The sequence below is a fragment of the Phacochoerus africanus genome, chromosome 2, assembly GCF_016906955.1.
Source record: "Phacochoerus africanus isolate WHEZ1 chromosome 2, ROS_Pafr_v1, whole genome shotgun sequence".
Lineage (NCBI taxonomy): Eukaryota > Metazoa > Chordata > Mammalia > Artiodactyla > Suidae > Phacochoerus > Phacochoerus africanus.
The window spans coordinates 115941323-116085501 of NC_062545.1; the positions used below are offsets into that span (position 1 = coordinate 115941323).

At 39.7% G+C, this 144179-nt stretch overlaps 1 protein-coding gene across 1 annotated transcript; it reads left to right on the top strand.

Annotated features, from left to right (window-relative positions):
• Window positions 1-11147: 11147 nt before the first annotated feature.
• On the top strand, window positions 11148-114750 carry ALDH1A2 (aldehyde dehydrogenase 1 family member A2). Its single transcript, XM_047766260.1, has 14 exons — window positions 11148-11166; window positions 11801-11990; window positions 51509-51613; window positions 51780-51920; window positions 55621-55750; window positions 65545-65606; window positions 67698-67826; window positions 67937-68050; window positions 102766-102868; window positions 104494-104678; window positions 106091-106255; window positions 106913-107070; window positions 107637-107711; window positions 113897-114750. The coding sequence occupies exons 2-14, from the start codon at window positions 11874-11876 to the stop codon at window positions 113967-113969; spliced, it is 1557 nt and encodes a 518-aa protein (XP_047622216.1). The 5' UTR covers window positions 11148-11166; window positions 11801-11873; the 3' UTR covers window positions 113970-114750.
• The last annotated feature ends 29429 nt before the right edge of the window (window positions 114751-144179 follow it).

A 144179-nucleotide genomic window follows, 5' to 3' on the forward strand; every position in this document is an offset into this window, starting at 1 on the left:
TTGCTACCACCTAACTGACCTAATATCCCAGAGTAAAACCATGAGATAGAGTGCTTATTTACTCTAGCTCCCCATTCTGCTAAACTGGTGTGTTAGTTTATCATCTAGGTTATACCCTAAGGATTCCTTTACAGGTATATTATACTTTTACAAAATTTGCTCTCTTCTTCCTGCTACCACGCTAGCCTTGCCTGTGTGTCCTCCTGTCATGTAGGTACAGCTCAAATGCCATCCTTTTGATTCCCAAAGAGATCTAACCACTTTCTTTTGTCGTCTCCATAGCATTGCACACATGCTAGAGCATGATGCTGCAACTATGCTCCCTGCTGGCCTGAACACAGAGCTCCTTGTTGTGAGAACAATGGTTTATGCAGTTTTATAGTCCTCAGCTCCTCAGAGTGTTCTGCTTGTTTTTGTTGGGTTGTAAAGATGTAATGATTGTATTTCACTTAAACCACAACTTGTTTAGCTCAACCATGCCCTAATTCTTTATTCCACAGTTTTGTGAATAGCTTTGTAACATAGGTAAAAAATTGGAATTGTTGTCCTTTTGAAATTAAAAAAATAGTGCAGATCTCCTAATACAAACTTTGGCACTTCCTCATTAGGATGTAGTCACATGGACATTTTCTGTTGGTGGGGGCAGGGGACATTTCAGTGGCTCAACTCTGTGAATCAGGAAATAGTCAGGACTAGAATTTGGGTTTCCTGAATCTGGATCCATTGCCGTTTCCGTATTGAAATAAAGCAACCAGACAAAAAATTATTACATGTTAGTGAAAACCCCAACAACATTGACTCAACCTGTTAACAATACACGAAAACCACTTGAAAATGAAAAACCAGGAGTTTCGGTCATGGGTCAGCAGAAACGAACCTGACTAGGATCCATGAGGACGCAGGTTCGATACCTGGCCTAGTTCAGTGGGTTAATGATTCGGCATTGCTGTGAGCTGCGGTGTAGGTCGCAGACTTGGCTTGGATCTGGTGTTGCTGTGGCTGTGGTGTAGGCCAGCGGCTACAGCTCTGATTCAACCCCTAGCCTGGGAACCTCCATATGCCGCGCAAGCAGCCCTAAAAAGAAAAAAGAAAAAAAAAATGAACCAATTAACATATTGAGTTCAAATTAAAATAATGTTTATGAAAGTACTTTACATCCCTTTTCACAGAAAACTTTAAAAATATGCAGGAGGATTATCACAGTTTACATTGCACTGCTTTTTGTTGTTGTTGTTGTTGTTTAGGGCCACACCCATGGCATATGGAGATTCCCAGGCTAGGGATCCAATCAGAGTTACAGCTGCTGGCCTATGGCACAGCCACAGCAACGCATAATCCAAGCCACACCTGCAGCCTACACCACAGCTCCCTCATGGCAACGCTGGATCCTTAACCCACTGAGCAAGGCCAGGGATTGAACCTGAAATCTCATGGTTCCTAGTCAGATTTGTTTCCGCTGCACCTCGACAGGAACTCCTGCGCTGTTTCTTTTCGTTGTAGTCAATAACAAAAAGAAGCAGTGCAAACTAACCATGTACCTCTGGAATGTCCTATAGTATCACTAAACAAAGAAACAGTGATGATCTTTTAAGCCCATGGAGAAAGAAAGGCAGCTCCTTTTGTCTGGGACCACTCCTAACATTTGTGGGGTCCAGATAAAGAAGACAAATGAAGACCCAACCACCAAACATTTAAATATTTTGCAATTTTTAACTAGACTTAAAAATTCTTAAATACAAAGTTTTCTTCTGCTTCAACAAATAGACCTTCATGATGGCAAAATATTTCAGTACGTTAAGCTATACTTTTTATTTGAAAGTCAGCAAAATGCTAAGACTATTGAATTTCATTATTATTGTGTGTGTCTTAGTGTTCTTTTGATGTGCCATCAGTGTCTTGGTAAGTAATAAAATAAAGATATATATGATTCATAAATTACATATTTATTCCACAAAATGCAGCTTTTGCCTTTATTTCATTAAAATCGCTATATTGCTGTAGCCAAGATTTTCACATGATTTGGTAATATTGACAGTATAATTTAAAAGTTTCTTTTAAAAAAAATTATATTTGAAGTGTATATATTTGAATATATACACAGAAATGTTAGATACAAATAGAAACAGTAATTTCTTATATTTTCAAAAAAGTTATCTTTCTAAAGTATTTAAAATTTTTAAGTAAAATTAAAAATTAATGAGCATCAAACTTAAATTATTCCATTTTAAAAATATTATTGTATTTCATAAAATACTTTTTTAAAAAATAAGACAATTAGAAATTCTAGAGTTTAATGTCTGTCTAGTTACCAAGATAAAGCATTAATTTCACACTTAAGGCATGTTATATCTAGACCTACATACATATAAATTTTGGATAAGCATTATGTTTATCTTTTGCATTTTATGTTTCAAATGTTTTATGCTTAGATCAACATTGTTTAGTGTTGCAAAATATTCCTTAGTTAATACACAGAATTCTTAAGATTACTACCGTGTTAATTTATGACAACCTTAAAAACCATCAATTTCAACATAAAGAGAAGCAAGAAAATGGAAACTTGACACTCTTGGGAAACAATATTTCTACTTTTGAAGAATTGATTGCATTCCTGCTATCTGAGAGGAAGGATTTGATAAGTCCATTCATCTGTTCTCTCATCTCTGCTTGCACTGGTCAAATTGTGCCTGTGCTCTGTTAACAGCCACTTCACACAAATAATCTTCCAGCATTCAAATGCTGTCTTTAGTAAGAGATGAGGAAGGCCATTTCCTTGAGACCTGAACAGTGTTAGTCATGACTGTGGATGTTTAGATTTACTAGCACTGAGCATCTGATCCTGAATGACAGATGTGCTCTTGTATTCCTCATTGAATTTGTGTTTTGTGTATTCTTAACTGCAGGGCCCTCTACAGCAGGAGTTCCAGGGTAGACATTCCTTACTCAGGTATTGCCTAGATGGTCTCCTCCCAGTTCCTCTGAGTATATGAGGAGAACTTTCCCCCCGTTTCTCTTGTGCTCCTTATGTCTACTGAGGAACAGCATGAGGAAGAGTTACATTGGCACTAGTTTTCAGATAATGAAGAGAGTTATTAACCTTGAACCTTGAAATACAACTTCTGGGCCTAAGGACATTTGTTGTCAGTTGTGAAGCGTTTCCTTATGAGAATCAAGTCATGAATTTCTTGAGGTGTGACCAGACCTTAAAGTTTTCTTTTTCATACTCCCAGGAAGTCTTGCAAGTACACAAGAGGCCATTAATGTTAGACATAACGAATATTGCAGTAAATCAATTTTAGAATATTTCATTAAGGTACACTTGATACTTTAGCAAGGATATTGAGACTTTGCACTTGTATAACCAAAAGTAAGAAATACAGTCTTTTAATAACCCAAGTGTCAACTTGAATGTAAGGAGTCAAATGGAAGGAAAAAAGACTTTTAAGCTCCTGACAGAGTAGCATGCACATGTCCTGAAATAGTCTTACCTGCAGACATTAGTCTAAAGTCACGTGTTTAATTCTTGCTTTGATGTGGAAGATAACACATGCTTCAGAAATGATTTCTGATTATTTTCCTCCCAGTCTAATTCATGTGAATTATACGCTCTAGCTCTTACCCACCTTTCCTGTAAATCATTTTCATAATATTCATAAAAATACCTATTCATAGCCAGAGAAAGAAAAACCCAGAATTTTAGTAACTGAAAATACTATAGAAATTTACCTTGGATTTCTGTATTATCTAGATGCCAAGTATAGCTGACTATTGGAACATCTAATTCCCTAAATGACATCTAGCTGTATCTTAAAACATACAAAATCCATGAATTAGGGGTGATCCTAAAGTATATTACAGTAAATTAAAGGCTTTGTTTAATTTGCAATACTAGTTTTCTCAATGAGTTTATTACCTTAGGCATTTTTAATGAAAAATTCAGGTTAGAAAACTCAGCAGTCAGAGATGACAATCTAGACCTCTGCATTTTCACACTGAAAAGTGTCTTTGGATGTGTATTTCTTTTGCAATTCTGAATTCCATTTTCCTCTGGAAAGGCAGCTATCTCTGGACAACATATTCTTTTTCCAAGGTTAGCAGGCCTATAAAACCTCTTAAAAGCATTATAGTATGCAGAAATGTTAAAAAAATGAAAGCTCAAGCTGTTTTAGTTATATAACAGACCCTTTTCTCGTTTCATAGCAGAAAAGTTTGAGTCTTTTCAACTGCCAAGCAGATGTTGCCCTAGTGTTGCCTCCATATTCATTAGCCTATAATGAATCTATTAATTGAATATGTAAGTTTGGCTAATTAGATGTAAGACATTTCTTCAGATTTAAAGGGTAATAATAAAAAATTTAAACTGCAACACTAGATCAAGCATTTAAGGGTTGATAAATGTGAATTGGAAAGTGCACAATTCCAATAAAAATTAGTTAATTGCCTCTGTTAATTTAGGTGAAATACATTAGCAGAAAGGTCAGTCCATTTGAGGCTTGATGTGTTTTTCAAATAGTAAATTAAAAATAGCAAATCAAAGAGCACTATAAAGTGGGAAGCATGGAATCCACTTTTCCAACCCAGAGGCTGCAGAGTGGACTCAAGTAACCCCACAGAGTTAAACTTCTGTGGGTTAACCATGGTTCTCAAACTGGGCTGTGTCTTATAGACATCAGGAAGCTTTGTTAAAAATATGAACTCCTTGGGCTCCGCCTTAGACTAATTGAAATCTCTGGAGATGGGACCAGGCATCCATATTTTTTAAAGCTCCCTAAATGATTATAATTGGAACCCTGGCTGAAAACCATTGAACTGTTCCATGAACATAATAGCAGGAATAAAGTGGTGACATCAGTTGATGGCAGGTATGTAAGCATCAGAAACATGACCTAGTGTCAAACATAATGCTCTCCTTCTGTCCTAAGTGGGGAAAAAATAAACCTCCCTTAGTTCCTATTGTATTTTCTCTTCTGGCAAGATCTCTGCAAAGGGTCTTTCACTTGAGAACATTTAACTAGGATTTGGGAAGTGGGAGGCAATCCCAAGTCGAGGTATGTGCTTTGGGGAACTCCAATTTTACAAACATTAGTTACCTTTACACTGAAAAATGTCAAAGGAGTTCTCTGTTGGGCAAGGTTTTGGCAAATGTTACCTTCATCATTTGTGTCTTATGTCTCCCATAGCCCCTAGAAGAAATAAAGCCTATGGAAAGCCCCAATACAAGTATTTGTGAAAATGTTGTCTCCTTTCTGATATTATCTTTGACTCTCATTCTGCACTGCATATTCTCACTTCTTTCCTGCCTCATATGGCCCTTGAATTTTTTTGTGTATGTAGTTACTGTTATTCCACACACTTCTTTTTTCATTGTTCATAGACTATGTCAGTGCTTGGCTCATAATGTTTCATCAAAGAATATCTGTTCAATTGAATCAAACAATTTGCTTCTATTTGATTGATAGCGGGAGGGGAAAAAAATCCAGGTTTAGCAATGGAATCAAGGAGTCACAGATGCTCTGAAAGGGGGAATATGTATGCCTGAAGCAAGAGACCCCTCTTTTGTAGTCTGGGGCTGGATGTCCAAACTGGATGTCTCTGTCTTGGCTGTGAATGTCTCCCATTCTTGCCCTTTGCCTTTCACAGATTGAACTGTGTGATTGAGAAGAGGCTGTCATTCCCCCTCTGTTGTCAAAATGTCTCAAGTGTTCCTCATTACCTTTTCAGTGTCTCATTTTAGCATGTGAAGGAGTACAATGACTGTTCATTTAGCCTCATTTTCTAGTGAACAGGAACTTGGATCCCTGTCCCAAATAGCACCAAAGTTCATGTGATGATTACTTTTCCCCAAAGACACTTTCAGGTGTATGATTGTATAACGGCAGAAGGACTTGGGAAAGAAGATTATGTTTAAGAATGGGAACGTCCTAAAGTAAGTAGTAAAATAGTTAAGAGTCATGTGTAGACATAAAGATTTTTTTTGTCTTTTTAGGGCCGCACCCATGACATATGGAGGTTCCCAGGCCAGGAGTTGAATTAGAACTGTAACCGCTGGCCTACACCAGAGCCACAGCAACACCGGATCCTTAACCCACTGAGCGAGGCCAGGGATTGAACCCACAACCTCATGGTTCCTAGTCAGATTCGTTTCCGCTGCACCACAACAGGAACTCCAGGAGTATAGTGTTCTAAGTAATCAACCTTTTATAGTAAATTTGGCTAATGAACCCTATCATTCTTTTCTTAAAAGTCACAAGGTCTTTTAAAGAAAGTCCCTCTCCTGAACTAACTGGAGTGTAAAATTTGCTTGGATCTTGAAGATTTTTTCCTCTAAAGTAATACAAATTAAAACTGCAATATATAAAAAAACTGTAATATCTAACAAAGATTTCTCAGTATCAGATAAAAAATGTACAGTGAATCAAGCTATTGCTTTTTAAATGACAATATTCACTTGCACATACATGCCATCAACTGCAGAGGGAGCTAATGCCTTTTTCCTCAGGCTGGTCAGAAAAGGGTGCATAGCTGGGATTTTAATTTCTCCCTATGCCTGTTATGTGTGGTTATTGATAAAGTACTGAGCTCATCTCACCTAAACTGAAGGTTCCAACTCACATACGAGGTGAAACAGGGCTTAGCAACAAAGAGGAATCTAGTTTCCACTTTTAAAATAGTCTCTTGAGGTTCTCAAAAGGTGAAGGATACATATTTTAAAAGGAAAGAATTGTGTTTTGTATCAAAATGTGATTTTTGGAGTCATGACCAATTAGAAATCTATTCCCTGCAACCATAAATACTGTTTTTCATAGAACATAGTGACCAGAGGCTACATCAGGCATGGAGACTTAATATGTAGAGAATTTTTATGGTTAATAAATGCCACAATCTCAGCCTCTTTTCTTCTAGATATTGGAAGGGAAATAATAATTAAGTGAGCATTTATATCCCAAATAAAAAGTTAACAGTCACATTAAATAAAAAGTATAAATGAATTTATTTTATAAGCATTTTCATAATGGGTCTAAAATACTTCATTAAGCCTTTCTGGATAAAAATATGTAAAGCTTTTTATAAGCTGTTGTTAATATATTAAATACCATTTCTTTATAAATATACCTTCCATTAAGTTTTCCTGTTAGAGTTTTCAGGAAACATTTCAAATAAAGTAGTCAGGCATATCCCACTGGAGGTGAAAGAGATCGTTAGGAAACACTTATATCTGAAATAAGCACTGAGATAATTCTACATACAACCCAAGGGCCCTCATTTTTAAAATATTTCAAACACTGTTCTCCTTTCAAAGCATTAGACTTAGAAACATCTGAGGAACTGATTCTAATTAATCCAGAAGAAGGAAATGCTATAATGTGTGATTTATTTTTCACAGATAAATTAAAATGCAAGTGTATCTGTTCAAAAAGATAGGCTATCATCATGGTTAGTGATGGGGCAGGAAGGCAGCTAAGCAGGGCCACCCGAGGCTGAAGAGCCCCTGAACATGGAAGCTTGAAGTTCAAGATGGACATTCGGTTATGGTCAAAACCCAAAGCGTTCCTTCATTGGAAGGAATCTTTGTGTACCACTTAGTTTCCCTCATTGATTTCTAAAACACATTTCTTGAGTGAATAAATATTTTCCCCCTCTTAACTGCAGTCTGAAAAGAAGCCTTAATTGGTATGGTTTTATGTCTTAAAGTCAAGCTTCACATAAAGCTGATACCTGCAAATTACAACTTTGCATCCTCCTGTTTAGGTGAGGAAATATGAGGCAAGAATTTATTTTTCTCCTCTTCAACTCCAGGATATTGGCTCCACTAGGCCTACTAAATTGTTTTCACAAGGAAATAAATAAAGCATGCTGTAGCTTACATTTCCTTGTGCAGGAGGTTTTAAACGAGATGTATCCTAAACAATAAATAATTACAGGTGTGGGAGATGAGGGACGGAAACATTATAAGGGTGGTAAAAGAAATATTTCTTAACCAAATCAGGGAAAAGATTGAAATTCAAAATGTTAGCAACCTGAAGACAATTAAAAACTTCCAATATAAGTATTATGAAATCTATGGAGAAAATGACAGGGCAATAAAACAAGATATTAAAAGAAACAGAAGAGGAGGAAAGAATAAGAATGCGAGAAGAGATGTTAAGTCAGCCTTAAAAGTAAGCAACAGCAGAAAAAATTCTTCTAATGGAAACCAAGAAGACTGCAGTAGTTATAATTTTCTTTTCTACTAAATCTTGCCCCCCATCTTGAATTAAAGAGTTGGACAAAAAAATGGCCACAATCTTGAGCTGAAGATAGAGGGAAAAGATGATGATTACACACACAAAAAAAATCTTAAAAATATATGAACAGAAAAATGTATAGTAAAAAATGAGGAGTTCCCATTGTGGTACAGTGGAAACGAATCTGACTAGTAACCATGAAGTTGCAGCCCACCCTAGCTCAGTGGGTGAAGGATCCAGCATTGCCGTGAGCTGTGGTGTAGGTTGCAGACTCAGCTCAGATCCCGCATTGCTGTGACTGTGGTGTAGGCCAGCGGCTGCAGCTCCAATTCGACCCCTAGCCTGGGAACCTCAACATGCCTTGGATGCGGCCGTAAAAAGAAAAAAAAAAAAAAGGAAAAGCAAAACCAAAACATCAGAATGATAGGATGCTCTATCAGAGAACATAGGAAAGTTACCTTCATTACAGTTGAAGTGGTCAACCGCACTCTAGGGAATGGATGTTGTCTTTTGCTCAAATCACTCAACAAAAATTCTTATTAAATAGGTACTATGTGCTCCACACTGTTTTAGGAACTGAGAAAGGCGCATGCACACTCAAGACACAGACAAAATAGATGACACATCCCTGTGTTGATCACTTTACTGCGTACTTAGAGAGTAAATCTTACACAAAAGAAGCCTTCAGGGAACAATTCAAACTAGTCTGCCATATGTCACTGTACTAGATCTTTTGGAGATGTTTAGGAGAAGCCAAGAGATCCTTCCTTTCTTTCCTGAATAAGAAGAAAATCTCTTTATTGCTCTTCCTCACTATGAAACAAATGCTAGCAATTCCATCATCTTGTTCCTTCCAGCCATGGTAAGGGAACTGAAGTCAGCACACCAGAAGTGGGTCAAGGGTGAACACCTCTGTCTTATGCTTTGTGAAGAATGTAAACCAATTGTTTCTGGTTTATGGTAGTCTTTCTTGACAATATTAGCAGTTTATACAGATTTCTCTTTACTCTTTCTCAAAATCTTTTGATGACGTGTCCTTCTCAGTGTTTCAAGAATTAAGGCCCTTACAACCTTGAGTTGCAGATGAGCCTTTTCACCCTCATCTGCTTCTCCTCCAGCACCACTGATGCCCCCTAAAAGCATTTTCACATCTCTACGCCTTTGCTCTTGTGGACTCTTATGGCTATATTGTCCTTCTCTCCTTCGTTGAAACCTGATCTTTTAAGGCTCAGGTCCAAGGTCAGCTTCCCTAGAGAGCTGGCCTCTTCCTTGGTGGGGCACCCAGATGGTGTTGTTGATGCTCTTGTGTAACTTTTCCCCATAGTGTATCATAGTCATTGATCTAACTCTGTGGGGAAGGGTTTTTAAGCTCACTAGCAGCAAGAGCTGTCCATCTGGTTTGTACCCCAGTCTCTAGCATTACAGCTTGCATTGGAAGGTGCTCAAAACATGTTTGTAGAATTGTTCCACAAGCATCACTGATTTCCTTTGCTACTGCCTTCTCCCTTGCTCCTCAACTAAACTAACCTTAAATTTCTCAGTTATATCACTAACTCCCTAACGTTTTCATCTATTTCATGAACATGTACTGTTATTAAGGCATAATTTTTGGCCATAGAGATCCCCTGTGAATTGACATCTTGCAACGGCCTAAGATAAGGTCCATAGTTCCTCAAAAACAAAAATCCAATTCACTCTGGTAACCTTGTGTAGATACTCTGGGTTCTGAGATACCAGAAGTTATTTCTTTAGCTCTAATACTAAAACAAGGGTTTTTTTTGTCTGTTTCTACTGTTGTTTAGTATTCAAGCACTGGGCATAAAAGCAGTTTTTTACTGAAAGTATCTTTTCTGGTTTACACTTAACACCAAAGAAAAGGGGTTCTGGGAGTTTCCTGGTGGCTCAGTGGGTTAAGGATCTGGCATTGTCACTGCTGTAACTCTGGTTACAGTTGTGGGCTTGCTCCATTCCTGCCTGGGAACTTCCCCAAGCCAGAAGCAAGGCCAAAAAAAGGGGGGATGGGGGTTCTAAGAGTTCTAAAAACAGCATTTAAGATAAGAATCAGGAGTTCCCGTCGTGGCGCAGTGGTTAACGAATCCGACTAGGAACCATGAGGTTGCGGGTTCGGTCCCTGCCCTTGCTCAGTGGGTTAAGGATCCGGCGTTGCCGTGAGCTGCGGTGTAGGTTGCAGACGCGGCTCGGATCCCACGTTGCTGTGGCTCTGGCATAGGCTGGCGGCTACAGCTCCGATTGGACCCCTAGCCTGGGAACCTCCATATGCCACACGGGAGTGGCCCTAGAAATAGCAAAAAGACAAAAAAAAAAAAAAAAGATAAGAATCAATAGGCCTCTGTCAAGCTTACACTGAGAGAAGGGGAAGTGACCTATAAAGGTCTTTTCATCTAGACCCCAGATTTAGCCACTGAGCCAGAAGTCCAGTATGATGTGAGGTCCTCTGTGTTCTTGATCTGGACCTATATGCTGACCTCTAGCATTCCACAAACTATAAGACCTGTTGGAGCACTGTAATGCTTAAATTAGGGGTAGCATTATAGATATGGAGCTCATCTCGAAGGGGCAATTAAATGAGGAGCCCATTATAGGTGTTGGAGTGAAGAACAACAGAAAAGCAAAACTGGGGTACCCTTGCGTGTCCTGGAGTGATGAGAGTAAGTGCTGAACCAGGGATCCAAGTGAAACCATGAGGGACCAATGCAATCTCCAACTCTCTCAGAGCAGCGGTGGAGGACCAAAGCTCCATCCTCCTAACGCAGCCCAGACCGCCGGGGGCGGTCCCAGCCAGCAGAGGGCAGCAGCTGGGCAGGAGAGTCCTGACAAGGGCAGTGCGGCGTCGACCGGCTCCAGGGGATATACTCATTTTCAGTGTGGGACGAGGGATTTTTGCGTATCACAACCCGTCGGGCCCCGTTTCGGGGACCGGGTATGTGCGGGGACAGGGGTCGATGCGGAGCACCCGACGCCCCTGGCCAGGGAAGGAGAACGGAGGGGGTCCCGCGGGTACCCAGGAGAGAGGGGAGCTGGGATTCCGCGGCCCTGGGCGGGAAAGGACCTCCGCGCCCGCTGCAGCGTCGCTCGCCCCATCCTCGGCCGGCCCCTCTCAGCTCCCCGGGCTTCTCTCACTGGCGCGGCGCCCAATCGGGGCCGCGTCAGTGCCGGGCCGCTCGGGTCCCCCTCCAGTCCCCGCTCCGCTTCCGGGGTCATGACTGGTACCCGATATCTGCCAAGGTGTGCCTCTCGCCAACGCTGTCCCGGCCAGGGCGAGCTCTGGCTGGCTGGCTGAGTTCCTCAGGGCAGCGGCGCGCGTTTTCGATCCCGCCGTCGAGGACAGCGGCGGCATCGTGGGCGTGAGCCAGTCCCCGCGGCCGGGGGGAGGACGGGGGCGCCAGACGCACTTGACCGTGGGCCACCAGCTTCCCGGCCGCGCAGCGCGGGCGGCGAGCTTTATGTAAATCGGGGCTGAGCCCAGGCGTCCTAGGTAGGATGGACCAGCCCCCCGCGCCTCGGCCCTCACGTCCAATAAGAAGAGCCCCAGCTTGACACCTGCCTATATACAGGCGAGCGCGCCCCCGGCCCGCGGACCGCGCGCACAGCCCACGCCGCGGGCAAGCAAGACCTCGGCCCGCTTCCATGACTTCCAGTAAGATCGAGATGCCCGGCGAGGTGAAGGCCGACCCCGCCGCCCTCATGGCGTCCCTGCACCTTCTGCCGTCGCCCACGCCCAACCTCGAGATCAAGTACACCAAGGTAAGGCTCCGCGAGGGCCGGCCGTCCACGGAGACTTTCTGGAATCTTCTTTCTTCTCCGTGGTCTGTTGGAGAGGGCGGCGCGACGGGGTCGGGGGCCGGGGTCTCCCCGGCCAGGCTGTCGTCCTCGCGCAGCATTAGGGACACTCTGACCTCGGGGTTGGGGTTTCTGGAGTCCTTCGGGGTCTTGGGCGCCTCGGGGACCCGCCCCAGCCTTTCTCGAGGTTCTGAGGGTCAACGGCTCTTTCCCAAACCGCATCTGCCCCCGCCTTCTGGTCCGATTCTTCGATTCTTCGGGTGGGTTCCTATTGCTGCGGGAAAGGCGTCGGCTTCGACTCCTCTAACTGGGAAGAAGCGTTCCTCGCGAGGTTGGCCATGCAGCCTGGCAGTCGGTCTCTTCTCAGCGGTTTGCCTTCAGGGGCCGGTCGGGTTCTCTGCAGCCCGCACGGTGCGCTGCGAGCGGCTTTCCCGTAGGATAGTCCAAGGCACGCAGCGCTCTGGCCGCTTTTGCAGATTTCATGGAAACCTGGCTGCTGAATACCGTAGATCCAATGTCAGCATTTCATTCAAATTTTGTAGGCTGTGGCAGTTTTCCTGGAAAACTTGAGACGTCTTTAAATTTGTGCAAATTAACGGGTTCGCTTTTGAACTGATTTTTTTTTTTTTTTTTTTTTTAAATAAAGAACTCTGGCATCTTCGTTTGGCCAAGCAGGAATTTTTTGTTGTTGCACAGCATAAAAAAGAAATGCGTTCGCCACCTTCATGTAATTAGAATTGGCTTTCCACAAATTCGACATGGAAAAAATGTATTAATTACACACTCTGTAGGATTATGTTATGGCATTAGGGTGGGAGAGGAAGAAATAGATTCGATTTAGAGTAATGTTTCTTGGAATTCCTTTTATAATTGTTTTGTTTGATTTTCTATTCCTTTCAGTTGATTTCTACTCCAGACCTAGTCCTATCAACTTAAACACATACTGCTCACACACAATACAGTTAAAATTGTTTTCCGTCATACATATTACGAGATAAACTAAATATTGTCAATAAGTAAATTGTTTGGTTCTGGCTTAATGCTTGAAAGGGATATTTTTAAAAAATCTATCAGAATATTGAAATTTTACCTGCTGAGTTTTAGGATAAAAATCAAGGTGGTTCGTGTTTTGAATGCCAATTTAGATGGATTTAATGTACCTGTTAGCTTTTTTAGATGGTGTGACAAATTTTTGAAAGCCATTTTAATGAGAGGTCGTTAATGGTTACAACCATTTAAGCATTGTTTGCATAACAATGGTGCCAATGTGTGGCACTTCTCCGCTTTTAGGAACAAGCAGGGAAAAAGCATGCAGCATAAGAGTTTTGTTTTATGAGGGTCCCTAACCTCTTCAGGCTCTTGAAATAAGACCTTTAAATAAGGTCTTAAGATGCAAGATCCGTGCGGAAGAGAGGACCTCAGATTTGATTTTAGTCGTACTTCGGTTTGGATTTTCTTTAAAGCCCCTGAAAGGAGTTTTAGGTATGCAGTAGGTATCTCGGAATTTAATTTGGAAGCTCTTCCAGTTCTTTTTTTCTCTGACAACCTCCACTTTCTTTTTTCTCTTGTTCTCCCCCAGTAGGAAAGACAACTGATTTATAGCTGATTGAAGCCTTTAATGTGGAGTCTTCCAGCTCAGGGAGACTTATCCAGTATCCACTTTCCCACTTATTACAAAGAAAAAACAATCAGAAATGAAATAATGGATTGTAACTTGATTCTTTAATTTGTGGGGAGGAGGCACCTTATTTTAGGTTTGACAAACAACCCTCATAAACACTGAGTAATACTACTCTAAAGGCTAGCTTTTTTCACAAAACCTTGTAAAGTCAGGTATCTGTGAGCATTCCCAGCAGCTCTCCTCCTCAGCTCTTTGGTGAGACTTCTAAATTTTCTGAGACAAGCGGCATGGGCAAGCAGCTTCTTTAACACAAAGAGCAGAGCTGCTCTTTTGGTAGCCAAAGATAGCGGGTAATGATTTTTCTACTTAAAAGGAAAATAAAATTAATGTAGAATTTTTTAACAATTCACTTATGATCAGAAATTCTGTTAGCAATTTTAAGCAGAAGAATGAACAAGATAGAACAGACAGTCCTTTAGGACAGTGATAACACACTCACTAGAATTTTTAGAAAAGTAATAGAGAAAATAATATGCTAGAGGGTTTGTTGAATAACACATAGGAAGGAAGTACAATATTTGTGTCAAAAATGGTACAGGATAAACCTAGATGGACCCTGAATGATTTTTGTCTTGTTAAACATATATATCTTTAGTGAAGGTTATATAATGATAGGATTTTAAAATATGATTTGGGGACCAATATAAAGTGACAACTTACATGTAAATGGTTATATTTTTTGAGAATTTCATGTAGTATACATTTAGAAAACTTTGCACTTTTTTCCCTACCTTTTCTTTCTTCTAAAAGTATTTAACATTTTTTTTTTTTTAATAAAAGGAGAATGGGGGAGATCAATAGAAGTTACTGCTTTTGTCTGTCTGGTGAAAATGCCCCAGAATTAAAGTTCAGTCCCAAAAGATGCTGAAAGGGCCAGCGATTTTGAATTGACTCTCACGCATTTACATTTAGTTTTTAAAATAAGCCTGTTTCTCTGAAGTACCAACACCTATTCAGGACTAATGATCAATGGCTGTACCTTCTTTGGAATAGGTCTATTTTTATTTCCCTCCTACTGCAGACTAGACACCAAGTTTTTTAAATGTTTCTTTTAAAAACAATATGGTATATTATAAATACATATACATATATATTCTTTTAAAATCGGCAGACTATGGGTAGTCAGGAAAGACTGATATCTCCACCAATATGAATAGTGAGGGGACCACTTTGGGGCCAGGAGAATGTGCACTCTCTTTCTTAGACTGCTTAATAGCTGGCTTAGGAATGTGATTGTTTTTAGCCATGCTTTTATGGTTTTAGCTGTGAATTAAAGATTTTCTGAGTTGTTTTATCGGTCTGATTTTTAAATTTTTTAATACCTGAATATATTATAGGAATACACACATTGTAAAATTGAGGTTCAAACTTTGCTGACTGCCCCAGACTGCAGAGGTGGTGATCTTTTCCAGATTCCCAGGTCATAGGAAACTTTTTGTCTTAATCCCACCCCTACCTTCTCTATTGTCGCTCCCAGTTCTTCTGGCTCTCCCTTCCCCACTTCCCCACTGCACCCTCACCACACACCCACACACCCAAACACACATAAAAGCATTGTGCTATATCTCTGTTGACCACTTTTCCAGTGAGAGTTATGCCCATAACTAACAATAATTAAGGGGTTTTGTTTTCTTCCAGCATTTGATACTGTAGAGAGCTAGAACATAGGGAAGAAGAGGGTTATGGAGGACTGATCCAGTAAACTAGAAGAGAAAAAAATAAAAGGCAATCAGCTGAAAATTAGAGCTATGGTACATTGGGTAACTACTATTTATTCTTTTATTTATTCATTTAACAACCTTTTATTGAATATCTTGTTTTCTGGGATCAATTTCAGTTCAGTTCAAAGGATTTTTAAGTGACCATGTTCCTAACAACGGTGTTTTTCATTATGCTTATTGAGCTGTGGAAGCGTCCTCCTAGGAGCTTAGATAGGGTGCCAAAAGTTGGTTATCAACATGGTAGTAGTTCATTTGATCAATGCAATAATAACAATAAAGATAATACTTATAATACCACTTACATTGTTTATAGGGCCTAATTACTTATCTAGCCTTTCAGTGTATCTTATTTGATCCTTGCAAAACCTTTTGAAGGAGATGGAGTAGGAAGAAGTAAGAATAATTGATAAGGATGAACTTGGCCTTGACTTTTAAAAAACTGATAAAGCTTTCTTCACCATACACTATGCTTTTCCTACGAGTCACATCCTTTTTTTTTTTTTTCTTTAGAGAGTGAGAGTTTAAATCTTTATTTTTGTGTTACTTCTGTTGCAGACATCGAGAGAACATGAACTGTTTTATTCCTCTTAAGAAAAAGATACACTTTGTGGCTTCTGACTCCTTGACTTTAAATTACTGTATTTGACATTACTATCAGTTGGGGGTTTTTTGGCTTCTTTCTTTCCTTCTTTCTTTCTCTTTCTTTCTTTCTTTCTTTCTTCCTTCCTTCCTTCCTTCCTTCCTTCCTTCCTTCCTTCCTCTTCCTTCCTTCCTTCCATTGTGGGGCAAGATTCTTGCCTATCCCAGGGATTTTTTCTCAAAAGATGGTATAAATTTGGTTGCTTCCAAATCTCTGATCAAGATTGTCTGCTTGATCATATGTTGTTAATCAAACTTTGTGTTTGTAGGGGACCTAAGGTTTTCAAAAATATACTTTTCCATGATTGTATCACTTTATGATGTTTGTATTACCTCTATTTAACCCAGGGAAACTAAACAGCTTCCTGGTAGGACTTGAATTAGGTAATTTTTCTGAGGTCCTGTCTGATGCCTCTTACTCTACAGGCAGGAATCATATGGAAGGGCAATTTTGTCCTTTATTTCTATAAAATGAGGAATTATATACATAGTTTCTCTATTTAAGGAAGAAGATTCTCTAAGGGGGCTTTTCTATGAGGTCTGATTTCCTTGTAGCATGGCTTAGGAGAAACCAGACATGCATAATGAGTTGCACTGGACAGTGATTAGCATCATGATCAAACCATGATGAAACCAAAAACATTTCAAATATCAATATATGCCATTCTCCCTCAAGTCTTTCTCAGTTGGATAATGAAATGCACATACTGGTGTCTGTTTTTATCTTTTCATTTATCTTAGTAACAGCTTGTAGGGGTCAACAAATTACAGACTGCCTGATTTTATAAATAAAGTTTTATTGGAACACAACCACAGCCATTTACTTACATACTTTCTGTGGCTGTTTTTGGACTGCAATGGCAGAGTCAAGTAGTTACTGTAGGACTATATGATCCACATTTTGGAAAAAGTTTATAACCCTTTGACTTACAAAAGGCTCTGAGTTAAAATAGGCCTTTGTTCACATCTTAGATTTGTGCTTATTAGCTATGTAGGCAGTTAACATTTATTCACCACACAGTGCCAGATATGGTGCCAGATTCTGGAGATGCAGTAGTAAAACAAGTTATGGATGGTATCTCCTCTCCTCTCCTCTGTCAGAATTGAGATAATAGCACCTACTTTACATGGTTGTTCTTGTCAGGACTAAGTGAGCAAGTGTGTGAAAGTAAGCAGCATATAAAGACACTCAGCCAAGGATTAGTTCCATTTTATTTTTGTGTAGAGATGATTATATTTATTCTTTCAAATGAATGGATGTCCATTTTAAAAAGATCAGAATTGTATAAGCAATAAGATTTTCTGAAACAGGTCATTTTTTACTATTTTAATTAGTCATAAAAGTTTAATATTCTGGGTAGCTGTGGAATCCTTACATGTTTACACTGTATTTTCATCAAATGGGATACCTTAAAGGTTTCTCTTTCAAGGACTTGTCTTTACTAAAAAAATTACTAAATTAAACAATTTCCCAGCCAGTATTTTAATAGTCAAATTAGATACCTAACACTTGTGCCAAAATTCTGCATTAATATGCCTCAGTATACCCAGTTGGCTGGGCTTAAATGTCGACTGGCAAAGAGCTGTTTCTGATATTTTAGGTAGTTTGGAAAAAAGATGTTGCCAATTCCTTGGTTCATAGATCTGGGGAGTATGGCAGCATAAGAAGACATTCTCAGAAAGTAAATACCTTTTGGAAATGGGAAGGTACCTGAGTTTATATAATTTAAAATTGAAGAGTCTTTCAGTGGTCCTGATTGCTCAGTTTGGGGGCACCTCACCCTCTAAAAAGTAAAAGCACCGCATAGTGACTGTTTTTAAAGTTCTCCTCACATTTCTTTAATTTCTTTATTTGCTGTGACAGGTAATTTCAAAACCAGTCATTTTCCCCTCAAACACCAAATCATTGCACATAGAAGTGATTGCCATAATGTCACCTTGGTTAATTTTTAATTGCCTTTTCAGGCATGTCTTTTGAGCTTTATTACGTTTTGCCTTTCAGACATGAGGTTATCCAAATTAGAAATTTCTTATCCTTGGCATTTCTCTGTTGCTAGTTTGTCTGCTAGTAAGATGAAGGAGTTATGTTTTAAATTGTTTCCCTTGAGAATCTTAACAATTTCATTTATAGCAAGCTCTGTTGTGTCACAAAATTTGAAAACATTTCCAGCCTTTGAAAATTCTATTTGGAATAATAATTGGGTGCTTTCACCATCTAGACTTTTTCTGGGCTCTTAACAAAACTTCCCTGAGGCTAAACATGGGGATTTATTGACGTCTGTACAATATGGTTAAAAATTAGTATGTCTGTGAGAGAACGTTCTTTTTTTGTAAAAGAAGGAAGCTTTCGGGTCTTTTACCTCCAGAAGTAGTTATCTTCTCTGTTTTCTTATCACAGTCTGACCTTTGGAGAGCCAAAGTAGCAGTTTCTTTATTCCTAGATCTCTGAAGAGATAAAACTGTTGTCCAGTTGAAACTGAAAACACTTATTTAGATAGAATTTAGGACATCCTGGGTATTAAAACACTTTTCAATTTTGGTTATAAACTATGGGGGGAATTCAAAATAATTAAAGATCATGTTTTTATGCATTTTCTCATACATAATCTCATTTTATCTCACCTAAGTCTTCATATTTCAAGTCCAATGACTCTCAGGATATTTTTGCCCCTGGTCATTTTGAGGATTTCTTATAGATTAAACCAAGTCCAATGACTCTCAGGATATTTTTGCCACTGGTCATTTTAAAGATTTCTTATAGATTAAACCAAGTCAAAAAAATGCTGTAAGATGTGTGACCCTTTCCACAGTTAGGGTGGAACCTACCCCAGTAAGGGATCTGGCAAAATATCGTGAATTTAGTAAACCCACTAAGAGGCAAAAAGTAGCTGTTTCCCTCCTTGTGCAGTCCCCACCACTGACATATACCAAGTCTGTGGGCCAAGGTGTGTAATGATGGAGGGTTTAGGGTGGGAAGGAAGAGGGGAAATAAGCAGACCTTGTTGGGAAGGCAAAATTATGAAAAGCCTTGACAAATCTACAGAGGATAAGTTAAAGTCTTATTTCCCTAGGTGTGAAAATTAGGCTCTCTCACTGAATCCTTTTTTGTGAGATTAGGAAATAGTATGAGACTGATTGGTGGAACCTGAAACCAGTGAATTCTTGCCTTGTCTATATTTTAGACTCTGGTACCCTGTATACTAATATAACTTGATTTTTCACAGGAGAGATTATTTAATTGTATTACCTTGGGGTATTTTTTATTTTTAACTGCAGTCACAGCTACCCTTTCACTTCCTTGCATTTATTTGCTTATTTATTCATCTGACTTTTATTACAGCCTCTTATGTACAGACTATTGCTAGTCACTGCCTGACACAAAAAGATACATAGATATGTGCCCTGCCCTGAAGAGGCTGGAGAGGATTCTCACTTGGGTGTGGATGAGGATGTGCACACAGATAACTATGGTGTGTAATAGAAGATGCTGAATGCTTGGCATGAATGCACTTAAGGCACCATGAGGATTCAGAAGGTAAAAAAATGTTTCAGGCTCAGCATATCAAGAGCACACTGTATTGTTGGACATACAGGGAGAAGAAATCAAATATTTCAATCATATAGGAGAATGTAGACAGTGTAACAAATCTGTGTACATATACCAAGATTTGTTTGTTCTCAACTATTTGCAATATTTGCTTCCAATTTTTCTTCAAGAAATACATTGAAGCTCCTCCTATGAACTTCTCCCATTCTGCTCCCTCCTCCCCTTCCTTTCTCAGAGGAATTTGACATTTACCTTTCCCATCAGTGTATGTATTCATACATGTTTGCATATTCATAAATAATATATACTATTGTCTTGCTGCTAGATCTTTTTATATAAGTGGTACCATGCCGTAGGTATTCTTCTGCAATTTGCTTTATTTGCTTAGCATAGTTTTTTCAAGATTTATCCATGTTGGTGGATGTACTTGTAATTTAGTTGTTGTCAGCATAGTATCACATTCTTTGAATATATCACAATTTTTAATTTATGCTAATATTGATAAATGTCAATACTTCTAGCATTTTGCTATTTCAGTAAACATTCTTTGACATATCTCCTTATCTCCCTGAGTGAGAGACTTTCTAGGATATTGTTGGGTCATGGATGTATCTACAACTTATTTAGGGATTTCCAGATTCTGTCCAAAACATTATACTAGTTTCCACAGCCTCTAGCAGTATGTCAGATTCCCCATTTACTCTATATCCTCACTTATACTTGGAGTTCTTATACTTATTGAATTTTGCCAAACTGATGAATGTGAAATGTTATCTCATTACTGTTTTAATTTGCTGTTCATTGATTTCTTGTGAGTTTGAACATCTTTTCATATGTTTATTGGGCATTTGGCTTTCCTCCTTTGTGAGTTGGCTAGTATTTCATTTGCTCATTTGTTTGTATATGTGTGTGTTTACTGGTTTGTAGCACTTTTTATATATTAAGGATTATAATCTTTTGACAGTCATATACTCTGTGAACATTTTTTCTCCACCCCCCCCCCCACCATTGTGCTTTTTCTTTCTCCTCTTTCTTCTTTTGGGAAAACTGTCAAATAGTTTTAAATGGAAACAGAGAGGAACTTTTCTGGTTTTTTTTTTCTTTATGTTTTTTAGTGCTTTTACTGTCTTCTTTAAGAAATCTACTCTTATTCTGAGTTTTTAAAGACATTCTTCTGCATAGTCTTCTGAAAGTTTATTTTTATTATTTAAAATTTTACCTTTTACATTTGCATTTTAGTTTGTTTGTAATTGGTATTTGTTCTCAATAATGACAGATAAATTTTAAAGACAAATGTAACGTATAGGAAAGCCAAATGATATTAATATGTAAAGAATTTTTCAAAGTTGTGTTTTATGCATTTATGCAATTTTGGAATACAATTAGGAGAACCAGAGTTTTTCACTGTTTGCTCTTGGTTTATAGGACTGGAGAAAACTGGAGAGGTGACAATATAATGTGAAAAATAAGTTTTAATTGACAGACCTTTTTCTTGACTAATTAATTCAGTACTCTGCTTCATCCTGGTAGTTTAAAGAATTTAAATGATTCCTTAGCACCAGGCTTGAAAATAACATTACTCTGCATTTTGTTAATGTTTGAACTCGTTGTGTTTTAAACTTAAAGCTGGTGTTATACATTCACCTTTGTATTTGGATTTTATAGGTTATTTGATCCATGCATGTATGTCTCTAATTCTAAAGAAGCTACTGAGGAATAAAATTCTTCAACCTTAAGACTGAATCTAGTCCTTCTGTGCATATTACTTATGTAATACCTAACAAATTTAGCCCCACACTTATTTTTTTAGTATGAAGACAGTCTCTGAATGCCCTTGTTAATTCTTGTACTACTCCTAAAATGTGCAGCTTTTGCCTTGAATTATATTTTCTGTTTAATTCTCTACTTCTAAACTGTACTAGATTGTAAACTCTTATTCTTCTTGTTATTTCCAGAGCATCTAGCTCAGTGTCTCACAGTGTAAATGCTTGGGAAATGTTTACTAAATGAATACTTTTTATTTTATTATCGTTAATAGATAGTAGAGGCAATTACCCTTTTCATAGCTTAATATTAATTAGTATATTATATTTAATTAATGCTACAGTTTCCAAAGTACTTTTCATGTGTGATTTCTTTTAATAATTGTGGCAGTCCTATGATGTGAGTATTACATTAATACTCCTGTTTTATAAGTGAGAAAATCAACCATAATAAAGTTAAATGATTTTTCCAGGATCAATAGCTAGCAGGTGGCAATTCCAGGACTCAATCATTTTCCTTCCCTGCCCATAATAACAGAAACAAGCACAAAAACCACAACAAAGACAATAAAATTTGAACTGTTAGCCTAAAACACTGCTGAGTATTTTATAGGATAGTATCCCAAACTTACTTCTCTGACACAAATCCCAACCTTAGGTCGAGTTGGTATTGTTGTAACTGTCATTAGAAAGAGTTTCAACTTGTAAAGATGAGAGTGTTTTCAAACAAACAAAAAAGTTGATATAATCAACACTTTTAGGTATTAATCAGCAGGGTAGGTGTGATTCTTCAGGCTATACAAGGAAAGAGCTCTATTTTTGGTTTTTCATTGGTTAGGAAGTCACACACGATCCTTAATCACACCTGCTTTTTTGTGTTTTCATTCGAAAAGTGCTTTTCTTTGATATGGTTATTCAGATTCACTTGGGATGAGGGTGTATAAGACTGTTGAAAGTGAATATATTTCACATTCTTTCTAATGCTTCCTCTCCCCTTCATAGGCCATCATTTTGTGTTACCTGACTATAACCTATGCAGGAGAGGCATTTGCCAGAAACAGTTGAGTGGATATATTCCATCTTGCTTTTTATGAGCAACCATTTCTCCCAAGGCTTAAGTACTATTAGATTCATCTATTACATGTAACCTCTTCGAGGATACAGAATAAATAGAATGGTCCCCCAGAAATTCATGCAACATCCAAACTTTAACAGTGCCTCTTTTACAGAGGTTAGTGGTGATTGGGATGCACAATTAATGTTTCATTGTAAATAGCTCAAAAGAAACTACAGACAAGTGGTCTCCTTTAAACCATGTCTAAGAGTCTCCAGATTTCAGTCTTCACTTTTAGAGAGAATACATTTCTCTTTCTTCTCTACTTCCCATTCAGACATCCCTTCTTCTCACCTTTTTCATCTCCTTTTTTAATTTTTATGCATTTGTGCTTCTCTCCTGCTTCCCTAAGTATTTCTCTCAGACAGGCCCTTGATGACCCTCATTCCTTGGTTAGACTGATTTACCTGTTTTCATTTTCATTCACAACCTGGTTAGTTGTTCCAGGGAACCTTTGTAGTCGGCTCTTCCAGATGTTGGTCTAAATGGTCCTTAGGGAGACCAGAAGCAATGAACCTGGAGTAACCACATTTGACTTCTGTGAGCCCTCTTGAGAATCTAGTAATTACTTAATGGATTGAATTGGTGACACATACTATTCCAGATAACAGCCTGGGTTGCATTAAATTAACCTTCACAAATGGGTATTTATTGGGGTACTCTTAAAAGACTACACATGTTGGCTGTAATTGCTCTTCCATGTTTCTCTATGCTAATAGGTATTTGTCCTGAGTGAAAATTTTCTCAGATTAGAGCCCGGGTGGTAGTTCTAGCCATTCAGTGATGTGTGTCATTGTGTTCAGCACATTGAGCATAAATCCTGTCTTGTAAACAGCAGGGAGACTAATGACGTTTGCCCACATTCTGGTATCATTACCAGGAATTCCAACAGAGAAAAAGAGAAGGCTTAGAAAAGAAGCACACAAAACAGGGTGATTTTTGGAACTCTTGATGATCCAAATTAAGGAGAGAGATTATTGCTCGACATTCAGTATAGACACATGTATACAGATATGGCTACGTAAACAACACTTAGCCAAAAAAACCCAAAAAGCAAAAAACCCAAACATTCTGCCCTTAACGAACATCGGCAAAGTCAGTAACTTAGTTCTACAGAGAGCAAGTGAGGGACTTATTTATGAGTGTCTGTAGTTGTGAGTGCTATAGCAGGGACGGCTATTGAAATAACGCAGCTGTTAAAATGATAGCACACTTTTTGCTTTCTTGGAACGCCTCGTCATTAACAGCCAACTAAAATTTCACATCATTTTTTTTGTCTTACAATTTTTAGAGTGATTCTGCCATTATTTTTGTAGTCACAAATGACTTCTGAACACAACTCTCTTGTGAGAAACCTTTCACATGTGTTTTTAAAGGTTTATTTCAGATTTTTATTATTGTTACTGCTCAGTAACTTATGTGTTTGATAATGTCAAATCAAGTGATACGGTTATTGTGTAATGCCTAGACTGCTTTATCTTCCTGCATTTGAATTTTCATGAAAGCTGATACCATGGCACAAAATGTGGTTGACACATCTCTGTCTTTGAGAAAAATGAGTAAATGGATGAATACTAGAAAATAATACAGTCTTATTCCACTTGCAGTTACTAATAGAATGCTAAGACTAGAAAATTAATTCCAGGTAAAGTGTCTTGAAAATGAATATCTTTCTTTCCTTAAAGAGTGTGTGTGCTTCTTCTCTCTCTTTCTCAGTATCTTTCTCCCTCTCAGTGTCTCTCTCTCTTTTCTGATAGGAATCTCCCCACTCCACTCCCACACACTTACCCATTCCTTTGAAATAGAATCCCCTCATGGTGCATTGTGGAGCAGTGAACAAGGCAGCAGTATGAGCATTACAACACCTCTGTTCTGATCCCAGCTCTGCTATGGATATATGCTCATTTAGCAGTTCTTTGTACATGTAGGCACACAACAAATACTCACTGAATTAACGAATGAACAAATTAGTTGATCACTTACTGAGTACTTATCTATACTAGACTCTGAGGATCTGAAAATGCTTTGTGATACTGGATAAGTTATGTAAATTCCTTGAACATCATTTTTATTACTTACAAAGTGATAGGGTGGAATGAGATGTTTGTTTATTAACCCACCTGGTAGTTATGAAAACAGTTGGGTTAGAAGAGCTGTAGGAGGAGTTCCCATCGTGGCTCAACGGTTAATGAAACTGACAAGTATCCATGAAGATACAGGTTCGATCCCTGGCCTTGCTCAGTGGGTTAAGGATCTGGCATTGCTGTGAGCTGTGGTGTAGGTCTCAGACTTGGCTTGGATCCTGTGTTGCTGTGGCTGTGGTATAGGCCGGCAGGTTAAAGCTCCACTTTAACCCCTAGCCTGGGAGCCTCCATATGCCACAGGTGCAGCCCTAAAAAGACCAAAAACAAAACAAAACAAAACAAAAAACAGCTGTAAGATATCTCTTCAGAACTCTTTGATTTTTTGGGTCTCCAAACCTGGGATTATGAGAGCATAAGAAAAATACCAAACTTGTTTGTATATCTAGTTACATTCTTTCTGGGACCCCAAATTTTCACCCAGAACAATGTTGTATACAGTATTTTCCCTCAATGTCCTTATAATTACCAAAAAGTGGTCCACAGAAATCTCTGTTAATGATTTTCCTTTTATAAATGAGTGATTAGCGGTGTCATAAAGATCCACTGGAAATTTCCTCTTTACCGAACATTCAGAGTACTTGAAATTAGAGCATTCTCCCAGAGAACTCCTCCTTTAAACCTTAGGGAATATCAATTTTAATACTTGGTAATAGTGGTAGAAAGAAAAAGTTTATTGGCACTTTTCCTTCAAACCATTTTGGCAGCTTCTATCTCGGCCTAAGCTCATGAAAACCATGGTGGGTCGGGTCAGCTCTTTGGAGAGGGAACTGTCAGAAGCTTATGGCTTTTCACTTGAGTCTAATAGAGACTTAGTACTTTGCAGGTCAGTGCCACTGCTATTTGTCTTTGACCCAAGAGATCTGGAGTTCTTCACATCAAAACCCCATCTTGCTGAGCAGAGATCAAACGTAGGAAGGTAAGGATTCTGCCAGTGATTTATCATGCCAGGGAGAGTGATCAAGCCATATGGGGCCACTGCAAATGAAATTGACATTCCGGTAGTTTCTCATATAGGTATCACATATAGTTATGGCTAGCTTTTCTTGTAGAGGAATTCCGGGTCAAGTGGCAACTTTCAAGTGGCATTTCCTAGCAGATCTTACCTCCCAACGTGCAGTTTATTTCAAAATCAAGTCCTAGCAAGATTTTCCTAACATTTTATGTAAATGGCAAAAAGGAGATTTCTTGACCAAATATTTGAAGGTTAATTTGAGCTTTTCATTTGACGTTTCCGTCTTTTTCTGAAAAGGTACCTATTAAAAGAGAGGAAGGAAGGGAGGAAGGAAAAGAAAAATTAAGGTGGTTTGAGGTCTATAAAAAAACGTGCTTCCTAAATACTATATGGGACTTTAAGATAATGAAATTGCTTATAAGCTATACACAGTTAGGCTCATTAGTTCATCATATTTTATTAACTCAGGGATTCAGGAATGAAATACTACAAATATTACAATCCAATTCCCTGGGATAGGGAAGGCATCAGGTAGACCTTTCTATATTTTTTATAATGCCAAGAGCAAAGAGGAAGAATTTAATCATTTAAGTACAAAATAGGTATTATTATGTTTGAAACTACTTACAATATTTAAGTCAAGGACATAAATTTTATTTTTAATTGAAAGAAAAAAATTCAGTGACCCCTCTGTTCACTCAACTATTTATTTATATCAACAGATACATGAAAATGCTTGTGCAACATAAAGTTCAGCTTGTTTGTTTACTGTCACAAGCACATATTTATTCTCCTGTGGAGAAGTCACTCATTTATTGGTTCAAAGGCCTCTTCAACCTTAGGCTATGCACTGGGTGTTTCAACTCCTCTTTGCACAGGTTGTTTGCTTTGTAACATAAATGAATGATGATATTGGCCTTTAAATGTGGTAGTTCGTGATACTAACTTCTAATTCAGCTGAAGATACTGGATGTCACTTTTGTGTTTTACTTTTTCTTAGTGAGAAAAATTACTGTGAATGGAATGGGCTTTGGTGACCAGAATTAGGTCTTAGCCTGTAGTCAAAATTCACTCAATTTCCTGAGTTATCAATGTGTCTGTTTATTCACTGGGAATTATTATTCTGATGGATGAACTACTTCAGATCTGCAGGGAGCAAGTTTAAGTATAGCAATAAAATAGACTTTCTTTTAGTTTTCATCCTTGGCATCCTTAGAACATGTACAACATCCATGAAAACCTTGTAGGGTTGCCAGATAAAATAGAGATCATCTAGTTAAATTTGAATTTTAAGTAAATAATATAAAACATAAGTGAATATAAGTATGCCCTGTGATTTACCAGTGATTTGGGACATCCTTACACTGAAATTTAATGCATTGTTTTTCTGAAATTCGTGTTCACTGGGCATCCTGTATTTTTTTTATTTGCTAAAACTGGCAACTCTAAACTCTTACACACATGGTTTGTGATTTTTATCTGTGACCAGCAAATAAACTTAATGTGAAATTAATCGGCAATAAAACCACAAATCAAAGTAATCCTTTAAAATTATTGCACTTGAATAATGAAAAAGAGTGTAGTAGAAAAGCTTTATTCCTAGCCATACTAGTGAATAAATGTGGCAACTAGGCCCATTGTAAGACAACTTAATCTCCTAAATGAATTGCTCCAACCTTTTAATTCAAAATCATACAAACAAAAACACTGAGATAAGCTGGGTGCTTTTTCAAATGGGGACTCCCATGGCTTTGAAAATAAACACTTCAGTCTCCTTCCCCCAACACCCACACCCACACTCACTAGCCTTTCTGATGTCTTCCATTTGCAAATGAACAGACTGAATTCTGAGAAAGACAGAAGACTAATTAAACCTAGGGAAGATAGGCAAAGGAACATTTGTTTCCAAGCAGAAGACAAAAAGAAATCAAGTCACATTCTGCTTTCTGAGGACTGACAGAAGGGTTTTAAAGCCCTCCCAAAGTTTCTACTCTACTGCTCAGACCCTTTCAGAGCCAGGCCACCATGGTGTGTTTGAACCAGCCTGCATTAGTCTGTCTTCATGGCCCAGTCAGAAAAAGGTCACAATCAGAAATTCTGAGAGACCAGTCAATGTATAGGATGGCCTTCGCCATCTTTACCTTCTTCTATCCTTTTGCCCTATGTGTCTCTCATGGTTTAATAAGAGTCTTACTAGCTATAGAAAGAAGGATAAATGAATGAATAAACAAACAGAGAACAAGGAGAGCCTAGTTTTTTAAGAGCACTAATAAATTGCCTTGAATTGATGGTTTACATGGAGAATCCGAATCAGTTAGAAGTTTGAGTGCTCACTCTACCAGGATATTCAGTAATCCAGTACCTTATTTAGTTCTTATAACCACTGGATGAGGTGATTTTTCTCATTGTATTTTATAGATAGAAAATTGAGTCACAGAAAGATTAAATGACACACCTAAGTCACATCATTTAGTAATTTTCATACATGTAGAAATTTGATCCTTAAAGAAATAGTTTGAAAACAATGGGGAGGCAGAATTTGATTTGTGGACCCCAAAGAAGACCAAAAAGACCTCCATGATATTCAGCATAGGCTCTATGTCAAACCTGGTGGTATGACTAAGGGAGGCTGGGGAAATGAGACAGTTTATGTCTGGTAGTAATATCCTGCTGTAGTCCTTGGAATCCTGAATTGACTACAACACTAGGTCTACCCTAATCTGTATCACAGGTTCTTGGAATTACCTCAGAGCCCTTTAATCTGAAAGATCCAAGCAGCCTCATTCTGGAAAAGAAACCCCTCTACCCCCCCATACCCATCCCACACCTCCCTCTGGTTCACTTGAATCTAGCCTTGTCCTCTGAAGGTCCGCCAAACTGAACTGTCCTCTGGGGAACATGACTAATGACCTTTTGTCTCTGTGTTCTCATCAGTTTCCTTTCACTTTCAGAAACAGACCTTGAGGTTAGATGGGTATGTGAGAAGCTGGGTGGATCATTGCTACCTAACTGCTAATGTCCTAATTGATTTCTCTTTACCACACTAACACAATTTGTGTAATCTTTGTGTGTTAGTGTAATGTGTTGTGCATACAGAATTTATTTTAAAATGCACTGGCACAATCACATTAGATTAATATTTTAGAGATGTTTAAAAATGTCTCTAGTTTCTCAATTCCTTTGACTTTGTGCTATCTTCATACTTTGAAAATCTAGTTTGCAGTTTTTTTTTTTTCCTATTGAAGTCTATTGTTTTTTTTTCCTGCCTTTCAGCCTAGGACTCAGGATAAGTGGGATTCAGGGCATACAGTATTGGGTCCATTATTTAAAACTTTTAAGTGATTTAAAATTAAGTTTGATAAACTAGTCCTTGTCAAAGCAGGCTTTGTAAAACCATGCTTTTTGCCAGTAAAAGATTACACCTATTGAACAAAGGCCGTGTCTCCATAATATCAAAACATTGACTTTAAAGCAAAAAATGCAATCAATCATCTAGGTGTTTTCCTATACAATGCCATTTGGGTGTTTTTTCACTTTTTGGCCAGATGTTTTGGCGTGAAGCAAAGCGAAGAATGGAAGGCAGCAGAACCACTTTTGCTCCAACTACCTTGATATTTCAGCAGGAAGCCTCTTCCCTTGCCTCATAAATGATCTGGACATTTGTATCATTGTTTTACTTTATGTAGGTGTTTTCCTTTTATAGGTCTTACTTAGAAGTAAAATAAGGGGATTATTTTTCATTAAAGTCCAAAATACCTTTATTATCCTTGATTATAATATTCAAAGGCTACCAACTTTGCAAGGTAGTATACTGAGGTGATCATCAATACAGTTTTTTATAACAATAGAAATTTAATTTTATATAGTTAAATGATAGTACTGTCTGTTCTTTGTTGTCTGTAAATCTTTTCAGAGTTCATCAGTAGAAACAATGGAGCAGTCCTATTAAAGGAGATAACTAACAGGACAAGTCCTCAATCTACTTCTTCCCACTTCTCTTAATGAAAAGTAACTGAACTTTTTCCTATTAATAGATCAGTCTCCTTTTTGACTTGCTATCTGGTACTCTCCTTTGATGAACCAAAAACAGCGCAGTGGCAAGCTGAGTAAAATTCAACTCTCCAAGGCAAAAACTACTGCAGGATTTAATGCAAATCACTTGAAGCGTTTACTATTAAAAAAACAAAACATTTTATTACTGAAATAAAACATGGCAGCTTTATGTCAACGATTCATTGAGGATAGGAAATTATTTACACCTAACTCCTATTAATGCCTGCTGCTTTGAGAACTCCTCAGGGGTTTAGATTCTTCAATTAGAAAATTCATGGCAGCCTTTTTGTATTGTCACGGCCACTTTGCTGTGGGTGGAAAGTGTAGTAAGCCTGATTTGTCCTCGATTGTCCTCCTGCTGCAGAAGTGGCCAAGTGATGGGCTTGGCTTGCATGGCTCAGTTTCACTGTGTTGAATCGTTATCCATGTAACTACTGAGATTTATGAAACAAATTAAAACAACTTTCAAATGAATCAGATTCCTGTTGATAGCCAGCCTGAATTCCTTATCCCACCTTTGTTTCTTTCCACAGTTAACATGATTTATTAAATATTTTGAATACTGACTGCATGTTAAGTGCTGTGTTAGAATGTTGGGCATCCAGATGAATCCAGGAGACCTTCCTTCAAGGAACTTAGAAAAGGGAGAAATTTCCATTTTAGCCAGCTAAGCCTTAGGCATATTCACATTTTATCTCACTGAACAGTGCAATAGCTGTGGCAGGAATAGGCCTTATTTCTGTTTTTATAGAAAAGGAAACAAAGCTCAAAGAGTTTGAAAGTCTGTTTAAGATGGAGATATTTAAATGGAGATCTTTCAACTGTGGTACTTCCATTCTGGTTTGTTCTTTAAGGAAAATAAAGCAGGTGCAAGATTAATCACTTTAGTCCTCAATGAATTTCCTGCTTTTTTTTTACATACATAGATAGATATAAGATTTATGACATTTGGAGTTCCCGTCGTGGCGCAGTGTTTAACGAATCCGACTAGGAACCATGAGGTTGTGGGTTCGTTCCGTCCCTGCGCTTGCTCAGTGGGTTAACGATCCGGCGTTGCCGTGAGCTGTGGTGTAGGTCGCAGACGCGGCTCGGATCCCGCGTTGCTGTGGCTCTGGCGTAGGCCGGTGGCTCCAGCTCCGATTCGACCCCTAGCCTGGGAACCTCCATATGCCTCGGGAGCGGCCCAAAGAAATAGCAAAAAGACAAAAAAAAAAAAAAAGATTTATGACATTTAACCATTATTATTGAATAATTAAGCAACTTTAGTCTCTGCACTTGTCTTGGGGAGAACAGATTTGAGTGTTACTTTGTTATCCTAATGGTGTCTTTTGAAAAAAAAAAAATTGTATAAACCAGTCCAGTCATCTAAAATTGGCTTTCAAAAAGTCTCCCTTTATGATCTTTACTGTTTTAAGCCAGGGACACAACCATATCCTTCACTCACATTTCAGGCTCCCTCTCTTGGAAGCTAAGAGGTGTCTGTTGCTTTCAGGTTTGGGAAGGACAGTTCGATTTGGCAGAAAGCCTTTGTTGCTGTGGAGCATTGTCCTTGTTGGAGTTCTTTAAAACATTCCATCAGGAAGGGAGTACAATTTCTGAGTTGGGGAAATAGATGATATTTCCTGACCAGGTGTCCAGAATTCTAGGATGCTATAAAATAATTACAGAAAGAAAATCGTACTTAACAGTTTTTTTTTTTTTTTTCCAAATGCCTGTATGGCCTGTCCCTAATAAAGTGCAGATTTTAATTCCCTTAGCTGGGTGAAGTAACTGTGAGCCAGACAGCTGTGACCATTTCATAAAGACTGGTATGTGGTGCCTATTTTGATACTTGGATTCTACAGAGGAAGAAATATATGAAATAGGAATCACTTTCATGCAGTGAATTTGTAACCAGCATCTAATTCAGGCAGGGTTGGCCATTCCTTTTTCCTTCTGCTCATCCAAAACCAGCTCTTCTGTGGGAAGTCATTAGGATAGGGATTGATTTTGAAACCCCCTTCCTGGACCCTCAAATATAGCCCTTTGGTTGTAAGAGCACAAAACTGTTCTTTATAAACCTAGGGAAATCATTTTTTATCTGAGGTTCACAGTAGTGTGGCTGCTGTCCTCTGGCAGAATTTCCTGCTTCTGCATATGAAGGGAGTGGAGAAAATGCCCCAGCACCTCATCTCTGAGTGGAATTCACTAGGAATGTAGATCACCACTGTTTTCCTAATGCATTTTACCTTTAAGAAAGGAAATGAAAAATTATTTTGTTGTCACCTGTTTTGATTGTACTGAAGAAAAAAAGGATCAAGCAAAATTCCTTGTGCTGAATCATTTTTAAAAGACATTGTCAATAAAAATGAGATATTCATATTTCCTGGTCAGCCATCAAATCTGCTTTCTAAAGAAACATCAACAAAATTTAAATTTAGAAAAAGCCCTGGAATGGGAATCAGGATATGGGGTTCCAGTCCCTATTCAGTCACTAACGGGCTATGTGACCTTGGGCAAGGCATTGGACTTCTTTTGACACGTTTATTTATATAACACTTTCCTTTTACCTAGATTATAGCTATGCCCTTTCCAGCTCTCTGAGTCTGTCTCTTAATTTGTTCATTAATGCATTTTAAAATGATACTTTAATAATACTTGGCTCTTAAAGTATGAACTTGGCATACTGCATAGTTTCACAATAAGAAATTAAAACCAGGGTTTTTTTGGGGGGAGGAGGTGGGCCATTACTCTTCTTGGTGTTCTTGGTGATAGCAGCATAGGTTTGAAAATGTTATAGGACACTTTTTCACCTAAATTTCACTTTTTCAAATGATATCTTTCTGTCACATTAGTTGCATGTTCAAGTACTAGCCATAATTGGAAAAGGAAGCAGTAACTTTTGAACCCAGAGGATGGACTCTGCTATGGGCATGAAGATATGTTATTCAAGTAGTTATGAAACATCAACATGCACTTAGAGAAGGAGCAAGACAAACCTGCAGTATTACAGAACTCTGGTAAACTCTTATTGAGCGCCCGCTAGTGGTCACATGTGTTCTGTATCTAGTACCTCAGATATGTGAAGTATTAGAAGTACAAGTCACTAGAGATGACACCTTCCATTCACTTGGTAATAGCTTTCTAAAGTGCCATATTGAAAAGTATTCAGAAGTTCAACTGGGAAGTGTTGTGATCAATTATCAATGTCTGTCAAGGGTCTGGATGGAAGATTTGTGTCACTGGTGCCATCTATGAGCCTGTCTTCAGTTACCAAGTCCCTTATTCTCACAGACAAAATTGAGGGGTGGGAAAGGTGGGAGACTAGCCGAACATTTAGTATGAAACCAACACCAGAACACAAGCACTTCATCTCATCCTTCTCTCCTTGTGCTGTGAAAGACGATAAGAAGGTTAAAGTGGTATCCTCCTATTAATAAGCCCTTTGGCACAATCACCTTAAGTAATGAACTATAAAGTGGCCACACTACAAAACTGGTAGTGGTCAGAGGAGGAGACTGCTGTTCTAGTTTGGCTTTACAGGTTTCACATCACTCAAGAATTCCAATGCCATGGTCCAGTGCCCTAGAGAAAAGTAGTTCCTTTTGAATTGCCTACATTGTAATAGTTTTTGGCAGTGTACTGTGGTACTGCAGCCTTCTTAGGTAGTAAGTAACTCCACTGTATTGGTGTTCACAGTGTATCCAAAACCATATTCTGGATGAAAATTGCTTGTCTTAACATCAGTTCAAACAAGAAAGAGTAGGAAGCACAGGTATTAGTGTGAAACTATTCATTGTAGATTAAGGGGCCAGCTTCCCTGGATAGATGAAAATGATTTTAATATTCCAAGAACCCTTGACTCCCGGAATTCAAAACATATATTCGTTTGCTTTTTGTTTGAAGAAAGTACTTGCTTCTCATGAAATACAAATACCTATCAAATATTGAGCAACTAGTGTTTCACTGTTCTTTTTCTAGGAATTGGAGATAAAGAAAAATTAAGATGACATAGTGACAAAGTATTTATCCTTAAGGAGCAAACAATCTAGTTGGGGCCAGAGATATGGTATTATAGGATGATATACTAGGCCGAAGTCAGACGACCAGCAGTTAGCACTATCTGAAGGTATTTGGGAAGGCTTTAATAAGAGGCAGTATGTGAACTGAGTTTTAAAGCGTGACTGACATTTTAATGTTTTATCAGGTAAAGAAGGAAGTGAAGGACAGCATATTCAAAGATCCTTATAAAAAAGTTCATAGTATATTTAGCATTTGATGTGGTTTTAGTCCAGGGAGTCACAGGGAAGAACTTAGATCCACAGATTTGATTTATTTATGTATTGCTTTTTAGGGCCACACCCATGGCATATGGAGGTTCCCAGGCTAGGGGTCTAATCAGAGCTATAGCTGCCAGCCTACACCATAGCCACGGCAACACCAGATCCAAGCCGTGTCTGCAGCCTATACCACAGCTCACTGGAATGCCAGATCCTTAACCCACTGAGAGAGGGCAGGGATTGAACCCGCAATCTTATGGTTCCTAGTCAGATTCATTTCCTCAGCACCACCATGGGAACTCTGGATCCACAGATTTTAAATCATTATACTCCTCACTTGATGGCACCCTGTAAGCCATTGGTCTCTGCAACACTCCACTTGTTTTCCCCATAGGCACTCGCTCCAGTCTTTGTTTAGATGTGAATATGACCCTGATGGGAAAAGGGTGTTGTGTTATATCTGTTTTTCATTTATATCTGTTTTTCATTTATAGATGTTTTTCGGTCTTAGATACTTGTTGAAGAATGGCCAGAGGTGAGACAAAAAGATTGGTTGAGACCAGGTTATGAAGGAAGCTGCCCCTTGGGAAGAAACATGTTTAATTAATTTATTTTGAAACAGTACATATGGCCACTTGAAGGTTATGCAGCAAAAAGAAATTGCACCAGGGCACCAGTATGTTACAAACACTAAGGTGCCAGCCTCCGTCAGTTTTGGATTCCAGTTCCCCTGTTTTCTTCCCTGTGGGCCAGTTCCTTTACATCTCTGAGCTTCCACTTCCTTGTCTGTGAAACGGGGATGATGACAGTTCCTACCTCATGTAGAAATTTTGAGGATTATGTGAGTTAATACATATACCATGTCTGGAACAGTGCTTGAAGCATAGTAAGCACTCACATGTTAGCTTTCCTCATTATCCTCTTGATTGCTTTGGTTTTCACTTCCGACTTTATAGTACATTTCCTAATTATGTTCTTCCTATTGCCTTTGGCCTAACTGAACCCAGATCTTTAACTTAAGGTTATAGTTTAGCAAAGAGGTGGTGAAGGGAACCAGTAACACTGAGAAAGTGAAAAAGCCCTATACTTAACATTGGGAGATCTGTTTTCAAATTTTTGTCCTGTAAGTTATTTGCAGTTTAAACTTGCACTTGTAACATAAACCTTTGTTTATTCATCTGGAAGGAGAATACCCACATCAGAGATTTGTTACATAGATTAATAGTGAAAATACTCAGTAAATTGTAGATACCTAATGATGTTAATAATATGAATTATTTTTTGAATGTGCGTTGTCTGTGAACTTTGGGTTAGAATGGATTCCTCTCCCTTGATGATCTCTCTGCAGGTTGTTTTGATCTTCATGAGATAGTTGGGCCTAAATAGATATGCTCTTATCACAGCTCTTAGAGAAAGACTTACTCATCAAACAGTCCTGTCTTTTCAACTATGGGTTTGGAGGGCTGGTGCTGTCTTTGATGAAGCCCACGTCCTGTCCTCAGAAGGATGTTCTTGTGGCTTCTGTCAGGCAGATTTGTTTCTTTGGTTGGATTTCTCTGAGGCACACGAATTACCTGACTAGTGTTTTATAAAATTAGAATTAAAATATATTATCTTTGAAGTATGTTCATAGTACATATTCAATAAATACACATTCATAGTATGTAGTCAATAAATAGATTCAGTAAATACCACATCATATCACTGGCACTGTTGCTATGTTGGACTTCCCCACTGCAGTGTTAATTTCAAGGGCAGGGGTTGATTCTTTCCCTTTTCAGCTCCTCCCTTCCTCCAAGCAATGTGTTATAAGTCACTTAACTAGCTTTAATTCACCTTTTTAGAAGATAATGTTTGTCTCCTTTCCACTCTCCACAAAAATGAAAGGTAACATATCTTCATATAAATAAATGGTCTCAGCCACTTCTGGAAAAACTCTAGTGGTTAATCAGTTACTTTTAATTTAAATATGTATGCTTAATGCGGAATTACATTGTAAACTCCCAGGCTGATTTATGGTCTCATTCTGCCTTAATTAACATCGATTCTAGGGGAATAGTAAATGGGAATAGCACTCACAATTGAGGCTGAACAATGAACTCTCTGGGTGTTGTCCAATTTGTAACATGATTTACATGGAAGCCAGCCCTTCCTTTCCCGGGGTTATCCCTTTTTCATCTGGTGTTTAGAACGGGTTATATATAATCCATAGATAGGAACATTTGCTGTCAAATACTTTTCCTGATTTACAGCTAGGCCACAAAATGGTCACTATTAATAAAGAAGGAGAAAAAAACCTAATCTGAGGCTTTGCAGGGATTCCAGGTTCTTGCTATGTGTCATCGCTTGTCCAGTCTGTGGCATTTTTATGAAGTGGCCATAATGAAAGTCAGATTAAATGCACAGGATATATACATTTAATCAACAGCCAATGGAGTCTGTGGTGCTGGAACAGTTATAAGAGCCTTGTGAATGCAAATTTATTGCAGAAGAATCCAAGGGGTGGGGAATGAATGTCTGTTGAATGGTACTACCTGACACGGGACACCAAAAAACTTTCCAGAGTGAGTGATTTAAGTGTAAGGTTTGGCTTGTAAAGCTGCCAGCTGCTTGGTTTCAAAACTTGAAACATTTCCAAAACATTGGATGAGGCACTTTATATGTGCACTAGAGTAAATACTCTGGTTTTACTGCCAATTTAAATGTGCTCAGTTTACAGTAATGAGCTTGTATAGGCATTACCTTGTTTATAGAAAGTGGAACAGGAAGAAATGAACATTAACCATTACCAGTAGCAATTCCCATTGCCTTCTACCACATCTCTGATGGCAAGCATAGTTTCTTCCAATTTGAGAATATGTCACAACTGACATTGGTGTGTACTTGGCTTTAATGCTGTGTTGCTTCAACATGTAATGGAGTAATAAATGCTGTAATTCAGTGTGGCTCCAATAAGCCTGCTTAGTCTAGTTGACTGCTTCTTACTATTTTTTCCTGAAACAAATGTGAAAAGCATTCTCAGATATGGGAGTCATGAGATAGAAGAGTAGGTACCCTGGTCACACATGATTGAGTTTATTTTAGTCAAGTCTGTTTTCTACAAGCAAATCAGTAATGGGAGTCATTTATTTTCTCCTAAAAATTATTTGGATGTGTTTTGGTACTCTACATGGAATCAGTGGCCTTTATCTTTTAGGATGACTGGCACAGGAACCCCTCTAGACCTTTTGTACTCTTGGGATCATATACTGGAGATAGGCAGATATATTTAGCCTGAAAGACATAATTTGCTCAGCCTGGACAAGAAAGAAAATACAGAAATCCAAAGGAGATGTAGGCAAGCACAATGCCTGGAAGGGAGTAGACACTCAATAAAAATCATTGAAGGAGGTAAGAAAGGAAAGGAGGAAGGGGTGAAGGGAAGGAGGGAAGTTTAATAGGAAGAGACCATGGAAACCCATATTTTAAGAGACATATCCTCATAAGTTCAGCTGTGTTTAGACTAAACTTTTTAAAACCAAAAACTCCCTACTGATTGCCAGGGACTCCTTGTCTTTATTTCTGTGTTTCTTGCATGGTTTCTGAGAACCTTTTGGCCTAAGTACATGAATTTATGACTGTCTGGATTATGTTACCAGATATTACCAGTATTACCCAAGGAATACTGCACTTCCCCCACAGCGTAATTCCTTCTTCATTGTGTGGGATACCAGCAAAAGGCAGAGGTTGACCAGAATCACGAGCATAGCATATGTCTACAAATAGCAGGATTCTGATGATGCAGGTATATGGCTATCAAATTGTTCTCATGCCATAGACAGTGCATGTTTTTTAGCTGGTCTTACTTTAATGCTTTTTTCTAATAGTATTTTCATGGTGAAAAAAAGAAAAGAAAAGAAAGCTAGTCATTCAGCATTGAATGGTTCCAGATATTGAATACATTAATTTTCATGACAGATGAGTTCCATCTCTATTTCCCAGTCACACCCTCTCCCTTTCCTTCTGCCCTCACCTCCCTTCATCCTTGGTTCCCTTCTCAGTTCATTGTTACTCAATATGAAATTGGTAAGGCTTATTTTTCTTAGTCTGTTCTATTAAACAGAACTATATTTTTAATAAAGTATTTGTTTTCTAACATTGTTTTTCAGTATTCTTTTTCCATGTCTTTTAAAAGGATCTTCTTGTTTCCTCCACGGTATTTTTCCCTCCATTTCATTGCCGCTTTTCTTAAATGTGATTAATATATAACTTATTTAAAAATGTCTTCTCTTTTATCATGTTTTCACTCTTTATAAGACTTTTTGACTAGCTTTATGAGTTTTAACCTATTTACTCTGACTGTGGATTTTCATGAATTTTTTTGGCCCCATTTGCCTGAAGGCATCCTACTTGCTGTAAAAAATGCTGCTGTGGTAGAGGCCAGTGCTGAGAATCCCAGGGTCACTCAGCTGGGAGTGTAGGGGAGACTTTGAGGCAGGAAGGAAAGAAGCTAAACTTGGATTTCTGAAAAAATAAATTAATTAAAAAAATAAAGTCCTGAATGGAGGAACCAAAAAAAAAAAAAAAAAACACAACCAAAAACAACCCAAACAAATCTTGGATTTCTGCATTCTCTGTCACACTCCTTCAACTCAGGTATCAATCAGATAATCTTTGAAAAGAGTTGAAGTCAAGGAGGAGGGACTGATCAGGCCAGCTGAATAATTTTATTACGGATAGAGTTTCTTTCTTCTACCTGATTCATTCCCTACCCCAGGTCACACTCCCTCATTATTTGTTTCCCTGAAGTGTTCTTCTCATATGTCAGCCAATGTCTCCCTCCTCTGAAGCGAACTCCTGCAATGCTTATCTCTACCACTCATCTTGGCACTAAATCATAGAGTGTCTCATATTATTTAACTTTCCTGAAAGTAATCTTGTCTTTGAAACATGATTATAAGCTCCAAGATGGCAGAGTACATGTCTTCTGTAGATTTTCAGTAGTACCTACAAGCAACTCCATGTTAAGAATAGGCCTTTAATAAACATTTTACAGGGTTTTTTTTTTTTTTCTTGTGAAATCAAATTTCTGTTCAGCTATCTCTTTCCCTCTTAGTTTCAACTCACACTGTTTTTTGTTTTGTCAAACCTGTTTCACAGAGCAAGATTGAGAGTTTTGCAGCTCCCTTAATTTTATGAAGTGATTGCCTTGCAACTAAAAGCTGTAACTCTTTTTTAGCTCTGTTTAAGATTATCATTTTCAAATTTACATCATTTGAAAGATTAATTGTTGCTGCTCAGGATTTCGACTTCTGGAATTAAACTACATACTCTAAAGGTTCTGACTATCACAATGCAACTAGATCTATGTGAATTCATGTGTACATATATGTACTTAAATTTCATTTTCCAATGATTTGTTGATAGTGTATTGACCTTGTATCCTGGGACTTTGCTAAATTTTACTTCTAGTAATTTTTTGGTAGATTGATTAGGAATCTCTACAAAATCATGTTGTCTGAAAGTGAAGATATTACTTATTTTATTTTCAAACTTTTTGCCTAGTAATATCAGATATTATTACAATACTAAATAAAAATAATGGGAGCAGCTACCTTTGCATACGTCTTTTTGGCTGCACCCATGACATATCAAAATTTCCAGGGTAAGGATCAAACGTGCACCATAGCAGCAACCCAAGCTACTCCGGTAATGACATTGGATACTTAACCCACTATGCCACAAGAGAACTCTGCATATATTATTTTTAATATATTGCATAATTAAAATAACAGTAAATGAATCAAGTAACTGAAGGAAGATGCAAAAGCTGAATCTTCTCTTGAAGCAAATGTCAATATCAGTTTTAGGAATAGTAAACTAAACTTTTATCTAACAACAGCAGAATACACATTTTTCTCAAGTTCACATGGAGCATTAACCAAGTTAGATGGATTCTGGGCCATAAGACACGCTTTGACAAAAGTGAAAGCATAGAAATCATACAAAAATATACTCTCAGATCATAATGAATTAAATCATAAATTAAGAACAGAAAGATAACCTGGAAAATCCCAAAATATTTGAAGATTAAACAGCATATTTCTAAGTAACATTTGGATAAAGGAATAAGTCCAAGAGAAATTAAAAATAGTTTGAACTAAATGAAAATACAACTTATCAAAATTTGTAGGATGCAGTAAAACCAATATTTAGAGGGAAATTAATAGCTTTGAGTACACATATTAGAAAATAAGAAATATTCTAAGCTTCTACCTTAGGAAACTAGAAGAAGAGCAATATAAACCTAAATCAAGCAGAAGAAAAATAATAAATTAGCAGAAATCAATGAAATTGTGAGCAGAAAAACAATAGAGAAAATGAAACTACAGCCCTGGTTCTTTGAAAAGTTAAATAAAATTGATAAACATCTAGCCTGTCTAACAAAGATTAAAAAAAGAGAAGACACAAATGACTAATATCAGAAATGAGGAAGAAGCCATCATGGAAATTAAAAAGATAACAAAGGAATTTTATGAGCAACTCTCTGCCCACAAATTTGATAATTAATGGACAACTTAACTTACTTAAAAGATACATTCTGCTAAAACTCACACAAGGAGAAATAGATAATTTGAATTGTCTTCTATTTGTAAAGAAATTGAGTTTGTTGCTAAAAAACTTTCTCACAAAGAAAACTCCAGACTCAGATGCCATTACTAGTGAATTCTACCACATATTTAGGAAAAAAATAATGCCACTTTTATTTTTTTTATTTTTTATTTTTATTACTCAAATGAATTTATCACATCTGTAGTTGTATAATGATCATAACAATCCAATTTCACAGGATTTCCATCGCACAATCCAAGCACATCCCCCCACCCCCCAACCTGTCTCCTCCAGAGACCATAAGTTTTTCAATGTCTGTAAGTCAGCATCTGTTCTGCAAAGAAGTTCAGTCTGTCCTTTTTTCAGATTCCACATGTCAGTGAAAGCATTTGATGTTGGTGTCTCATTATATGGCTGACTTCACTTAGCATGATAATTTCTAGGTCTATCCATGTTGCTAAAAATGCTGGTATTCTGTTCATTTTAATGGCTGAGTAATATTCCATTGTGTATATGTACCACATCTTCTGGATCCACTCCTCTGTCGATGGACATTTAGGTTGTTTCCATGTCTTGGCTATTGAAAAGAGTGCTGCAGTGAACATCGGAGTACAGTGTCTTTGCGAGTCATGGTTTTCTCAGATAGATGCCCAGGAGTGGGATTGCTGGATCAAGTGGTAGTTCTATGTTTAGTTTTCTGAGGAATCTCCATACTGTTTTCCACAGTGGTTGCACCAATTTACAATCCTACCAACAGTGTACTAGTGTTCCTTTTTCTCCACACCCTCTCTAGCACTTACTGTTTGTCGACTTTTTGATGATGGCCATTCTGGCTGGTGTGAGGTGATACCTCCTAGTGGTTTTGATTTGCATTTCTCTAATGATGAGTGACGTTGAACATCTTTTCATGTGTTTTTTGGCCATCCATATGTCTTCTTTGGAGAATTGTCTGTTTAGATCTTCTGCCCATTTTTGGATGGGGTTGTTTGTTTTCTTGGTATAGAGCTGCAGAAGGTGTTTCTGAATTTTGGAGATTAATCCCTTGTCAGTTGATTCACTTGCAAAGATTTTCTCCCATTCTGTGGGTTGTCTTTTTGTTTTGTTTAGGGTTTCCTTTACTGTGCAGAAACTTTTAAGTTTGATTCGGTCCCATTTGTTTATTTTTGTTTTTGTTGTCAATACCCTAAGAGGCAGATGTGAAAATAATGCCGCTTTTATACAGACTCTTCCAGAAAATTGAAGAGGATAGAATACTTCCCAACTCATTCTTTGAGATCAGAATTACTCTGATATCAAAACCGAAGACATTACAAATATACATTTAAAATTCCAACACCTACCAAATTGACACCCAGTCAGAATAGTCATCCCTTCTTGCCTGCCCTTCTCTGAGTCTTTTTTAGCATAGTTATCCTGAACCAGGACTTGGCCCTTAAATGGCTTCAAATTATACTGCATGACCTTCTTCCAGGCTCAAGATATTTGGACCCAAGGGCAGTCATTTAATTTATATCTGAAGAATGGCTTGAAAAGATGTGCTGGAACCCAATCAAATCCCTTTTTCATGTGGTAGACCTGAGAGATACAAAAAGAAGGAACAGTTGATGCTGGGGACTAAGGATGAAGATTCATATTGGCTAAGCCTGGATAGACCTATATCTATTTAAGAAATGGAATCAGTATTAATAACCTCCCCCATAAAATGTGCCCTGGTCTAGATGGTTTTAGCAGTGACTTCTACCAAACATACTAATTCTCTACAATCTTTTCCAGAAAAAAGAAGCAGAAGCAGTCCTTCCTAATTCATTTTATAAGACTGGCATTACTCTAATACTTAAACCAGAAAGACATTACAAGAAAGGAAAACTGCAAATGGATTATCTCTCATTAACATAAATGCAAAATCCTTAAAAATATTAGCAAGTAAAACAACAATGTATGAAAAGTGTTATATACCACAACCAAGTGAGATTTATTTCAGGTATACAAAACTGGTTCAACAGTTAAAAATAAATTATTGTAACCAGTCAAATCAACAGGCTAATGAAGAAAAATCATGTGACACTATCTATACATGTAGAAATAGCATTTGAGAGGAGTTTCCTCTATGGCACAGTGGGTTTAGAGTCTGACTGCAGCAGCTCAGGTTGCTGCAGGAGCATGGATTTGATCCTGAGCCCAGTGCTGTGGGTTAAAGAATCCAGCATTGCTGCAGCTGTGGCTCAGGTTGCAGCTTAGGCTCAGATTCAGTGCCTGGCCCGGGAACTTCCATATGCTGGGTGCATCCATTAAAAAAAAGGAAAGAGCATTTGACAAAATTCAACACCCATTCATGGTAAAAACTCTCAGAAAAGTAGGAATAGAAGGGAACTTCCTCAACTTGATGAAGGACATCAGTATAAAACCTACAGCTAATATCATACTTAAGGGTGAGAAACCATCCATCAGTGAACAATTTGAATTTAAAATAAGAAACACGGTGCCATTTACTTTACCACAACAGAAGAGAAATACATGGGTACAAGTTTAACAAAATGTGTGCAAGATCTTTATGAGGAAAAATATAGACCTCTGATGAAATTAATCCAAGGCGATCTAGGTAAATGGAGAGATATCCCATGAATAGGAAGACTCAATATTGTTGAGATGTCAGTTCTTTCCAACTCGTCTGTAGATGTAATACAATTCCAACCAATCTTTATAAGTTATTTTGTAGATATCAACAAATTCTATGGAAATTTACATGGAAAGGCAGAAGACTGAGAAGAGCCAACAATATTGAAGGAGAACAAAGAAGTTGTAGAACCAAGAGTACCCAACTTTAAGACTTACTATGAAGCTATTGTAATCCAGACACTGTACTATTGACAAAAGCATAGACAAATAGATCGATGGATTAGAATAAAGAGCCCAGAAGTAAACCCACACAAATACAATTAACAGATTTTTGACAAAGGAGTGAAGACTAAAATTGAGAAAGGATAGTCTTTTCAGCATGGTGCTAGAACAACTAGACCTCCATGTGCAAAAAATGAATCTAAACACTGACCTTGCACTTTTCACAAAAATTAACTCAAAATGGATCATAGACCTAATGTAAAATGCAAAACTATAAAGCTTGTAGAAGGTAGCATAAAAGAAAATATAAATGACCCTGAGTGTGACAATGAGTTTTTAGATACAACACCAAAAGCATGATCCATGAAAAGAAAAAATGATATACTGGACCTCCTTAACATGAAAAACTTCTGATCTGCAAAAGATACTGCAAGGAGAATGAAAAGACAAACCACAAACTGAGAGAAAATATTTGCAAAACACACGTCTAATGAGGATTTGTATCCAGGATATACCAAGAACTCTTAAAATGCAGCACTAAAAAAAATCTCAAACAGTGTGCAAAAGACCTAAGACACCTCATCAGAGAAGATACACAGCAAAATAAGCATATGAAAAAATTCTTAACATTATATGTCATTGAGGAATTTCAGAGTAAAACGAGATGCCACTCTGCACATATTAGAATGGCTAAAATCCAAACAAAACAAAACAAAACAAACCTGACAATGACAAATGCTGACAGGGATGTGAAGCAACAAGAGCTCTCATTCATTGCTGATGGGAATGTAAAATGGTACACTCACTTTGGAACACAGTTTGGTAATTTCTTACAGAGCTAAGAATAGCCTTGCTCCATGATCCAGCAATCACTACCCTAGGCACTTATCCAAATGAGTCAAAAATTCAAATTCAAAAATGTTCACACAAAAACTTGAACACTGCTGTTAATAGCAACTTTATTCATAATTCTTCCAAACTGGAAGTAACCAAGATGTTCCTTAAAAAATGAATGGATAAACTATGGTAATCCATAAATGGAATATTGTTCCTTAAAAAATGAATGGATGTTCCTTAAAAAATGAATGGATAAACTATGGTAATCCATAAATGGAATATTGTTCAGCATTAAGAAAAAGTGAACTACTAGAGCTGTGAAAAAAACATGGAAGAAACTTAAACGCAAATTTCTATCTAAAAGAAGCCAGTCTGAAAAGGCTATGTACTCTATGATTCCAGCTATATGACATTCTGGAAGAGGCACAATGAAGGAGACAGTAGAAAGATCAGAATTTGTCAGGAGTTTAGGGGAAAAAGGAAGCGATACATTGGTGGAGCACAGGCTATTTGATATAGTGAAGAAACTATTCTGTGTTAGGTAATAGTAGATACATAACATACATATTTTTAAAAACCCACAGAATTATAAACACAAAGATTGAAGCTTAATCTGTGGACTTTATCAATACTGGTCTATAGTTGTACAACACTAAAATGAGATATTAAAAATAGAAGAGACTGGAGGGGACCAGCAGGTATATGGGATTTCTCTGTACTGTCACCTCAGTGTTCTGTAAACCTAAAGCTGTTCTAGCTGTTCTAGAAGTTAAAGTATTGGGAGTTCTATGATGGCCTAGTGGGTTAAGGATCCTGTGTTCTCATGGCTGTGGCTCTGGTAGTTGCTATGTGGTGCAGATTCGAGCCCTGCCCTGGGACCTTCCACATGTTGCCTGTAGGATAAAAAAGAAAAAAAATGTTTAAAATTAAAACAAACAAACAAAAAGAGAGAACCTGAAATAAACATTGCAACTCTCATGGGGAAGAAAAAAAAAAAAAAGTTCCAGTTGTGGCTCAGTGGGTTAAGAACCTGACATATTCATTAGGATAAAGGTTTGATCTGTGGCCTCACTCAGTGGGTTAAGGACCTGGTGTTGCTGCACACTGTGGTATAGGTTGCAAAATGTGCCTCAGATCTGGTGTTGCTGTTGCTGTGGCATAGGCCCATGGGTGCGACTTCGGTTGGACTCCTACCCTGGGAACTTCCATATGCCACTGGTGCAGCAGCCCTAAAATGAAAAAAAAAAAAAGTTAAAAGTGTTAATTTTTGAAACCAAAAAAAAAAAAAAATGATGAGGCAAATTTGAAAAAGAACAAAGCAAAACTTTTAGAAATAAAAATATAAACACTGAAATTAGCAGATTAGACCCAGGTAAAGAGAACTGGGTGATAAATACGACAAAAACTATTCAACTGCAGCACAGAAAAAAAGAAAAAGAATAGAAATAACTTAAAATCTCTTTCAGCAGAAGGCTGGTTGACTAAATTAAGCTACACCTATGCATGCACATGTACACAGACACATACACCTATGTGATACACACACAAATACACATTAGAGTCTGAAAAAATTTTTTAAATGTTTATAGCATATTGTTAACTTTTACAAAAGCTAGTTCTAAAGCTCACGTGAAGTTGATCTTGTTTTGTAAAATTATACATGTACGGTATGTGGGCCTAGAGATATGTCTAGAAGGATGGTCATAAGTATGTGAACTTTAGTTATTTCTGGTTGATGAAATTTGAGAGATTTTTTAAAACCATCTCTTTGTTTCCTGTATTAGTTTGAATTGCTGAGGAGAGTGTATTGCACATTTACAAAAGCAACAAAGCTATATTTACATTATTTATTTATTTATTTATTTATTGTCTTTTTGCTATTTCTTGGGCCGTTCCTGCGGCATATGGAGGTTCCCAGGCAAGGGGTCTAATCGGAGCTGTAGCCACCGGCCTACACCAGAGCCACAGCAACACAGGATCCGAGCCACGTCTGCAACCTACACCACAGCTCACAGCAACACCGGATCGTTAACCCACTGAGTAAGGGCAGGGACCGAACCCGCGACCTCATGGTTCCTAGTGGGATTCGCTAACCACTGCGCCACGACGGGAACTCCACATAATTTATTTTTAAAAAGAGATGAAAACTATGAGTTGCTTTAGACATTAAGGATGGACTGAAAATGTATAATAATTGGAGTTCCAGAGCAGAGAACAGAAAGAATGATATTCAAGGAAATGATGATAGTGATTAAGAATATTCCAGAACTGTGTTTTATATTTTCACCATAGTGGTGGTTACATGACCATGGACTGTGTACATTTGCCAAAATTCATAGAAGTGTTTACTATAAAGGATCAGTTTTATTGTATGAAAATTAAACCTCAATAAACTTGACTGAACCAGAAAAAAAAGAATATTCCAGAACTTAAACAAAAACTCAAAGATGCTGAAAGCATGATACTTAACTAGCAAGATAAAAAAGAAATCCATACATAGACATATTGTGGTGAAAATTAAAAGGCCAAGACAAAGATAAGATCTGAAAAGGAAATAGAAAAGGTGAATCATCAACAAAGTGGTAGAGACTTACAACAGAGATTTCCCATAAAAACCGTTGCAAGGTAGAAAATATTCAAATAACATCCTCAAAATATTGTGAAAAAATAATTGCCTCCCCAGAATTGTGTCACCTTCTGGTGGAATCTTTTGAGTATGGGCAATAAATATATGTTCAGAATTAAGACTTTACTTCCAATAAGTAATTACTAAATGAATTTCTAAGAAATCATAAGAATAAAATTTTAAAAACTTCTTAAGGAGTTCCTGTTGTCCATATGCTGCAGGAGAGGCTCAAGAAAAGGCAAAAAGACAAACAAACAAAACTTCTTAAATATAGGAAATCATTTTTCTGTTTAAAATAAGTTCTATAAGAAAGAAACCCCTAGAGAAGAGTGGTTAGATTTTATGTTCTAAGGCTCTTGTAATCATTTTAGAGGAATGTTAAGATATAGATTAACTTTAGACTTGACCTTGTGAAATGTGCAGAATGAAAATACCATGGATAACCAATGAAAGAATCATTGTAAGGATCATGTGTAACTTCTGGACCAATAAAAGAGGGAAATTAAATTGTAAAATGAAAAATAACAAACATTAATCAAGTTTTAAAAAGAGGCAAGAAAGGAGAAAAAGTAAAATGAAGCAAGACAAATAGAAAGCATTAAGTACAAATATCACACAATATGTACACAAGAAATAATCACAATAAATACAAATGTATTAAACTTGCCAGTTAAAAGACAGAGATTTTCATACAGAATAAATATAGCCATATATCACTTTAAAAACATATCAAAATAATAAAGATATAATTGAGAGTAATAGGAGAAAAGATATAGCAAGAAAATACTAAAGAAAAGCTTAAACAAAATAGTCTTTAAGACATAAAGCTTTATTAGTAATAAAGAGGGTGACTTTGCATTGATACTTTTTTTTTATCAGAGAATCTAATAGTTCCACTTAATCAGTAATAAAATAACTTAAAATTTATAAATATAGGGAGTTCCTGTCTTGGCGCAGCGGAAATGAATCCGATTAGGAACCATGAGGTTGCGGGTTCGATCCCTGGCCTCACTCAGTAGGTTAAGGATCTGGCATTGCGGTGAGCTGTGGTGTAGGTCGAAGACGCGGCTTGGATCTGGTGTTGCTGTGGCTCTGGTGTAGGCTGGCAACAACAGCTCCGATTCGACCCCTAGCCTGGGAACCTCCATATGCCATGGGTGCCACCCTAAATAGACAAAAGACAAAAAAATAAAATCTATAAATATAAAAGTGATAGAGCTAAGGGATATAGTAACAAATCTACCACTAACTTCAGGGATTTCAATACAGCTTTCTAATTTTCAGTAGGGCAAGCAGATAAAATGTTAATAAAGGTCAGTTTTTCCCATTATTGCTCATGTTAACTTCGATCACTTAAGGTACTTTCTGCCAAGTTTCTCCAATGTAATTTACTGTTTTCCTCTTTATAACTAATAAGTGTCTTGATGGAAGATATCTTGAGACTGCATAAACTTTCAATTTTTCACTATACATTTACCCACTAATTTTACCATCCATTGATGATATTTGCCTGAAATAATTATTACTATGGTATTTGACAGATGGTGATAATATAATTCCATCATGCATTGACAGCTATCAGTTCTAATTCTTCTATTAAGAAGATTTTTTCCTTATTCCCCATTTATTTATTTATTCATTAAAAATTTGTCATCATGGACTCTTTGATACCTTTTTCATTCTTTGGGTAATAATCCATTACTATCATTATTTATTTTGTTGCTTAAATTGTATCAGCTCCATTGGGAGCTCCTTCATGTTGACTCCTGTGTCCTTTTAATATGTCACCATCAGTATTTCAATGTGTACTTGATTTCTGAGTGTACTTGATTTCTGAGACTACAATATTCTAGGATCATTTTGTGCTTTCCCTGCTAAAGCCTGAGGTAAACTCTTTGTTCAAGCCCCGGTCAGAGAGGAACACCTTAGAGAGCATCCAAAACTTTTGAAATTGCTCAGAGAAGCTGAAAACTTTCAAGTATTTTGGAGGTATTTGCTTTCCTGTGTGGCAACAAAGTTGTCAACACAAATTTTTTACGTGTCATAAGGCTAAGTCTGTAAAAATAATAGTGTAGTAAAAACATCAAATATTTTAATCATTGGCATGCCAGGAAAAATAGTCATCGCATTTACTATCTGGGTCCATTGGAGGCTATAATTTTAAAAATTGAAGTTATTTTATGAAAAATTTAGAGAAATGAAAGTAAAGAGATAGAAAAACAACAGAAGAAGAATTTAAACATAAGAAAACAAGTAGTTTATATTTTATTGTTACTTCTGGTTCCTGCAGTTAAACTACCGTAATGTAACTCTATTGAAAAGTTTGAAGGCTTATAATTTTGTAGAAAAGAGCATGGTCATCTTTTATTCCATAATCACAAAAACATTTTCATGTTTCATTTTATAAATGTTAATTAGATTGATCAATACGATGAACTTTTTTTTTTTTTTTTGCTTTTTAGGGCTACCATCCACAGCATATGCACACACCCAGGCTATGGGTCCAATCGGAGCTGTGTCTGCCAGCCACAGCCACAGCCACAGCAACACCAGATCCGAGCCGCGTCTGTGACCTACCCCACAGCTCACGGCAACTATGGATCCTTAACCTGCTGAGTGAGGCCAGGGATCGAACCTGTGTCCTCATGGATGAGAGTCAGATTTATTTCTGTTGAGACTCAATGGGAACCCCAAGTTAGGAAGTTTCAGTCAAATAAATGAATAAAGGGAATAAGGAATATTGACAAGACCCATTCTCCCCTAAATCTGATAATACTCTGGAAGTGAATCCGTAACGAAACTAACTTCTTAATTTTTTTCTTTTGTTATCTTGGAAATCATACTGTGTTTCAAAGGAGTATGCAGACTTGATGAGTTGTGAACTGTTAGGAAATTTGTTAAATGGGGTGAAAAGAGAACTAGATCTGGAGTCCAAGAACTATAGATCTAATTTAGGCTTAGACATAATTAGTTGTGTTTCTTTGGGTTGAGCAGTCCTGGAAACTATGGTTAATAGAAAGAGCTGCAGACTTTGAATCAAAGCCATGGTGAGAACGTGCTTCTTCAGACTTTTAACCTCCCTTAACTTTTTCATCTTTAGTAGAGAAAATAAAATCCTTCCATTAGGGTTGTGGTGAGTATTTAATGAAGTACTAGAGACTGTTGATCCTGAAGGGCTGGAACTCTTGGTCGTCTGCCTCTTCTGTGTCTAGAAATATCTATGCATTTATTGAATACATTATACAGGTGAAAACATTGTTAAGCATGTTTACAGATTTATAGTAAAAATTGTAAAATGTTATGCAATTACAAGGTCATTGTATTTGTGCTCAGTATGTTTGTCTTAAGTGCTTTTACAGGTTTAAGGTCTTTTTCCCCCTTTATCTCAAAAAGCCTTCAGGGAAAGAAGATTCCTTTAACATCGGCTCATTGTTGTATCAAATCAAGGAGAAAGCAAAGCTTTGGAATAATTTAGAACCTAATATTTAATAAAAGTGTAGGAACTATAATCAGTTTACCTTGTTGTCTGTGATTATTAAAATGTCATTCAGTAGCAAATCAGTTTATCTATTGTGTTTGTTCAAAACTGACTCATTATAAGTTCAGAAATTTTTACTGCTGTGCCATAAATCTTATAGAGTAAAATATCTTTGTGTATTCTTTGAACTTTCATAGTCCAAAAATATTAGTTTGGATTTCTCTCTTAATGTCAATAAATTTTTTTTTAATGTCTTAACCTAGGTTTTCCCTCCTCCTTTAACTCATATCTTTCAAATCTTTTGAGAAATTGACTTGAATAGTTTCTTAAACCATTAGTTTCTTTGCCATTTTAGTATGATCTTCATTTCCTATATAAAAAACCAAGGCTCTTAAGAAATCTTGGAGAGACAAATTTGAAAGTTATAAGCCTTTTCCCTTTGCTGAGTCATATAGCTTACCTAGCAAAAAGAAAGCAATCTAACTTGGATTTACGCATGTAACTTGTTTAACTCACCATTTTGGTTTGGTCACAGTCATTGCTCAGTTCAGGATATGACTGTAAAACAGACAAACACTTATTCCAGCACCCTTCAGGTTTCCTCTTGAAGTCATTTATACTTCTGACAGAGAAACTATTATCTAAGTCTGGGTAACCGTCAGTTGATCCACGATTTACCTTTTTGGGATATTGTCCAGAGCTTTGGCATAATAAATACCTTCTCAACCTCAGTGTATGGTTTGTATGTTTGTGAGTCTCTCTGTCCTTGCCTCCCTATTTGACTCTCACTGGAGAGGTAGGAATTTATATTTAATCTTTGGACGCCATTGAGATAAAAATATAAAGGAAATTGCTGAATTGGGGGTGAGGCTGAACTGCAGAAAGATAAAGGCTCAAGAGTTCCTGCTGTGATACAGTGGATTAATGATACAGCTTGTCTCTGTGATGTAGCAGGTTTGATCTCCAGCCCAGCATGGTGGATTAAAGATCTGGCATTGCAGCTGCTGTGGCGTAGGTTGCAACTGTGGCTCAGATTCAGAAACTTCCATATGCTGAGGGTGCATGTGGTTGAAAAAAAAATTATCAAGGGTCTCTTGTGACTCTTCAAATTCTCCACTGTAATTATATACCAACAAACATACAGAGCAAGTATTGCTACTGTGGCACTTCCATATAATACCATTGATTGGCTTCCTGTCACATGACTCACAGATCCCATTCTCTTGCCTACTTCCTTAGATTTTTATTAACAATGAGTGGCAGAACTCAGAGAGTGGAAGAGTGATCCCTGTCTATAATCCAGCCACAGGAGAGCAGGTGTGTGAAGTTCAAGAAGCAGACAAGGTATGTTCATCTTAGAAAAAATTCTTTATGAAATACCTTCAGCCAGCAAAGCACTAAATCTCTGCTTTCCAGGCATCACTACTGATGTTCATTCATCGCCTTTTTTTGGTTCTTCCTTTAACTGTAGCGTTACCTCTCTCCACTTGTGCCTCTTCCTCTCTAACAGGCAGATATAGACAAAGCAGTGCAGGCAGCCCGCCTGGCTTTCTCTCTTGGTTCAGTGTGGAGGAGGATGGACGCTTCTGAAAGAGGACGTCTGCTGGATAAGCTTGCAGACTTGGTGGAACGAGACAGGGCCATCCTTGCAGTAAGTAGTCTAAGAAAACATCAAGTCTTTACTCCAAATTTACCACTGCATTGAAATTTAGATTCCTAAGTCCTTCTGAATATATGTGAAGCAGACCTGAGGAACAAGCTAAGGAGTGCATAATACACATGAAACATGGGAGAGGTTTTGGATTCAGATGGGGAAGTGGAGGACCAGCTGAGTATCTCTTCTTGACTGAATTTTGAAGAGCAAAACCATAGCTTCCCATGACTGCTAAGGACCTTCCTGCTTTCCTTGCAGCCCTTCCTCCCACCCTCAACAAACAAACAAAATGAAAACAGTCAAGCAACAGGACAGTTACCACACTGCTTGTAGGATAGCAATACCAAATGATTCTTTTGGCAAACAAATAGGGCTAGTTTTACCTCTCCAGAGTTAGCCTGTCTTGGCTAAAGAAAATCCTTCAGAAGCAGAGGCTGTGATACAGACCTCTCACATACTTCTGCTCCCATTGTTCTGTCACTTCCTAGGACTAAGAAAGGAGAGATGAAAGGGGACAGCAACTTTGTTTCACTAAAACCATCATTTTCTCAGATAAGGAATGTCCCCTCACCTAACTGTTGTTGTTGTTATTGCTATTTTTGTCTTTTTAGGGCCACACCCACGGTATATAGAAGTTCCCAGGCTAGGGTTGAATCAGAGCTACAGCTGCCAGCCTACTCCACAGCCGCAGCAACTCAGGATCCAAGCCAAGTCTGCGACCTACACCACAGCTCACGGCAAGCCAGATCCTTAACCCACTGAGCGAGACCAAGGATCGAACCTGCGTCCTCATGGATACTAGTCAGGTTTGTTGCTACTGAGCCACAACAGGAACTCCAAGATCAGTTTCTTAGAGAAAACAGATTTCTTGGAAACTGGAACCATTTGGGAATGCCTTTGCTGTACACCAAGGATCTCCACCAGCACAACCCACATTTGATCAGTTAATATTTAGGGCATCCTTGTTCAGTCAGGGTATTCACGCCATGTGTGCTGTACCCCACCGTCTGCCTGGAGAATTAGGTGGCTCTTGGGTTTGCCTTGGGAGAGGGAAGCATTAGTACCTTCCCACTGTCACTCCCACCATGGCTGTTCCTCCTGCCATCCCCTCAGGGGTCTGTTCTCAGTATGGAAACAAAATCTATCCTTTATGGAGGTGGTTTGGAACTCTGCTGTATATAACATTTCCTTATTTCTAAAACTTTTTTCAGTTTGGTACTTCAAGAAATTTTGTTTTCAATAGTGTTTATACATATTGGGAAAGGTGTTTGTTTGTTAGTGAAATAACTCCTTGGAGAGTCACAAGACAGTGAGCACATTAAAGACTGAAAACCCTACTCATTTTTTCTCAAATCTATTGGAGCCTCAACACTTTTTTTTTCTGTCTAACTTATCGATATTGTACAAAACAGAATTCTCTGGAATACCTTGGAGGAATGCTCGTCTGTGTGCTGTCTCTTCACCAGATTATGATTTCTTTGAAAGTAAAAATTGTGTTTTGCTCCTTTTTTTGTAACCTCAGTACAGTAAGTGTCTATTTGAGTTAAATCTATACAGTATTTGTAACATTAGACTGGCAGTATTTACTAGATGATGCTGTAGTTAATTTCTGCAGTTATCATTCTTATGCCACAAAATTCAAATGCTGTCCTTTTTCTGAAATATGTCTCACTGCGGTCAAGTCTTTTTTCCTATAACGCCTAAATAAAATCCCTAAGCCATGAGAGGAGTGAGTTTTTGTTTTTGTTTTTGTTTTTAAAACACTCCCAAGTCATTAGAGGAGTGAGGATTTTTTGTTTGGTTGATTTTTCTTTTTTCTTTTTTTTTCTTTTTTTTTTTTTTTGGTCTTTTTAGGGCCGCACCCACAGCACATGGAAGTTCCCAGGCAAGGGGTCAAGTCAGAGCTGCAGCTGTCTATCTACACCACAGCCACAGCAACTCAGGATCCAAGCTTCATCTGTGACCTACACTGCAGCTTGTGGTGAGGCCAGATCCTTAACCCACTGAACGAGGCCAGGGATCGAACCTACATCCTCCTGGATATTAATTTGGTTCTTAAACCACAGAGCCACAGTGAGAACTCCTGAGAGGAGTGAATTTTAATGAGATAGCCTCTGAAGTGTAGGGTAGCTCCTGACCAGAATACTGAAGTTAATACTGCACCCAGGTAAACACAATAGAAAATAAACCTAGGGCTGTCAACTCTAGGTGAAGTTAGCTTGTATGAGCCACTTAGAGGGATGGGCCATTTAGGTGGCCCAGATTCTGGCTATTAACTCTACTTCAGTCTCCGCTGTCTAGACCTTGTCTGTACCAGCAACATGGGGAATGTAATGCTCATGTCATGGACATATAATATTCTAAAAAGAACTGAGAAATAATTTGGCTCCCTTTAATAAAAGTTAATAGGTCATGTGATATTTTTGAGTTCCTTCTTATACACAGAGTAAATAGATAAATTGCACTGTAAATAACAATATTTTTGTGTCATTGAATGGAGAATAATTCAATTTTACTTTTGTCAACACTCAAATTTAATTTTCATACTAGTATGTGTTATAAAATGTCCTTGAAGAGAAGGACGTGAGATTATAAACATATGTATTTGTTTATTTGTATATATATATTTGTTAAATTTGTAACACCATTAATATTTCTCAAGTCAAATACTCTTTTTTTTTTTAATTTAGGGGATTTTTTTGGTCTTTTTTTTTTTTTTTCTTTTTTGGGCTGCACCTGTGGCATATGGAGGTACCCAGGCTAGGGGTTTAATTGGAGCTGTAGCTGCCGACCTACTGCAGAGCCACAGCAACACCACATCCTAGCCACGTCTTCGACCTACACCACAGCTCACGGCAACACCAGATCCTGAACCTACTAAATGAGGCCAGGCAGCAAACCCGTAACCTCATGGTTCCTAGTCGGATTCGTTTCTGCTGTGCCACGATGGGAACGCCTTAAATACTCTTCTTATTTCCGTGTGTTCATTTGTAATTCTTTTTATAATGGTTTTACTATATTTAAGAACAAGGCATTAAAATAATGGTATTTATAATCTAAAACTGCTTAATAACTCTAACTCTATTTTAATTAAATGAACTAAGTTCTTTACTCTTAATAGATAATGGTTGTGAACATAAATATTTACAAAAAACCAGCCCTTGAGTTGTTATAGTCTGAGCTTCCCTAGAGGAGATCCTGTTTATTTGGTGGTAATAAATAAACTCGCTGTGCACCGTGACTATTCCATTTCTCAGCAGGGGTCTTGGCAGCTGTGGAGAACATTTTATATTCTCATCAGTTGCATAAAAGCCCATGTCCCTGCTCCTCTTTATGGATTCGGATTACTAGTGTAGACTCTGAAAAATCCCCACACAGCTCTGATCATTAATATAACAGAAGCTGGTTTGACAGTCAGAACACTTCTTTATCACCAGTTGTGTTTATATGTTGGGAGAGTGGTTACTGGAAACACCCACACAGGCACAGAAACACACACATATGTATTCATTGTGGTTTTTCCTGAAAACTAAACGGGCAGTACTAAACATCTTCTCATTTGGGAAATCAGAGTTGACCAAGTATGTATCAATGTATCATTATTCAGATACACTTTTATTCCCTCTCTTCCTTTTTTTTTGCTCCAGAAATTATTTAGTGTATCACTGGAAAGTTTTCTCCATTTCTTTTCCTACAGACCATGGAATCCCTAAATGGTGGCAAACCGTTCCTGCAAGCTTTTTACGTGGATTTGCAGGGGGTCATCAAAACCCTTCGGTATTATGCAGGCTGGGCTGATAAAATTCATGGGATGACCATTCCTGTAGGTATGTAAAATCTGAGTACATTGAAAAAGGGAAACGTGAGGCTCCACCCAAAACACGTTTTTACCACCAAACACAAACAGCAGTCACATGGAATACAGATCTGAACACATTTACAGCCGCTTTACTCAAACAAAGACTGAAACGCCTTATGTCACTAATCTAACACTATTCCTGTGTCAGTATGTAGACAGTCCATACCTAGGAGCAGGGGTGAGCCACTTACATCAGTAGGTCAGTGAGCTAAGGAACAGGTACATGTTTGTCAGCTGCAAAGTGCTTAGTGCTGTGGTAAGTTAGGGGCTGGGAGTTTGGAGAGGCTTTGGTACTCTAAAATATTAATAGTTTTTTTCTCATAGTGGTGAGATTATGAATTATTTATTACTTATTTTTCTTTATTTTCTGTATTTCCTATAATGACCATGAATTACTTTTTACAATTTGTAAGAACAACCGCCATTCTGACATTTTTTTTTTTTTTAAGAGCCAGGTTTGGAGACAAAACCAGTAACACAAAACAAAGATCTCTATAGGAGAGTTACAATTAGGTGCTAAGTCGTGTGGCTCAGCTTGTCAGCGCTGTAGCCCTTTAAAGGAAAGGGAAAGTATCCAGACTAAGTCAGCAGACAGGTCTTGGTCTGTGCATGAATCCTTGCTGTAGTTAATACCAAATGAAATGCTTTCATAGCAGCCCTGAGGGAAGGCACTGTTATTAACATCCTCATTGACAGAGGAGAAAACAGGGGCCTAGAGATGTTAAAGAGTTTTCCTGATTCACGCAGGGAATAAATGATAGAGATATCATGACAGGAAAGGCACCAACTGAAAGAGCTAGGAGGATATTGGCAATGGAGAATAGACATAAAGAAAGAAAATGAGATCCTACTGTATAGCACAGGGAACTACATCTAGTCACTTGTGATGAAGCATGATAGAGGATAATGTGAGGAAAAGAATGATATATATACACACAAACATATATATATACATATAGTGTGCATATATATGTATGACTGGGTCACTTTGCTGTACAGTAGAAATTGACAGAACATTGTAAATCAACTATAATAGAAACTGTAAAAGTCTAAAATAAAAAAAAAAAAGAAAATACATGTTTGTGAGCGGCTCTTGCATGCTGCTAAGTAGTGCGCCATGTACTTTACCCATGTTCTCTGGAAAACAGTCTGCTTCCCACGTGCATACTAGGAAGAGTGGAAAGTGATGCTGGAACTTTGGTGCCTGGTTCAGGCTTTCCCAGGCTGAGGAGGTTGGGTTTACCAGAAAGGGGGGTGGTTGGCTGATAGTGTAGATGGCTTAGAGCAGTGCTTCTCAAACTTGAATGTGTGTTTATATCACCCGGAATCTTCTTCAAATGCAGGTCTAGGGTGGGACCTGAGATTCTGTGTTCCTAACCAGCTGCCAGGTGATGCCTGTGCTGCTAGTTCTCTGCCTTGAGTAATGAGGAGAGGATACAGAGACCAGCACCATCCCTTGTGACGCCTGGTTTAGCAAGAAGAGAAGTCACAGTGAGAGGGGAGAAGGGATGAGAGATGAGACTTCCAAGGACTACTCTAAAATTATCTCCATGAGTGATAGTGACATGTGGAGTGTTAGTCTTTGGACAATGGGCTTCTGGTTATGGGACTCTTCCCTGCCATCCAGGGGTTTCCCATGGTCAGCAGACTCAGAAGGCAGAGACGATTGCTATCAAGAAATGTCAGAATCTTAGTTCAGTCCTAGCTCAGGGATATTATAGAACCACTGTTCTCTGGGGTCATTGGTAGCATTGAGGAGTGGCCTCAGTGAGGTGGAGTCATTGTTCATATAGCACTCCTGTGGAAGAGCCTGAGAATCAAACCCTTTGTCAAAATAGAGCATATATCAGCATTTTTAGGTTGACCTCTCCTTTTTCAATGAAGAAAGGAAATCATCAGGATCAAAGGCCCTGGTGTTTTTGCTCCCATCCCATCTGGCATTTCACTGTTAAGGCAACAAGTATATTTTAGGTATTTAAACAGCTTTTCAAATGTTTTACAAATATCTTAGAAATAAGGTGAAACAGAAGGCTGTATGTGTCAGTCTCTGTTTGGCCTAACAATATCTTGGTTTTTCTTTTGTCTCCTTAGGAGAGATGACCTTGATTGATTTGAAAAAAGGTTTATTGGATTTTGTGATAATGTTTGATACTTTACTGTAACTTTATCTGGCAGTAGAAGTGGTTGCTCTATAAACCTCACTGTTTTCATCTCATGTTCGTTGGAGATTCCAAGGATGTTGACTGCTGTAGGAGTTAGAAATACAGGGCTTAGAAAAGACTTTCACAGCAGTCTCTCCTACCTTTACTCATAAACTGGTGTCCAGCCTATGAAAGGGAAAAAAAGTGGAGAATTCTCTTAAATGCTAAGTAATCCTCGTTTCCCTAATTTTTCCTAAAGTGCACTGAGAGTTATGCCAGGATAAGGGACTCTACAGGGATTCAGGTCTATAGGCATAGCTCATAGGAAGCTGGGGATCTGGGATATCAGAACTTTTTGCTGCAGTGTCTCAAGCAGGGGAAGGAAGGATGGAAGCAAACGTGAATTTGTCTGCTTTCCTCTCTGTCCCAGGTTCACATGTGTTTGAGCATACCTGTAGGCTACTGAGAATTCATCTCACAACCCCTTTGGCTAGTTCATTGCTTAGGGAATCTAGTTGCCAAACCAGAGGTGTCATGTTGGAAGACCAGGGAAAGGGAGGGTCAGCATTATTCACTTATTTATTTTTAAAGTTGTTTAATAAATCCACTTGTGCTTTGTCATTTGTAACTTCATAATTTAGCATCAGCTTGATTTTTGTTTCTGTATTCCTGGCTTTTTCCAGTGAAATCTGGAATATAAGATTGTTAGCCTTTAACCACGAGATCGTTATTGTGTTACATACATTCCCTGTGAAATATCCTAATTTTGTTTGAAATTACAAAGGAATAATGTACTTCATATTTTCATAGCACTGGAGTGTGTTTCACCTACATCATCTTTATGATTCTGGCTGCGATCCTGTGAGATAGGTTAGATTTTAAAATTGATAGAACATTGTAAGTCAACTTTCAAAAAAAAAAAAAGGTATTGCACCTATTTTGCAGATAAGAAAATAAGACAGGAGGGCTTAGTGTCTTGAACAAGGTCACATGCAAGTAGGTGGCAGGCCTGAGATTCAAATCCAGGTCTCTTTCTGCCTAAACCATTGTAGACCCTCTATGGAGAGCTGCTCAGCCGGGCAGGAAGAGGCCACCTTAGTGAATTCTTTAACCCTCTGCAGGTTTTTAGATTAACATCCATGTGATTCTCATTTTTCATGATAGTTATGTTCTGTAAAGTTGGTGTGGACACTGAGTTAGTAAACACTGAACCATTGCTCCTAGAGGAAATACAGGGTTGGAAAGCACAGCTCTGTCTGGTCATCCATAAAGATAAACCCGAAATTTTTTTTGTTTTTTTGTTTTTTTTACATATAAGACTACTTTTTACATTGAAGCACACTCCATGGTGCATCCAGCTTAGCATCCCTGATACTAAAGGATAAGAATCAGGAACAGTGGGGAGAATTACGCTGTTGTCTCTTGGACTCCTTCCCGTCAGGAAGGCTTGGCAGTCTGCCTCCGAATGGGAAGAGACCTTCCTTCTTCTGCACTACCAGGCATCAACCTCAGTCTCTCAATCATCCCCTCATTCCTTCCTACATCCATTCATTCAGCAGACCTTTTTTCTTTTTCTTTTTTTTTTTTTGAGCACCTGCTGTCTCAGGTCCTGTGTTAAGCACTGGGGTTACAAAGTTGAGTAAGTAAGATGCCCACAGAATAGTAGGGAAAACTAGCCAGCAGCTACACTATACTGAGTGTATAGTATGGAAGCACGGAGTTGAGTGGAACTCTGTAGGCTAGGCGTCTCACCCAGTGTAAAGGCTTCCTGGAGAAGGGAGTGGAATGTACACAGTGGTACCTGAAGGGCAGGTAAGTGAACAAGGAGGTGGCAGCATCACCAGAGGTGGTAATAGCCTGTGTGAAGCATAGAGGGAGGAGGGTAAGGTGCTGGTGGATCTGAAGTATATGCACATTTAGAAGACAGCTGGGCTCTGGGCCTGGGGAAACCATGCCACAAGTTCTATTTCACAGAAGAGGTGAGTCACTGAATCATTTAAGTAAAGGAGTACCTTGATCAAAATTGCATTTTAAAATTTTATTTATTTATTTATTTATTTTTGTCTTCTTAAGGCCACACCTGTGGCATATAGAGGTTCCCAGGCTAGGGGTCGAATTGGAGCTGTAGCCACTGGCCCACAGCCACAGCAATGCCAGGTCCGAGCCCCATCTGTAACCTTACACCCCAGCTCACGGCAATGCCAGATCCTTAACCCATGGAGCGAGGCCAGGGATCGAACCTGTGTCCTCGTAGATGTTAGTCGGATTCATTTCTGCTGAGCCACAACAGGAACTCCTAAAATTTTAAATTATTAACAATAAATAATTAAAGAAGAGAGATTTTGACTACATAATTGATAATCGGTTGGAGAGAGCAAGTGTGTACATTCCCCCCTCCTCCTGAAGGGTAGCCTCCCTCTGGAATAGTTGGGAGAAGGAGAAAAGGCTTGTAGCCTAACCGCTATAGAGCCATCCACTAGACAACAGTTTCTGCCTCTGAATTGAGAGTGTCTCCCATCCCTATCCATTACATCACACTCAAGGCCCGCAGTTGGATGTTATTGCAGAATCATGCAATATTAATTTGATTCACAAGGGTCTTAACGTTTTCCCCTTCACAACATTGTCTGTTATTTCCTGCCATGCCTCAATGGAGCCATTCTTTCAGATCATAAACCCTGTGCTTTGACCTTTCTGCTATAGCATATCCTAATTACAGTGATAAATAATCATTATTATGATTTATTGTACACTTTCTTTGTGCCCATTATAATATCTCTAATCTCATAGAAACCTTCAAGGGGAAGTAGTTTCTTTCCCCATTTTGCTTATTTTTAACCTACATCAAAATTTTCTCATCCTCTCATGTCCACAAACTCCTTGTGATGGAGGAAGGAACGAAGTTTATTTTCAGTTTGCTGAAGGAGAAATGGAGGTTAATTGATTTCCATTACTTGTGATTTTTCTCTGTAACAAGTGTTTTTATTGATTTTGTGATATGTAAGCAGAGAATGTAGTCCATATGTCAAGCCAAATTTTGACATAAAAATGGCCTTATGATACATTAGCATTTGGAAAAGGTTAGAAAGCTACCCATGCCGTTTGTAATTATTTATCCATTTCACGCCCTTCCAGCTTTAACCTGTTAAAGAACAGGCTAAAAATGTGCAAAAATTGTCTCAGATTCTAAGGTTTTGCCTTCAACAGCTTAATCTAAGTTAGTGTTGTCAACAGAGAACACATATGGTGAGATCTTATTGTTCATTCATAATGAGAATTAGGAGCTATTGCTCTGCCCACTGAAGAAGAGCCCTGGGTGGGTAGAGTTATCTGAGTTGCTGGTGACAGGAGACGGTAAAGACTTCTTCACGTGTAACTAACCTCTCTGAGAGGCTGAGGCTACAGAAGACCTCAGGGATCCCTAAGGCTGGTCTCCTCATTTTTCAGACAAAGAAACTGTGAGGTCCAAGCATTCCCTTGTGGTGCAGCATTGTCAGTGCAGTAGCCCAGGTCATCGCTGTGGCACAGGTTCAATCCCTGGCCCAGGAACTTACGCGTACCATGAGCGTGCCATCCCCCCCCCAAAAAAAAATTGTGAGGTCCAGAGAAGTAAAGTAACCTTTTTTTTTTCAGAATGACATAATGGACTAGTAGTTGGGCTTAGATATCTTCATAACCAACTCAGGAACATGTAGTCTAACTTCTGAGATACTACCAAGTTAGTTGGGAGAAGTAGTATTGGCACCACTGTACTTTACTATAGAGTCTCCAGTGTTTGTATAGGCATTTATAGAGTTTATTATTATAGCTGTGAAATGCTCAGTGAGGTCTGTTCAGTCTCAATACATAGGAATCTGCTAGGAGGACATAATGGACTAGTTCATTGTAGTTGATCTTTCTAATACCAGAGTCACCAAAATAGTTGCTGGTTCGTGAATGGTAATTGTTTATACAAATTAGAGATTAGAAGATGGCCATCCATTCATTGAATTCTGTTAAAGATTTCTGTGTTATTAAAAACACTCATTTTTTTTAGTATAACACAGATATAAAAAGGATGTATAACAGATATAAAATTTGCAGCAGTTCTTGAAACACTCTTAGTGTTGTAATTGGGAGCTATTTCTTGAGGTCTGTGATAAATTTCACCTCGATTTCTGGCACAGCTCAGATTTTTCTGATTTCATTGGCTATACATATTGGCTAATCACACTCTATCTAGTTTTTGTGTTATGGATTGTATCAGTGCCATACATTCTTATGAGTATAATAATTCTACCAAAAAAATTTTTCAAGCAACTATAAAATTTTCTTTAAGAAGTAATGTTTACTCTGAAGGAATAATCCAAATAATTAAATTATTCTAGTTAACTAAGTAATTGCCATCTCTCTGGTACAATTAAATGAGCCCGCATCAGAAAGCATGGAACAGTGGCTCAACATTCACAAATATGGAAGAGGCTTTTCTATAACTCATCTCTAGGGTTGTAGACTCAGTATAATTCTAGAGATGCCTCAGTCTATACATACTCAATAAAAGTGGATCCATAGCTTAACCAAGTTTATAGTGAAAAAGTTTTTAATTTTAATATTTCTGAATTCTTCATTAAGGATGTATAACACAGATATAAAAATACATCAGAGAAGTTGTCTTTGGTTTGTCTTTTTTTCTTTTTGCCTTTTCTAGGGCCACACACGCAGCATATGGAGGTTCCCAGGCTAGGGGTCTAATTGGAACTGTAGCTGCCAGCCTACGCCAGAGCCACAGCAACAGCAACATGGTATCTGAGCCGCGTCTGTGACCTACACCACAGCTCATGGCAACACCAGATATCCTTAGCCCACTGAGTGAGGCCAGGGATCGAACCTGCAACCTCATGGCTCCTTTTTGGATTCATTTCCACTGTTCCACGGTGGGAACTTGGTCTTTCGGTGTGTCTTAAACTCTTTTTAAGAACAGTTTCTATTACTCTCTATTTTTTACTTTTTTTAATGATTTTTATATTTTCAATTATATGGTTTACTGTGTTCTGTCAATTTTCTACCGTACAGCAAAGTGACCCAGTCGTGCGCACACACACACACACACACATATATATATATACTTTTTCTCATATTATCCTCCCATGTTTCATCACAAGTTCCTTGTGCTGTACAGCAGGATCTCATTGCTTATCCACTCCAGAGATAATAGTTTACATCTATTAACCCCAGACTCCCAGTCCATCTCTCTCCCTCCCCCTCCCCCTTGGCAACCGCAAGTCTGGAACAAGACAAGGATGTCCATTCTCACCACTTTTATTCAACATAGTATTGGAAGTCCTAGCCATGTTTTTTACTCTTTTGAGTGAAATGGAAAAGAGGCTGAGAGATAAAAAGTCCTACACACATGATTTAGTATTTCTGTCCTGATGTCTCTTCTCTTTAGTTTTCGGCACCATAGTTGTATTCTAACTTGTTGCCTCAGAATGTGACATCCAGAAGATTATTTGATATTTTCATCAAATGCAGTCCATTCTTGCTGAGTCTGAGCCTTGGTTGTAATGGCTCATATTTGGTAAGAAGACCTAAGATCATTGTAGCCTAAAATGAAGTATCTGAGTTTGGATGGAATTTTTTTTTTTCTACATCAAGTTAATAAACTTTATAGCACAAAGCTAGAGAACAATGATTTAAATCATCTTGCCATATTTAGAGAGTATTGTTAACATGAAAGATGGGGAAATGGGCTATAATTTTCTTTTAAGCATAGAGGAGTACTTATTATTTATCATCTTAGATATAGGAGAGAGAGAGAGAGAGGTAACCTTGGAGTCGACTCATCCTGGACGAAGAGAGACTCAGCCCTGGGCACACCCACCTGAGAGGAGGGCTATTGCTCTGTGGCATTCCCTTTATAACATAATATACAGAAGTGCCCACATACCACATCCTCCAAGAACTAGCCTAACCATTCACAAAACAGTTGTCTTCCTACCCCCACTCCATCTGCACTTCTTGACATTATGCTCTGATTCCATTGTTCGTGATAGCCATCTCAATCCAACACCTTATTTACAAAAAAGCCTTTAATATGTTTCTAAGGGAAATAAACTTGAAGTCTGATGATTCAGATTCAAGCCCAGGAACCACAACTCAACAGTTATATCACTTTAGACTTAACCTTTCTGTGCCATATTTTCTCTAGCTATAAAATTCTTATAATAATACACAGGAAGTGGGGCAAAAATGTGAAAATATTTTGTAAGGTTCTATAGATGTATATATGTTTTTGTTCTTATTTTCCTGTTTTAAAAGTGTTAAAAACATTGTTTAGGTTCTTCTCCATTTCAGACTCCTTTCAGGCAAATCAGTAGTTATCAGAGAGGCAAAAAGTAAATAGGAATGGAATCAGCAACTGTAGGTTGTCATCATACTCATGGACTTCCCTTTACCCTATGAACCTGACTGCTTGGAATGTGCTGTAGATCAGAGGCAGCATTAGGTCCCACCCAGACTTAAGGATTCAGAATCCTCATTTTAACAAGATCTCTAGGTGCTTTGTATACACATGTACATTTGAGAAGCACCATGTAGCATACCATTTAGAACTGGTAGCTTGTGAGATTATTCTATAGAAAAGGAAAGCAAAACCACAATGAGGGATCATCTCACACCAGTCAGAATGGCCGTCATCAGAAAACCTACAAATAAAAATCCTGGAGAGGGTGTGGAGAAAAGAGAACCTTCACCTCAAGTGGTGGAAGTGTAAGTTGGTAACAACCGCTTTGGAAAACAGTATGGAGTGTCCTTAAAAAACTAAAAATAGAGTTCGTATGTTCTAGCAGTCCCACTCCTGGGCATTATCCAGATAAAACCAAAATTCAAAAAGATACACACATCCCAATGTTCATTGCAACACCATTTACAATGGCGAAGACATGGAAGTAGCCTAAATGTCCATCAACAGAGGAATGGATACAGAAGATGTGATGTGTGTGTGTGTGTGTGTGTGTGTGTGTGTGTGTGTGTGTAATATATAGTATGTAATATGTATAATATATATAGTATATAATATGTATAATATATATTGTATATAATATACATAAATATATGTATAATACGGTAATATATGTATGTGTATACATATATAAAATAGAATATTACTCAGCAATTTAAATGTATCCAATAACATTTTACTTAGTTCTCTTTGTTTTATACTTTCAGAAAACTATTTAAAATCTTGAGATGCCTCAACTTTTAACTCAATTAACTGTTCTATATATAAGTACATATCAGTATTTAACATTTAGTATTTTCCAGTTTCCAGGCTCCCCCCTCTGTCTCTTCCCCACCCTCCACTGCCAGTACTGCATCTAGTGTCATAAACTTGTCCTTCATTTTTCCCTTCAGGTTCCTCTCATCAGTACTGTTTTAGTGTCTGGGAACCATCCGCATCTGGAGAAACCCTTTGCCAAGTGATAGCTCTTCTCCCAGTTTTCATACACACAGTTGAATAGGAACCATCAAAAAAATAGTTTTTTTCAAGTTATATCTACTTCTTGCTGCCCCCAAGTTCTCCCTCTGCATTCTTTTCTTCTAGTCTGACCTCTCTGATAGTGACCGTGTTCATTTCTTTCAGATGGAGATTATTTTACCTTCACAAGACACGAACCCATTGGAGTGTGTGGACAGATCATCCCGGTGAGTGGATCTCCTCACGGCTCATATTTATTTTCATTTGAAGCAGTTCTCTTAAAGATACATAAAACATGGACCTTAGCAATGTGTGTTTTCCATTACTGGGGGAAAAAAAACTGAGCTCATGTTGTTGACATATCTTTAACAGCCTCCCTGCAAATGCTTATTTGAACAGGTTAATAGGGTTTCAGCTCCGTTACCAGGAGTTGAGTTCTCAAGTCATGGAATTCTCATGATTAAAATAAGCAAAGCAAAGCCCTGTGTATTAATAACCTTCCTTCGGTTATGGATGTCTGTTCTGCTTATGGAAAATTAATTCTTTGTTATATTTGCTTGTTTATTTTTTAGAACTGTGACTCATCATTTTTCCAGGCATATTGTTTTATAAGGTCTTTCAATCCCATTCTTTCCCACTGTTTCTTTTCACCAGAATCTAGATAGAAGACTCTACAGAAGACACGGCAGTACAATTAACATCACAGTCATAATTGAAACCATGCCGGGCTGTTGTGTGTCTTGTAAAGGGAAATAGATGTAGTGTTCAGTGTTTGGATTGAAACATTAAACATTGTCTTTTTTCCCCATCTCTCTCATACACAACCTTGGCACTATACAAAACATCATCGAATCTTCTAACATGACTAGCTAATCATTCTGGCAAAGATTTCAGGGGAGGATCAATTTAAATTCTCACAGTATAGACAAGAATTTTTCTCTTCTCAAAATATAGGAGAATGGGAGGTCCCTGGTGACCTAGCAGTTAATGATTCAGCATTGTCACTGCTGTGGCTCAGGTTTAGTCCTTGGCCCAGGAACTTCCACCTGCTGCAAGTGCAGCCAAATAATAATAATAATTAAAGATAGTTTTTGGCTTTGGGAGCCAAAGAATTTTGAGAAGTATTAATATTTTAATGATTGCAAGCTCTGGATTATTATTCTGAAATTTATTACAGACTGAAAAAGGAAGATGAGAGATTTGGTTTAAGTTCTTCTGCTCCTAAGCCACCCAGGGAAATCCTACTTGGATCAGAGCAGGGATGAGGTCTGTCACTTTAATTGCAGGAACTCAAACCTATTGTTACGGCCCTTCCCCAGACTCTCGGAGCTGCAGCTTTCACTGACAGGACAAGAGCTGCTTGTCAGCCAGCTCTAGCTCAGTTACTGCACTCTGAGATTTATATACTGTAGATGGAATTAAAACATTGCTGTGGACTCCCAAGTTTATAAACAACTAAGGGGAAAAGAAATTGGGTGTTTGGTGAAGGCAAGACACTTGTATATTTTTGCAGGCTTGCCAGGGCCAGTGAGACTCTTTCAAGGATGGCAGCTGAGATGCTTCAGGCAGAAACACATTGTGGTCAGGGGCTGAAGCCAGGGGACCAGGATTTCTGTTTTCTTTCTTAATGAAGTTATCAATGACACCTGATAGTACTGAGATTCAGGCCTACACTTATGACGAAACAAGCTTAATATCCTTTTTAAATCAGTTTAAACCATTTTAGGCCTCAGACTCAGATACTCACATATATTCTTAGTCTCTGTTAGCTTATTTCGCAATGGCAAGGAGACAAACTAAAATTTTGGCATAGTCACCAGTAGATACACTTCATTTTTGTAATCACGTGTTTTGTGACAACACATATATATAAAGAAAAGGTGCTACTTTGAAATACTCATTGACCTTCTAGGTTTTCCACTCTGAAGCGCTTTTAAAACCAGTCTTAAATCCTGGTATAAAAATCACAAATGAAGAAAAAGTTTTCATACACACGAACTTACTGGAACTAAAGTCTAACTTTAAAAACATATAAAATAACAATGAAAAACCAAAACAAAGACTCCCTTTTCACTGTGAGATTTTTTTTTTTCCTGGATAGCTAGAAAATAGTACTTTGCTGACAAGAGAGAAAGATTTTCAAGGTCAATCCTATTCTGTTCTTAATGAAGTAATTAAAAAATCCAAACAACTATACTCTGTGGTGGAACAAGATTTATGTTGAGGACTAGTCTGAGAAATCTGAGAAGTCACAGCTTGAAAACAAAATAATGGAAGAATATTTTTCCATCTATCAACCTTGAGTTTTTCCTTTTCAGTGGAACTTCCCCCTGCTGATGTTTGCCTGGAAAATTGCTCCAGCTCTGTGCTGTGGCAATACAGTAGTTATTAAGCCAGCAGAACAAACACCACTCAGCGCGCTCTACATGGGAGCTCTCATCAAGGAGGTAAGGGAAACTGACTTCGGGAGTACAGTTGGGGCCTACTGGAGCATATCTGATTTAATGTGCTTCATCAGCTTTCACAAGCCACGTTTCCTCCAATTCTGTTTTGTTAGGCTGGCTTTCCACCAGGAGTCATCAATATTTTGCCAGGATACGGGCCAACGGCTGGGGCAGCAATAGCTTCTCACGTTGGCATAGACAAGATTGCGTTCACAGGGTCTACTGAGGTAGGTGCCTGAGAAACCATGGCTTGAAGAAGCAGTGCTGCAAGTGAGTAGAAGGTTTAAGAGAACTGAAAATGTTACTCATAGGCTGAACACCAATAGATCAGTGAGTACCCAAGGTCTCTCAAAGGGCAGCATTGGTATCATAGCTAGAACACTGATGAATGTCGCAGTAAAGGGGTACATTGACCATTTTATGCCATAGACCTCTGAGCTTTTTGGTATGCCATTTGTGTGGAACCTGTTCCAGAGAAACGAAACTCTATTGTATTTTGAAATAAAAGGAACACATCATCAGAGGCAAAAACAAACAAGCAAACAAATTGTCCCAGAAAAGTCTGTCCTAGAAGCTGGTGTTCTGATTACTTTCTTGAATCAAGAACAGTAATGACAGAAGCAAATTAAGGTTGGATCTGAATTAATCTCTGGTAGAAATTAAAATGGCTTTCTCTTCTCATTGTGTCATCCAATCTTGTAGATGCAGCTATATGTACCCATGTGCCATAAGGGGTGATACAGAGTAGAGGTTGGCAAACGTCCTGTAGAAGGCCAGATAGCAAATATCATAGACTTCACCAGCAATACGGTGTCTGTTGCAACTACTCACTTCTGTCCCTGTGGTGCAAAGTAACCATGGGTAATGTATAAGCTGAACACAGCTATAGGCCCATAAAACTATAATTAAAGATACTGAAATTTGAATTTCATGCAACTTCTACAAGATTAAAATATTAACCTTCTTTTGATTTTTATGTATTCACTTTTTATTGAGGTATAGTTGATTTACAATATTGTATTAGTTTTCAGGTGTACAACACAGTGATTCAAAATGTTTATAAGTTATGCTCTATTTAAAGTCATTATAAAATATTGGCTGCATTCCCTGTGTTGTACAGTATATCCTTCTAGCTTATTTGTTTCATATATAATAGTTTGTACTTTTCAATCCCCTTTCCTCATCTTTCCCCTCTCCCATTCCTTCCTCCCACTGGTGGCTGTTAGTTTGTTCTCTGTATCTGTGATTTTGTTTCTTTGTTTTATTTCTTATATTCCACATATAAGTGATAAGTGTTTATCTTTCTCTTTCTGGTTATTTCACTAAGCATGATAGCCTTCAGGTCCATCCATGTTGTTGCACATGGCAAAAATTTATTTTTTTATCGCTGAGTAGTATTCCATTGTGTGTGTGTGAATATATAGAACATATTTTTTATCCATTCGTCTGTCAATGGACACAGGTTACTTCCATATCTTGTCTGTCATAAATAATGCTGCTATGAACATTAAGGTGTGTGTATCTTTTTGAATTAATGTTTTCATTTTCTTCAGATATATAGCCGGGAGTGGGATTGCTAGATCATATAGTAACTCTGTTTTTAGTTTTTTGAGGAACCTTTATACTGTTTTCCAAAGTGGCTATACCAATTTACATTCCCACCAACAGTGTACAAGGGTTCCTTTTTCTCCACATCCTTTCCAACATTTGTTATTTATGGTCTTTTTGATGATTAGTGATGTTGAACATCTTTTCATGTGCCTATTGGCCCTCTGTATGTCTTCTTTAGAAAAATGTCTATTCAGGTCTTCTGGCCATTTGTAACAAGTTGCTTGTTTTTTCTTTTTTTGGGTTTTGTTTGCTTTTTAGGGCCATACCCACAGCATATGGAAGTTCCCAGGCTAGGGGTGGAATCAGAACTACAGCTGCCAGCCTATTCCACTGCCACAGCAACACAGGATCAAAGCTGCGTCTGCGACCTACACCACAGCTCACAGCAATGCCAGATCCTTAACCCACTGAGCGAGGCCAGGGATTTAACCCGCATCCTCATGGATCCTAGTAGAGTTTGTTAACCGCTGAGCCATGAAGGGAACTCCCAGGTTGCTTGTATTTTTGATATTGTGTTGTATGAGCTGCTTTACATTTAATATATCAATCCCTTATTGGTCATATAATTTGCAAATAATTCTCCCATTTAGTATGTTGTCTTTTCATTTTGTTAATTATTCCTTTGCTCTGCAAAAGCTTTTAAGTTTACAATTAAGTCTTGTTTATTTTTGCTTTTGTTTCCTTTGCCTTAGAAAACAGATCCAAAATAATAATTTCTATGATTTATGTCCAACAATGTCTACTTACACTTTCTTCTAGGAGTTTTATGTTTCTGGTCTCACATTTAGGTCTTCATTTTGAGTTTATTTTCATACGTTATATGAGAAAATGTTCTAATTTCATTCTTATTCAAGTAGCTGTTCAGTTTTTCCAGCACCACTTATTAAACAAACTGTCTTTTCCCCATTGGCTATCTTTGCTTCTTTTGTTATAGATTAATTCACCATAAGTGCGTGGGTATATTTGCGGGCTCTCTATTCTGTTGCATTGATCTGTGAGTCTGTTTTTGTGTCAGTTTTGTACTGCCTATATGACTTTTGATGACTGTAGCTTTGTTTATAACCTGAAGTCAGGAGCATGATACCTTTAGCTCTGTTATTAAGATTTTTTTCAGACTATGTGGCGTCTTTTGTATTTCCTTACAAACATGAAGATTATTTGTTCTGGAGTTCCCATTGTGGCTCAGAGGAAACAAATCTGACTAGAATCCATGAGGATGCGGGTTTAATCCCTGGTCTTGCTCAATGGGTTAAGGATCCAGTATTGCCATGAGCTGTGGCTTAGGTCGCAGATGCAGCTCAGATCTGGAATTGCTGTGGCTGTGGTGTAGGCCAACAGCTGCAGTTTGGATTCAATCCCTAGCCTGGGAAATTCCATATGCTGCAGGTGTGACCCTAAAAAAAAAAAAAAAAAAAGATTATTCTAATTCTGTGAAAAATACCATTGGCTTTTTGATAGAAATTGCATTGACTTTGTAGATACCCTGGGTAGAGTGGTCATTTCAATAATATTAATTATTTCAATCTGTGAACACAGTGTGTTTTTCCATCTGTGTCATCTTCAATTCCTTTCCTAAGAGTCTCACAGTTTTCTGAATTATCCTCTTAGTTAGGTTTATTCCTAGGTATTTTATTCTTTTTGATGCAATTATAAATGCAGTTGTTTCTTTAATTTCTTTCTCTGATAGTTCATTGTTAGTGTATAGAAATGCGACAGATTTCTGTATATCAATTTTGTGTCCTTCAGCTTTGCTCTAGTATTCTTTTTGGTGGTGCCTTTAGGATTTCCTATGTATAGTATCATGTTATCTGCAAACAAGCACAGTTTTACTTCTTTCTTTCCAATTTGGATTCATTTTATTTCTTCTTCTCATCTGATTGCTGTGGTTAGGATTTCTAATACCATGTTGAATAAAAGTGGTGAGAGTGGTCCTCCTTTCAGCTTTTTGTTGTTGTTGTTGTTGGCTGCACTTTGATGGCAGGGTTTTTTTTTTTATTACTATCAAAGTGTAGTTGATTTACAGTGTTTCTTCAAGTTCTGTTGTACAGCAAAGTGCCCAATCACACACATTTCCCTGTGCTGTATAATATGGCCCCACTGCCCATACATTCCAAATATAACAGTTTGCATCCAAAAAACCCCCAAAATGCCCATCCATCCCACTCACTCTCCTCTCCCCCCAAGGAACCCTAAGTCTTCTCTCTTTGGCCATGATCTCTTTCTGTTTTTTTGTTTGTTTGTTTAGATAGGTCATCTGTTCCATATTTTAGATTCCACAAATAAGTGATATCATATGGTATTTGTCTTTTTGTTTCTGGCTTACCCCAGTTAGTATGAGAATCTCTAGTTCTATCGATGTTGCTGCAAATGGCATTGTCTTTTTTATGGCTGAGTATTATTCCATTGTATATATGTACCACATCTTCTTAATCCATTCATCTGTCGATGGACATGTAGGGTGTTTCCATGTCTTGGCTATTTCAGCTTTTCACCACTGAGTATGATGTCAGCTGTGAGCTTACCATACAAGCTCTTTGTTACTTTGAGGAATGTTCCCTCTATACCCACTTTGTGCAGAGTTTTCTCAACCATTTAAAAATGCAAAAGCTGTTCTTTGCTCCTGTGCCATACTAAAATAGCCAGCAAGCTAATTTGGCGAATGATGGGCCATAGTTTATTGAGTCACAAGTCTGCTTAGACAGATTTCTTATAAAAGGTTACTACAAAATGTCTTGGATTCAGATAACAGAGATAATTTAAAAAGAGAGTGTTTAAAATAGAACTTCGCAGCATAACCATTGAACAAATATATTTGCAGGTCTAGAACAATGCTGCCTAGTAGAGATATAATGAGAACAACATTTGTACTTTAAAGTGTGCTATTGGGAGTTCCCGTCGTGGTGCAGTGGTTAACGAATCCGACTAGGAACCATGAGGTTGCGGGTTCGGTCCCTGCCCTTGCTCAGTGGGTTAACGATCCAGCGTTGCCGTGAGCTGTGGTGTAGGTTGCAGACGCGGCTCGGATCCCGAGTTGCTGTGGCTCTGGCGTAGGCTGGTGGCTCCAGCTCCGATTCGACCCCTAGCCTGGGAACCTCCATATGCCGCGGGAGCGGCCCAAGAAATAGAAAAAATAAATAAATAAATAAATAAATAAAGTGTGCTATTAGGCACATTTTTTAAAAAGTTTAATTAATTTTAATAATATGTTTTATTTGGAGTTCCCCTTGTGGCTCAGTGGTTAACGAATCTGACTAGGAACCATGAGGTTGTGGGTTCGATCCCTGGCCTCGCTCAGTGGGTTAAGGATCTGGTGTTGCCGTGAGCTCAGGTGTGGGTCGCAGACGCAGCTCAGATCCCCCGTTGCTGTTGCTCTGGCATAGGCCAGCAGCTACAGCTCCGATTCAACCCCTAGCCTGGAAACCTCCACATGCCACAGGAGCAGCCCTAGAAATGGCAAAAAGACAAAAAAAAATAATATGTTTTATTTAACCCAGTTTTTTCAATTTTTTCTTAAATCTCAGAAATCACAATTTTATTTATTTATTTTTAAATTATTCAATGAATTTTATTACATTTATAGTTGTACAGTGATCATCACAACCAAACGTTATAGCATTTCCATCCCAAACCCCCAGCCCATACCCCACCATGCAAACTGTCTCCTTTGGAAGCCATAAGTTTTTCAAAGTCCGTGAGTTATCTGTTATGCAAAGAAGTTCATTGTGTCCTTCTTTTAGATTCCACGTGTAAGGGATAGCATATGATGTTGGTGTCTCACTGTCTGACTGACTTCACTGAGCATGATGATTTCTACGTCCACCCATGTTGCTGCAAACGCCATTATTTCTTTCCTTTTAATAGCTGAGTAATATTCCATTATGTCTATGTACCACTTCTTCTTTAGCCACTCCTCTGTCAGTGGACATTTAGGTTGTTTCCATGTCTTGGCTGTTGTATGTAGTGCTGTGGTGAACACTGGAGTACATGTATTTTTTTGAGTCATGGTTTTTTCTGGATAGATGCCCAGGAGTGGGATTTCTGGATCAAATGGTAATTCTATTTTTAGTTTTCTAAGGAATCTCCATATGATTTTCCACAGTGGTTGTACCAATTTACATTCCCACCAATGGTGTAATAGGTTCCCCTTTCTCCACACCTCTCCAGCATTTATTGTTTGTAGATTTTTTGATGATGGCCATTCTGGCTGGTGTAAGGTGGTACCTCATAGTGGTTTTGATTTGCATTTCTCTAATAATTAGTAATTAGTGATAATTAGTGATGTTTCTCTAATAATTAGTGATGTCTTTTCGTGTGTTTTGGTTTTTTTTTTTTGCCATCTGTATGTCTTCTTTTGGAGAATTGTCTGTTTAGATCTACTGCCCATTTTTGGATGGGGTTGTTTGTTTTTTTGGTATTGAGCTGCAGAAGGTGTTTATAAATTTTGGAGATTAATCCCTTGTCAGTCACTTCATTTGCAAATAGTTTCTCCCAATCTGTGGGTTGTCTTTTTGTTTTTGTTTTTGTTTTTAGTGTTGCCTTTACTGTGTAGAAACTTTTAAGTTTAGTTAAATCCCATTTGTTTATTTTTGTTTTTATTGTCATTACTCCAGGAGGTAGATCTGAGAAGATGTTGCTGTGGTTTATGTCAGAGAGTGTTTGGCCTATGTTTTCCTCTAAGAGTTTTATGGTATCTGGTCTTATATTTAGGTCTTTAATCCATTTTGAATTTATTTTTGTGTATGGTGTAGGAAGTGTTCTAATTTCATTCTTTTACATGTGGCTGTTCAGTTTTCCCAGCACCACTATTGAAGGGACTGTCTTTTCTCCATTGTATATTCTTACCTCCTTTGTCATAGATTAGTTGACTGTAGGTGTGTGGGTTTAACTCTGGGCTTTCTATCCTGTTCTACTGATCTATATTTCCATCTTTGTGCCGGTACCATACAGATTTGATGACTATAGCTTTGTAATATAGTCTAAAGTCAGGGATCCTGATTCTTCCAGCTCCATTTTTCTTTCTCGGGATAGCTTTGGCTCGTCTGGGTCTTTTGTGCTTCCAAACAAACTTTAAAATATTTTGTTCTAGTTCTGTGAAAAATGTCCTTGGTAATTTGATAGGGATTGCATTGAATCTATAGATTGCCTTGGGTAGTATAGTCATTTTGATAATATTGTCTTTTCCAATCCAAGAGCATGGTATATCTTTCCATCTGTTTGTGTCATCTTTGATTTCTTTCATCAGCATCTTATAGTTTTCAGAGTACAGGTCTTTTGTCTCTTTAGGTAGGTTTATTCCTAATTATTTTATTTTTTTTTGATGTGATGGTAAATGGGATTGTTTCCCTAATTTCATTTTCTGATATTTTGTTGTTACTATATAGAAATGCAGTTGATTTCTGTGTATTAATTTTGTATCCTGCAACTTTGCCAAATTCATCAATGAGCTCTAACAGTTTTTGGTAGTGTCTTTAGTATTTTCTAGGTATAGTATCATGTCATCTGCAAATAGTCATAGTTTTACTTCTTTCCAGTTTGGATTCCTTTTGTTTCCTTTTCTTCTCTGAGTGGCTAGGAGCACTATCTACAAGATTGACTTCCCATTTAGGAACATGATATAAATTTCTTCATCTATTTGTCCTATACTGTTTATCACTATTGTCATCATTTAGGTCTTAGGATTTTCTTGAATAATTAATTTATAGGAATTTAACTTTTTCTTCCAAGGATGTTTCAGTTTAAAAACTGAGCACTTTTTTTTTTTTCAAAGCTGTATATTGGAAAGTTATATTGAAGGGAGTTCCCTGGTGGCTCAGCAGGTTAAGGATCTGGCATTGTCACTATGTGGCACAAATTTGATCCCTATCCTGGGAACTGCCACATGGTACAGCCAAAAACAAAAAAGAAAGTTATATTGAAAGGTCAACTTAATCTTTTAGGCCAGGCTAGAAGTGTCATAGTGAATCAGTAAAAACCTAAGTACGTGTTTCCAAGCTGCCTGGGTTTAAATCCGTTTTGCCATTTACATTTTTAGTAACTTTTAAAAAGATTTTATTGAAGTATAATTTACATACAGTAAAATGCACCCAGTTAGGGTACCATCGGTATTTAATGAGTTGCTGATTTGAGTTTGAATATCCCATCTTGATTTTTGTTTTCTACTTGTCCCATCTGGTTTTTTTTTCCTTTCCTTCTTTTTTTGCCTTATGTTGAATGACTCAGGTATTCCATTTTTTCTCTTATTTTGGATTAATAGTTAAGCCTCTTTTTAAAGTGATTGCTTTAGTAATTAAAATATGCATCTTAATCACAGTCTACCATTTTAAAGTATTATGTTACTGATGTAATGTAATAATGAAACAATAGAATTCTTATCCTATCCTTCATGTTATTGTTCTATGATTCACTATTATTTATGTTATATACCACACAGTAAATTGCCACTTTTTGTTTAAAAAATTCAGCTGTCTTTTAAAAAATTTTTAATTAGGAAAAAAAATTATTTTAAATTTATTCACATACTTGCCATTTCTGACCCCCTTCTTTTTGTTTTTTGGTCCATGTTTCTTTCTGATATCATCTTCCTTCTGTATAAAGATCTATCTTTAACATTTCTCATAGTGCAGGTCTGTTAGTAACAGATTCTCTCAGCTTCTGTCTGTCTGAATTTCAGCACTTGAAAGATGTCATTCTGTTTTGTTTTTTGTTTTTTTTTTCTGACTTGTGCTGTTTCTGGTAAGAAGTTATCTGTCATTCTTATCTTTGCTTTACTGTATATAGTTTTCCCCCCCTCTGGCTACTTTTAAAATATTTCCTTTTTACTGGTTTTAACAATTTGATCATTATGTACTTCTATATAGTTTTCTTTGTTTTTTTTTTTCCATTTGAATTTCATTGGAAATTCTTGGATCTATGAGTTTATAATTGTTATAAAATTTGGAAAACTTTGACCATATTTTTCAAATATATATGCCTTTTTTATATCAATTTTTGAAAGAATGCTGAACATTATGAGCATTACATTATTGAACCTGTGTGTTTTGTTTTTCTTTAAAGAATGCTAGGCTTTTTTTTTTTTCTCTGTCAGATTGTTAAGTCATTTGCAGCACAACTTGACCTTTTTGACCTTTAATTTTTTCCATTTTTAAAAGTTTTATTAAAGTATTGATTTACAGTGTTGTCGACACTTCATTTTTAAGCTTTGTTAAGCACTAGTTTATTCTTCACTAAGATACTAAATTTACTAAAATTATAAAGTTAGGATCCTTCTGGAGTTTCTACTCAATGTTCCAATGTTCAACTCGGTCTTTCCACTTTGGCCAGTCAGAACTCAAATGTCCCCAGTCCTATATGAGCTCTGAGGATTATTCAGCATACAAATTACCTGGTCTTTATTCTTTATCCAGTTTTGTGAAGTCTTACCATATGTTTACCCAACTTAGCCTTCAACCACAGACTCACCGGGTCCTCCATCAGATTTCTGGACTGCATTTTCTTAGCCCTCTGGTCCCCTTACATCTTAGCTACCTTTCTCTGTAAACTCTGATATATTTAATTAATTAATTGAGACCACCATGTTCTATTTTTTGATCTCCTTATCCCATGCTGAAATTTAGAAAGTCTTTTGGCATAAAGGTCTTCCCTTTTTTGTTTCTTCACTCTCTAGAAACATAGTCCCATACTGCCTGATATGCCATTTGAAGAAAACAATTTCATGACTTTTCTAGCTGTTTACAGTGGGAGAGAAAGTCCAGTGACAGTTTTTGACAAATAGACTGCTAGTTATTTCTACAGCCAAAATAGGTTTATTCAGAATTAGCAAAACACTGTGATTTGGAGTCTGCAGCCATACAAATCCTTCTATAGCAAGGAGAGGAGGGCTCTTTTAAAGAAGGGAAAAGGAAGTTGGAGGGCTGTAGTAAACAGAGTCCATTGAAGGGATTGAGAATTTAAAGTATGGTAGCTTTTCATTGACTCAGTTGTGTAGTCTCCTCTCCTTGGATGAACTCTTTCTAGGCAAGAAGTCTTTCTTCTTCCTGTTAGGCTTTGCTATTGTCATAGGTGATAGAGCTCCCCCTTCTGGTCTTCTAACTCCATTTTAATTGTGTTTTTTGTTTATTAATTTTTACATTTCCCCCTTTTGATCAAGATTGTTCTCTGAAAGCATTACTGACCAAGAGTCCAGTTTTGTGGTTTTAGCAACTTCTTGTCTCTCAATACCAAGGAAGATCTTGGGTATAGTTTCCTATATCAGAGAGCAAGTATACAGATTGAAAATCTGTTGAGGTCATATTCTAGTAACAAGGGAGGAGGACTCTCAGGCACTTTTTATCTAAAATTTATGTGTTATCAAGATCATAGACACTGGAGATCTTCTGAAGCATTATGTCATCATTAAGGGTATGGCAAGCAAGTTTCCAACCAGCCTGGTCCAGATTATCTTGGGGAAATCTCTCTCATCAGATGTTGTCTGCTTCAATTCCAGGAAATCATCATTATCAGGGTGCCAGATGATATGAAGGTCCAGTCAGAGTTTGCTGCTTTCTTTAGGTGTATCACATGAATCTAAAAGTCTGTTCCCTACAGTTCAGTGGCACAAGTGTTTGTTGTTAGGGATCTTTCCAGCACAATTGGAGAAAGTCTTACTAGAATTGTCTTTTCCATAAAATTTCCAGGTTGCAAGGTGTGATACTCAATGCCTTTGTCTCCTGAGAGCATGCTGTAGAAAGATTGCTATACCAAAACATGGTTATTTATTTATTTTTTTGTCTTTTTGCCATTTCTTGGGCTGCTCCCATGGCATATGGAGGTTCCCAGGCTAGGGGTCGAATCGGAGCTGTAGCCACTGGCCTACACCAGAGCCACAGCAACGCGGGATCTGAGCCACTTCTGCAACCTACACCACAGCTCACGGCAACGCCAGATCCTTAACCCACTGAGTGAGGCCAGGGATCGAACCCGCAACCTCATAGTTCCTAATCGGATTCGTCAACCACTGCGCCATGATGGGAACTCCCAAAACATGGTTATTTTTAATAGAAGCAACTAGTCCTTTGCAATATTGGAGTATCTTGCCTTTGTATTGATCTATGGTAATGCTTTTGGACAAGATATTTTGAGGGACTCTCTTCATTTGCTATTGAGAATTAATAATGTCATTAGTGCACTTGACTAAACTAGAGAGTTGAGGGTGGGAAGCACAGTGAAAGTGTTGTAGAACTTACCAAACAGTGCAAACTTGTTAAAACACCTGACTAGTAAAATGGTTTCTTTCTTTCTTCTTCTTCTTATTTTTTGTCTTTTGTCTTCTTTAGAGCCACACTTGCAGCATATGGAGGTTTCTAGGCTGGGGTCGAATTGGAGTTGTAGCTGCTGGTCTATACCAAAGCCACAGCGTTGCAGGATCCAAGCTGCATCTTTGACCTACACCACAGCTCACAGCAATGCTGGATCCTTAACCCACTGAGCAAGTCCAGGGATCAAATCTGTGTCCTCATGGATGCTAGTCAGATTCGTTTCCACTGAGCCATGAAGGCAACTCTGTAAAACGGTTTCTTGATCACTCTGAAGTTCAAGAACAATTCCCCAGGTAGGGATAATCTTTTTCAAAGGGACTTTAGCTGCAAAAGATGCAGTAGCCTGTCTGCAAGAGATGGCTTCAACCCAGTGTGAAAACATACAGACTGGACTAAAACATATTTATATCCATGGGACAGAGGAGGTTGTATGAAATCAATTTGCCAGACCTCACCTTTTCATTAGATAGTTTAAAATGTCTAGGAGTAGTACAAACAGGCTTCTCTGGGTTGTATTTCAGACAAGTGGGATAAGCGAGGTAGGCACTTATTGCAGCCTTCTTAATATTTCTCCACTGTTATTGATTCATGAATGCTGTCATGTTGTCAGTAGACCAATGGCTTAAAGTATATACAGTGGTGTTAGGAATGGGAATTTTAGACTCTTCACTAGGACTGAGTTATTATTTGGTCCAAACCAGAGCTTTCTCTTTTTATGAAGCCAAGAATTATTGAATTTCCAATCCTGCTTTTCCTTCTCTGAGTCCAGTTGTGTTTGGCTTCTTTAAACAGATTTTCTAAGTTTTCATTTGGGAAACTATCCCTTTGGACCATGACAGAGGTTTGGCTGTTGTTGGTTCCCTTAAGGGGCAGTATTCCTTGCAGAAATGTCAGAAAGGTGATTTCTTTTAGTTTCCAGAAAGTCAAGTTTAGAATTCCCTGGAATCTTAATAATATCTAAAGTAGCAGGTAAAAGTATTGCATCCAGTAATTCCTGAATGTAAGGGCTGTTTTATTTAATTTATTTATTTATTTTTATTACTCAAATGAATTTATCACATCTGTAGTTGTATAATGATCATAACAATCTGATTTCACAGGATTTCTATCCCACAAGGGCCATTTTAAATATTATTTCCACAACAAGTAAGGAAGCCACATTGCTTCCACAGTGTTCCAAAACATATCTACAAAACATATCTACTATCAGTATAAATATTGGCACTTTTGCCCTTGGCTAAAATATAAGAATATTTGTCTAAGTGTATAATTCAATTCAGCCTATTGAGCCAAAGTAGCCATAGGTAACGATGCTACTTCAACAACATCAAAAGGAGTTATAATAGCATGCCCAGCACAGTATTTGTCATCGTCACCTTTTAAATGAAAACCATCAGTGAATCATGAGAAGTCAGTGCTATCCAAAGCATTTTCCTCCAGATCATCCCAAGGAGGCAGGAGGTGATGTGTCAGCATTAAGCAGTTATAAGGAACTTCATCAGTGACAAAGGATAAGAGTAGCAGGGTTACTGTTATTACAATGCAAAAGAGTTATGTGAAGAGAAGTTAACAAAAGGACTTCATAGGAGGCAAAGCAGCTGACTGAGAAATGTCCAATGTGATGAGAATTCAGATGAGTTTGAGGTACAAAAATGATTAATGGGATCCGATAACAGTTTTCTTGGTGGCAATTTGCTAAAAAGTAATGTTTCTGGGGCAAGGGAGGTATTGCTTTACCACAGGGTCCAGTTGCTGGTTGTAATACCCTATGGGTTAGTGGTGGTCCCTTTGTTTTGCGGTGAGTACCCCAAGAACATTCCTTTTTTTTTTTTGTCTTCTATCTTTTGAGGGCTGCACCTGCGGCATATGGAGGTTCCCAGGCTGGGGATCTAATCAGAGCTGTTGCTGCCAGCCACAGCCACAGCCACAGCAACACCAGGCCCAAGCCGCATCTGCAACCTACACCACAGCTCACGGCAACTCCAGATCCTTAACCCACTGATCGAGGCCAGGTATCGAACCCGCAACCTCATGGTTCATAGTTGGATTCTTTTTCACTGCACCATGACGGGAACTCCCCTTCTTTTTTTATATACAAAAAGGATAAAGAGAAGCTGATAATTGGGATGCCTTAAGTGCAGATGGATTCTTTAAATTCTCCCTTAAGGCCCTAAAGGTGATGTCATTCAGTTCTTCCCATAAAATTGCATTGGCGTTATTATTCTTCAGTAAAACAAAGAGGTTTGGTCATAGAGAAATTTGGTATCCAGTTTTGGTGATGCCAGTTAGCCTGAGAAGACCTCACAGTTGGAGCTTAGTTTTGGGTTTTGGGAAATTTAGGACACCATGAAGTTTATATGGATCTAGGCAAAGCCTTTGTTCTGTTAGCACATGGCCTAAATATCGAACATGGGTTTAGGAAAACTACAGTTTTTTCTTGGTGACCTTATGTCCCTCTAAGGCTAAAAACCTTAGCAAATGGACGCTGTCTACTGTGAGGAGACTTGAGAAGGAAAGCAAAGAAGCAAGTAGCGCATATTGCAGCAAAGTAGAACTCCTGGGGAACTTTTATCATCCAAGTAAGCCTTCAAAATTTGTAGGAAATAAGCACTCTCAGTGAAACCCTGAGGCATTACTTCCCTGGTTGAATTACTTTTCTTCCCATGTGAAAGCAAAAAGGGTTTGGTAGCTTCATCAACTGAAACACTAAAGAATGTACTGCAGAAATCAGTTACAATAAAGAATTTACTTCTGGCAGGGGTGGATGTTATTAATGCATGAGTGTTAGGAACTGCAGGGTGTTAAGAGATTACAGGGTTGTTTATTTCACCCAGACAAACCTCCATCCTTGGCCCTTAGGTTTTCTCACCAGTAAAATTAGAGTATCATAAGGCCTACTACAAGGGATAATGTGGCCTCGAACTTCATAATCTTCTGTTAGGGGCTTTGTGCCTTGAAAGGCTTTTTTACTTATAGGATATTGATTAATTTGGGGAAGAGGTTTTAAGGGATGTTTGAATCTTGATAGGAGGTGCACTGTGAATTTTGCCAATATTAGTCGAACATTTTGCCTATGAGGAGGTTGTAGATGATTTAAAATAGACTGTCATCTGCCTCCTTAACACAGTAGGCAGTGTGTCAATCACATAAAATAGGCAAATAATCAGTGTTTCCAGAGTCAGTTCTAACACCATTAGAGAAGGAACAAACAAAAGATATCAGAGGATCGTTTAATTTACCTAGTTGGCTGATTTGATGTCTACTATAAATTTCTAGATTTTTTTCCCATCTTTTGGGAAAAAGAAATTATGGCATGATACTTCTCTAAGAAGTCTCAGCAGAAAATGGATAGAGGTGGAGAAACTAAGGAGAAAAAAGGTGTGTATTTCTCAAAGGTTTAAAGAAAAGGCAGTCGGTTCAGAGACAGGAACCTCTTGAGAGTCACTAGATATCCCCATTATTTGAACTGCTTTAGTACCATTTGGCAGGAGCTGCTTGATAGTACTAGAGTTGAGCACTAAAAGTGTGGCTCTGGTGTCAGTTAAGATTGAAAGAGTTTCATCCTTGATCTGGAGAAACATTTCTCTAAAATGAATAAGATAGAGAATTGGGAAGAGCCGTTATAGTTCCTCAGAGCCACTTCATTGAGAATTGGGAGGATGATGGAAAGGCTCATTAGAGAGCTGTCAGAAGTGCTTGAATTTGTAAGTCTCGTTTCCAATGTCCTGCTTTTTTTGCAAAAGATACCAGAAAATAGGAGGGTTTTGGTTTCATTTAGAGGACTTCATTTGCTGGATTTGAAGATTAAGAATTTTGTTGGTCTTTTTTTTCGGTGACTCCACTAGAGTGTGAGAGAGCTGGTTTACCAGATTACCTAAATCTGGAGTAGGCATAGTTTCCCATTCCATCTTGGTCCTTTATATTAGAAAGAAAGGTATCAGTTCAACTCATTAATAAGCATAAAGTTATAAGATGCCCAGGTAGGATCAACATTTGAAGGAAGACCTGAATTTTCCTTAACAACCTGAATTTGATTACACTAGTCATGAACAAGTTTATCAGATTTTTGTGTGTAAGCTTGAATTTTGTCCCAATCAACAGGCTTTGGAAAAGTCCTAGGACTTGCCTGATGAAGTCACCTAGTATTTGCCAGAGCCTAATCATATAATAAGTTAGCAGATTGGTCTCCCAGCTTTAACTAGAGATTTTCAGGATTTTCCCAATTAACAGTTTCATCCAGTACTGGGCCTAACCTTTGCCAGCAGGCATATGAACTAGCAGATATAAGTCAGAGAAACCAGGATGATACATTTTGTTTTGTGTTTCCTTTAACTGCTTATTCTGGATATAGATGATTTTATACTACTTTTGTCTTTTAATCTTCCTAGTAGCTTTATAAGTGGTTGATCTACTATCTTGATCATATATTTGCCTTTATCCATGAATTTTTTTCCTTCCATAGTTTTTGTATTTCTAGTTGTGGCCTTTTGTGCTTAGAGAGGGAGAGTTTCCTTTAACATTTCTTGTAAAGCCTATTTTGTGCTGCCGAACTCCTTTAACTTTTACTTGCTTATAAAACTCTTGATCTCACCTTCAAATATGAATGATAGTCTTGCTAGGTAGAATATTCTTGGTTGTAGGTTGTTCTTCCTTTCATTACTTTAAATATATTGTGCTATACTCCCTTCTGACTTTCAATTTCTGCTGAAAAGTCAGCTCATAGTCTTATGGGAGTTCTCTTATACATAACTAGTTGCTTTTCCTCTGCTGGGTTTTTTTTTTTAGTAGTTTATTTATTTATTTATTTATTTATTTATTTAGTCTTTTTAGGGCTGCACGCATGGCATATGGGGGTTAATTGGAGCTACACCATAGCCACAGCAACTCAGGATATGAGCCACATCTGCAACCTACACCAGAACTCACAGATCCTTAATACACTAAGTGAGGCCAGGGCTCAAACCCACGTCCTCACGGATGCTAGTCAAATTCGTTAACCACTGAGCCACAATGGAGACTCCTCCTTTGCTGTTCATAGTATCTTCTCTTTATCTTCCATTTTTGCCATTTTAATTACAATGTGCCTTGATGTGTTCCTCTCTGGGTTAATCCTGTAGGGGACACTCTACTTCCTGGACCTAGATGTCTGTTTCCTTTCCTAGGTTAGGGAAGTTTTCAGCTATTATATCTTCTAATATGTTCTCTGCTCCTTTCTCTCTCTCTTCTTCTGGGACCTCTATAATAATGAATGTTAATATGAATGTTAACATTTAGTGTTGGACCAGAAGTCTCTTAAACTGTCTTCATTTAATTTTTTTTTCTTTTTTCTGTTCAGCTTGGGTGATTTCCCTTACTCTGTCTTATAGTTCACTGATCTGCTTCTCTGTACCATACAGTGTACTTTCAATGCCTTTCAGTGTATTTTTTATTTCAGTTATTGAACTCTTCAGCTCGGTTTGGTTCTTCTTTATATTTTCTAACTCTGTTAAAATTCTCATTGTATTCATTTTTTCTTCTCCCAAGTTCTTTGAGCGTATTTATGATTATTATCTTGAAATCTTTATTGGGTAGATTGCTTATCTTCACATAGTTTTTCTGCTGGCATTTTCTCTTATTCTTTTTTTTGGAACATATTCCTTTGTCACCTCATGTCGCCTAATTATCTGTTTTTATTTCTATGTATTTGGTATGTTGGTTATGTTTCATGATCTTGGAAAAGTGGCCTAATGTAAGAGATGTCCTGTGGGACCTAGCAGTGCACTCCCCTGTGTTCACGAGAGCTGCATGCTCTAAGGGGCTCTCTCTGTGGACTTTGTGGGCCCTTCCATTGTGGCAAGCTGACTACTGTGGGCATACTTAGGCATGGGCTAGCCCCTGGCCTGGTTGGTTGCTAGGAAGGCCTAATGCAGAGGTTGCTGGCTTCTGGTGGGCAAGGCTGGGTCACAGGGCATTTGGCTCCAGAGCTTCAAGGATCCTGGGGCTAGAGCTGACCCAGTGGTGAGCAGAAATGGCCCCAAGGGTAGGAGTGGCTGATTTCAGGGCCAGGAGTTCTGGAGATGGTGTCAGCCTGCTGGTAAGTGGTCTGGGTCCTGACCAGTGCTGGGCAGGGCTAGGGGACAGGGGGTCCCAGGGCTTGTGCTTTCCCACTTTTGAGTGAGGCTAGATTCCAGGTCTAATGACAGACCACTTGTGGATGGAGCAAGGTCCTGGGTCTCTAACTGTGGCACCCAGGGTTCCTTGGAATGGTGTGAGCTCACTGGTGGTCCTGGGGGCCAGGGGCTAGTGCTGGTAGGTAGGCAGGGTCCTGAACCCTTTGGTGACTGGGGCTAGTCTCAGGGCATCTGGCGGCTCAAGGTGTCCTGTAACAGGAGCCTAGCCAGTGGATGGGGCTGTGTCCCTGCCCCACTAGTTGCTGCTTGGCCCAGGGTGTCCCAGGACTGGAGCCGACTGGCTGGTGGGCAGGGCCAGGTACTAATAAGTTAGAAGGAGAATTCCAAAATGGCGCTTGCTAGGAGAAGTGTTCTCATGGTAGAATCAGCTCCCAAAAATGGCTGCTGCCAGTGCCTATGTCCCCAGGATGAGTCTCAGTTACCTTCTGCTTTTCTGGGAGTTATCCAAGATAACACAGGTGGGTATGACCCAGGTTCATTTCAGATTACTGCTTCTGCCTTGAGTCTCAGCACACACATGGTGTGTGCTCTTTAGGAATGGAGTCTTTATTTCCAACAGCTCTCTGGGTCTCCTGAAAGCTGAATGTTCTGGGGTCTTGTCTTCCTGGTGCAGAATCCCTGAGCTGGAAAGCCTGATATGGGGTCCAGACCCCTGGCTCTTTGGGGAGCATCTCTGCAATTGTAATTATCCTCCTGTTTGTGAGTTACCTATTTGGCAGTATGAGTCTTGACTATATATTGTTCTCTGCCCCTCCTATCCATCTCCTGTAATGTTGTAGAAAATCTTTTTTACTAGTCTTTTGGTCATTCTCACCAATAATTATTCTGTAAATTGTAGTTTTGGTATGCTCGAGGGAGGAAGTGAGTTCAGGATCCTCCCACTCCACCATCTTGGCCACTCCCCCTATTTTATCTTTCTTTAGTAGTTTATATCAGTTAATCTTAAAATCTTATTTTGCAGAGAGGCAGTTTTAAGCTTCCGATAATGTTGGGAAGCCTTAAAATACCAATTTAAATAGGTATTCCATTCAGTTTGGGAAATCTTAGAGCCATGTCCAATTCAGTTTTAAGAAATATGTTTGGTGTTTTTTAAAAGTTCCGCATAATCACAACTGATAGTCTAAATTGCCTTTGGTTAAGTGGGTTTCAGGTAGAGCACCTATTCTCATAGTTTAAATTACCTCAAGTTGGTTATGTTATATTCAATGAGGTTACAAGTTTCATATGCTTCTGTTGATATAACTAGTCTTAAGAATACAACCCTAAAGATGTTTGGATTTAGAACGTCCTTGGTTTCCTTGATATAGACTATTTCTGAAGTACTTTAATCCCAGCAGTGACTGGTTTCTAATCTCTTTGAGTGATATAATTTGCTTATCAGTTAGTGTTGATTTTTTTTTAGCTTTGTTTTTTTTTTTTGTTTTTTTTTTGTCTTTTTGCCTTTTCTAGGGCCGCTCCCACAGCACATGGAGGTTCCCAGGCTAGGGGTCTAATCGGAGCCCTAGCCACCGGCCTACACCAGAGCCACAGCAATGCAGGATCCGAGCCCTGTCTGCGACCTACACCACGGCTCACAGCAATGCCGGCTCCTTAACCCACTGAGCAAGGCCAAGGATCGAATCTGCAACCTCATGATTCCTAGTCAGATTCGTTAACCACTGAGCCATGACAGGAACTCTTTTAGCTTTGATTTTTGGAGATTACAGCTCCTGGTCATAAATACAAATTTGAGGGATTGCATTCTCTTTAGAGTCTGTCCTTTAGTCATTTTTCTCACTACCCAAAGTAGCATCTGATGTGTGGTCAGCATGCATTGAAAGTACTTCTTAGGTACTCAAAGGAGGAAAAACTGAACTTGGGAAATAAAAGCTTGATCTCAGAGCTTAAAGATGGTGTATCAGTGGTACACTTTCTTTCTTTAAAAAAGCCACCAATAGCTTAGGGTTTAATATCTTTACTTTGTAGCTACTTTGTAGCTGTATAATTATGGACCACTTAATTCTATACAAAATTTGCCTAAGAGTAAGCACACACTTCTCAGGGTTGTGAGAATTAAAAGGAAAATGAATTTTGTAAGTTGTAAGCAATAAGCAAATGATAGTATTTAATACGTCATTAGCATCCTACAAAATGAGATGGTCTGTCAAGGCTTCAAGAAAAAGAAGGATTTGATACAGGTCTTGGAGGGTATGGGTAAGTAGAGTGAATTAGGAAGAAGTAGCAGTAGTAGCCAACAACTAGAGGCTGGAGAGTTCAGAAAGTCTTAGTGGAGTAGAGAAGAGGTTGGAAAGGGTTGAAGTAGAAACGTTGGGAGGCAGATGAACTAGAAAGTAATATTCAGCAAATGAAGCCATTGAAAATAATTTTTAGTTTAAAATTTGAGGCTAGAGTGTAGAAGACCTTTAAGACAAAGACATCACATGAAAACTGTACACTAACATCCTTTATGAAAATAGATGCTATATTCCTCAAAAAAATACTAGCAAACAGAAATCAATGACTTAAAGGATTATGTACTATGACCACGTGAGATTTATCCCAGGAATGCAAAGTTCATTTAATATCCAAAAAAAATCAGTTAATGTCATATTCCACATTGATAAACTAAAGGACAAAACCACACAATCATCCTCACAGACACAGAAAAGGCATTTGACAAAATATAACGCCACCTAGAAACATAAAGAAATGTTATTCCTAATTGCCAAAATGTGGAAGCAATCAAAATGTCCATCCAATGATGAGGTGATAAGCAAAATGTGATATACTATATCTATACAATGAAATATTATTAAGACACAAAAGTGAAGGAAGTACCAGTACATGCCATGACATGGGTGAATCTTAAAAATATGCTAAATGAAAGAAGCCAGTCACAAAAGGCCAGGTATTGTGTAGTCCTGTTTCTACATAGTGCCAAGAATAGGCAAATGTATAGACAGAAAGTAGATTAGTGATTTCTAGGGGCTGGAAAGAAGGGAGACTAGGGAGTGATTACTACTGGATATGAATTTTCTTTGGGATGGTGAAATGTTCTGGAATCATATAGTAGTAGTAATTGTGATGATTGCACAACTGTCTGAATATACTAAAATTGAATTGTACATTTAAAAGGTAGATTTTATGGTTTATTAATTATATCTCAACGTATATGAGAGCATGGAGGAAGAGAAGAATAATTCTGCACCATTTACTTAACATTTCCTGATTTCGAAGATGCTTTCTGAGATCAAGGCTGAACTAAATTTCTCTTGATCAACATGGTTTTTAAATGTATCTATCTGTGCATTAAAGAGAAATATCATTAATTCAAGTTATTTAAATTTAAATGAAAAGCTACTTCATTCAAAGGTAACACTATTTAAGAAGAAGTAATCTACATCTTAATTCCACAGTTGTTAATATTCACAACTAGGGAAGATATAAGTCTGTCTTGCTTTTCTCTTCGGAGACAGTGAAATTATGGCGGTGTGATATGGGAACCAAAGTACAAAAAGAACTTGGAGGAAAGGAACCCTAGCTGTGGGAACCCTTGTGAGTTGTGACAGATAATCAACAAATACTTGTATTCATTTCTCATAACCATTTCCTGTGCCTTTATATTAAGGTCTAGCACTTTCAAAAAGCTTGATACATGTTTTGCTGGAATGTAAAGTGGGATGTTAGATTTCACTGTTGTCTTTCAACAGCAGATGCAATATCCTTTTTTTTTGCATTTTAGTCAGCTGTGTTTTTAATAAGCATTTAAACTCCAGAGCTATAGATTTTATACTAATCAGTGTGAATCCTTAAAATCACTTATGAAGTGAAAAGCCTTATAGAGATAGGGTAGTAGGGGGGCAGGGACAGCCCTAAGAGGAACTTACTGAGGAGTTACTGTGTATCTGATTTCCTAGAATACTTGGTAGAGTGAGGCAGTGCTGGAACCAGATGTTCAGTGACTGCTAAACACATAATTCCAGTGTTCTAGTGGAAGTATTTTTATATTCAAAAGGTAAAATATTATTAGGTTTTCCCCTATATCCATTTTCCATGAACCATCTTTCTACTTCTCATATTATATTGCTCTCACCTACATTCAGGCCAAGTTAAATTCCATCTACAAAACTATCCATTGGTTTATAATAAGCAAAGGTAATAACTGAGCTGAAGTGTTAATAATCAGTCTAATCAGTCTCATGACCAAAAAGACCTCCTCCTAGAATTTTTTTTTCTTAATGATTTTCTTTTCCATTATAGCTGGTTTACAGTGTTCTGTCAAGCAGGGTGACCCAGTCACACATACATGTATACATTCTTTTTTCTCGCATTATCGTGAGCCATCATAAGTGACTAGATGTAGTTCCCAGTGCTATACAGCAGGATCTCATTGCTTATCCATTCCAAAGGCAATAGTTTGCATCTCCTCATAGAATTTTACATTAGCTTCGGGAGTTTAGAGCTTTAATGTAGTTCAGCTTGAGTTTATTTCTTTCAATCCTTTATTTAGAGTCTCTTAAAGAAAAGTAAAGTACTCCTCATGGCATTGTTAGAATGAAAGCTTGAAGAAATGCTGCATAATACCACCTCTAAAAAAAAAAAAAATGGAAGAATCACTTTTTCAATAAGAAATGACAGAGTCTTCAAATCATTCTAAAAGCAATCAAGATTAAATATATCAGATCCCCAAATCAGGAAACTCAACATAATTTAAACCTCTCTAATGAGGGTGTGGATTTGTTCACAGTACATGTTAATATTTAATCTTCCCCATCAGATTCCTGTCTATAGATAAGGGATTATTGTACCTAATTTGTTGATTGTGGGGATGAACGAAATAAGCTAGTGTATCTACAGTGTTTATTAGGCACAGGGCCTGGCTATTAGTAAAATGTCAGTACATATTAGCTATCATTGTTTTCTGTTTTTTGGGGTTTTTTTGTTTGTTTGTTTGTTTTTTGTCTTTTGTTTTTGTTGTTATTGTTGTTGTTGTTGCTATTTCTTGGGCCGCTCCCGCGGCATATGGAGGTTCCCAGGCTAGGGGTCAAATCGGAGCTGTAGCCACGGGCCTACGCCAGAGCCACAGCAACGCGGGATCCGAGCCGCGTCTGCAACCTACACCACAGCTCACGGCAATGCCGGATCGTTAACCCACTGAGCAAGGGCAGGGACCAAACCCGCAACCTCATGGTTCCCAGTCGGATTCGTTAACCACTGTGCCACGACGGGAACTCCGTTTTCTGTTTATTTTTAAATGAAGTTTATACAACAATTTAGTTTGGGGGAAATGTGGAGTAATATAGAAGGGGGCTGGATTCAACCAACCTTGGATCAAATCCTAGCTGTCCTGCTGTGTGACCTGTGGCAAATTATTTAATCTTTCTGATCTCTCATTTCTTCATCTATTAAGAGGGATTGTGAAGAACTCCTTGCATGTTTATTTGTGGATTAATCAAGATAGTGTATCCAAAAGTTCCAGTCCTATTGCGTGGCATATTGTAAGAATTCAATAAATATTGGTTGAATCTGATTCTAGTTGAATCCATTTGCAAGGAATATGTTTGTCAAAAACTAATTCCTGCTTTCCTTGAGCAATTTTATTTTCCTCTTACTTGTTTCATGACTTTTATAAATATTTTACAAATATTTTTGTCTTCTAATAAGTGTTTATTTTTGTTTTGTTTTTGCTATTCTATTTCACTTTTTTAAAAGGTCACCTGGGTGCTTGCTTGAATAAACTGATTTTGACATTTTTTTTTAAACTGGAATAATATACTCCATTTAGATAGTGCTTTAAGAGGACAGTTGATACCTATTAAGAAACTCACTTATGATTTCACTGTGGCCTAGATCTCGGACTGCTCCTTCCCCCAGTTTTCCAGAATTGAATCCTTGTGTAGGGAGAAATTTTTTTTTCGGCAAAGTATAATGTAGTTACGATTGTTTTTTTTTAGTAGGGTTATTACCTTACCTACAGTAATAGGAGTGGAGGAGCTGGGGGAGAGAGGAATGACTTATTTAAATACAGATTCCTGAGCACCACTCAGAATCTTCTAAATTAGAAGATTTGGAAGTGGTTTCAGGAATTCTTATTTCAATAAGCTTTCTTAGTAATTCTTATGTTCATTATCATTTAAGAATCATTAATTCACACATAATTTGAATAGCTGGGTCGTACTCTAGAATATGTTCCCAGGCCCATTTGAAGGGAACAAGTTACAGCTCTGAGTTTGTTAACCTGTGCTAAAATAAAGCATTGTGTAAGCTGACAGATACTACTCACATTGTCAGCTGTGTCTGTATTTTCAGCAATACGATCTTTCCTGAACACCCAAAGGAAAAAAGATGAATTCAGAATTAGTTTAGCAAAGCAAGTGCATGGTCCAAAGCCATCCCTGTATCCATGAATTTCTCACCAACGAAAAAACAACCGCAAAAATGCCAGTATTTTATTAGAAATTTACGAATAGTTCTAAAAGTGCATCAGACTTCTGCTTTGACTATATTTCTCAGAAAGAATCTGTAACTCATGCAATGTAACTGTAAAGTGCCAAGACGTATGTCCATAAGCTGTACCTCATCAACAAGAAACAGAGATACTCCTGTGCCACTTTTCAGTCTGTTTGTAGTTAATGATGTGTTCCCTCATTCCTGCTCCTCCTGTACTGGAGCCACCAGTACAGAAGGGCAGTAATCACAGAAGGGCAGTAATAGGCTTTCTAGCTGCAAGAGCCGTGACTTTGATGATCTTAGAACTAAGATTCCTCTTTTCATCCAGTAAGCACTTTGAGTCTCTCCTGTGTTCTCAGCTCTGGTAAAGAAGCCCTTAAGTCACACCTTATCTTACACATGGAGGAACTTTGAAGTTAACCCAGCATGCAGAGCATAGAACTGATTTTTGGTAAAATCACCTGAGTTCTTCATGAACTTAATCCTCCCTGTCTTCTCTAATTCTCCTGGGCTCTAGTTCTGTTTCCCAGAGTTCTATAGGTTTAGCACAGCTCCAGTGCCATTACAGCCCCTAGGATCATTATGGGCCCCTCTGCATAGGTTCCTTATGGGAGCCCAGAGAAATCAGCCGATAGATTCATAGAAAACTTTACCCTCCAGGTTTAACCGGTCAGATTTTCTTCTTAAGCAATTTTTGCTGAGTTAGCCCTTCATCCACATAAAAGCAGTATTCCTAAGGGAAGGTCTAAGATTTGCTTCAATCGTAACACTTGGTTTTTGAACATGGAAATTAAACACCATTTTTCTGCTCCAACTCTTCTGCCTCCCTTGTAAGACTATCAGTGTAAAAGACGTTTTACCTGTAGTAGTGTAGTTAGTCCATTAATTTTTTTTTTCTTTTTATAGCTGCAGCTGTGGCATATGGAAGTTCCTGGGCTAGGGGTCAAATCGGACCTACAGTTGTAGGCCTATGCCACAGCCATGGTAATTCCAGATCCAAGTTGCATCTGTGACCTGTCCCACAACTTGCAGCAACTCCAGATCCTTAATCCACTGAACAAGGCCAGGGATCAAACCTGCATCCTTATGGACACTATGTTGGGTTCTGCTGAGCCACAACAGGATCTCTGGTCCATTAAATTTTTTATTTACCAATAAGAAAGTAATCAAGTGAGTCAGTGCAGTATGTAATTTAGAATATTTCCCTGAAATAGCTCAGTTACAATTATAACCTCTTTTGAGCTCCAGGCTTCCATTTGTAACTGTAGAGTAGACATCTCTACCTGAATATTTAAGCTCCAGGTAACAGATTGACTCACAACCTGGCCCCTGCACCTTCCCATGTTTCTAGCCTTATGAGTACTTATTGTAACCCCCAAAGGTGACTTGCCTTTCACAGTTCTGTGACTTTGTACGTGCCATTTCCTCTGCCCCAGATGACCACAGCTCCTTTGTCTACCTAGTGAGTTCTTAGCTCAGTGATTTTGTTCTGTGCAGGTAAGTGAGGACCATACTTCTATGAGTATGATACTTTATTCCTGTTTAAATTCATAATCTCAAAAATTGCCATCCTTTTACTTCCAATAATTTTTTTTATTGGCATCTAATCTGTTCTTTATTTTCACTACCACTTGCTTTCCTTAAGTTTATTTTTTTCCTCTTATTCTTTCCCTTTCAGACATTAATTATTTTAAAATTTATTTAATTTATTCTAATGCATTTGTCTTCTTCTTCTTTTTTTTTTTTTTTTTAGGGCCACACGCAGGGCATATGGAAGTTCCTAGGTTAGGGATGGAATAGGATCTGCTGGCCTACACCACAGCCACAGCAACGCAGCATCCGAGCCATGTCCTCGACCTACGCCACAGCTCACAGCAATGCCAGGCCAGGGATCAAACCTGCATCTTCATGGGTACTAGTTGGGTTCATTTCCGCTGAGCCACAATGGGAACCCCACCATCTGCTTTTTAGTTAAAACTGTTAATCATATTTTAAATAGTCATGTTGATTCAATATTATTTCCCCACCAACAGTCCACAAAGGACAACAAAAAGATGTATGGCATAATTAATAACATTTTTATTGCTTGGTGTATCTTTATTAACAGCTTTATTGAGGTATAATTGATATACAATAAATTTCACATGTTGAAAGTATTCAGTTTGGTATGTCTTGACATATGTATCCACCCGTGAAACCTTCACATTGTACCTACATCATTACCCTCAAGCATTTCCTACTGCCCCTTTGTGATCTCTCTCATCTTTCCCTCTACCCCTCCTCCACATTCCCAGGCACTGATCTGCTTTTTGCCACTGGAGATTGTTTGCATTTTCTAGAATTTTAAGTGAATAGGAACATACAGTGTATTTTGTCTGTTTTTACTCAGCACACTTGAGATCATACATATTTTTCCATGTGTATCAATAATTCATTCCTTTTTATTGCTGAGTAGTAGTCCCTTGGCCTATTGATGGACATTTAGGACATTTAGATTGTTTCCAGTTTGGGAGTACTACAAATGAAAGCTTCTATGAACATTTCATGGCCAGTCCTTGAATGCGTGTGTATATATATATATATGTTCTTTTTTCTCTTGGGTAAATACCTAGGAATGGACTAGCTTGATCATATTAGGTTCAGGAACTGTTAAATTATTTTCCACAGGGGGTGTAACATCTTAGCAGCAGTGTATAAGATTTCTAGCATCTCCATATTTTCACCAGCATTTGGTATGGTCAGTCTTTATCATTTGAGCCATTCTAAAAGGCATATAGTGCTATCTTGTTGTTTTATATAATATAGGAAATTCTTTATCTTCACAGGAAGAACATTAAAAACTATGTAATCTTCAGAGATGCAGATATCCAACGGGGGAGCTGAGAGAGAAAGGGAGATTTTGGGAAAGAGAATAAGATGGAAGGTGGCCCCGTGAAGTATTTTGCGCTTGGGAACATTCCCATAGTGAGGTAGCTTATAGCGGTGTGCACAGAGCAAGTCTCACCTGAAGTTTTCTGATCGAGCTTGCATTTGATATTTCTCTCTAGAGGGGTTTACATCCACTTGGAGGGAAACCGGTCCTGTGACATCTGGAGTTATCTCCTAGTTTTTTTCTAGGATGATCTCATTGAGGGAGATTAAGGACCAGAGGGAGAAGCATTTGACTAGCCTCTGAAAGCCAGCTTATAATTATCATATTAATAGTGGCAAGTGGAGAACTTGCACAGGCAAATCTAATGATCATGTAATTCCCAAATGCCTTTACAGCTTGTAGTTTTTTGCTTCTTTATTCATCCTTCCTCTCTTAATTTTGTAGGCTACTTGAGAGATTGTATAGAGTCTTCCAGAGAGTGTCACTTAAATATGGATTTTAATGTGACTTCTGTAATGTTTATCCTAGTATAAGGGATCTGTTGGTACAGCACAAACTGTCTGGAACAGTCAGCAACAAGAAGTATATTTGAGGTGGCTGCTTTCCATTTTACTTTAGCATAAGACCTTTAAAAAGCAAACAGTTACTCAGATTAAAGATAGGATTAATTTCTTCTATGCAACTAAATACATAAGCAATGAATATAAATATTTAATAAGTGAATATGAAAGGGTCTTATAAACACAGAGTCAATAAACAACCTCAATAAAGTGCAGGAAAAGAGTTTTCATTTTGCTTGGTATGATGTTTTCTTAATTCAGTTAGGTTAACAAACCATGATTTCATCATTAGTCAACAAGATAGTAGAGAGACCATCAAAGCAAACTACGGGAGAGTCCAGATTGATTCATGCCAAACAAATGTTTGTAGCTAACAGCTGTATTATCACTGATTCTAATTTACGCAGCCGGGGTTCTCCTTTCATTTCCTAAGTGAGATGAATGCCATTTTACATGTTACAGACACCCTCTCTGCTGCTTGAGTAATGAATCAGGTCAGCCCTCTCCTCTGGGTAGCCTCACCCCTCTTTGTAGGTGGGAGGAAGTTGCCTGCTACATACAGTTTTGAGTTACTTTTTAGAAACAGCTTAGGAGCTTCTTTCTAAGGTTATATGTGTATAGTAGCAAGCAATCCAGAATTTGAATCAAAAATACCAGTTTGTTGTGTCAAAACCTTTGGATGTACAGGTTTTAAATTACTAGTTTTCTTCCTTTTCTTCTTTAATATTTAACTAAAAACTTGAGTACCAAAGAATAAGAAAGGGTATGCTGTAGCCTCTGCCTGCTAGCTGAGATTCCTTGATTTATTCTTCAGGAGACTTCTCTCCTCATAGCTCAGGCTAAGTATGAACAGGTCCTAAGAGAACCATCCCTTTAGTTCTCCATGTTAGTGGGAACAGGAAGTACCTTTGACATGAGGATTCCAGTCCTCTTCCCATCAAAGCAGACCCCCCGATATAAAAATCTTGATTTTTTAAAATTTATCTGTAATAGAAAGGGAGAATCTTAAGTAACAGAGGGAGGCTAAGTGTACAGAGCAGTTGATCTAGAATGTCTCTTAGTTATGGTTAGTCTGTTTAGCAATCAGAATTCTGCTCCTAGCAGAGAGAATCAAATCCCAGGACAACACCTGGGGAAGAGAAGCAGGAGCTACAGAGAGAAGCTATCATGGAGTAAAAAGACCCCATGCTTGGTGTGGGCAGTTTGAGTCCAGTTTTGGCTCTGCCACTCCGAGGGTGCCTGTCAGCAAGTCATTTTTTGACCTGAGTTGTAGGATTTTTGTTTTTGTTTTTTCCAGCTTTGAAGTGGAGTAATAATTCTTGCCTCACAGAATCGCCATGAGGATTGAATGTTTGTGAGAATAGGCAGCACAAAATAGGAGCACAATAAATGACAATGTTAAACAGTTGGAAAACAGAACCAGCAGTGAAAGGTTAGAGACAGTATGAGGGAAATGCCCCTAAAGATCCTTTAATCTTGAGTTCCCATTGTGGCTTGGCAGGTTAAGGACCTCATGCCGTCTCTATGAGGATGTGGGTTTGATCCCTGGACCACTCAGTGGGTTAAGGATCCAGTGTTTCCATGAGCTGTGGTGTAGGTCACAGACGTGGCTCAGATCTGGCATTGCTAGGGCTGTAGCGTAGGCCGACAGCTGTAGCTCCAATTTGACCCCTAGCCTGGGAACCTCCACATGCCTTGGATGCGGCCGTAAAAAGAAAAAAAAAAAAAAAAGATTCATTAAGCCTGTGATTCTTAACCCTAGCAGCACGTTAAAATACCCATGTCTGTGGGCTCCACTGTAGATGAAGATGATCAGAATCTCTGGACATAGATCCTAGATATAGAAAAAGGTTTTAAATGCTCTGGGAACTCTGATGTGCAGTCATTGTCAGAACTATGAAGCCATCTCCTTCATTAAAGATGTGGAAATTTCAGCCCAAGGTAAGCAAGAAGAGGAAGACTCAAGATCACTCTGCCAGTTGCAGCAAGGCAAAGCCCTGGACATAGGTGACCTGTGTTCCAATCTCTCACTTCTGTTTCCTAAAGACTTTATCTTTCTTCTCTGATTTCCCGAGACCTCGAGAGCAGTTCTCTTGTTCAGCTCATTGACTCTTCAAATGTTGCTGAAAATCTGTGTGTGTATATCTGTGTGTGTATATCCAGGATCCCTCTGCTCACAAAACCAGTCTGGTAGGGAAGACAGCTATTAAACAAGAACAGTATGAGAGTTGTGTGAGATCAGAGAAGGAGAAACACCAAATCCTTCAGGGAGGATAGACGTAGAAAACTAGCTTCTCAGAGGAGGTGGCATAGGTAGGACTGGAAAAGTGAGCAAGCAAGGAGAGGAAAGGCATTTTACGCAGAGGGAGCAACCCAGACAAAGTCATATTTCAGGAAGGTCAAGTGGTTTCATGTGCTGGAGTGATGAGTGTGTATGTGGTGGTAGGAATGGGAGGAGAGGGGCTGAAATGTAGTGAACGGCGGCTGCATTGGTTTTCACAGCCTGAATTTCACACATGAAGTTTTGAAATTGCTGTTATCCCGAAAATTAAAAGAATGATTTAGATGCCTTGTTCCTTTTACTTTCTGATGCAAATCTGAGCAGATTATTTCTGGGTATTTCAGAAAGACAAGAAATGTCCAGTTATACATATTTGGGGCATTTCTATTTCTGTCACTGTCAGAACCAGTAGCACAATGAAAATCAAGAAAGGAGAGGAGGGAAGAAGCATAGAGTCAGTCCGTTTGGGGTTTAAGAAATGAAATGTATTGCAAAAAACATTCATCTTCAACCTGTTTATTGATTACTACTGGAGATTTTTCCATTTTTAATGACATTTAAAATATGCCATTTTAAAAGGTGGCATATCTCAGAGAAGGAATCCATCCTAATATGTGTCATTAACTAATTAAAAAGAAATATCTCTGAGAAGAAACCCACTCTAGAAATATGAGTAATTAACTAATGAATAAAAAGAAAAATTTTACTGAACTTTAGAAACTGTTCAGGGAGCAACAGCCTTGAACAAAAAGGGCATGGAAAGCCTTCCATGGTCTTTTTTGTCCTGAATAACAAATTATTTTCCATGCAAAGCTCCAGATTGCATTTCCTACCCTGCTGCATTGCCATGAGCACGATTCTGGTACATTGTGGCTCCACCAGGGATATTCCTGATATCAATCTTGAAGACTGTTCAAAATGAGAAGGGAGTCAGAGTTGATCTGTGCCAACATTCCTGCTGAGAATTAGCCCAGTTCTATCATGTGTGGGCGAGCGCCCGGTTCCCCGCCCTTGCCTCTTTGGGGTACACGGATATAGCTGAGAGACTCTGCAGGGAATGCAAAGTTAAGACACCACATGATAGGAACACTATCACTTGCTCTTTTATAATGAGCTCTTTGTGAAAAACTGAAAAAGATGAGGTTTATCTTCTGTCCAGTGCAGCTGTGGTGCCTCTATGAAAACTAGTTCTGCTCAGTAAGACAAGAAGAATCCAGAATTGTGGACAGATTCTCAGAATGACCAGAGGCTCCAGGAGCCCTATTTTTTTGTTTTTTAACTCTTCCAACTAACTAGAGTACTAGGGGCCAGATTGACTGCTTGGTGTGTGTCTTCATTTATCAGATGAAGAAGCTGAGGCCCAAGGAGGTGAAGTGCCTTTTCCAAATCAAAGGTTAGTAGGAGCCAAGCCAGAGCTTGCAGTAACTCAGAATTCTCACTCCTATGGGCCAAACTGCAGTCCATGAACCTGGGTATGATTATGATTAGCTAGGTTGTCAGAAATAGCATAGGATGTATAATAAGAGTATATATTGTGAAATCTTTTCTGATTGGGAAAAAAGGGCAATGATGAACTCAAAATTTGGTCCCTGTGCCTTTATTATATTTAATCTGTATTCTCCTAAAGGATTTAGTTTTTCCAGCTGTTTCTTTTTTATCTCACAGATTGCCTGTTTATCAGAATAGGGCTTGATGTTATGAAATCCATCCCTATTGATCTGACTTGAACCACTCAGAAGACATGTGCATCCTGGAGCCTCATTTATCTCACCATGTGCTCCCACCTCATCTGGTCATGTATAAATATGACTGGCAAAGCACATGCACATTCCCACGGAACCCTACTTATTGCTTTTCTGAGATGAGCCACTTAATCCCAGGCCTTTGATGTTTGTATTTCATTCTTTCCTAGACTTTCTTACTCCATAAATATGAGATTTGTACAGGTAATATTTCAGGTTGGTTTGCACAGGACCTCCCATATTTTATAAGAGTCAGTTCTCACATGAACTTTTTGTTTTTAAGCATTACTCTTTCCTGTTAAGAATCCCCTGCTTTGCAGTTGCATCTGTTCTTCCTACTCTCTCCCCTCCCCCTTATGGTAATGACAGTGAGGAGTGCCTCCCTGCAGGGTCCACTTAGACTCATTTCCATTTGCAGGGAGAATTCATCCAAAGAGGGTCTGACTAGGAAACTGAGAGTATAATGTAATTAATGAAGGTGGTTGCATCCTAGCCCACTTCTCTGGGTAAGGCCCAGAGGAGCCTGACTGGGTTATATTACAAAGCGCTGCACAACCATAATTTCACTGTTCAGGTCTAGTATTAAATCAAGCCTGGATTTTTCTGCACTTACTGAACACCTGTTAGGTTTACGTGGGAATTCTTTTAGCTTTGAGTTCCCTGTCAGAAAGGAACTGTGCCCAGCATTGCACATGGCATTTAGCAGGAGAAGCAGGAGTATGTGTCGTATGAAGGGGATTGGTGAAAAACAGGTTTTTCAGAGTATCCTGTCCTGAGGCAACTCCAGATGGAAGCCTAACATATCCAGTTCTTTCTTGAGGCTGGGATGCAACTTGACCTTCTTCCAAAGATGAAAAGGAAAAGCATTATTCATCTGAGATTTCGCCTTGCAGTGTTTAGCACAAATTTAGTTTCTAAGGAAAGGCTGGCAAAGCACTGACACAGGAAAAATTATTCCTAGTTATTCTTCTCTGATGACCAGAGACTGAGCAAGATATTTGTATAGTTACTGTAGCCATGAAAATACTAGTCATTGGACAATACTCCTAGTACAATGAATAACCCATAGAGCACTTTGATGAATGTCAGGGAGTAGGGCTAACAGAAATATAATGCCCCTGGGCCAGCACTTTCTTTCTCAACTCTAAACATTTATTCAGTGTCTTCCTATGTGTAAAACCCATGATTTCTCCTTACTTTTTCCTGTTTTTCAAATGTCAGTCTGAGGCAAATACAGAAGTTTTATAACAGATGAATTTTGATCATTATTTATGTGTGTAAAAAGTGATATTCCTACTCCTAAATCAATTTGGAGTTTAAAGATAAGGTTTTGGTAATATGTGGTACGCATTAGGTTTTCAATAAATATGGAAAGGGAGGCCGAGTGCTGGGAGGAGGTTAAGGAAGGCAAGGCCCTGGAGTCAGCCGGCACAGAGTCCACCAGGCTCTGCCAGTAACCAGCTGGCTTACCTGGTAGCACCCGTTGACTTCTGACTCTTGAGTTTACTATTCCTCAAAATGGGATAGTACCTACTTTGTAGGGGTTTAGAGAGACTTAAATGCATGAACACATGTTAATGATACACACCAGCTCAGTAAATGCTAGTTTTAAAAAATAATAATGCTCATGACTTCCAATGATTGTCTTCTTTGAGAAGGCACTTATCTCTCTATCTTCCTGGACTTTAAAGTGAGTCCCCATCGGTTAATATGGATTCCTCAGGGCAGAGGGAACCAAGCATTCTAGGTTGCAGGCCTGCTGTCCAACATGCTGCTGCTCCACCTGCTGCCGCCCCACTGCCGGGTGGGAGTCGGGGTGGGAGTTCCCTCTGCTAGAGTGTCAGGCTTCAATCATGTTCTCCCCTGACTGCTGCTCTCCTGCAGAAAGGAGGGCCAGATTCTCCTTTCCTTGTGTATCTTTACTTTCTTCTTGCAGGAGAGAGAGCATGTTTGCCTGAGAATGGGGCCTTTCTTAGCCCATCTTCCTAGGGAGCTTATCTTGAGCTACAAGAGAGACAAGCTGGCCCTGTGGGGAAGGGCAGTCTGGCTGTGGGCTGACGGCTGTCCTGTCACCTTTAGGGCCAGATGTCAGTGTTTCTTAACATCTTGGTAACAGGGTTCTGCATCTAAGAGTCTAATTTTATCTCTTTCAGAGACATCACTATTTCTTCCTCAAGGTTAGATTTCCTCAGAGTGAGAGTATATTTTCTAAAGCTTTTTGCCATGAGGTCAAGTAATAATAAAATACATAAAAGCATTTAATCCAGCTAATGAGTGATATTGGGAGACTGGTGCCAAGTCAGAGAGTTTCTCCAGTGTCTTTCTGAAGTAATTGCTGTGCATGGACACCTTGAGAGCCACGGACAGAGACCTGCTCTGGAAGGTCCAGCAGGCCCTCCCCTGACAGCCACCTCATTTCTCTGCACGGAGAGTGAAAGAAGGACCCTGGCTTCTCACGCCTGCATGTGCCCAACTTGTGCAGGCACTTTCTGTCTTCCAGTCTGGGTTCTGAGAGCCGCAATCTTCAATCACTTCATCCTCAGGACAGCTGAACTGTGATGTAGATAATGTTTTTAGCTCCATTTACAGAGGAGGGAATGGAAGTCAGAGAAGATAAAAAAATTTCCCAAGGTCATACAGTCGCTAAGTGATATAGTGAGTAAAAAACCCAGGCTCCAGATCCTTTTCTCTTAATTACAACTCTACGCTGAGGGGTTAGCAGTCCTACCTGCAGATCTCAACCAGAGGCCAGAGGAGTCCAACACATATTTAACCTTTCTCTTCCCCAGGCTTTAAAAATACTTTATTTTCAGTAGGATTCCAGGCACAAGTAACACTTTTCATCTCAACAATGGCAAACTGTCTTTAAGAGCTACATGGTGGCTCAGCACTTTCCCTAAAGTGATGTCTGCCCTCTTGTAGAGCAGTACCCTGTTTAGGTCAGGTATTCTGCAAGGGGTCACTGAGATGGAGTTTGTCCAGCTGAAGGGGAGTTGACACAGGGGAAGATGAGCTGCAATTCAGGCCTGACGGCTTCAGCCAAACACATTGGTGTGGTGGAGCAGACATGGTCTCTCAGAGCCGCTGCACCAGGTGGTCTGAAAGCACAGGGCCTTATTCTCCTGCCACCATCAGGCAGTGGATGGGGGACACCTGAGGGGTTATCTTCCCCTTGGGCAAAGAAGTTCTTTTCGGCTGAGGTGACTCTGAAGGTGCTGACACCATTTGTGGCCACCGAGGCAGTATGTTCTTCCTTGAATGGGGGTTCTAGGCAGTGCATCTGTGTTTTCATCATGACACTGTGAGTTTTATTAGAAATGTGAGTCTACGCAGTGGGAAATGCTTTCTTCACATTCAGCCTATTGTTTGCCTGGATTCTAGATAAATAGGTATTGCTCAAAAAAAGACGGATCCTTGGCTTTTTAGAATCCTATTGCCCTAGGTCTAAGCAAAGACATAACATCTATCTATCTATCTATCTATCTATCTATCTATCTAGTATGTATATTATAAACATATATGTTTGTACCATATGATTAAAGACATACCCATTTTTAGAGACACATAAGAGTCTGTTTTACACTCATCGTGTCTTTCAAGCGGAGCCAGCTGGCTCTTGTCTAGAGTCCAAAGCTAAAAGCCACAGTGCAGTGATGGAAAATCTCTAGTTACAATTTGCTTGCCAGTTGTCCCAAGGTCAGTGATTAAGATTCCAGGTTTAACCCCCTTTTCCTTGCTTCTTACATCATGAACTGAAAGCAATCTTCCAGCTCATTTCAGCACAGACATTAAACTGCATCCCAGCTGACTCATGTCTTGTCCACATACGTTGACCACAGGCACTGTTCCTGTGTCATCCAGTGGGCTACTTTGTTCTGCAGGATTTGTTACTGCTATGTCCCACCATTGCTTACAACTGGGTCTGGCCACCAACTGTCTCAGCTGCAAGGAGTGCAAAACTTTTCTCCATCTACTTTCTTCCAGGTTGGAAAACTCATCCAAGAAGCAGCTGGGAGAAGTAATTTGAAGAGAGTAACTCTGGAACTTGGAGGGAAAAGCCCCAATATTATTTTTGCAGATGCTGATTGTAAGTCTTCCACAGATCTCCTGCATGTGCTGGCACACTGCCCTTCTGTGCTTTCTTGTGATCTCCACTTTTGACAGGACACTAAGAAGAAGGTCTTCGAAGTTAAGTGGCCTTCAAGGAGAAAAATGTAGACTCCTCCTTCTAAGGAGAAAACAGTTTGATATTGGAAAAGACCACTTATCAACTGACAATCAAATAGAGTTTGTTTTCTAGATATAATTAGCCATTTTGGCTCTGCGATGTTCTAAAGTAGGGTAGAAGAGATGAAGGCTTGGTTGGTGTTGTGTAGTCTAACCCTCTGAACACTGGAAATATAACCTCTCTGACTGGATTCAAGAAATATGAAACTTCTCATGTATGCTTTGCAGATCATTTAAAAAAAATTCTACTTCACCAGCCCTGCCAACATTGTCCCAAGGCCATACTCCCTTCTCTGTTTATTTTGTCATCCCACCTGCTTTCAGTCAGGATAACAACATGGTATGCTCCATTCTGTATGAATAGGCCTAAATTGGAGGTGATTACACCTTGGCAGTAGGACGATACAGAGGCTTGGAGCTCTAACCTAATAAACCTCATGTTTCCAGGCAGGATGCTCTCTTGTCCACTCTGCACAGACATGGTCTCTCTGCTTTGAAAACCCTTCTAGGGAATGAAATTACAAAATCTCTTTCAGTCATCCTTTTTCTTCACATCCTGCCAGGCAGTACTACTTCCTCAGTTTCACCACTGGAGAGATCAGAAAACAGAAAACAGATTGCCTGAATTTCAGCCCCACCTGGGAATTTGCAAAGAGTTCAGCTTCAGCTTTACACTACTTGTCAAGGGGATCAGAGTTTTTTATACCTAGATTACTATTGAAATGTACACACTCCACTGACAGGGCAATGATTGATGGATTCATTCATCATTTAGCAACTAGCAGACACCAGATTTATTAACAGTATCTGAAGTACAAGATAGAAGAGATGAAAGGAGTTATCATATGCTATTATATGAGTCTATATAAATATAGAGGAAATTTAATGTCTTCAAAGACGATCATTATGATTACGGTTTAATTTGCCAAAATACTGATAAAACATAGCTACAAGGTCCTATAGATTAGGGGTTGCAAAATGGCAATCTACAGGCCAAATGCAATGTGTAGCTGTGTTTACTTCTAAGTATTTTACAAGGTAATTATTTCAGGTTTTTTTTTTTTCCTTAAGATTGGAAATCTAGCAACCGTGGGCTTGTTTTTATGCATAGCAATAGCCAAATGCAATGCTTTCTTTTTGAGTTTCTATCACTTTGCTTTATCACTATTATATTATCTGCCAAGTCCTTTTGAATACTGGGGTTTGAGAATCCTTTTATAGATGATGTGGTCCAGTCCCTCTTCTTACAGAAGAAAAGGATTCAAAGTGAAGATGTCCAAGTTAACACAGCAAATAGCATCAGGGTCTGGTTAGAACTAGAACCAAGTTGTGTTCTCAGTCCAGTGCTTTTCACTGGGCTGCTCACAGTTATGCTCTGTGGTGAGCATGATGTTATACCTGGGACTTGGGGGAGTGAGGGGGTTCCACAGACAGACCCCTGTGCAGGTAAAGCAGTGTTGAAAACATGACTGTTTCCTCTTCCAGTGGACTATGCTGTGGAGCAGGCTCACCAGGGCGTGTTCTTCAACCAAGGCCAGTGCTGCACTGCAGGGTCTCGTATCTTTGTGGAGGAGTCCATCTATGAAGAGTTTGTGAGAAGGAGCGTGGAACGGGCCAAGAGGCGCATAGTGGGAAGTCCCTTTGATCCCACCACCGAGCAGGGACCCCAGGTAGAGAAATCATAAACATGCCCTTTCTTCACTTAATCCCTGGTGAGCACAGGAACTGGACACTAGTGGAATCCAGCAAAGTACCATATTCCGTTATCTGGCTGCCTCCTTATTCTTCTTCCTCATCTGTCTTCCTGGTCTTCCTGGCTGGAATTGTAGCCAGCGAGGCATTGCTTATGCTTCTCTTTCCCTCTCAAATTTTGTCTCCGAAAAGCTAAGGAATTAGGACTGCCTTAAGGATACCTTGAGATTTGGGAGAAAGTTGGAGTCTGTCAGCTCCAACGAAGGACCTAGGCATGGCAAGATGAATCTTGACTAGAACCGAGTCCCAGTCTTGACTGTTGGAGTCAGGACAGCCTCACAAGGGCCACAATCAAGGAGGGCATGTATCTCTCATTCCCAGAAACCATTTATTATCCTTTTACCAGCCACCAAGGATTCTTTCCATCAACCTGACTGGCTCTGGGGAGACCACGTGTAGCTTGTAAATATGTAGGGAGTGGGAAGCTGTCTGCTCTCCCCTCTGCCACATGATCTGCTTACTCTGAATGCTTCATGCATGGTGGGGAGTGAGGAGGGCCACAAAGGTCCCTCAGGCTGCACTCCTGAGTTCTGCAGGTTCTCCACAGTCATGAAGGTGTAGTTCCAGATGGAACTCTGGTTTTGAACTGAGAATTTTTAAAAGAATGTGTAGAACAGATCTCATCTGGATCCCTAGAGCAAGGGTTTTCCTAAGAAACAACATCTCTGTAGTTTGGGGGCCACTTGAGAGATGATTGAAGTTCTAGCAGCAATTCAGACTTAGGTGAACATAGTTTTTTTAATTTACCACAATTACTGAGTGATAACTCTGTTATAACTTCAGGGTGGGGGCAAGAAGGACCTTATTTTATGGACTAGGACCTAGGTCTCACTCTTTAAACTTAATCCTTTCTTTTGAAGGTGTAACGGTAGTTCCGTAAAAATACACCCCAGTAGGATTTGATCTGAAGCACCGTGTACAGAGGCTGTGTGTTAGCTAATCTGTTGTTTTCATCTTTTTAGTATCGGTACAACTTGCTAAACTATTCAGTTGGTTATAAGGTTATTTTTTCCTGTGTAAACAGCAAATAATCAGTTAGCCAGTATTTCCATCATTTATAAACATGGCTTAAATCTCGAACTGGTACTTATGATTTGGCAATATCACCAGAGCAGTGCATTTATTGGAATTCTTGATGTGTTAGCTTGAACCATATAAAATTTCCTTTTTTCGTAGATCAAAAAATGTTTAGTTGATAGCAGTTCCATATGATTTGACTAGGTATAATGAAGCTTTGAAAAAAATCACAAATGAGAGATTCTTGAGCACATGCTTATTTCCATCTTCATAGAAGATTTTACTTGGAGTCATTAGGCACTTTCTTCTGTAGATTGATAAGAAACAGTACAACAAGATCCTGGAACTCATCCAGAGCGGTGTGGCCGAGGGAGCCAAACTGGAGTGTGGAGGCAAAGGGCTGGGCCGAAAGGGGTTTTTCATCGAGCCCACAGTGTTTTCCAATGTCACCGACGACATGCGGATTGCCAAGGAGGAGGTATCACGTAGATTTTAACAACAGCTGTGTCTTCCTTGGGGTGGTTTCCAGGGCGTTTCCAGTGGACAGTATTAGAGGCTCAGCTCTGTATTTCATATACATTGTGCAATGGTGATAAACATACCTATGAATATCCCAGGTTCAAGAAGATAGTTAACAGAGAGGCAAGCAAGCTAGATGGAGGCCGGTGATGTGCTTTATGATTGCAGTTATTTTTAGCCAACATAACCATCTTAATAGCCAGTCACTGGTTTCAGTAACACAGTGACAACAGTTCAGTTCTCCCAAATGTGGGTCCCTGGGCTGTTAACTAGGAAAGAGAGAGAAGCTCTGAATCCTCACTTTATGCTGGGCAGATCAGCCAACAATCCAGAGCAGTAGTTCTTGGTTCCAGAGCAGCACCTGGGGGCTCGTGACAAATGAAGTTTTAGAGCGCACAGTGGAATCAAGAGACACCAGGCAGGGCAGGTGAGCATAGGTGTTAAACTCTAAGGGTAGACTTTTATGTAATCTTATTCTGGGAAAGTTTAGGATGTTTTTCAGTTAAGTACTGCTAAACTTAAACATTTAAATAATGAAGACAGAATAAATTTGCCTTGAAATGTGGAAAACAGGTGAAACGATGGCAGAGCAACAAACCAACCTGTTTTGTTGCAGATCTTTGGCCCTGTTCAGGAAATTTTGAGGTTTAAGACTATGGATGAAGTTATTGAAAGAGCCAATAACTCAGACTTTGGGCTTGTGGCAGCTGTCTTTACTAATGACATCAACAAGGCCCTCACGGTGTCTTCTGCAATGCAAGCTGGGACTGTTTGGTAAGATCAGAGTCAGTCTCATTGTTGTGGCCATAACACCTTCCATGAGGGTGGAGGGGCTTTTTGTTCTCTAGAGCCTGCATGAAATAAACACATATGCTCTGGAAGGACAGGGAAGACCTAAGGCTTTACCCTGAGGAGGTACCCTTCCTACTAGCTAGAGCAGGAAGTCAAAGTAAATCTTCTTCTTCCTTTTTTTTTTTTTCTTTTTGTCTTTTTAGGGCCACACCACTCATGGCATATGGAAGTTCCCTGGCCTATGCCACAGTCACAGCAATGTGGGATCCGAGCTTCGTCTGCCACCTATCCCACAGCTCACAGCGACACCAGATCCTTAAGCCACTGAGCAAGGCCAGGAATGGAATCTGTGTCCTTATGGATACTATGGGGTTCGTTACCGCTGAGCCACAGTGGGAACTCCTCAAAGTAAATCTTAAATTGCAAAATTCTCATGTGGGAAATAGGAATTAAAATAAAATAAAACTTTTAAAAGAAATATCATGCCAGTGCGATTATTTCTGAGCAGAAAGAATTCACACTAACGGTACTGTGGTTTCGTCTTTCAGGATCAATTGTTACAATGCCTTGAATGCTCAGAGCCCCTTTGGGGGATTCAAGATGTCTGGAAATGGAAGAGAAATGTAAGTGTCCAAACTTGCTGCTGCCTGCAGAGAAGAAGGCATTTCCCATAGAGTACAGAGGGGTACTTACAACATCAGTGAACTCTACTACTCTCCATTCATTAAACAAATATTTTGTTGAAAACATATGTCTATAAGCAAAGCAAACATTACAGCAATGAATAAAACACGTTTCCCTTATCTTAAATGGGAGTGGGGAAAAATTAATATACCAGTAATTCCATACAATATGTGCTATTTTAGAAGTATGTCAAATGTCTTGTTAAGTACAGGGGAAAAATCAGTTAATTTTGCCTGCTGAGGTCACAGAAGACTTCACAGAGGAAATAACATTTCAGTTTCTTAGGAACAGGCATTCCAGGCATAGGGAATAGCAAGAACAAAATCGTGAAGGCACAGCAAATACAGAAGAGTCTAGACACAGAATAGAATTTGCTATTTAAAATAAAGGTAACCCACTGCCCACCCAGGGACAAATCTGGCCTAGAGAGATGTTTTGTTGTTGTTGTTGTTTTTGCCTTATATCATTAAAAATCTTTATCTCTCATTCAAAAATGAAGAGGCTTGGAGTTCCCATTATGGCCCAGTGGAAACCAATCTGACTAGGAACCATGAGGTTGTAGGTTCAATTCCTGGCTTCACTCACTGGGTTAAGGATCTGGCATTGCCACGAGCTGTGGTTGTGTAGCTCTTAGACTCGGCATGGATCCTGCGTTGCTGTGGCTGTGGTGTAGGCTTGCAGCGGTAGCTCTGATTCAACCCCTAGCCTGGGAACCTCCATAGGGCATGGGCGCGGCCCTGAATAAGCAAAAAAAAAGAAAGAAAAAAAGCAGGCTTTACATAAAAATCTAGGTTTCTTGCTTATTTTCATTCCCCTGTAGCAAAATTGCTGCAGCTGTGAGCTCTGCAGTTTGCCCAATTCCCTGTCATTCCTGCTGCCTCTGGGAACTGAATATTGGTTGTTGTTTGTTTTACACACAGCAAGTTCACTCGCCGTATTATCTGCTCAGTACCTGTAGGATCTCTGAGTCGGGGCTGCAGGGCTAGGGCTTAGATGGATGGAGGGGACTTGCTGAAGATACAGGTGGAAAGGGTGATTTTAACTCAATCTCAAAGGGCTTTAAAGGGCATACTGTGGGAGCTAAACAGATACCAAAAAGTTTTTAAGGCCAGCATTCTTGGTGTATAAAGGATGTTTGGGCAGAGATTACACAAAGAAGACCCATTAAAGGATTTTGCAATAACAGTAATAGGTATTAATTAAATGCCTGCTCTGTGTATGGATTTATGCTGACTTCTTACCTGACATCGTCTCATTTGCTTTTCACAGTGATTCTGTGGGATAGATATACTTATCTTTATATTATAGGTGGTTCATATGAGGAACTAAGGGTTAGAGTGGATAGGTAGCTTGCCCACGTCACACAGCCTGTAAGTGGAAGATCTGACCTTTAAACCTAAATTTCAGTGACTCCAAATGCACTTAGTTCCCATGGGGACCAGGTTTAAGGACACGCAAAGGTCAGGATCAGAGCTGGGCCGTCCTCTTGTGATGCTAAGGACCTGAAAAATGGGACTGTGGCAGAGGAAAAGTAGATGGCTTGTATTTGCAGCTTCATATTCAGATGGATTTTTTGAGTGACTCTGAGTGAATGAATGGTAACCAGGATCTTCCTGAGCTGATGTCTCCCTTATCCCCCAAACCCTCTATTTTCCCTCATTTTGAAAGGAGCTAGAGCCATGTTTTCTAAACCCTGTGACTCATAAGAGGAAATGTCTTCCACATCCCTTCCCTCTGTCATTACTGAATGCATTCTTTTTTGAACAAATGCTTAGTTCACAATCTGCTAACAAATATCGAGCATATATTTGTGCAAAGTACGATGCTTGGTCTGTGGGGGAAGATGCAGCTCATTAAGGTACTTCAATTTTTCTTGGATAAACGAAATACATAACATTGAAGGAATCAAAGAAATTCCAGAACAGCCTGTGAAGTGGAGGAGGAATTCAGGGGTAATAGAGATTGTTGTGAGCTGGAGAAGTCCAGGAAACCTTTAGATATGACCGTTAATAGGGATTTGAGTTGGCCTTTAAAGGAGAGGAACATTTGAGTAGACGAAGACAGGACTATTTTTTCAGGGTTTGTGGGCAAAGCAGGGTAACAGCAGGGGAAGAGTGAGCAAAGACATTGTGGGAGAGATAGGTATGATGTTTGGGGGGGAGTGCAGTGAGCTCATAAGAGTAGCACAGAGGATTTCCCTGCTTCAGAAACTGTAGTTGATCATTTCTAGCCCCGAGTCATTAAACGCTGAAATAGGTAGAGCTTTGAGGCCAAGAGCAGAATTTCTGAAACTGCACTGCTCAGATATATAACCTGACTCTACCGTGTAACACCTGTACAGCCTTGGACAAATCACTTAATCTCACTAAGCCTTAGTTTCCTCATTTATGAAATGGGAATAATTGTAGTATTTATCCCACAGGGTTGCTGTGAGGATTAAATGTTACAATCAAATATGCCCAACATCCGTCAGGGTATCTGGCAAACCTTCAGAAATTCTGAGCTACTCTCATCATTATTGATCAGGTAGATGGCTGTTATGTAGGCAATCCAAACTTTTTGTAACAAGGGTATTACTTTAGAAATGGGGCAGAATTTTTCCTGAATTCTAGCTAATACCACCACTTACTTTCTGATTCTGGGAATGCCAGGGAGAAACTGCTCTTGTTTGAACCTTTGCTTCTAGCCTCAGTACCTCCCACTTGCTTTACAGTCAGAACCCAGGCCCAACCTGGATCCTATTTGCTAAGTTATTAGTATTCCTTCAGCGTTTATAAAGTCTTCATGGACTCTAGGTATCTCTTTGTTAACTTGCATATGGCCTTAACTTTCTGCTTCCACTTTTCAAGATGTATTCAACTTACATCATTTCCTGCCCCTATGTTTGTACCCCCAGAGTCTGAAATGTTGGGGTCATCCCTGGCTCTGGGAATGCTGCTCACATGGGCTGTTATAGACCATTAACAGGGCATATCATAAGCATAAAACAGACTTGTGATAAATAATCACTAGTTTACAGTTTCTCATTCTAAGCTAGCCCAGACCCTCATCATGGACAAGGCTTCTACAGGCTTTGGCCTGGTGACATTGTCCAGGTCCAGTCTTTTCCAATGAGAAATGTCACCCTTGCCTAGAAAGAAGGTCCGAGAGATAGTTTGGCCATGTTAGAACCACACAGAACAGTGGCCTCTCTCCACTCATCTGTATATCTGAGCACTATAATGAGTCAGCCTTCCCAGTGCAGTTAAAAATTAATTAAGAAATGATGAATACTCTTTGATGAGACACACTTTTTCTTGTCTAAATTATATGGTTCTTTGTCCCTGTTTGACCCCAAAACATGTTTTCTCTTCCTTAAATGATCTTGAATGGAAGGAATTACTTCAGATAGAAGATTCTGATGCAGGGGGTCTGGGGACCCTGCTCTAAGAAATGCAACTATAAGCCAGAGACGAGGGCGGGGAAATATACACCCCAAGCAGAAATCCCTATATGTTTTATGTGCAAGTCTGAGTGTTTTCCTAAAGTCGCTGGCTCAGGGACACCAAAATCTAACATCTTACCTCTATGTATGCCAATTTTGGTTCATCTTTGAAACTATGACCTAGTCTGGCCAAGAAGCAAGAAAATGGGTACCTAAACATTCTGTGCCCTTGACACTTGGTTCAGTTGGAAAGGTGACCATACAAAGATTGAGGCAGGTCAATAACAATACATATGTCTTTTGTGAAGTAGTGGGCTTCTTCCTTAACTGTGGAACTGTATGTGCCATAGAATTTAACTGGATTAAGAAAAATTTAAGTAGATTTGAGAGAAAGCCCCTGGAATGAGATGGCGAATCCAAACTTCAGGGCTTTCAGAGACCTTACAGCAGTGTTACTCAAAGGATGGACCTAATACCCACCCCTCTCACAGTCTCTTGGGCTCCTCTCCAGACCTACCAGAACAGAATCTTTGGTGGGGAATAGCCAGGAACCTACAATTTAAGCAAGCTTCACGAGTGATATGTATACTGGGCTTTAAGAACTGAGGTCAGAGAGATGACTGGGTACCAAGAAGATATGGGGACTGGAGTCATACAGCCAGTTAATGTGGAGCTGAGTTGGCACTGCTGTCTGCTGGCCCCCAGCCCCAGTGTTCTGCACTGTGTGTTGCCCTGAGACCTCTCACTGGCTTTCCTGGTGGCCTGGGCCCATGGGCACCACTTCTTTTTATGGCAGATTTGAGTCCACCCCTCTGTCTCAGAGCAGGCTGTGTGTGGGCCACACAGCAGATGGCTGCCTGGGACCCGAGAGAGGAGCCCCTCCACTCCAGCAGGAGTTTCCATTGCTTCAAGCATCCAAAGATTTGGGATCCGACAGTCACACTTACAAGCAAAGTTTCTGGCTCTCTAGACTTTCTTATATTTCTTACAACCCAGTTATGATCTGAGTGGGAGGGAAGTGGCTTAGGGTCTGCCCCAAGTGCGTGCACAAGCAAGGGAATAAGAAGGGATTAAGCATGCTTCAAAGAGGAGGCAGATGATGTCCGTGATGAAGAGACACATGCACAGTTGCCCAAGGGCAGGAAAAAGTCCAGCAAGAGCCAGAGCTGAGCTGGTAATAAAGAGACAGCCTGGATGGAGCCACCGAGGGAACCATATACTGAGTGGGGCAATCCCAGGTTTGTTCTTCTCATTCCTACAAGAAAAATGGCCAGTGCGGAGGAGAGAACAGCATGCTTCCCCAGTCTCTGATGTCCTGGGGAGGAAGACAGGGGGGCATGTCAACTCAGGTACCCTGTTCTTAGAGCAGCTGCTGGCAAAGCTAGGGGATCCTTGTGTAGGGCCAGGGCAGCAGGGTGAATGCTTTACAGGAGGTCTTCTCTGGAAAGCCCAATTACAGTAACTTCGTACCTTTTATATGAGACCTTTTAAAAACAGCCTTTCTTAGTCTTTTCTTATTCAAATATATATCTAAGTATTCTTTTTTTTTTTTATGGCACTTATGTGTTGGTCTGTCAACACAGTGGACCTGGGGAAGGGGGGGATGGAAAGAAGCCCCACCCCACCCCAGTCCTTCCTCCCATAGTTATCAAGTGCCTTTTTGAGCTGGATGCTGTAGGCTGTACACTGGGTTTGAAGGAGGACAGAAAGCAAGATCAGGAAGATACAGTCCAGTGGGGGGAGAAAGAGATGTCCAAGCACCACCCCCTCTCCCAGTGTGACAGAGCTGTGGTGGAGGTGGGTACATGGTGCCCTGAACACAGGAGAGGAGGTGGTGCTCCTTCTGCTGAGAACTTGAGGAAAGAATAGCAGGAAAAAAAGTTCAGATGTTTTACAGGACAAAAACTAGGAGAACATGCTTAATATTAAAATAAAATAGAGAAAAGAAAAAAAATTAAAAAGAGGCAAAAATGAGAAGGAACCAGAGAAAAGAGATGAAGAAGCATTTTAGCAGTGAGGCTTTGCCGCACCCCAGCATCCTTTAAGCAGTGGTTGGAGGGACTGCCTCTCCTATGGCCACTGAGAAAGGTGATCTTGCTCCCACACCACCCGCCTCGGCCCTGACCACCTGCAGGCTCCTCAGAGCCTAGAACTAATTATTTAGTCTCTCCTTCACCCAGCCCAGCCCAATGCTGCCCCATAGTAATAGCGCAATAAATGTTTGTTTACCAAATGATTGATAATCCTTGGTCCGTGACCAAGATCCTAGAAGGCACCATGAGCCAGGAGGGGAAGTGGCCAAAGGCGGGTCTTGGGATCCAGCTTTCTAACACTTCCCAATTCCTTTTCAGTCAGTTATCTTGATTTCCTGACTCCTTCTCCCATTTCCGTGGGCACTGTGGACAGTATTCATTCACGGCACTGCAGGTGATTTGTTTTCTTCAGAAGCAGGCCTTTGGGTATTTTTCTCCACCTATTAACCCTAAGGCCCAGGGGGAAGGAATTCAGAATACCTAGCTGAGAGGACCCAGCCTGGGAATCTCTTGGTTTCCTTTCAGTTAAAGTGGACTGGATCTCGAGGAGAGCCATTAGGACACATCCCAGCCCGGGTGTCCAGTGGCAAGAATCGGGTTTTTGAAGAGGAAGGCCCGGTTGGCCATCTGGGCCTGGTACCTGATACTGCCCTTTTCTGTTTTCCAGGGGTGAGTTTGGTTTGCGAGAGTACTCTGAAGTTAAGACTGTAACAGTAAAGATCCCCCAGAAGAACTCTTAAGATGGCCAAGATGGAAGGTGAAGTCCAGCCTGCACGACTCTCCCCTCTGCTTTCCCTGCGGGGCCCAGCTCTCAGGAATCCAAAGTTGATACTCGGTCCTTATTTATCGATTCAAGTGACAATGTGTGGGCCAGGCCGGTCGCTGCATAATGAAAGCAGACCAGTTGGGCACGGTTTCTTGGCACTCTGTGAGAGATCACCTTAATGATACCAGATAGTGGGGAAAGTGGGATGAAGGCAGGAGGAGTGGCTGTGGGGCACATCGGTGTTTCCTTCTGGGGTGAGGGGCTCAGTGAGGGTGTGGTATTACTCGATGCCATTTGTCACCAAGGACTTCCCTGGTGAGGAAAGGCGGCCTGTCCATTGTCTTCATTTCCCCTTCAGGCTCTCTCTGCTCACCCACCCCTCCCAGGGAGATCTCAGCTGAGCTCATTTGGGGCAGATGTTTGGGCCGGGAACAATTTTCCAAGGTTTTGCAGCCAAATTACCGTTTCATGTTATCCATTTCTTCAAAGCAAAACATGAAATGGTTTTAGTTAGAGCCAGACCAGACTGAAAATGCCAGGAGCTGGTACACTGCAGATGTACTAAGGAGTAAGAACTTGGGATATTCCTGACCCAGACTAGTTGTTTTACATCCGTAAATAACATGAGCAAAAGATCAGAAAGATGGAACTCCAGAGATCATCATGTGTAGTTCACAGCCTCGGAGTTCACCGTATGGTTTTGCTGGGTGAGAGAGAGAGAGAGAGAGAGAGAGAGAGAGAGAGAGAGAGAGAGAGAGAGAGAGAGAGAGAGTGTGTGTGTGTGTGTGTGTGTGTGTGTGTGTGTGTGCGCGCGCACGCGCGCACGCGCGCGCATGCATGCATTTAATTCCTTCTTGGTTGTTCTGGAATAAGTTGGGTGGTTGGCTTTTCATAGCTTGAGATCTTTTCCAAGGGTTGTCTTTAAAATCAACCAAAAATGATCTGAGTAGGCTCAAGAATCTGGAAAAAAATTGATGCTGGGTGCCTTGCAGAAATAATCCTGTGTCCAGTACTGCTGACAGTTCTTATGAAGTGAATTATCTCTGCAGTAGGAATCTATAGCTTCTTCTGCCCCCCGCCCCAGCCCTCAGCACATCACACCTGTTAGTCCCAGTGCTCCAAGTGTTGCTTTGGCTGACTATGCCCTAAACGCACCGGCAGTACCTTGGAAAACCTGGCTAGGCCCAGAGGATTCCTTCTCCAGTGTGCCACAGTTACCACACTCCTCCTGAGCTCCTCCTGTCATGCCCAGCTCATCCATACACCATCCTGGCTCTCGGGCTCCGGAAGGGGGAGGCGTGAAGCAGGCCCACGCCCTTTCCTCCCAGCCGTGTTCTCCTCTTCCGCTTTCCAGGGAAGCTCCATTTGACGTGGGTAGTGTCAACTTCCTTTCCTCTTTCCCCCTTTCCAGCTGCCGAATTCAATTCATTCTCTAACCTAGATGAAGATCATTTATTTAAAAGTACCAAACATAACCTAGAATATATGAAATATGGGCAACACATATATAGCCTTCTGTATTTAATGGTTTTCTGCTTTCTAACCATACTGGTTTTCTATTTATAACTCTAGTTTATTCATGATATTTTAAAGAAATCTCTACTTGCTGTTATTTACAAATGACAGTGGCCGGATGCCTTGAGAGGTGCCACATTTCTGAGTCCTTCATCTGGATGTCATGCTCTCCTCCTAAAGCCTGTGTCCGAGTGAACATATCCATTAACCAGCTAGTTACCTTTGAACTGCAAGATAGAATGTGAAAATGAAGATTTATTTCTTTTAATTTACTTAAAAGAAACCTCTGTGCTAGCAATAAAGCATTTATATTGTGTACTCCTCGGGATCATTTGGCTGTGTTTATCAGTCTGTCTCTGTCATACTAGGTCCATCTTGGGCCTTCTCCCAGCTGCTGGGATTTTCAGGTGTATTGCTGTCTCTGGTTACTGAGCAGAGTCTTATGGTAAAGTAAATAGGACCCTTATTTTCTGACACTATTTAAAACCCATGTGTGCATAAGGTTCTGTGTGGCAAACAAGTCTAACCTTGTATGAAACATACAAGATGACAATTTTCATTCAGGGTAGCCTCTGTGAAAATGAACATGTAGGGGAGACTTTAGACCTCACTCTCACAAACATGGGCCACGTGATGACAACTCACATTTGCAAATTGCATTTGGCGGTAGCTCTATTTTTATTTACCAAAGTGAAACGAAGTCAAAAACTGACAACCTGATGTAATATTTTTGCAGCTGTAAAGAGGAAGCTGTGCATGGTGACTGTACGACCAACCAGAGCTTGTTTGCTTTCTCTGTGTTCTCAGGGTTGTGCTTTTGGGGAGTGGTTTCCACCCTTTGGGCCTGCACATCCCCTCCTTCCAACCCTGATTCTCCACCCAAGTCCTGGTCAAATGAAGCAAAAACAAAAGCTGATGACTTAAGACACAAAGGAAGTGAGACTTGGGGGGACCCATGTTGCTCTGGCCGGGGATTCGTTGCTCTGAGTCCTGTTGTCATGTTCCCTAGAAGAACATGCTGAGCATGAGAGAAGGCCATTTCCAGAGTGCTGGGGTCACCTGGGAAATGGCTGTAGGCTCTCTGCCAATCTACCTCACATCCAGTACCTTGGGACATCAGGGGGAAAATGAGAATGAGACGGATACAGAGTAATCATGTAAAAGTCCTTTGTTAGGTGCCAGGTAGAGCTTATAGATAGCAGGAATCCAGAATGAGGTAAGACATGATTTAATAGGTCTTCAAAGCATAAAGTCCTTCAGACTTCATCCCTTTATGATCCTGACATAAAGTGAAGGCAGCACTACAGATGTCATTAATGAAACCAGCACAGAGTCACCCATCTGTCATCAGTGCTGCATAATTAGTCTCTTAAAACTGTTAACCCCTGAGATTTCCATTGTACCCTTTCCTCCAAAACACCCTCAGCACATTCATACTGACGATATCGTTCTTCCGCATGACATTTTAGATAATAAAGGACAAAAATATTATAGGGATTAAAGGACAGGAAGAAACAGTGTATCTACTGGACTGTGTAAACGTAGGAAGGCAGGTGAGAAAAGAAGACACAGACAAGTTGATGGAAGAGGTGGGTTTTGAACAGCACTTGAGGAAGGAATGTCATTTCAGTAGGCAAGGGAGCAAGAGGAAGGCATTCCTGGTCAGAGTAGAAATCTGCAGAGGCACAGAGGCGAGGCCAAGGTATGCTCACAGGACAGACGGTGTACCAGCAAGAGCGAGTGCCACGTGCTGGACATTGGTTGAATGGCAGGGGGCCTGGGGGCACAGCCACAGAGCTCCATGGCACTGCCTTGCCCATGTTCCTGCCACAGAGCTCACAAGTAGCACAGGCCACATTAAGTTAGAACACACTAGAGCCGGATTAGCTGGCTGAGGTCAGGGAGGAGGAGACTGGCCCTGGAGCAGACGTTAAAGAGTGGGTAGAACGTGGAAAGTTGTGAAGAGGGAGGAATAGCTAGACTGCTGAAACAAAAATCTCCCCACAGAAATTGTTAGCGTTGGGTGCACTGCATTCTTGGCAGAGGGAGGGACGTAAACAGAAGAGAAATGCTCACTGCCGCTTCTAGGCATTTATATAGCTATTTATTTGTTTTTCTGTTTTTTTTGGGTAGGGAGGTTGACTGATGTCCCAGAAATATTTAGTCGGCCACAAGAATGCTTAAGTATAACAGGAACATTGAAAACAATCACATGAATTAAAAGCAGGAGGGGAAAGGAAAGGTGGGAAACTGACACAGCCAGAATGAGGCCAGAAAATACACATACAAATTCCTATCATTCCTCTTAGGGGGTCTCTGATGTCTAATGAGAGGAGAGCTGACACCGCAGACCACTGATCCTAAGAGACTAACCTCCCTTCCTCCCTCCCGTCCTCTCCCCTTCCCTCCTCCACAAATGTTGACTATGCCAGACCCTGGCACAGGTGCCAGGATACAGAGAGAGCCAGGCATGGCTACTGCCCTCATGAAGCCTAACATGGCAACTTGAAGCCAAGAGTCAGTAGTTTTCTTTGCTATCTCACTGTGACTTCTTGCCAGGCACATACATCCAGTGTATGGAAGAATAATGTACAGCCTTTCCCAGGTCCTCTTGTAATCCAGAGTGACACTTCACACATAGAAATAGCTGCTTAGCAACCTGGTGGAGTGAAAAGCACACATGGCATCAGAGGCTCAGAGAAGAGAGCGGAAGCCCTCACCTGGAGTCCCTTATTGGCCAGTTGCCAATTGTGTATCTTTGGGTAAGTCACATAACTTCCATGGGCCCCTACTTCCTCCTCTGTAGGATCCAGGTGATCATCCCTGCCCTGACCACCTTACAGTGTTGTCAAGGGTTAAACAACATCATGGATGACAGCTCTCTGCAGCTGGTGGTCAGAGGCATCATGCTACACACATACAACTCTAAACAACTGCAGAAAGTACACATAAAACGACTCTTGCTTTGCTAATCAGTGCATAGGACGTCTAAATCCATCATTGAAGCCATTGTATAGACCCTGACTCTCCAGGACAGGTTTCCTGTGGGTTTGCAGGAGGCCTCCTTTCTCAGAGGTGAACCTTGTCTGAATTTCTCAAGCCAGCTGGGGGCAAGAGGATGAATGCAACTCCAGCTGTTCCCCAGGTTTGGGTTCTGTATATTCAATACGTCGTTCAGATTGTCTGTTGGGTGATTACAAGACCTGCAGGCTCTGGCTGGACTGTCTCCACCACCCTGAATGCTGTACACAACAGCTGCTCCTCAGCAGGGACCTGCTGGGAATGAGAATACAGGAGCGTCCACTCTGGAGCGGCATGAAGTCCTCTTCCTAAACATGTACATCGTCTAAATCTCACTTGGTTATTGGATAGATTAAAAGGGAAATCAGCTTGCCATTTAGCCTTTGATGTGAAACTCTTGGATAATGTTTCCTTTGGCCATTTATGTAGCAACAAGGAACTTGAAACCAGCATGTCCTGGGCCCCATTCCTGCTGGAGCGTGAAAGCCTCTGAATGGTTTCAAGGTCTTTTGGCCCCGTTTTCTTGGTTTGTTCTCAAGAGTGGGTCCCTGTCCTCCTCATGAAATGAAATATATGTCATTTATCAAGTCTGCTCTAGTTGACTAATTTCTTTTACACCATGGTTTTGCTACCCACCCTCCCAAGTCAGACCCCAACAAGGATCCTCCTGCCCAAAGTCGTTTGAGCCAACAGACTGAGACTAAGTTCCATTTAGAAGCAAAGGAAAACTTTATTCTTTGATCAGAGAACACAGAGTTTCCACCGTGGGCTCTAGAATGCACACTTTCAGGGACAAGCCGTGGGCGCGGTTGCTTTATAGGGATTCGTTGGCGGGGAGGGATGGGGTTCTTGCAGGAGGTGGAGGAGCAGCTCACGCTCCAGACCCGAGGCGCCGCCTCTCTGCGCATGCGCATGCCCACCACCACCATCTTGAATTGCGTCCGCTGCAACTGTTTCCGCCCAGAACCCTTTCCGGAAGGGCTGGTGTAAGGTCTCTGGGAGTGGCACTCTATGAGCTATGAGCAAGAGAAACCAGACTGAGCACGGAGGAAAAGGAAAAAGGTTAGAGTTTACTTTATGACCCCGGCTATTTTTATTTCCTGGGAGTAGTTAATGGGCTTTGCTGGTGACAAATCCCTCTTCTGGCTTTTGTGGCTTTTGTTTGCTCCTCACTCTTGAGGGGTGCAGGTCTGCCATCTGTAACTGCTTTTTGCTGATTTGGGGTGTCAACGTAACCCTGGGTGGAGGAGCAGGACTTCTCCCCAGCTGCTTTTAGATTGTCCCCAGGCTTTAGGCCTGACTGTGTCCCTGAGGGGCCACTATTCTCTTGGAGACAGAGGACACCAGACGGTTTAAAATAGCAAGAAAATAGTAGTAGACTCTATCTTTTCACCTAGATTCTGTCATTTTTCCTGGGGACCCCAGGAGGCTTTGCTGGTGACCGTTTCCCTAGTCTGTTTTTCAGAAATGTGCAGCTGAGTTCATTTTTATATTCTGAGTAGGATAGAAAATGTACCAATCCAGGCATCCCTAAGCTACAAAGACTAGAGACCCTCTCCAATCCTTACCCCTTCTGGAGCCAAACATGGAAATTCCAGGACACTGGGAAGAACTGTCTCTTTCCAATTCAAGGCAGATACATCTAGTTTTTAAACGTAGGACTTTTGCTTAAGTCCTCTTGGTTGATAACCTAGAATAAAAACTCTCAGCATTCCCATGGGATAGGCGATAGTAGTGAACATGAACCCATAATGCTTTGTTAGTTTGCCAGAGCTTGGCAAACCCAAGGGAAGGGTCTGTTAAACAGCTGGGATCCTAGGCTCGATTTCCCAAGTTAGGTTCATTCATAAACAACACAAGTCTCATGTAAAAGTGAATAAATTCCAGGTGCCACTTGTTAATACAATTAGCTCATGCTCCCTAGTGGCCCTGAGGGAGGTGTAATGCCCCATACACTCTCAGAGCCTGCAGCTATGTCCGCTCCCAGCCCCTAATTGTGTGTGCTCAAAGAAATGCCAAGAGGAGGTGGGGACAGGAGTTTGTCAGGCAAAGGCCGGAGACCAGGGGCATATGTGTGTGGAGAGAGTTGTTCATCTGTCCCATGTCTAGTCTTTTAAATTTAGATCTGACACACTAGTTCCAGAAGGGAAGCCTGTTTGTAACATAAAGAGCTTCTCCCATGGGCCAAGGGGAGAATTCTAAAACATTCCACTGCTCACCAGCAGTATGCCCTTGAAAAAAATCACTTGGCCCTTCTGAACCCTCCATTTCCTCGCCTAGAAAATAGCGTGATAAAATACCTACCTCACACACTTGTCATAAGAGTAGGACCCAAAAAAATGTGTGTAAAGTGCTTAATATTTCCCATTGTAAGACCTCAGAAAAATGGTAGTACTAATAAAAATGAATAAATATGTCAGTATTCACTAGAGCTGTAGTCCCAAAGAAATTATAAATCTCACAGTCCCTTGGCCTTGTTGTAACACATCATGGCTTTGGGTTCCTATGCAGAAGCCAGGCAGGAGGACACCTGCATTAAGGTGGCCTTAAATAGTAGGATTGGAATCAGGAATCTTGGTGAGTGCTGAGAGGTTGGAAGGATAATGACCATTTAAAATCACATGTCCTTATGTGTTTTTATACAAAATGAAATCTTCTGTTGTTCTTGTTCTTTGAAAAATGCTATTGATAATTTGATAGGGATTGCATTGAATCTGTAAATTGCCTTGCGCAGTATAGTCATTTTGATTGATTCAAAATGACAATATTGAGTCTCCCAACCCAAGAACATGGCATATCATGGCATCTCTTTTTGTCATCTTCAATTTCTTTCACTAGTAGTTTTCAGAGTACAGGTCTTTTGCTTTCTTGGTAGGTTTATTCCTAGGTATTTTATTCTTTTTGATGTGATGGTAAATGAGATCGTTTCCTTAATTTCTCTTTCTGGTCTTTCATAATTAGTGTATATAATAAATGCAAGAGATTTCTGTGTATTAATTTTGTATCCTTTGACTTGACTGAATTTCATTCATCAGCTCTAGCAGTTTTCCATTAACATCTAGGATTTTTTTATGTATAATATGTCATTTACAAACAGTGACAGTTTTATTTTTTTCTTTTCCAATTTAAATTCCTTTTATTTCTTTTTCTTCTCTGATTGCCTTGGCTAGGACTTGCAAAACTATGTTGAATAAAAGTGACAAGAGTGGACATCATTTTCTTGTCCCTGATCTTAAAGAAAATGCTTTCAGCTTTTTGCCATGGAATATGATGTTGGCTGTGGGTTTGTCATATATGGCCTTATTATATTGAAGTATGTTCCCTCTTTGTCCACTTTCTGGAGAGTTTTTATCATAAATGGATGTTGAATTTTATCAGAAGCTTTTTCTTCATCTATTGAGGTGATCATATGGTTTTCATGCTTTAATTTGTTAATGAGGTGTATCACATTGATTGATTTGCAAATATTGAAAAATCCTTGCCTCCCTGGGATAAATCCCACTTGACCATGCTAAAATTTGTGTGGAAACACAAAAGACCCCAAATAGCCAAAGCAATCTTGAGAAAGAAAAAATGGAGCTGGGGGAATAAGGTTCCCTGACCTCAGATTATACTACAAATCTACAGTCATCAAAACAGGATGGTACTGGCATAAAAACAGATATATAGATCAATGGACCAGGATAGAAAGCCCAGAAATAAACCCACACACCTATAATCAATTACTCTGCAACAAAGAAGGCAAGAATATACAATATACAATGGAGAAAATCTCTTCAATAAGTGGTTCTGAGAAAACCAGACAGCTACATGTTAAAGAATGAAAATGAAACATTCTCTAACACCATACACAAAAATAAATTCAAAATAGATTAAAGACCTAAATGTAAGACTGAATACTATAAAACTCCTAGAGTAAAACATAGGCAGAACACTCTGACATTGAATTGCAGCAATATCTTTTTTGTTCCACCTCCTAGAGTAATGGAAATAAAAACAAAAATAAACATATGTGGAAAGGAAAGCATAAACAAAACAAAAAGATAATCTACGGAATGGGAGAAAGTATTTGCAAATGATGCAACCAACAAGGGATTAATCTCCAAAATATACAAACAGCTCATACAGCTCAATATCAGAAAAGCAAACAACCCAATCAAAAAATGGGTGGAAGACCTAAATAGACATTTCTCCAAAGAAGAAATAAAGATAGACAAAAAAACATGTGAAAAGATGCTCAACATTGCTAATTATTAGAGAAATGCAAATCAAAACTACAATGAGGCTATCACCTCACATCAGTCAGAATGGTCATCATCAAAAGGTTGACAAATAACAAATGGTGGAGAGGGTATGGAGAATAAGGAACCCTCATACATTGTTGGTGGGAATGTAAGCTGGTATAGCCAGTATAGAGAAAAGTATGAAGATTCCTTAAAAAACTAAAGCTAGAACTGCTATGATCCAGCAATTCCACACCTGGGCATCTTTATCCAGACAAAACATAATATGAAAAGATACACGCATCCCAGTGTTCATTGCACCACTATATACAACAGCCAAAGACATGGTAGCAACCTGAGTGTCCATTAATAGATGAATGCATAAAGAAGACACACACACACACACACACACACAAAATGGAATGTTACTCAGCTGTAGGAAAGAATCAAATAATGCCATTTGCAGCAACATAGATGGACCTAAAGATTATCATTCTAAGTGAAATCAGTCAGACAGAGGACAAATATCATATGATATTGCTTATATGTGGAATCTTTAAAAATGCTCCAAATGAACTTATTTAAAAACAAATAGACCACAGATAGAGAAAACAAACTTATGGTTACCAAAAGGGAAAGCTAAAGGGGAAGGATAAAGTAGGAGTTTGGGATTAACATATACACATTACTATATATGAAATAGATAACCAACAAAGATCTACTGTATATAGCACAGAGAACTATACTCAGTGTTTTGCAATAACCTGTATGGGAAAAGAATCTGAAAAAAATAGATATGTGTGTATTAAAACTGAATCGCTTTGCTGTACACCTGAAACTTAACACAACATTGTACATAAACAATGCTTCAATAAAAAAATAAAGTGAAATCACATGCTTATGCCATGTCAGTTTTGCTAAGTTACTGAGATCCAGAGATTTCTTAACACAGAGAGTATTGTCCTGGCTCCTGTTTATTTAAAAGAACAGGTATCAAGAAGGGGCACAGGGGTAAGGGAAGGCAATGTTAACTTAGAAGGGGGTTTTCCACCTTATGCTCAATAAATGTTAACTATGTTGATATAATTATTCTGTTTTATATATATATATATATATATATATATAAAACAATAGAAAATAATAAAACATTACTATATTAATGTTGTCCTCTAACTCAAGGAACATGGTGGCTTTTTTGCCTGGGGGGGGGAAATCACTTGCCTGGTTGAATATTTAAATTGAAGCCCAGTAGAGATTCTCAGGAAAGAGATGGTAACCCCTCTGCAAGAGTCACGTTCTGAAAGAACTCCTTTCCCCAACACTACAAATTATGACTCTGCAAGTTTGGCCCTTTCTGAGGAGCTCTGGCTCAGATGTTAGAAGCAGGACCCCTTTCCCAAGCAGGGGCCTCCACCCAGTCAGCTAAGCCTGACAGACCGCAGAGAGCAAACCTGAAAAATGCTCAGAACGCATTCTTCTGCTGCCTGTTCATTCTGTTTCTTTCCCACATGAAACTGTTATTCTTAAAGCTGGTTACAAGGCTTGCCCATGAGAAGAACTGATAACCTTAAAAAACCTAGGGAAAATAAAACTACCCTGGAAACTCAATCCCAAGGGCTCAGCTTGGGGCGTGATGACCCAGGATTCTGATTTGGCTTTTTTTTTTTTCTTTTCTTTCTCAAAGATAACAAATAAATTAATCCACAAAGCCACATCCATATTAGAAACACTTGTCTTTTTTTTTTTTCCACTTATGCTCAGCGATATCAAGGACTTTGTAATAAATAACCTTGTCAGGAATTCTTTTCAGGAAATTCAACCACAATTTTAGTCTTGTCTATTCAACACATTGTTCAGAAATGTTTTGGTAACCTTTAAAGGCCTACTTTAGGAGAGAGGTTCCCAGACCCTTCAATTACATTTTTTCCTATTTTGAATGTCATTAAGACTTTGGGAGATACGCTTTTTTGTGAGTTTGAATCATGAGTCTGTGTCTTCAGCTGAGGTGGCATGAAGATTCCCCACTTATAAAGATCTAAGCTTTGGAGTTTGGTTCTAAAGAGCCACCAAACTGTGCTGTGCTGGGCCCTCCTGGGTTGGGAAGGAGAGCCTGGGGGTATTGAACACAGCTGCCAGCTAGGGAGGGCTCAGTGGTGCGTGGGGCTCCCATCTGTCGTGCTGGATGCCCAGGCGTGAATAGACCTAAAGCAGTAAGCGAGACCTGTTCCATGGGAAGGATATGAAAACCCTGAAATAGGGAGTTGGTCTTTTTCCTCCACCAAAACCTGGTTGTAAAAGGGACTCGAGCAGATACCTGTACACCCATGTTAACAGCAGTATTTTTCACAATAAAGACAGAAGCAATCCAAGTGTCCTTGAATAGATAAAATACATTATATACATGCAATGGAATATTATTCAGCCTTAGGAACGATGTTCTGACACACGCTACAACAAGGATGAACCCTCAAGACATTGTGCTAAGTGAAACAAGCCAGACATAATTCCAACTTAGAGGAGGTACATGAATAGTCAAATCCATGAAGATGGAAAGTAAAATAGTGTTGCTGGTGGTGGGGACGGAGGAAACAGTTACTGTTTAATGGGTTCAGAGTTTCAGTTGGAAAGGATGAAAGAGTTCTGGAGCTGGACGATGGTATTGGTCGCACAGGAATGAATGTATTTATTGCCATAAAACTATAAACTTAAAAATGATTACTGTGGTGCATTTTATGTTATGTATATTTTACCCCAATTTTTAAAACCATACTCATAGGAAAGTCTGATAAATTCATATACACTAGTTATATGGCTGAAAAGTCTTAGAGTATTGCCTCTCAGGACACTTGTATTTTTGCTGGAGAAAGAAGCCTTAAATCAAACCTCTTTATCCCAGCTGGTACAGGGGGACCTACAAGGGAATGAAAAATAGAGCATTGCTTCTTGGCCATCCTGTCTCTGGCACATACCTGGGTTTCCTCCCTCAGGAGGAGTAGAACTCATTAAATATCAGGCATGTCTGTGCTGACATGAAACATCCTATGCGGACTCTTCTCCAATTATAATAGGCTATTTTCCATGTTTAACTGTTGTTTGATTTCAATTTCTTTTAGTGAATCCAAGCTATTCTTCTTTCTTGTGATCAAGAGTGAATTTGTACTGAATGGTCCCCTTTGCCACCCACCTAATCCTAAAGTGGCTAAAACCATGCTGTTTGTGCCCAGAGCTACAAAATACTCAGTTTCTGAGAACTGTTTTTCAAAAGGACAGTTACTTCTTCCAGTGCTGATGGTTGAAAATATACATCTAAACAGAAAAGACAGATTTAGGCAGAGATTATATGATAAAATTTTAAGCATTAAAGGGGACCTTTGAGATTATTCAGTCTAATGCCCTCATTTCATGGATGTAGAAAATGAGTTCCCCTCCTCCCCCCAAAAAAAGAGATAATCTCCACACGGTAAACTTTTCAACTCACATCTTGGGACTAAGTCTGTTGCTTGTTCTCCCCTGCCTCCTGGGACAGAATTTTAGAAAAACTGTTATACTGAATCCCCCGTCTTACTTGACAGAAGTGAAATGCAGTCACTGATTTCAAATGTTTCCAGAAGGGTTCATGAATGTCTTTTAATAGAGCACATTAGCCCATTAGTACCTTCTAGACATATCACTCAGTTTACCAGGTTAGCTTGAAGGAAGCAGAGTTTGAAGAGCAAGGGGTCTGAGACAAGAACAGTCTTTCTTGTGCAGAGCAGTAGAATTGAGAGAAGATGCTGGGGGCCATGGTGGGGTGAGGGTAAGGGATAGCATGTTTGAAGACCTGGGCACTAGAAATGCAGATTTTACTTACTATTCTAAGCAACAGTTTGATCTGACCCCATGCCTACCTTTCACAGAACTCAGTTTTATCCATAGAACAGGGTCCTTCGTTGGAAAGGAAGAGTTGTGTTTGAGGACAGGAGTCCTTGAATCTGGTCTCACAGTCATTTTGGAGAATTGATTAAAAACTGCCCCATTTCTTCTGGACTCAAATAGGGCCTGGAAATCTACATTTGTGGTTTATCTTATTTTAAATGTGAGTTTAAACCTACTTTTGTGAATTTTAGTTACTTTCGAAATTATATGCAATAGATTCAAAACTCAAAAGCCAAAAAAAAAAAAATGAGATGTTTGTATACTGGAATGCTTGCTTCCTTCCAATGCCCTGCCCTCATGCTCTCACCTCTTTCCAGAAGCAGACCTGATAATCTGTTTCTTGGTATCTTTCCAAAGATGTTATCAGTGCTTTTAATGTGTAGTTCAAGTGATCGTGGTGCAGCTGGCTTAAAGACAGGCATTTGGGGTGCCTGCTCTAGAGCTTCCCTATCCTGCAGATGAGGGAATAAAAGCTTAGAGACATTAAAACATCTCTTCATGGAGTGTTTTGGAACTGACAGCAGTGCTGATATACAGGGCTCTTGGATCTGTGCTGGGCATGTCTTAAGGCCTATCTGTGCTTGCTGTTGTCATTGTCTTGCTGAAGGCCACTGCTTTCTGGGGCTGAAGGACTATGGTGTGTCCACCCCCAAAATCTCTCTCCTCTTCTGCAGCTGGGAGAGCTGACTTGTACCCCTAGTGTGAACCTTACCAGGAAGGGTCTCCTGTGCTCAGAGCCAGACACCCAGCAGAGCTTTGGAACCACTAGATGAATGACTGTGGGACCCCCGGGTGCTGCCTCAGAAGAAAGCCTGGCAAGGTGTGCAAATGCATCTCCCCAGGTCCCTGGGAAAGTGAGAGCTCCTCCATGGGCACTGCCTCCTTCCCTCATCTCTCTGTCTTTGGCGGCCTCAACAATTTAAACATGGGAATTTTTTTCCCAGAGTTGACTGATTTCATATCTGAAAAATCTTCCCTAGGAAATTCTAGAGAGTAAAGAGCCTTCATTCCTGATATTTGAGTCAGTAATGGCCTTAAGGATCTTCTAGCAATGGTCCCAGAAACTCTTCGTTTCCACATACTCCTGCCCTTAGCTAATAAATAACACAGTGAAGCTTCACCAGGGGTCTGTTTTTGGACAAATTATCTTTTCAGCACTTGGATCAGTTTACTTCATAGCTTGGTTGTTTCCTGTTTCTTAGCATCCAATTGGCTTGCCTTGGAGCTGGCCATGAGTGTGGGCTTTGTGTGCAAGCATATGAAGATTTCCTTTGCATTACTTAAAATCCAACATTCCTTGCTCTAGAGCTCTCATGGGGTAGCCCCATGCAGTGGGAGGGGCCGCAGTCCAGGCACCTGGGTTCTGGTCCCCGCTGTGTGCTGACTCCACACCCTCGGGGCCATGGGACTCCTCGTCTGCACATGCTGGTGCCTCTTGTACATGCGGTTTCTTCGCACTGCATTGTTCCACTTCAGTCTCAACACTACCTGAGAGGGAGGCACATGAGTCCCATTTTGTTGATGGCAATGAGATCCGAGAAGAACTCGGGAGCAGCAGTAGATGAAACAGAGTTCCATGCATTGGGGTAGAGGATCGGGAGAGGTCACGGGACCCCAACCCCCAGCCTCTGCCCTGTCACACTTCTCTATCACCACATACCCCTACTCAACTCCTCCTCCAACTCCAGATCAGATCACTCATTTGTTATTGTTCCCACTCTGCTCACTGACTCTTACCCCCGCTCCCAAAACCCATCCCTGGTTTCCTTGACTTCCCCTTTCCTTCTGTCATTTATTTATACTTTCAGCAGGATGATTGCCTTATGCTCAGGCACTATTACTAGATACTGGGAATACCTAGTCAGTGAGAAGTGTTGGTTATCTGGAGTTCACAGTCTGTTGTGAGAGACAGGGATAAATACATCACTATAATATAGGTGCTGTGCCAGGAAGAAGAAAAGTTACAATGGGAAGGCAGAGGGGAAAAGTGATACATTTTTATTTGAGCAGAAACTAGGGTGAGTTCGGGGGGACATTTTATAAAGAAGGTAACATTTGAGTTTTTTAAATACCTCCCTGTTTTCAAAAATATTCTAGATGAATGAATACCATGTAGGGATCAGAGAAGGAGAACATTATGATTTATCATGTAGCTTACTACGTATCAGGCATTTTTTACTTGCCTAGTTGCACAGAGCTCGGAGATTCAGAAGAATATCCAAAGTCCAGAATCTTACTTAAGCTCATACTTACTTAACCTTGACTCTCTCAAGGTTAGTAACTTGTAGAAGAAAAAAGAGCACAAATACAAGCAAGAAAAGAAAACCCAAGGTACATGGAATCAACCCCAAGGGGAAAATACCTGTTTAACAAGCAGGGGTAGATCCTAAGTTTGCATAAGCAAAGAACGCGGGTACTAGCAGAACCTTGAAGACCGATTCAGAAAGGGAGGGAAAAGTGACCAAGAACTAATGGCAACAAATAGAAGTGATGACCGCATTCTCACCTGTGAAATGGACCTTGCAAGGAGGTGGATGGGTTGCATTCTGGAAGGGGGCTCTTGAAGATAAACGCAGGTTCAGTGTCCACTTCTTTGCTCTGTGATGTTAAGGTCCTGATTTCTAGTGTACCAGGCTGGCAAGTGGACTGAAGCTGCTCTGCTGGAATCCGGGAGGAGTAATGAATGGTCAGGAAGAGGGAACCTACTACAGGGCAAGACCTAATCATACAACTCTTATCCCAGGGTTCAGGATAGGGATGCATTGGTGGAAAGACATCCCCATGGACATGGAAGAACACAAATCCTTCCATGGGTGGCAACACTAGACGAGTAGAACTCTGCCCGCTAAAGATAGAACCTTTCACCTCATAAATTCCCAGGACCTCCACATGCCAGGTGCTGCAGTGGGCTCTGGTGTAGCACCATGAACAGGACTTGGCCTGCTTTCAAGAAGTTTGTGGTTTGACTGATACTTTCTGGACCTGCTTGCATATTGTCCCATCAAATGACATTAATGGAAAAGGGATGAGAACTTACTAGTTAAATTACAGAGTTTATATTCATTGTATATTATAAGAATCCTTACATTTGGCCCAGTGGGACTGTTAGAATAGACAAAGTCAAGAGTGATAGTAAGAATGAGTCTGGAATTGGACAGGTAGGCTTCAAGTTCTGGCTCTTCCATTTGTGTATGACTTGAGGCAAGATGATTATCTCCTGCATTTCATGTTCCTTTCCTATAAAACTGAGGACAGAGTAATATATAGTTTACAGTACTATGAGGACTTACAAGTATGCACCCAATGAAGTAGGAGAAAATATCTGTAATATCTGTAACAAATTATCAGTATTCAGTACATATAAAGAGATCCTAGAAATCAATAAGAAAAAGACAAGCTGATAGAAAACTATTGAAGAATATACATATTCTTCAAAAGAATAATAATAAAAGAATAAACATCGACTAGTACAGTTAGCATATGAAAAGATCCTCATTCTTACTAGTAATAATGGCAGTGCAGATTCACAATGATGGGATGCCATCAGTATTGGTTAGATATACTTTTATGTAGCTCTACTATAAGATAAACTACACTTGCTCCTTTCCACATGCCAGAAAGAGGAAAAACAATGTGTTTTTAAACATAATGCTGGAGTTCCTGTTGTGGCTCAGTGGTAACAAACCCAACTAGTATCCATCAAGACAAGGGTTTGACCCCTGGCCTTGCTCAGTGGGTTAAGGATCTGGCATTGCCGTAAGCTTTGATGTAAGTCGCAAACACAGCTTTGATTCTGCATTGCTGTGGCTGTGGTGTAGGCCGGCAGCTGCAGCTCTGATTAGACCCCTAGCCTGGGAACTTCCATATGCCATGGGTGTGGCCCTAAAATTAAATAAACAAACAATGCTAAGTGAAGAAAGCTTATTGCAGAATAATACACAAAGCATGTAGTGTAGGTTAAACCCCACACACATATATATGCCCTAACGCACATGTATTCTTGGAAACATCTAGAAAAAGACTGAGAAAGCTCACACGGAATGTTTATCAGTGGCTTCCTCAGGGGAGGGGCCTTCCAAGAGAGTTAGAGGTTGACAGAGGGCCCCAGCTCTGTTAGGAAAGTTTCAACTACTTATAAAAAATGTGTTCAGGGTGTTCCCATCATGGCTCAGCAGTATTGAACCCGACTAGTATCCCATGAGGAAGTGGGTTCGATCCATGGCCTCTCTCAGTAGGTTAAGGATCCGGCATTGCCATGAGCTGTGGTGTAGGTCTCAGACGAGGCTTGGATCTGGCATTGCTGTAGCTGGGATGTAGGTGGCAGCTATAGCTCTGATTCGACCCCTAGCCTGGGAACTTCCATAGCCATGGTACAGCCCTAAAAAGACCAAAAAAATAAAAATAAAAAAAGAGTATGTTCATATATTAGTTTAAATGGGTAATTTATATATCTAGTCACATGATGGAGCATGATAATGTGAGAAAAAAAAATGTATACATGTATGTGTGACTGCGTCACTTTGCTGTGCAGTGTAGAGTTGATAGAACACTAAACCAGCTATAATGGAAAAAAATAAAAATCATAAAAAATTTTTTTAAATGAAATAAATGGGTACTTGGAGTGAATAAAAATTTAGCATATATATATATATATATATATAAATTTATCTCAGCATGGGGTATGGTTAACATTTCCAGCTCTGAACCTAGACTGGCTCATGCAAAACTTGGCTCCACCATTTACTCCTTCTTAGTTGAGTCATCTAACTTCTGCCTTAACTTCCTCATTCTTGATACAAGCATAATCATAGTACTTACCAAGGGCCGTTGCTGTGCAGATAGATGAAATAATACATGTGAATAACTTAGTGCCTGGCATGTAGAAAGGGCTTGGTAATGTAGCTTTTACTATCATTATCGTCCTTCCTACAATGAGTCAGCAAAAATCATCCCTTGTGGGAATTGGGAAGGTCCACATTTAGCCGAATACTGTTTTACAGATAAGGAAACTAAGACCAGAGAGGTTCAATGGTTTGTCCAAGTGACACAGTTAGTAAGCTTTACACTCCTAGTTTGGATTCTGGTTCCTAAGACTTAGTGCTTGAAATATGCAAAATTAAATTCTGCAAGGCATAAAAATACTCAGACTCGGCTTCATTTCTATGACTGTAAAATGTTAATGTTTCTTTCTTTACACACATGTCACCAGACTTCCTTAGGAAAAGTACAACTCCCATAAAACCTAACTCATGGCATGAATATTTTGCTTGAGGGCAGAGGCAAAATACATCCTGGTTAAGGTGATTCTCTTATTCTCAATCAATGTTCCAAAGAAATAAATCACTAGCAATTAATGTTCATATTTCAAAATAGTCTCACATTATTTCATTTGATCCGTAAGACTCAATGAGACAGTTATTGTTATTATCCCCAGATACAGAGGGGGAAACTGAAACTCAGAGAGGTTAAGTGTGTTGCCTAAGAGTTTCAGAGAGTATTTAATGTTCTACTAAATTAAAGGAGGCAACATTAAAATTAATTTTTAGAAAACAGGCAGTGAAAAAGGTTTAAAATATTGGTTTTGTTGCTTTTGCAGAGTTGGGATAGAGACATGTTAAAATATCCTCTATGAGAAAGTATATTTATGTAGATATACTCTAATAGAACCATTTTCAAATATCTTACCTTAGTAACACAATTTGCATACTGTTGTCTGTTTAAGAAAATATAGTTACCATTCCTATGGAAAAAAATGTTTTCATACAAGATTCATTAGAGGTCAAAAATATTATGAAACAGTGATCATAATTTCTATTATACTTTTAGTTTTGGGTGGCAAATTATGAGTAGATAAAAAGAGTCAAGTAATCTTTCTTTTTAAGAAAAGTTTCAAAATCTCATCTACACATGCCATGAACTGTGTACCTGCCTGCCCCCCCTCAAGGGGTGCCAACTGTCAATAGGTTCTGGAAGTAGCTAGAGATGACGTGGAAATATTAAAGAAAAACACTTCTTTCCATGGGAGTCAGTGCTCATTGCCTCCAGAAAGATGCCTCTGGGAACGAAGATCCTCAGCTCACAAACACAAGGCATGTGTCTGCAGAGATTTGTTGGTTGATCCTACTCCATCTGGTCAGAACCACTGTCCATCTAAAAGTTGATGTGAATAGTCAACTACTTAACACTCTAACCCACAAGGTTAATCAAGGGAAGCTTAGGACACTGGGAAAAGTATATCCAAGGAGACATGAACTATGGGTATAAATGAGAAGAAGAAGGGGCCCAGAAAACAGAGAAACTTCTGAGTACCAAGTTCCTTTGTCTTGAAGAAAAAGGGCTGCCTTGTGCTTCCCTGAAGTAAGACCTGGGCCTGAAAGAGAGTCCTCTGCAAAGAGGAAAACACTAAAACACTATCTTCAGAGAAAGACAGTTGTACAGCCCAGAAACATTTTAATGAACTTCTGCCTTTGGGCACTGACAGGTGGTAAAGCGTAAAACACAAACAGTACAACAAAGAAATGCAAATGGGCCTGTTGGCTCACTGGAGCCCACCCAGGAAGCATTCCCACCCAGCCTGCTACTTTGAAGGTGATGGATGGAACATGGGCTCCTCAGCCTAACCAGACTCCCACTGCCTCATGGACCACTCTGGGTGATGGAGTTCTTATAGTAGCATCTGAGCATCTCGTTTTTATGGTACAGACGTACCATCTTTTATATGCAGGACAGTGTTAGTAGCATATTTTTCTTTCCCAGTTTCTGAGTGTCTAGCATTGTTGAGTGCACTCCTCAATACACGGGATTTACGTCCAGCATCTCTCCCCTAACTTCAGAGCATAGTATTGATGCAGCCAGGGGATGTCAGAGAATATCTTTCTCTATGTCAAGAGATTTTTTCTAAAAAAAACCTCCACTCTAAGAAATAACTCAGATAAATTTGTAATCATGACCACCAAGTGCCACCAACAGGAGTTAATATTTTATTATTATTTTTTTTTTGTCTTTTGTCTTTTTGGGGCCTCACCTGTGTCATATGTAGGTTCCAAGGCTAGGGATCTAATCAGAGCTACAGCTGCCGGCCTACACCACAGCCACAACAATGCCAGATCCGAGCCAATTCTGTGACCTCCGCCACAGCTCACAGCAACACTGGATCCTTAACCCACTGAGTGAGGCCAGGGATCAAACCCTCAACCTCATGATTCCTAGTCAGATTTGTTTCCACTGTGCCACAACAGGAACTCCAGGAATTAATATTTTAAAAGCTTGTTTCTGAAGTGAATTCTCTTTGGTGTTGGTGAAGAACTCATACATTGACTGTCATGTATCAGACCCTAATATCAAGATAATGTCTGTCATCAGAGTAGCCATCACAGATACACTGCTAAGAAATCAAAGGAAAGAATATAGCAACAATAGCTTTGAGGGAAAATTGTGCTTGTAAGTCTCAATTCCACAAGGAGTTCCCGTTTTGGCTCAGTGGTAACAAACCCAAGTAGTATCCATGAGGATGCCAGTTTGATCCATGACCCCAATCAGTGGGTTAAGGATTTGCATTGCCCTGAGCTGTGGTGTAGGTCGCAGATGTGGCTTGGATCCTGTGTTGCTGTGGCTGTGGCATAGGCTGGCAGCTGTAGCTACATTTTTTTTTTTTTGTCTTTTTGCCTTGTCTGGGGCCGCTCCTGTGGCATATGGAGGTTCCAGGATAGGGGTCTAATCGGAGCTGTACCCGCCAGCCTATGCCAGAGCCACAGCAATGCAGGATCCCAGCCATGTCTGTGACCTACACCACAGCTCACGGCAATGCCAGATCCTTATTTTAACCCACTGAGCAAGGCCAGGGATCGAACCCGAAACCTCATGGTTCCTAGTCAGATTCATTAACCACTGAGCCACGTCGGGAACTCCTGTAGCTACAGTTTGACCCCTACCGGGGAACTTCCATGCGCTGCACATGCAGCCTGAAAAAGCAAGCAAACAAACAAAACTCAATTCCACAAGGAAATAGGAAATACAGTGTTAGCAGAAAGCCTACCATATTAGCTGTGAAAGTTACTGAAACTGAAAAGCAAGTCAGATGGCAAGGTCTGCTGTTGGTGGCAGGTAGACTCTGTTATAAATATAACTAATATGGGGTGAAGGAGAGGAATGTGAGGGAAGCCTCCAGCTGCTAACATGTGGTGTGGGACTAATTCAGTACACCCTGAGTTTCAGATATCTGGAACTGGAGTAATGAGAAAGAGAAAAAGAAAGAAGGGAGGGAGGAAGAAATGAGACATTGCCTCCATATACTTCATTGCAGCCCTTCTGTCCAGGAGTCCACGGAAACTCCTCAGAGTGAAGCAATAAAACCATGAGCTGTTCTCAGCTGCAGAGCAACTGGTCTGATGGGAAGGACAAGTAGGGGGCCCAAGGTGGTGCCTAGATAGAGGGAATGAATCCTCCTAGACACTATTCTTGACCTTTGCCAAAGAGGAAGACAGAGCATGTGCTGGTCATTCAGATATACTTGAACAAGGAACAGGGCCTTGAACATGGTACAGGGAAAGGGCTTCTTTTTAAATTGCTGATGTTTTGAAATTGGGGAGGAACTAGAGATCCTGAAAACAGGAATGTGTAATGACAGAGTCAATTGTCAGGATTAAGAAAACACATATTGGCAGCACAATTGTTTCTTTTGGTTGAGGGTTTGAATACCTCGTTCCAGCATTAACGTTTCATGAAAAAGGAAGGACTGCTACGTTATCACGATCCCAGGTTTCAGAGTCAGCATGGCCACTAACATCACTAAGGCCTGAGATAAGACACAGTGTGCAGGACACGGGCTGTGGTGCCTCATCTGTGAACACAGGGTTGGGTGAGGGCCTTTCTGATGTTCATTTCACCTGGAAGAACCAGTGATTCTATGATTCATTTCTACCCAATTCTAGAAATAGAAGTATCTAGGTTAAGGATAAAACATTTAAAATGTGGTAAAGTTTTTAAAATGATCTCTGATAGTAGTGCTAATCTCCTGAACACTTGGATTCATGCTACTTAATTTTTTTTTAATAGCAGTAGTTTTGTCTGCTGTTGCCTAGTTAATTGTCTTTCCTTTGGAGAAATTCATTTTTTAACAAGAAACAAAAGAACTAACAAAAAGTAAAGTAAGAAATACAAATTTCTATTGATATTCCAACTTATGACTAAAATAAAGATGAAGTTTCAGCTACTTTTTCCAAACTTAATTTACTTTCTTTGTCTAAATGGGAATAGCACAGTCAGGTGGAATGATTTTTTTTAATTTTTTTCCCCATTTTTGTGGATGAAATAATTTGAACATTTAAAATATTCTTTAAAATCTCTTATACATATCTGATGACAGAAGGAAGTCTAAATGCTTAATAGAAACAATTTGATGACCAGTGGTCACCTGCTGCCTTGGACATGAGCCATCTTCCAATAAGCCACTATATTTCTACTGGACCCAGCTCTCAAGATAGAAGAGTCCAGCCATTGTAGGATGTTCTAAGGAAGCTGAACCCTCATTCATCCTTGAGGGGCTTCCCTAGAGCGTTTATCCCTCATTCAGGCCCTTGATCTATAGCTTGGAGCTATCTGGTTTTTGACCTTATGGAAAAGGCCCTTGCATTTAGAGACATGGGCCAGATCTGGACCAGATGAAAAGGACAGTCTAGCTTGAAAGACTTGGTCCTTCCCACCCTGATCCGAGAAAAACCTCAGAATTCATGAGAGCAGAGACCGCTGACGAGTGGTTTTACTTACGCCATTCCACTTCTCTTACACAACAGAATAACTCCAGAATAATCTGTGACAAATTACTCACATAATGAAGTTGAATGCCCAGCAACACCTAACTCTGGCTCTCCAAGTGGCCAACACATTTTCATTTCACCTGTGTCTTTCACTATAAAACAACCAGAATGCAGAGCACTGCCACATACAGTTTAGGTCCCTGGACAGAGCTGCCATGGACGGAAGTACCAACGTATTACCTTGAATCACACCCATGCATGGTGAAGGGTTGGGTGGGAGTGGACCTCAAACCCAGTTTTGCATCACAATTAGTTGGAGCTTTGGAAAACACAGGTTTCCAGGCTCCCCTCAACCCAGACATACCAGATCAATATCTATCTGGGGGGGAATCTCAGAACAGCACTTTTGAAAATCCCCCTTTGAGCTCTGTATGCCACCTGCCCTACGCTAACTCTTGGGCTAGTGTTTGTGAGCCACTGAACCAGATTATTGTTCCCAGTATAACTTCCTAGAAAATAAATTGGTTTCATCTAGAAGTCTAGCCAAGGGAGTTCCCGTCATGGCTCAGTGGTTAACGAATCCGACTAGGAACCATGAGGTTGCAGGTTCTATCCCTGGCCTCACTCAGTGGGTTAAGGATCCACGTTACCCTGAGCTGTGGTGTAGATTGCAGATGCAGCTCGGATCCTGCATTGCTGTGGCTCTGGCGTAGGCTGGTGGCTACAGCTCCAATTAGACCCCTAGCCTGGGAACCTCCATATACTGTGGGAGCAGCCCAAGAAATGGCAAAAAGACAAAACAAAAAAAAAAATAGAAGTCTGGCCAAGCCCAAGAAATATTTCCAGGGAGAAGCTTTCTGTGGAAATTATTCATTTTAATTTGGCTGAAGTTATTACTGCTGCTTTTAGCCACACATGATTTCTCATTTGTAATTAGACTAGCAAAAATTAAAAGTTAAATCTATTTCTATTTTTAGGTTATTATATATTCTGGTTTATGGGGAAAATTTAGAACAGAAAATTCAAATTAATATTAGTCAAGTGGACTAATTAAAATGTCTATAACATTTTGGCTTTGGAGCTATACACCTAATGCTGTGTATATTTAAAATAGCTGCGGTTAGCCCACTGCACTGGAATAAGTTTTCAGGAAAAAAATAACAGACACATTCCCCAGCTTGCAAAGTTTATATTGTTTCCTTTTGATAGAGAGAACAGTTCCAAATCTTACTCCTTTGCATAACATGATGGTGTCAACGACATTCCCAGTTCTTTCTGTTAAACCAATGAGAAGCATAGATAAGGGAGGTATGGGGTTCATTTCTCTGGAATAATTTGCTGGCAGAGACTGTGTTCAAACCTTGTACTGAGCCAAAATATTTTCTGAGACTCTTCAGAGTGTAGTAAAAGTGTTTACTTGAATAAAAACATCAAAAGTTTAAAATCTATGTTTTTTGCTTACTTGCTTTAAGATATTTTACATACCACCTACTTGCCTAACTCAGGAATAATGAAACGTAGCCATATCATTGCAAGACCTGAATACCATCTCTGCAGTTATTGAAATATCCATGAAAATTTGTAGAACACAACCACTGTACTGAGCAAAGAGAAGAGGAAGCACTATCTTGCATACAAGGCCAATTCCAGACTTAGAGGTTCGTTCATTCTCTCAAGTGCCCTTTATGTGCCAGACACCAAGGCTAGGGATTATAGTTTTAGAGACTAACACATACTTCCCACAGCTAAGAAGCCCTGAGGAAGAATGACAGGTATTCAATAATTACAGTACTGTTGGATCATTCAAATACAGTGCAATCCATATGTAGAAGAATAATTCATGAGTTGGACCTTGCAGAGAAGTTCTTTAGGTAAGGAAGGTTGAAGAACATCTTCCCCCTCTCCCAAATATTAAAAACACAGATGTCGAGAGAGGAAATGTTATGCATGGGCAATAGTCAGTGGGTCTGGAATACAGGACTGTGAGATGTGCATCGCCTGAGGCTGCAGGTCCTAGCAGTGTTTGTGTTCTTAAGGGTCGTAGCTCATGTTCGGAATTTAGACATGATGTTTCAAGGGATTATGTAGCCTTTGAAGGATAAGATTTCTGATGGCAGAATCGAGGAAGGGATGAGACTGGAGGCATAGAGAGCAGGTAGAAGCCATGACAAAGTCCAGGTGAGTGGCAATAGGCACCTGAACTAAAACAGTGACAGGATGGAGAGAAGTCAGAGGTGAGAGCTCTTTGGGGGATGCCTTTGACAGGCTGATTGACCCAATAGACTTCAGGTTAGGAGGCAAGATGGAAAATAAGTGACCTGAGTGTTGACACTGCTACAACTTGCCTTCTCTCCTCTCTCCAAGCCACATGTTGTCCTTATCATCTTAGATCTCTTTCCTGTTCTCTTGCTCCTACTTGTTTTTATACTCATCCACTAAGAATTGAAATATCACCACCACTGTCCATACGGATCCCCCTCACCATGAGCTATCTTTCAAATTACAAGAGGTCAGGCTACAAACAGAGACTCGTGAGGCAGTGGGTCCCTGGTGCTCCTCATTTCACAGTCATAAAAATAGCAATAGGGGAGTGACCATCGTGGTGCAGGGTAAACAAATATGACTAGGAACCATGAGGTTGCAGGTTCAATCCCTGGCCTTGCTCAGTGGGTTATGGATCTAATGTTGCCATGAGCTATGGTGTAAGTTGCAGACGTGGCTTGGATCCTGTGTGGCTGTGGCTGTGGTGTAGGCTGGCAGCTGCAGCTCTGATTTGACCCCTGGCTTGGGAAATTCCTTATGCCACATGTGTGGCCCTAAAAAGCAAAAATAAATAAATAAATAATAACATGCACATTTGCATCTTGCTTCAAAGGTCCTCATGTTTTTTTCATAGCTGTACCTGCCTTGAGTCTTATAACCATCCTGTCTGTAGGTAAGACAAGTCTTATTGTTCCCATATCAGGGAGGAAGATACCAAGGCTGTGTCCACAGCCCACTCCCAGGGAAGCAATGTGGAGAAGCCTGGGAAGCTTGTCCCAACAATCCCAGGCTGAGCTCCTACCTTTTGCCTCTGTGCCATTAGGCCTGTTACTCAAATTCTCAAAGTCTCAAAATCTTTCTTGGAAAATGGGGACAACAAAAGTATCTCTCCTGGGATCACTGTGCAGGTCAAAGGAAATCATGCATGTAAAGTAGTTGGCACAGACCTGGTGACATCCCCGTGAATGTCAGCTCTTGCTTTCCAGCTCATCTAGCTCCAAGTCACAGCTGATTCTCCTCTGCCACAGTGTCTCCCAGTCCTGGGAGGGGAGACTTCATTTTTCAGAAGTTTGCAATTTACCACTGGATAAATCTGCTTGCTGACAAAGAAAAAACACCCAAAGGAAACATGACCACCTCACTGGGCCTACTATATCTTTTAATAGCCACAATTCATGCCCTGAAGTTTTATCAAATACAAAAAAGATAATGACAATGGAGAGCTGTTAATTTTTTAAAGACCCACTTGCAGTCCCCAAAAGATCTTCCTGTACTTACAGGAAGTGTGAGTTTGACAGAGTAAAAGTCAACATGTCTTTGTGTTTTATAAGAGAAGCAGCTACTGGCTTGGGTGGGGTTTTGAGCTTGTCCTGCTTGGCTTCAGAAGAAGCTATAACACCCTTTGGAGCCATTAGGGTGTTCCTGAGATGCTGGCAACACTGGGCACCTGCATTGGTGACAAGGCCAAAGGACCAAGCAGTGTGTCCCCCATGCAGACACTTAACAATTTGAAGTCTCTCTTAAGAAAAAGTCTCCAGTTCCCATGTCAGGATCTTTGTCCATCTCCGGTGACTTTGCTACACACTTGTACCCAGTGCCAGTGATCCATAGTGAACAATATAAAGATGGTAGGGGGCAGGGATGCTGACAAGAATTATTTGGGGGCGTAATGGGGAAGGATAATGTAAGGAAAACAATTCAGGAAGAAAGGAAGAAGACTTCCATTCTGCTGGGTGGAATAAATGTTTGAGCAGCATTCTGTCCAGCTGGGGAAAGGCCAAGACTAATTTAACCTTTGGTCAAATGGTTGGGAGTTAGCTAGTTTCCTTTTTCCTCTTACATCACTCCCAGAGATTCAGACAAAAATAACATGGTCCCGATTACATGACATTATGGGCTCTGAAAATACACTAGGGAGGATAGTGTTGAAACCCCTCTGAGACAAATTAATCCTAGCAAGGCAACAGCTGTAAGATTGATACAAACAGAAGAAACAACAGCATATTGGTTCCAGGCCTATTTAAGAGTTGATTTTAATCCAAGCAATTAAAAAAAAAGGGTTAAGAGCACTAATTTGAGAGCATTTCTGTTACTTTAAGATGGTGCTTTATGAAATACTCATCAATCCTCCATGTGTTAACGTCTGCTGTTTGGCTCACTTTTGGATTTAATTCCTAAATTTGATTTTTTCAATCCTTATTGTGTAAAATTAATATTAATGTAGTGAGAAAAAGATGACTTCTGCTGCAGCAGAGCATTAGTATCCTCCTATGGGGCAGCCAAGGTGTGAGAATCACTGCTGTCCTAGGCCCACACTTTGCTCTCAGAGGCTGGGCACCTGCCCCTCCTCCCTGGGCTGATTGAATCCAAAGTGGACACTTGAGCATTTCCTGAAAGCACAGCCTGAAGCCCCTGGAGGACAATCTGCAGAACTTGTATGCACCATTAACACTCAAAAATCAAAATATTTCCTCTCCCTGGGACACAGCAGCCCTCCCCATACTCACCCGCTTTGCAATTGGGCATTGCTTGGAGACCCAATATGAACCCCAGAATAGAAATCTCACAGCTGGATCTGAACTTAACTGAAAGGAACACACTTGTAGGACAAGAGGAAATTTTTGTAATGGTTATGAGCATGGTCTCTGTTCCCAGACTTCCTGAATCCAAATTCAGCTCAGCCCATTGCTACTTGTATGACTATGGAAAGGACTCCCACCCACCTCTGTGCCTCAGTGCCCTCATCTGGGGAATGGAGGTAAGAATAGCATCTGTATTATAGGGTGGCAGGGAGAATGAATGATGATGTTTAGGAAGTACTCAGCACAGCCTGACAATGGAGCTGCTACCATTGTCAGAACCACAATCAATTTGGAGGTATTAGCAAACTCCTGGAAAACCAGAAATTGAGCAGCAGCTAGTCCTCGTGAAGTAATCTTCAGCATTGAGCTAATTTCTAACCCTTCTAATCATATAAGCAAGGACTGCCAGGACAGCAGCCACAGAATCAGTAAAAAAGGGTCGAACTGCCAAGCCCAGCAAGTAAGCTGAGGAGATGTAGGTCTTCTCCTGGGGCCAAGAAGAGTGGTGTGGGCTCTGCTAAGGTGGGAGTAGAGGTGGTTATTGGGAAAGAAAGAGAGAACTTATCAAAAAATGGAAGGCAGAAGTCCCAACACAACAGGCAGTGTTTTGAACTTGGGGACTATTGTTTCCATATTTGCTCACTCACACACTCATCCATTTACCCATCCCTCCATCTTTCCATCCCTCCATCCCTCCATTCAACAGTTCTCCATTCACTCTGTGCCTGGCAGGCACTGTGCTAAGATCTGTTTATACAGAACAGGCATTTAATAGATCTTACAGCCTGATGGCAGAGACATCTAAAACACAATCACACATATAACTATTTAATTTTAAATTGTGCCATTTGTATAGTTTATTTAAAAAATGGGGGGCTATGATAGGAAATAGTGGGGGGGCATACTCGAGGTTGGGGTTCAAGAGGTGCCTTATTAATGAGTGGACAGAATGATCTCAGGTGGCTGGAGATTTGAACTTGTGCCTCCTGATGTCTTAGGTCAGCAAGCTCATCCCTTCAACTCTGACCTCCTTGACTTTGGCCATGGAAGCTACCCCCTCTCCTGCCTCTGCAACAATATCCCTGATATCTAGTGCCACCCTGGGACTCAGCATTAAATTAGCACAAGGCTTTCATTATCTACATGCAGAAATTCAGGCTCTGGCTAGGGTGGGGATTGCTTGTCCATTGTCAAGGTTGGGTCTGGAACTGGGACACCTGAGCCTAAAGGTCCCCACCTCCCCACTGTGATTCAGCTCACACCCTAAACCCTCTGACCTCTGACTTCTTCCCAAGGAAAGAATGATGGAAGGGAAATGTCTCCTAGAGAAATTCATTTTGAGGAAACACCATCGTTAGGGGGAAACCCAGTTCTTTCTTGGAGACCCTTGATGTAATCTGAGGGCCCTCTAGGATCCCACAATTAATAAGTAATAAAAAATGAAGTATTAAAAATAAGCTATTACAGGGTGTGTTAAAGCTATAACCTTCAGAATGATAATCACCACTTCTTGGTTTGCTGTGTTTATATTCTATCTGGCCTGGCTTCCAGGTTGCTCTACCCCAGAGGGAACATATTTCTGAATGTTCTGACTCGTCTGTAGACCTTTTTGCTAGCACAGCACATAACTAGCAGGATTTCAACCCAGATCTTTTGACTCTAAGCCCAGTGCTTTTCAACTCCAACATGTAAGGTTAGTAACAAATTTGGTTTGGGATACATGGGGGCCACAGAAATGGTGAATGTTTCAAGTGATTTCCCATGGGCAAATGGACACAGGCAGATGGTCACTAATTTATCCAGCAAACATTTGCTGAATGCCAACAAGTCAGGCTCTGTGGATTTCCTGGTGGATAAGACCAATTCAAGTCCCACCCTCATGGAACGAATAATTGTCCCGGAAATTCATGCAATAAGCACATGACTACCCAGATAATGATTAATGACAACAGTTCTGAGTACTGGTTGGGTTTGTACAGGGAGGGCACAATTGAACTTAACAAACTGCCCTCCCAAACCAAGTCTTATTTTAGTCCTAGCCATCTGGGAAAATAGCACATCCACCCCCGACCCTTGTGCGGGAGCCAGTAACCCAGGAGTCATCCTCATACCTTCTCAGTCCCCATTGCCAATCCCACAACATATCCCCCACCCCGATTGTGCTCCTAAGTGCCTTTCAGAATTCTGCACCTCTATCTTCACTGCCATTGTCTCCACTAGCACTGTCATCTCTTGCAGTACCCCTGCTGGGTCTGCCCCCAACCCAGGGCCCCTGAAGCCCATTCTACACAGTGCAGCCACGTTGCAGATCACATTCAGTGATCTTCTGAAAGGAAAAGCTTGTCATGCCACCCTTAGCCTCACTGCTATTCCTCCACCTTTCTACACCTCCACCCCATCCCTCATTGAAAACCTCAGTGTCTCTTGACTCTTAGAATCAGGACATGCTTCAGAGTATATCCTATAAAGTTCTGATATTCTGCCTTTTTCCTTTCCCCAAACTCCTACTGAAGCACATCCCTCATTCTCTGCCCAAGCAACCCCAGCCCTCTTTCAATCCCTAATATGTGCTTTGCTTTCTCCTAAAAATCACTTCTCCATGGTGGAATGCTCACACATCTCTTCTCCCTCATTGCCCTCCCTTGCATCCATCCAGTAATGAGTTCCTAGATCTTGTCACTCCTATGCCTACCAATCTGATTGTCTGTTCCCACAGGCTCCATAAGAGACAAGTTTGTCTTGGCTCATAATTATATCTGCGGCATCTGGGCCAGGGCATACTACAGAGCAAGGAAGTAAGGAAGAAATGAGTGAGTGAATGAATTAACAAAAAATGAACTCCCTGAGGAACTTTGAGCTGAGAAGTAAAAGGCCAGCAGAAGCCAGTGAGGTAAAGGAACTGGGGAGGAAG

Excerpts from the sequence above, each read along its gene's own strand:
- ALDH1A2 (XM_047766260.1), top strand. The coding sequence starts at position 11,874 with ATGACTTCCAGTAAGATCGAGATGCCCGGCGAGGTGAAGGCCGACCCC. Across the intron at positions 55,751-65,544 it reads TGGGATGACCATTCCTGTAG|ATGGAGATTATTTTACCTTC; the intron begins GTATGTAAAATC and ends CATTTCTTTCAG. Across the intron at positions 107,712-113,896 it reads TCTGGAAATGGAAGAGAAAT|GGGTGAGTTTGGTTTGCGAG; the intron begins GTAAGTGTCCAA and ends TCTGTTTTCCAG.